The following is a 134,205-nucleotide window of genomic DNA, read 5'->3' on the forward strand; positions in this document are numbered from 1 at the left end:
GCCTTGAGCAGGTCAATAAAGCACACGCATGGACTAAGATGCACACATGGACCTACAGACACGCAAATAAATGGACTTACACTGACTAACATGGAGGCATGCACACACTGCGACTAACACACACGCACATATCGACTCATACACAAACACATCGACTCACACACACGTATGGACTCACACACACATAGACATCCACTTGAGATACACACACATGGAGTTACACACACATATCGACGTACACACATACAGCGACTCACACATACATCGACTCACACACAGACATACGTGGACTCACACACATTGACGTAAACACACATGTACTTACACACACACATCGACTAAGACACACACACATGGACTTACACACACATACATAGACTGACCCACACATTGCCCTACACACACATATGGACTGTGACACACAGACATGTACTTTAGATACACATGGATTAACAGGCACATAGACTCACACACACGCATTCCTTACACACACACATCGAGTGACACACACATATATGGACTTACACACACATGTGGACTAACACACAGCGATTGATACACACACACATGGACTGACACACACGCACTTGTACGTACACACACACATGGGGCGTTGTCCGTTTGATAAAGACAGACACACACATGGACTTACACACAGACATGGACCCACACACGTAGAAACCCATTTTCTTACACGCACACAAACACATATGGACTCACACACACAGACATCGACTATAGGGACACACATGTAGTTTCTGCACACAAACATTATAATTGTAATATTAGGCAACTTATTAGTTTCATAATAGTGAGCGAAGCAGAGTTGTTATGTGCACACAAACATTATCATTGTAATATTTGTAAACTTACTTGTTTAATAATAGTAAACAATGAACCTCAGTTCTTAGCGAAAGATGCAATAAAATTGTACTTTACATTGGCGTGGTGACGCCTCGTCCCGTGCAGAGCCCGCGGCCTCGGCTAGATTGGCAAGCCGGAGGAGGTGAGACATTGCCAGGCTGCTGGCTGGGCCGCTACCCCCCCCCACCATCCCCCCGCCCGAGGCAGAATAATACCAAGTAAGCGTTGTCATAATATTAAATTAATATGTAAGGGCTTTATAGCAGTAATTGCACGCATTGGGGTGGTGGGGGGGTGGGTAGGGGACATCACACTGTGAAAAGAAACCGGCAGCGTGATGTGTATATTTATTCCATGTTAAACGCGTGAAATAAAATGTCCCCGTGAGCTGGAGCGAACGCGCAGTACTTGGTAGGGTCCGCCCCCCCCCCCCCACGCAATTGGCGTCACTTGGTACGGTCGACTGCGCGCAATAAGTAAATAATTAATAATAGAAACGGCACAAATGTGTTAATTAAAGTACTTTAACGTTTACGGATGGGAAAACGGAATAGCCTATTCCCACCACGGGGCTTAGGGCATGCCGCCCGGCAATTTTTTTTCTACGTGAAGGTCACCGTCCGAGAGCCAAATCCCCCGCAAGCTCGAGCGCGCGGAGACTTTTATAAAAAGATGAATGATCCGAGTGTGCTTCCAATTTCCAAGACAATGAGTTGCTCCAGAGATAGATGCTTCCTGAAAACATAAAAACACCCTTTGACCTGTATCACAAGAACAACAGGTCTCACCTGAGTTATCTGTACAGGTTACTTGCAAAACACACACTTTGTCCTAACATCACTTAATAAATGTTTGACCCTTATGAACAAAATGTTAAATGTACGCACACCATCAGACAAGTATTCATTCTAATTTATTGACAGGCATATGAACAAAATTGAATTACTGCACCGAAATATACTGCATTAGGTTACATCCTATTAACAAGAAGCTAATTTAAAAAAATACGCACCATCTGCTTAACAGTGTATGTACAACATACGAATGCACCATTCAAAACCAGTCGGCCATTGCATGCTGGCATCTGGGTAAAAATTTAGCAAATTCTAAACATCACCTACAAACTCCACAACTGAGATGTCACATCAACCATCGCCCCCTACTGATAGGCTCTTGTCCACATGCAGGCCAGTGCAGGGCCACCACCTTGTGCCACACAGGGGCAGCTGCTACTTGGGGATGCTCTTCGAGTGTTAGAAATGAGATACGATACAAAACTCCGAAATACCGAGGCAATTAAGCAAGCACAACATAAATGCAATTCATAACATAGTAAATGCTTGGGAGCTTATTGGCTCTCGCTCCTGGTTAGAGATCTACCCAACACACAGGTCCACAAAGATGGCCGCTCTTACCCTGCAGGTTGAACCTAGGAACTGAGTGTTCAACTTCACATTCTTGTCATTAAAGGCCTGTGACAAAGGTGCGTCTATTGGAGCGGCATCGTCTGAAGCTTACACATCTACCGGGTCTCCATTTGACTTTGTATTGTCTCAGAGGAAGTCCACCCACACTTCCACTTCCACAAACTGCTGGGAGTTGCCTCGCTCTGTCTCACAGTCAGAATTCTCCTCCTGCTTCACGTTGCCTCCATCGATGTGAAGATCCGATTTTGGAGTTGAATCTTCATCTTCACATTTTACCTTCACTTCTTCGCTCTTCACCATCACTTCTTCACATTTCCTCTTCACCTCTTCATATTTCACCTCGATACCTTTAAAAGTTTCCAAGCTGGGATTTTCTTCCGGTTCTTGTTTCATGAGGGATGGGCTCATTGCGGAACTTTGACTTTCATAAGCTGATTTCAGACTCCACTCCTGGTGGATATTCTGATGCTTGTGTGTTCTCTGGTGTCTTTGAAGATGTGGTGACTGTGCAAACGCTATCCCGCACAGAGTGCACCTGAAGGGTTTCTCTCCCGTGTGTGTCCTCTGGTGTGTTACAAGAGCAGATGAACGTGCAAACGCTTTCCCACACACACTGCACTTAAAGGGTTTCTCTCCCGTGTGTGTTCTCTGGTGTTTTACAAGAGTAGATGAAAGTGCAAACGCCTTCCCACACACACTGCACTTGAAGGGTTTCTCTCCCGTGTGTGTTCTGTGGTGTACATGAAGATGTGATGACTGTGCAAACACCTCCCCACACACTCTGCACTTGAAAGGTTTTTCTCCCGTGTGTGTTCTCTGGTGTTTTTTAAGATCAGATGAACGTGCAAACGCCTTCCCACACACACTGCACTTGAAGGGTTTCTCTCCCGTGTGTGTTCTCCGGTGTAAATGACGATCTGATGAACATGCAAACGCCTTCCCACACACACTGCACTTGAAGGGTTTCTCTCGCGTGTGTGTTCTGTGGTGTTCTACAAGAGCAGATGAATGTGCAAACGCCTTCCCACACACACTGCACTTGAAGGGTTTCTCTCCTGTGTGAGTTCTCTGGTGCTGTGTAAAATGTTCAGGACGATCCGTGCTGTATGCACACCGGTCGCATTGTTGCCTTTTTGCACTGAGCCGCGCCGAGTGTCTTTGCTCCATCAGACCAATTCTGCAGAGGAAGTGACAGCTGCAGACAGAAAAAAAGAATTTCCACACCATCTACACATCAGTATCGAGGCACAGAGGAATGCATATATACACAGTCACACGTGACTTACACGTCTATACTTATTCATATATTTATGATATAGTAAAAAACGTGTCCCAAATTTATCACATGGGCTGTTATGGCACACAATCAGAGGGCAAATGGTCATAAACATGCCTGGAAGCCCTCGTATCTTCAAAATTAATGTTAACCCAAAACTCCGAGCACAAAATTTCGGCTGTCTGGCTTCAAAAGGAATATTTATTAAAGCTAAATTCAGCTGACATAGCAAAAGGTGTTGATAAGAATACTATTTGTGTTATGCAGAAATGCATAAATTAATGTTCAATCGCAACTTAGAGGTGTGAAGCCAGCCAGGCTCACATAGGCCTCGGCAAGGTAAGGTAAATTACCTTTATTACCGGGTAAAAGGGTAAAGGTAAAGGGTAAAGGTTTCGACATGCCAAGGGGTATGGTAAAGGGTAGGGTAAAGGTAGCTCAGAAGAATTACCCGGTAGGGTAAAGGTAGCGCAAATAATTACCCGGTAAATACAGTACTTTGTTTACTGCTAAAAGTTCCGTGGCGCAGTCCGTGGCCTCAATTTTAAAGTGATGGCGGACTAAAAGTCGACATTGGATCTCGTGCCGGTGACGATGGAGCACCTCGTCCGTCATTGCGATCACGGTGAAGCCGCCCTTAGAGCGATCGATGAGCCCTTGACTGCGACGGGGATGAAGGCCGAACTGGTGCGGTACCGCCACCTACTGGTTCAGGAACCCGCCATTGTGGCATCCTACTTGAATCCACAGCTTCCAAAAACGACAGACCAAGACGAGCTGGCTACACTGAAGGCCACAATCCGCTCTGTCCTGCAGCATCGCTATTCAGACGTGCTCACGATCTCGCCGACGGCAGTTGCTGCCCATATGGAGGAGCGGTCGCTGTTCAGCACCCTGTTCAGCAACGTCGGCAACTCCATAGACGACGGCGATGAAGTCGATCGTTTTCTGAGCATGGGCGTCACGACCGCCAGCGCCTTCATTTACGTAATGCAGTGGTGGTTTCTCCGCAAAGAGCTGCTCCCCGCCCACTACAAGATGGCTTGCGACTACTTGGGAGCGCCGGCGACGTCAACTCCCTGTGAACGCGCGAATAGCGGAGCCGGGCGGGAGTTCACATGCGTTCGCCAGTCGCTGTCAGCGACGCTCTTCATCAAGTCCATGTGCTTGCGCTCATGGATCATGGCCGGCTGCCTGAAGGTTCTGTCTAACTGGGCCGGAGCGGCGCAGGATCTTATTGCCTGTGGTCCGTCCGAGGATGATGGCAATGACGAACATGATCAGGTTGTTGATGAGATCACCATCGACCAAGACGACTGGGACGAGGAGGTTATGGAGGACGGTGTCGTCGACAGCCTAAACGCCCGATTTGAGAGTATTCTATATGAATAAAGCGCTCTAACTAGCATTTATCGTTATAAATGTTTTCCATGTTTTTTAACCCAGTAATGACCCTGTAATCGGGAAATTTGTATGGGATAAGGGTAAAAGGTAGGGTAAAGGTAGGCTCGTTCTTTTTTACCTTTTACCTTATCTGCTAAAGGGTAAAAGGTAGGGTATCACGATTGTATTGTGGCAAGGTAAAAGGTAGGGTAAAGTTTCTCTTTTTTTTACCGTTTAACTTTTACCTTACCTTGCCGAGGCCTAGGCTCACGATGTCCTTGAATGCTGGGATGAACAGATCTGGCTTCAGCTGCATGTGTGTGCTGTGTTAACTTCTTGACTGTTTCCATTCTTACAAAGAGTTCCAGAGGAAAACAAAAAAACAACTCCTGTTTTGATATAACCTCCGTGCTCAATAGAGTTAATTGACTTTACTGCAAATACAAACTTGACACCGTCACACACTCAGAGGCGGAGCCAGGATTTTCAGGTAGGGGGGGCAACCCCTCCAGCAATGAAAAATGATAGTTGTTATTAAGGAGTTGTTATTAAGGAATTGTTAGGAAGGAGTTATTAGTAAGCAAGGACTTGTCCCTTGCTTTATTCGACACGTGTGATCGGCATCGCGCTCGCTGAAGGTGTTGAGGCCGATGAAGGCATTGGCTTCTCGGAGTTTCAATACATATCCGTGCGAAGAACATGTGTACAACTGCTATCTTTAAAATAAAGCAGAACTTACATCTGTTTGTTTGTGTGAAGCAGCAAAAACTCTCCAACGCTGAGCTCTGGCGTCATGAAATTTCCACAGTTTATGCTGTCTGGAATTTCTAAGCGAACGCGACTATTTTCAGCTCGCCACGTCATTCCCTTCCTGAGTTGCCAAAATCGACCTCACGTAGCAGTGGGTTACGGTTCAATATCCTCGAGTGAAAACATCCGATTTAGGTAAATTTATGTGTTTTAGCTTTTTTCTTTCTTGCAAGCATACATTTTTTTCAGGGATTTTCAGTGAAATATGAGGGAATATTAAATTTATCCAAGACAAAAATTCAAGTCCCGGGCAAAGCCAAGTAGCGAAGCTAGTTACTAATGAACCCCAATGATCCCATCGAAATTAGGGATTTCGATGGGATCATTGCCACCCCACCCCCACTGGCTCCACCACTGTCACACACTGGCATGGTTCACAGGTGGTGGTGTGTCCAGACCTATGCCTGGCCACCTTCACCTGCTTAGTATTAATGCTTCCTCACTCCACCAAGTAATTCATTGAGGATCAATCAACACAGCCGAGGCTGCGTGTCTCTCTCTCTCTCCCCTTGGTCGCTTTGATTTCCTTCCCAATTCACGGGTTTCCCCTCCACATGTAGAGTGAACACCACCATGTGTCTAGAGTGAACACCGCCACGCGTCTAGAGTGAACACCGCCACGCGTCTAGAGTGAACACCTGTTGTATATGTTGGGTGTGAAAATTTTGATGTGTTGTATGCGTGCGTGGGTGAAATTATTATGTTGTATATGTGGGTTATGAATATTCAGTGAAAATAATAATAATCAATCGAAATTTGGCCAAAGGTGTAATTATCCGGAAATACTTTAATCCATGTAATTACGCACATTTAATTATGCCAATTCGAGAGGTAATTGTAGTAATTATGCGAGTGGGTGTAATTATGATAATGCAAGTCGTTATGATAACCAGACCCCGCCTCGGTGACGAGGGTGGGTTATCGATCGGAATAAGGCAATTAATCGTATGCAGTTATGCAGGTGTGGTGTAAGTATACAAGATTAACTTAGATTAACTCGGCCTCGTTGTCTAGGTTCGTCTCATTCTCGCTTATTTAGGTCCCCGGTTCGCCCCGTTATCGCTTTAACATTTACTGAGTATGTGTTAGTGTGTTTATTAAGGTCACCAAGTTCAGATCTCAACGCAGAAGCAGATCTTATGCATAGACTTCAGGAAAGAATCACACAACCACTTCGGTATTAATCAATTTATTACTAATTCAACTTCGACTATGATATAGTATGCGAACTCTCAATCCCGGAACGTCAACACGGCATCAATACAGTATCATCAATGATTGTCTGATTTCACTTGACAACGGCACATGGATCCCGCGTAACGCGATGGTTGTTAGTGGGAGAGAGTCGTTAAAACATGCAAATACTATGCTAAGAAAACCTTAACGTTAATGAATGAAAGATACTTGAAAGATTATACGGCGATAAAACACAATCAAAACAGTTATGATTCTTAAAGGCACCAATCTCAACAGATACATCGCAGGTTATCTGATAACAGAGTGGCTCGGCGGAAGGAGGTGCCAAGAATCAATTCGTATTGATGGATCTGTTGGGAATTTATGCGATTAAGAGTACAGTCCACTAAATATTAAAGATAATACTCTTACAAATGACGGATGGCCATCACTCGGTCTCGAGTTTTTCTTCACAGCCACGGATGGCTTATGGGTTCGAGTGGGTTTGAGTGGTAAGAGTTGTCTTCAATAGTCAGTGTTCGGAGTCGGTTCTTTATGTCAAACAAACGCCAGGTGGTCGTGTGGTGAGGGGGCGGTGCGCGTCATACGTATTAGTCGCTCCTCTGTCGCCGTGGGGAATTGGTTGGATGCCTGTTGATACGCTGTCGTAGTTCGGAACCCGGTCGGTAGGTGGCGCCCGCAGCTCGCTCGCAGCGCACCGTCGTCCTCTCGTCACCAGACCACGACCCTGGCTACCAGCAGGGGCTTCTGACGCGGCAGGTTGAACTGTCAAGCGGGTCTTGCCCGCCTGCAGAGGCGACGGGGAGCTGCTTGAGTCGAGCCCCGAGAGCCAGCTGAACTCGGCTGAGTCCCAGAAGCTGAAGAGTCGAGCCGACCCGTTAGTCGCAGCTCGGCTGGTGAGTTCGACCCTCTTGGTCGAACTCGGCTGATGAGTCGAGCCGACCCTTCCGGTCGAGCTCGCTCATGAGTCGACCCGTTGGTCGCCCTCGTGATGAGTTGACTCTCCTGGTCCAACTGGTTTCCAATGCTCAGAGTCCTTTCTTTTATGCCGAAAAATCCCTTTGGGTCCTGCCCACAAGGCGGGGTTTCTTTTGATTTATTGTGTCAGGATCTGTCCGTGTGTAGGTGTGTTCATGTGTGTGTCCGTACGTCCGTGTGTCCTTGTGTGCATCACCCACGATATATCCCGTGGTCATATTCCCTCCATAAAATCCACGAGCAAACAATCAGGTGTTACAAATTGCCTCGAGGTCATGGGTGCGATTCATCCCTTGTTTGGCCTTCTTCATGAACCAAAACACAGACGTTACAAATCGTCTCATAGGCGTCTTTGTCCGTGTTGCACCACCTGGAGGGAGGGGCACACTCCCCCCGACCCTCGCTGACGCATGAAGAAATGATTAAAAGTTTTAACATTTGTCCCTTACCATTTCCCAGTTATGATTCTGTATTTAACCTAAGGTCTGTCATTTCCCATCGTGGTGCTTGACTCAAGTGGAGGTTTCCCCGAGCGTGTACACACTCATATCCCGCGCTGCGGGGATACAAAGACGGCCGGGATCTCCCTTTCTCTCCGACCCTGGGTTTAACATCGCTCTTTTGTTAGGTATTTTATTTCGACCTGGTGGTGATTTATCCCGTTATGCTTCGGGTCGAGTTGTATCAATAACTTTAGCCTACCCTGTTGTTAAACTCCGACTTTAACGTTATTTTAATAGCAATACAGAATAATTGAGCTTTTCGACTTAACTAGGCGAACACGAACTTTTGGTAACCCCCCCCCGCAGCCTCGCTGTTCAGCTGAGCCTGCAGCCTTGAGAGAGAGAGCAACACCCTTATTTTCGTCTCACTGTGGTCACCCAACCTTCTGCTCTGGGAGTGTGATTAATTTCAGGACAAGGCCCCCTCACGTTCAGACGTGCAGTGGTTGTTAATCAGCCCCCTCTCCTGTATACACAACCTTGAGCTGAGTTTATCTTTCAGCTGCAGAGAACAAGGCGTGTTCCTCCTCCCTGTGTGCACGTGTTCCAATTAGCTCGAAATCCCTAACACACAATCAGTGATGACCCCCCCGGCCTTCTGTGGCCGTGATCCAGACAAAGGCGCCTCTGCTCCTTTCATTGCCCAATTATTTGCCCATGTGCTGAGGTCATAGATGGTTGGGCTTTTTGCTTTAACTGTCTGGCTGACTCTCCCACTGCCTCTGCCCTTGCACGGGTGACATGCCCGTTTCTCAGGCCTTATCTATCCCTGAAGCAAGGTTGCAATTCTGCCATCTTAGCCCTCCTCCCGTTCATTACTACAACACCTGGTGTTTTGCAGTTTGCTGCGCTTTAGTGTTTTCATTCATTATATATCAATGATGATAATATATAAAAATCAAGTTTGGAAGAAGGGTTAGGATACAACACACCACCACGGGTCTAGAGTGAACACCGCCACGCGTCTAGAGTGAACACCGTCACGCGTCTAGAGTCAACACCGCCACGCGTCTAGAGTGAACACCGCCACGCTGTTGACAAGCCCCACCTTGTTGTTATTGTTGTTGTGGGCAGGTCTCTTCTGAAAACAAGAGCGGTACAGCAGCTCAAGCGGGCGTGGCCTGGTAAAAAATTAAAAAAAAACTGTGAATATTTAAAATAAAAACAAAGTTACAAAGTAGCGAGCCAGGTGAAGAAAAATTTTAACTTAAGCAAGATGTTCTTTGGTTCTTTCGGAAAAGTCACGTAGAATAAATAAACAAAAAAATTACATAATAGTTTCAGTTTCATTTATTTGGTATAGCCCCGTGAGCCATTCGGCTTTTGAATCGGGTGTAACCGCAACAAACAAAAAACATGAACGAGAAAACATCTTAAAGTGACTATGTGACTGTGCAAACATAAATCCAGGGAAAAGCAGCAAAATATTCCACAAAAAGCACCGTACACCAACGCTGTGTGCAAATAGCATACGACGTTTCAATTGCAACACAAGCAATCATCATCAGGTACAAATGAAAAAGGAAACAAACCTAGTAAACTTAGAAATGTAATGCAATACAACACAGAGAGTCGGCTAACATAACAGTCAACACCCCACCTGGTTGATTACGTTCTTCCAAAGATTGCCCAATTTGAGAGAGAGACAAAACACAGACACGGAGACACACAGACAGACACATAAGCAGAGAGAGATAACACAGCGACATACAGAGAGAGACACACACAGAGACACACAGAGAGAGACACAGAGAGAGACACACACATAGACACAGAGAGATGACACAGAGACAGAGAGAGATGACACAGACACACAGAGATGACACAGAGACACAGAGAGAGACACACACAGACAGACACGGAGAAACAACGCCTCTGTGTCGAGGCCTTAAATAGAGAGAGGGGGGCAGAGAGAGGGAGGGGGGCAGAGAGAGGGGGGGGTAGAGAGAGAAGGGGGGTAGAGACATTATCAGTCAATGCAAGGCCGTAGCCATGGAGTCAACATTGGTGTCCCCCCCCCAGAAAAATATCTAAATTTGAAAACTAATTTCCTACCTAAAAAATAAGAAAAGTTCACTAACACATGGGATGGAATTTTTTTTATTTGATACAATAATGTCTAATAGTGTATTGTATTACATTGCTCTGTTCTAGATTTGAAGCTTTCGTGACTGCAAGGATTCTTCTTCTTAGGTTTTTTCGGTAAAGTCACGTAGGTAACAAAATAAAATTAACATTAATAAAAGTAAAATAAAAATAAAATAAAAATCACGACGTTTCAGAGGCAACACAAGCTTCCGTCTTCAGGTGTAACCGCCACAGCACGACAGCTGTATCAAGTAAATGAGAGATACCACTCCGTATATATAATGTTTGAGGGGGGGGGGGGGCAGGAACGGACCACGTTTTATTATGATGGTAAGGTGCGGCTTGAGACTACGGCTAGATTACATAACAAATGACTGAGCCTTTATTATGGAGAGGTGCGGTTTGTGACTATGTCTAGCCTACATAACAAAATGCTGCAAATGAGACCGAGCCTCTGCCATGTAGATGGTAAAAGCACAAAAGCAGGTCAGGAAGAAATAGCCTCCTGCCATGTTGTTTGGTGGGTAACACTTATATCAGGAAACCAGTGTGTGAAAAAAGGAAGCGAAACCTGGTAAAACAAAACTGGCTATCAGTAACCTGTACAGTAACTCAAGACTAGTTGTCTGTCAAATAAGATGGTCCAAATAGGTGTAGTTAAATCTTTTTTGAAAGGTTAATCACATCTTTCCAATGATTACTCAGTTTGTAACCATCATCATGGTTGAAATTATGTCTGTGTTTGTACATTTGTATGGCTTCGTGTACAAACCTTTGATGGTAGCCAGGAGGTTTGCAGAGCACCTTGGTCTCGGAAAAGACAATTTCATGAGAGCCCACAGAGTTGTAGCAATGGTCGGCAATGGCCAAAGAATCAGTTCTGCCGTGTTTCAGATCTGACTTGTGCTCGCGGACACGATCAGAAACATGACGTTTCGTTTCTCCAATGTAGCAATCACCACAACTGCAACTCAGTTTGTAGACTCCAGGATACTGTAAGTCAGGAACGACATCCTTCACAGATGGAATCAGATCACGAATTTTATGCACTGTACTGAATCTGACTTGGATCTTATGTTTGTTTAGAATTTTGGAGATCTTTTTGGTCACGCCTGCTATGTATGGTAAATTGATAGTTTTGGTCGGAGTTTCATGTGGCTGTTTCTGTATGGTGGGAGAAACAGCTTGGCGGATGGTGCGGTCAGAGTATCCGTTCATCCTGAGGGCCCGATGTACATGTCTTAATTCACCGGCCAGGTGGTGTTGGTCAGAAATGCCATGAGCTCTGTGGTATAGCGTTTTGATGAGATAATTCTTTTGAGATGGGTAGTGGTGGGAGTCCGGTTTCAAGTAGGAATCTGTGTGGGTGGCTTTCCTGTAGACAGAATGTCCCAAGGATCCGTCAGGTCTCCTCTCAAACAGAATATCTAAGAATGGTAGTTTACCATCTTTCTCCACTTCCATGGTGAATCTGATGGATGGGTGTCTGGAATTGATGTGGTCCAAGAAGTGGTTCAATGCTGGGAGGTCATGTTGCCAAATGACAAAAGTGTCATCCACATACCTCTTCCACAGGGAAGGACGCAGGGTGGATGTCTGGATGGCGTCTGATTCAAACTTTTCCATGAACATGTTGGCTATCACTGGTGACAAGGGGGACCATAGGGGTACCCTAATTGTGTTTGTAGAAGGTGCCATTCCAGGTAAAATAGGTGTTGTTGAGGCAATGCCTAACCAGGGCAGGTACATCAGAATTCAATCCATGTTGGACCAAGTCCTCAATTATTGTTAGGGTGTCCGGGACTGGACATTGGTAAACAGAGATACTGCATCAAAACTGACGAGAATGTCATCAGGAGATAGTACCATGTCCTTAACCATAGAGATTAATTAGGTTGAGTTGAGTACTGCCGAAGAGATCTTGCTTGTGAAGGGAAGCAGAGTATCTGATAGAAACCGGGCTAGTTTGTAGGTAGGAGAGTTTATCGTCAACACGATGGGTTGTAGCGGGGTGCCTTCTTTATGTATCTTGGGAAGACCATAGAGTCTGGGAGGTCTTGCCGCCGATGGTTTTAGAGAGGGACGTTTGGTTGGTTCGATTAGGGAAGTCGAACTCGTGATGATTCTGTTGGTTTTTGTCGTTAGGCTATTAGTAGGATCGTTTTTAATTTTGGAGTAACTCCCATCATTAAGTAGGTCCAGGATTTGTTGTTGTATGAATCTTTATCCATGATGACCGTGGCATTGCCCTTGTCTGCCGAGAGGATGACTATATCATCTCTCTTTTTTAGATCCGCGAGTTCAGAGCGTTCGTTTTTGCTAATGTTACTAGTGGGTTTCTTAGCATTCTTAAGAATAGTGGCCATTTCAGCTCTTGCTACATCCGCATGGATGTGTCCGATGCCTCTGAGGGCTACATCAATCTGAGAAATCACATCCTCTACTGGTATATATTTAGGGGTGGCGGCAAAATTTAGTCCTTTGGCCAGTACCGTTTTTAGATTGTTAGAAATTGGGATGTTACTCTGATTAATAACGGTCTTGTTAACATCCAGCTTTGTGATGTGTTACCCACCAAACAACATAGCAGGAGGCTGTTTCTGCCTGACCTGCTTTTGTGCTTTTACCATTTACATGGCAGAGGCTCGGTCTCATTTGCAGCATTTTGTTATGTAGGCTAGACGTAGTCACAAACCGCACCTCTCCATAATAAAGGCTCAGTCATTTGTTATGTAATCTAGCCGTAGTCTCAAGCCGCACCTTACCATAATAATAAAAAGTGGGCCGTTCCTGCCCCCCCCCCCCTCAACCATTATATATACGGAGTGGTATCTCTCATTTACTTGATACAGCTGTCGTGCTGTGGCGGTTCCACCTGAAGACAGAAGCTTGTGTTGCCTCCGAAACGTCGTGATTTTTATTTTATTTTTATTTTACTTTTATTAATTTTCATTTTATTTTTTTACCTACGTGACTTTACCGAAAAAACCTAAGAATATGAATCATTGCAGTCACAGAAGCTTCAAATCTAGAATGAATGCCCTCTACGGGAATTCCACCTATCTGTTAGAATTTTTAACAGACGAGACAAGAAGTCACAGCTTCTCGAGACGCTGGCCTTCCTCAAGAGATGCCGAGATAACAAGGTAATACCCATCGCTTTCACACTCACATCCACTGCTGTGTCCTCACCGAACTCTAAACAGATTTTATTTAAAGCTAATCTCGGAGAGAATAAGGTTACTCCGATCTGAACTCGATAATTTAGACAAGACTCTCTTACAAACACGTTTAATGTTAACACAAAAAATGTCACCTTCCGATTGGAACCACGTTGATAACATGACGTCTGCTTCTGCTGACTCAATGTCAGCCAAATGCAAAGCTAACCTGATTTCTAAATTGAACCTCCTATCTAAGAAGAAACCAGAGCCACACATCACAAAGCTGGATGTTAACAAGACCGTTATTAATCAGAGTAACATCCCAATTTCTGACAATCTAAAAACGGTACTGGCCAAAGGACTAAATTTCGCCATCACCCCTAAATATATACCAGTAGAGGATGTGATTTCTCAGATTGATGTAGCCCTCAGAGGCATAGGACACATCCATGCGGATGTAGCAAGAGCTGAAATAGCCACTATACTTAAGAATGCTAAGAAACCCACTAGTAACATTAGCAAAAACGAACGCTCTGAACTCGCGGATCTAAAAAAGAGAGATGATATAGTCATCCTCTCGGCAGACAAGGGCAATGCCACGGTCATCATGGATAAAGATTCATACAACAACAAAATTCTGGACCTACTTAATGATGGGAGTTACTCCAAAATTAAAAACGATCCTACTAATAGCCTAACGAAAAAAACCAACAGAATCATCATGAGTTCGACTTCCCTAATCGAACCAACCAAACGTCCCTCTCTAAAACCATCGGCGGCAAGACCTCCCAGACTCTATGGTCTTCCCAAGATCCATAAAGAAGGCACCTCGCTATGACCCATCGTGTCGACGATAAACTCTCCTACCTACAAACTAGCCCAGTTTCTATCAGATACTCTGCTTCCCTTCACAGGCAAGACCTCTTCGGCAGTACTCAACTCAACCCAATTAGTCTCTAAGTTAAGGACATGGTACTATCTCCTGATGACATCATCAGTTTTGATGTATCTCTGTTTACCAAAGTCCCAGTACCGGACACCCTAACAATAATTGAGGACTTGGTCCAACATGGATTGAATTCTGATGTACCTGCGCTGGTTAGGCATTGCCTCAACACCTATTTTACCTGGAATGGCACCTTCTACAAACAGAATGAGGGTACCCCTATGGGCTCCCCCTAATCACCAGTGATAGCCAACATGTTCATGGAAAAGTTTGAATCAGACGCCATCCAGACATCCACCCTGCGTCCTTCCCTGTGGAAGAGTTATGTGGATGACACTTTCGTCATTTGGCCACATGGCCTCCCAGCATTGAACCACTTCTTGGACCACATCAATTCCAGACACCCATCCATCAGATTCACCATGGAAGTGGAGAAAAATGGAAAACTACCATTCTTAGATATTCTGTTTGAGCGGAGACCTGACGGAAAGCCACCCACACAGATTCCTCCTTGAAACCAGACTCCCACCACCACCCATCTCAAAAGAATTATCTCATCAAAACGCTATACCACAGAGCTCATGGCATTTCTGACCAACACCACCTGGCCGGTGAATTAAGACATGTACATCGGGCCCTCAGGATGAACGGATACTCTGACCGCACCATCCGCCAAGCTGTTTCTCCCACCATACAGAAACAGCCAAATGAAACTCCGACCAAAACTATCACGTTACCATACATAGCAGGCGTGACCAAAAAGATCTCAAAAATTCTAAACAAACACAAGATCCAAGTCAGATTCAGTACAGTGCATAAAATCCGTGATCTGATTCCATCTGTGAAGGATGTCGTTCCTGACTTACAGTATCCTGGAGTCTACAAACTGAGTTGCAGTTGTAGTGATTGCTACATTGGAGAAACGAAACGTCATGTCTCTGATCATGTCCGCAAGCACAAGTCAGATCTGAAACACGGCAGAACTGATTCTTCGGCCGTTGCCGACCATTGCTACAACTCTGTGGGCTCTCATGAAATTGTCTTTTCCGAGACCAAGGTGCTCTGCAAACCTCCTGGCTACCATCAAAGGTTTGTACACGAAGCCATACAAATATACAAACACAGACATAATTTCAACCGTGGTGATGGTTACAAACTGAGTAATCATTGGAAAGATGTGATTAACCATGCAAAAAAGATTTAACTACACTTATTTGGACCATCTTATTTGACAGACAACTATTCTTGAGTTACTGTACAGGTTACTGATAGACAGCCAGTTTTGTTTTACCAGGTTTAGCTTCCTTTTTTCACACACTGGTTTTCTGCTATAAGTGTTACCCACCAAACAACATTGCAGGAGGCTGTCTCTTCCTGACCTGCTTTTGTGCTTTTACCATCTACATGGCAGAGGCTTGGTCTCATTTGCAGCATTTTGTTACGTAGGCTAGACGTAGTCACAAACCGCACCTCTCCATAATAAAGGCTCAGTCATGTGTTATGTAATCTAGCCGTAGTCTCAAGCCGCACCTTACCATAATAATAAAAATTGGACCATTATATATACGGAGTGGTATCACTCATTTACTTGATACAGCTGTCATGCTGTGACAGTTCCACATGAAGACAGAAGCTTGTGTTGCCTCCGAAACGTCGTGATTTTTATTTTATTTTACTTTTATTAATTTTAATTGAATTTTTTTACCTATGTGACTTTACCGAAAAAACCTAAGAATACATAGCTCTGTTTTTTCTTTTTTTACCTTTTCTTGTCTCATAGTATGTAATGGCAGAGATTAGGGATTAATAAATTACAACGCAATCATATAAACAGAAATCTATGTATTGTTATATGAAGACAAGTCCAGATTTCGTGGCCAAGGTTTAGCAAATTGTTATTTTTATTAACAGAGCATCGCAATTATTATTTAAAAAAATATTTTTACAGCAATATATTGGAGGGGAATATTTGATTATTATAATTGTTATAACATATTCTAATTATTATAACACATTATAATTATTATAACATATTAATAACATTATTATAATTATAAAATATAATTATTATAACATTATAATTATTATATATTATAACATATAGTAATTATTATAACAAATTATAATTATTATAACATATTATAATTACGGCCTTGTGTCAATAAGATTTGGAGGTTTGGTGACTGCACAGAGAGAGACACTTAAACAAACTTCGTAAAATTTGGAAATGCAATGCAACAGAGAGTCGGTCAACACACAACTAACGCATCGCCTGGCTGAGTACGTTCTTCCACAGATTGATAAACTAAGCGAGAGAATTAAAGCAAACGCCATCAGGCGAGGGCAGGAGGCAAGGCCCTGCGTTGTAAAGTTCCAACCTGGGCATCGCTTCCATGTTCGCTACTACTCAAATGACATCCCGACGAGAGAGAGCGAGGCTCTACCTCGGTAAACAACAACAACCACAACAACAACCAAAACCACCACTACTGCGATGAGAATTTCTCACCTCGGATTTCAGTTCCCGCGCGGAGCGGCAACTTAACGTTACCTCGTGACGTCACGCTGTAGCAGGTGACATGACGTCACTCCCCTCCCGCAATGAGCGGCTCTGTAACTTAATAAATTATGTTAATGAGCCTGGCCCAAACGTGGAGGGATGGGGCGTGGATGCGGAACCGGTCACAACGAACTCGAGACGGCTTTCACGAATATATTATGTTAATGAGCCGCCAGTCACTGGGTGTTGCTTTGCCCAAATAAGGATAGTTCTTGAACAGATAACGGAAGTGACCCAGGCAGAGGCGACGTCACGCTCAATGGCGCGTTGGACGGGGTGTGAATAACTTGGTGACATGACGTCACTAGCAAGGTACACCTCCCCCTGGCGTTTCACGCCAATGAGGTAATGCTGAGTGGTGACATCACAGAGCGGGGTTGGAGTTTAAATTGATTTAGATTCATTTTCCATTGCTCCCTCCCTTGAACAGAGACCCCTTGGGTGTGTGAGCTCAGCAACAACAATGTAGACATTATTGTACGTACACACACACTATGTGTGTGTGTACGTACACACTGTGTGTGTGTGTTCACACTGTGTGTGTGCACGTACACATACTGTATGGGTATGTTCACACTGTGGGGGGCACAGTAATCTCAGTCGACCAATGGCATCTTTTCACCAATGTATTATTTTCCAGCTTTTTTATTTTATTGATTATTTTATATATTATTGTTCGTTTTCTATCTGCGTGACTTTACCAAAAGAGCCAATATGGTAGCACATTTGTGAGGGTCGCTAGCCCCCGAGATCCCTCCCTCGGTACCCCTAACGGCCGGGTTAACCTCATTACTCGCCCCCTCGCTGCTAGGCGGACCGCTGCTGCGTTCTTCACCCATGGGGTGAGAGCCGTCGCTCCAGGATTCCCCTCCCCCGCGGGTCCGCGTAGTAGGCATGGTTAATTACGTACGCGCACACCCACACTCACTCAACCCTGACCACTCACGCTAGGATCGCGCACCTGTATTATACACGTCGTGAACGTGCGCGCACACACACATACAGCTCCACACGCGATACCCACTCTTGCGCCGCTCTGCGCCGCGCTCGCCGCTCACGTTATGATCGCGCACCTGGGGTACGCTGATTACGCACGCCGCGAGCTTACGCATACACAGTACCACACGCGTTCACACTTATAACACGAGATCACACGAGGCCACGATCAGCTATTGATGATTTATTGTCTGCTACGTGGGACTGGTTGTTGAGTCAGTATGAATCGACGAGGCTGCCTACTCTACTAACCCGGAACCTATTCCCTATTTATCGTTCACGAAACACTTTTACCTCCTTACTCACGGTTTGAGGCACTCGACGTTCCGTGGATTTTCCTCGCTGCTTGCCTCGACACGTCGCACGGACGTCCGGAGGGCAGAGCTGGGGCAGTCCTGGACGTTGGCTTCTCGGAGCAAGAGAGCGATTTCCCCTTTGCGCTCCCCATTTATCCTCCCTACCTCAAAGGGAATGCGACTCTGGACAATAGGCTCGCGACCCTCTCGCATGCGCACCGCCGTTCCGGGCGCTTTTGATATGCTACTTAATGCTCAACCTGCGCGGCGCAAATTCCAATCAATCCGCTTTTGATATGCTAATTAATGCTCAACCTGCGCGGCGCAAATTCCAATCAATCCCTTTCTCACGCAGGCCCCCCCCCATTATCGCAGTTTATGCGGCGGCGTCCGTCACAAAGGTGCGCCGTGGGAATTTGTGCACGGCTCCCCGCGTGACCCCGCTCTCCCGATTACTCATACTAACAGCCTTATCCTTTAACTCCCCTAACAATGGTGCCTGCGTGTTTTCTAATGATGCTCCTCCATCACAATGCTTATTCCCTCTGCCTGCCCCGTCGATACTTGCGTGTGTGGGGTGTGTGAGATGCGTTTCCCCCGCGGTGGCCGAGTGGCCCCTCGCTGCGACCTTGCAACCTTAAGGCCGGTCGCAGCGCCGCGGTGCAAAGTAGCGTCGGGGGAGGTCGTCCAATTCCCTGGTCGCCGGAAACCGTGAAAGTTTAATCCCGATAAGGGCTTCTCGGATAAAAACCGGTCGGCCAGGTGACCTCCCCACGGAGCTCTATGGGGGGGGGGGGGAATGCGTGCGGGTGTGTTCGTGTGAGGTGAGGTGAGGGGGACGCGGGGTCGACTCCGTCGCTTGGTGGTGGCGAGGTCTTAGATGGGGCGCCTGCTGAACGGCTTCGTGGCGGCGGCATGACATAGCCCCCCGAGGTGCTGGTCTCCGTCCCGGGTTGACTGGAGCACCTTGCTTGAGCCGCGCCCACGAGGAAACGCTGCGGGGTCCGGGGGGTCCGTCCGGCCCTCGTGGCTGGTCTCGGGGTGGGTGGCTCCGTCCTCTGCAGCTCCTGCGGCGGCCTCCTCCTCCACTCCAGCGGCTCTCCCTGTACCTCGGTACCTGCGGGCTGGGGTACAAACTCAGAAGCGGAGGGGTTTAGGGGCCGTCGTCCGCGCCGTCCCCTGGCGGGGTCGGGGCGTCTCGGGGGCCCGGCGGGGCCCATGTAGGGTGCGAGGCCCCCCAACACGAGGGGTGCGGGTACTCCGGGATTACGGGGCCTTCGAGTGACGGGGTTCTCTCTCGCCGGGGCCGCTTTCCACGGTTTTAAGCGGCGGACGTTGACCACCGTCTCTCGATCCCTCTCCCCGCCATAAATTAGTACCGTCCAGGGGGAGATCTGTCGCACCACGGTCCAGGGTCCCCGCCAGTAGGTCGTCAGTTTCCCCACCTGCCCGGCCCCGACGCGAGGGGTGTGTAGCCACACCTTAGCGCCTGTCAGGAATAAGAGGGGTTCCATGCGGGGTCGGGTGCCCTGTTCCTGCCGCCGATGCGCGGCTTCCCCTTGCGGGTATGCTCGGCCTCGGGCTTCTCGCAGGGTCTCCAACAGGTGTTCCACGGGGCGGCTTCCCTCCTCCGGCTGGGGGGAAGGGACGCCGAATAGCAGATCTGCGGGTAAACGAGACTCACGGCCGAACATCATTAAAAACGGGGTTTGTCCCGTCGACGTGTGTACGGTGGTGGCGTAGGCGAAAAGGGCGTAGGGGAGGTGTTCGTCCCAATCCCATTGATTTGCGGCCGCCATACGTTTGAGTTTCCCCGCTAGGGTCTGATTCATGCGCTCCACCATACCGTTCGCTTGGGGGTGGTACGCTGTGGTTCGGTCCTTCTGGATTCCGAACTCTCGGCACAGTGCCTGGAACAACTCGGCCTCGAACTCGCTACCCTGGTCGGTGAGGACTCGTTCTGGGATCCCGTGCTTAAGTACGTAGTGTTCCACGAATGCCCGGGCCACCACCAAGGCCGTTTTATCAGGGATGACCACTGCCACGGGGTAGCGGGTGAAATACTCTACTGCGACTAGGATATATCGGTTGCCTCGATGGGATCGCGGGAATGGCCCCTGTAGGTCAATCCCGACCAGCTGATTCGTGCGGCTGACGCGGAACGGCCTTAGGGGTACCTGGTATCGTGCCGGTTTCGGCCCGCACTGCTGACAGGCGCGGCAGCCCTGTACCCAGGCCGCCACGTCTTGTGCCAATTTGGGCCAGAGATACTGGCGACGCAGGGTCTCTCGAGTGTGTCGTTCCCCATCGTGGCCCCGGAGTGGGTGGTCATGCACCAGCCGAAGCAGCTGGGGTCGCACCTGGGCAGGAACACAGATGCACCCCGGCTGGCCGGCCTCGGTTAACTCCCGTACCACTCCGTTCTGCACACACAACCGGGCATACAAACCGCTCCAGGGTCCTGGTAGGGCGCTCTTTTCCTCCCGCAGTGCCGTCTCCACTGCCGCCAGATCGGGATCTCGCTGCTGGGTCTGTCTCAGCTGCTCGTCGTTCAGGCCCGGGAAGGCGCAGCCGACGTCCTCCTGGATCCGTCCGATCGGGTCCCGAGCCGCGGGTCCCGCGCTTGCCGTGCGGTCGACGGGATCCTCGGTGCCACCTGTGAGGGCCTCTGTGGCGCACACTGCACTCTCTCTCGCTGGGGGGGGGTCAGTGGCCGCGGCCGCTCGGGGGTCCGTTGCCTGCCGGCAGCGTCCCCCCGTGAAGCACGGGCAGGCCTCCTCCGCCCTTGTCTCGGCGTCCACCGTGGGTCGCCTCGACAAGGCGTCCGCGTTTGCATGCGTCCGGCCAGCCCGATACTCGATTTGCAGGTTGTACTCCTGCAACTGCGCCAACCACCGGGCCATCTGCCCCCGCGGCTCCTTGAATGTAAGAAGGAACTGCAGAGCATAATGGTCAGTGCGTACGCGACATTTCCTGCCGTACAAATACGGCCGGAACTGCTTACATGCGAAAATCACGGCGTACAACTCTTGGCGGGTCACGCAATAGTTAAGCTCGGCCCCACTCAAGGTCCGGCTGGCGTACGCGATGACTCGTTCCGTCCCATCCTGTACCTGTGACAACACCGCGCCCAGCCCGCTGCTGCAGGCGTCGGTGTCCAAAATAAAATCGGTGGTAAAATCGGGGAAAGCGAGGGTGGGGGCGTGGGTGAGGTGGTCTTTGAGAGTGGTGAAGGCCGTCTGGCAGGCCCCCGTCCACTGGTAGGGGTGCTTAGGGGAGGTGAGTTGGGTGAGGGGGCGTGCAATCTCGCTGAATCCCTTTACAAATCGACGATAATAGGTGGCGAGCCCCAAAAATGATCTGATCTCCGTCAGATTCCTTGGCCGTGGCCACTCCACTACGGCGCGTACCTTCTCCGGATCGGTGTGCACACCTGCCTCGCTGACGCGATGCCCGAGGTACCCCACCTCGCGTTGTGCGATGTAACACTTACGTGGCTTGAGCTTGAGATGAGCCGCTCGCAGTCGCTGGAACACCTCTCGAAGCCTGGACCAATGCTCAGACAAAGATCTACTGAACACTATCACATCGTCCAAGTAAATCAGGCACTGTTCCCATTGCAAGCCCCGCATCACCAACTCCATCAGCCGCTGGAACGTCACGGGCGCATTGGTGAGTCCGAACGGGAGTACTCGAAACTCGAATAGCCCCATCGGGGTGGTGAATGCGGTTTTCGGCCGATCCTCCTCCGCCATCTCCACCTGCCAGTACCCGGACGCGAGATCGAGGGTGGAAAAATATCGCGCTCCAGCGAGGCTGTCGAAGGTGTCGTCGATGCGGGGTATGGGGAAGGCATCGCCGAGCGTGACTGCATTTAGTTTACGGTAATCGACGCAGAACCGGGTTGACCCATCCTTTTTCGTCACTAGTACCACTGGGGCTGACCAGGGGCTCGCCGAGGGCTGAATTATGTTATCGCGAAGCATGTCCCCAACTGCCTCTTTGATTTGGGCGCGTTCGGGTGCGCCCACTCGGTACGCAGGGAGTTTGATGGGTCGGGCTGCACCGGTGTCAATTTGGTGCTTAACAAGATCGGTCCGACCCACGTCCGAGTCGTGTTCACTGAATACGTCGGCGTACTCCCGCAGTAACTCGCGCAGCCGATCGGCCTCTCCCTTAGGTAAATCCGCCCATGGTACATGTAACGCGTCGAGCAGGGGAATGACCTCGGCTCGGGGAGTCGGGCCGACTCGCCAGGCCAGGTCCTGGTCACCCTCAGAACGACCGGGGTCCTCAGCCCAGAGTGCAAACACCGAGTCGTTAGAGTGGCGTGCGTGCAGGGGGTGTACGGTGGCTATCGGGGTACGCCGCCGCAGTATCGCTGGGGTACTGTGGGGGTTAAACATCCGCATAAACAATCGGTCCCCATCTGCGTTTACCAACGTGGCGGATCCCACGACCCCATACCGTTTTGCCAACTCCGGGTGAGGAGTTAGCATTACCTCTCCTGATGGTCGGAGCGTGGGGTCGGTGGGGGATGTTGCCACCGGCACCAGCATCTCGGTGAGCGGGCCGATGGTGACTGCCGTTGCCAGGATAGCGGCCACAGGTGCGAAGCGGGGGCGCGTCGGTTCTCGTCCCAAGAACGGTATCCGCTCGCCGTTGCTCTCCATGGTGGCGCATCGCTGGCGGGGTTGCACGTTGAGTCCTAGCCGTTCTAAGAGTTCGGTACCTGCGATACACTCGTGACACAACGCACTCGACACGTAGAACTCCTGGGTGCACACCTGACTGCCTATGCGGACCTCTAGGGTGGCTCTCCCCAGCAGCCCCATTCCGGCTCCGCTCGCCGTGTGCAGCGCGCGGTCCGGTGCCTGCAGGTGACGCACGTCGACCCCGATCGCGCTGCAGTGCGCTGCGCTCACGAGCGAGGCCACCGCCCCCGTGTCCAGCAGGATTCGGGTACACACTCCGTTTACCTCCCCTTCCACCAGCGACGTGGCCCCCGTGATCCCTGCCACCAGCTCCCGTAGCCAGTCGCCAGGAGTCACCGTTTCCGTGGGCGTTGTTGCTGGAACCTGTGTGGAGATCACTCGCTCGCCATTATTCTCATCATCGTCTATTTGTATCGGGACCGCGTCGATTGCACCCCTAGTTGGTCCGCTCTCTAGGGGGCGTTGGAGTTTAACCCCCCGCGTCTGCCTAGCTCGGGTGATTTCAGGACAGTCCCTCACTAGATGCCCTCGGCGATCGCACATGTAACATGCTCGGGGAGGGGGGGCGGTTCCGTAGCGGGTCCCCTGTCCGCTCCCTCTCCCTCCCCCAGTACGCAGTTGCCCCACATCGGACTCTAATTGGGACACCCTCCCGGCTAGCCCCCCTACTGTCGAGCGTAGTTCCCCCATCTCAGACTGGAGTGCCTTCATATTTTTATTTGCTTCCTCGCGTGCTTGGGTTATCATATCTCCCACGCCGGCCTGTAACCCGGCTACCCACCCCGGGGTGGTCTCGCTGGGTCTCTGGGGCTCCCTTGCCCGTCCCCTTACTGCGAACGCGGGCTCTTCCTCCTCGTCGGAGAGTAGGCTCGCTACGGCGCACTCTCGTCCCCTCCCTCGAGGCTGCGCGCGCTCACCCGAGAGTTTCTCGCATTTGCGCGCGCGCTCGACGAGGGTGTTAAAGGAGAGTCGTGCACCGTCTACATTTGGCTGCCACCACGGGGTGTGTGCCAAATATCGCTGGATTTTACCAGCGGCGAGGCCCTCAATTATTTTTGCCTCGTACTCTGGGTACGCGAGCTGGGTCAACATGCGTACATCCTCGGCGTAATCTCGTAGATCTTCGCCGGGTTGGCGGCGGCGTGCCTCTAAGGCCGTCTGCGCATCCTCCTCGTCATAGGCGCCGAAGCGTCGTTCGAGTTCGCCCATTAATTTTTCCCACTGATTTTGTGCGCTTGCGGGCAAAGCTTCCACAAAGTCAGCTGCCCGCCCATCTAAATGTAGCTCTAACTGCTGCAACGCCTCCTCATCTGACCACCCATTAACCTTTTTCGCCCCCCTGATGCTGCGGGCAAACGATTTCCATGTTGGAATTCCTTTGCCCGTAAATGTGCATTTGATTTTAATCTGGGTTGGGGGGCCTCTTTCCCTTGGGGGTGCGGGGGATCGTCCCGTTTCTGACACCAATATGTGAGGATCGCTAGCCCCCGAGATCCCTCCCTCGGTACCCCTAACGGCCGGGTTAACTTCATTACTCGCCCCCTCGCTGCTAGGCGAACCGCTGCTGCGTTCTTCACCCATGGGGTGAGAGCCGTCGCTCCAGGATTCCCCTCCCCCGCGGGTCCGCGTAGTAGGCATGGTTAATTACGTACGCGCACACCCACACACAGCTCTGCGCGGCACTCACTCAACCCTGACCACTCACGCTAGGATCGCGCACCTGTATTATACACGTCGTGAACGTGCACGCACACACACATACAGCTCCACACGCGATACCCACTCTTGCGCCGCTCTGCGCCGCGCTCGCCGCTCACGTTATGATCGCGCACCTGGGGTACGCTGATTACGCACGCCGCGAGCTTACGCATACACAGTACCACACGCGTTCACACTTATAACACGAGATCACACGAGGCCACGATCAGCTATTGATGATTTATTGTCTGCTACGTGGGACTGGTTGTTGAGTCAGTATGAATCGACGAGGCTGCCTACTCTACTAACCCGGAACCTATTCCCTATTTATCGTTCACGAAACACTTTTACCTCCTTACTCACGGTTTGAGGCACTCGACGTTCCGTGGGTTTTCCTCGCTGCTTGCCTCGACACGTCGCACGGACGTCCGGAGGGCAGAGCTGGGGCAGTCCTGGACGTTGGCTTCTCGGAGCAAGAGAGCGATTTCCCCTTTGCGCTCCCCATTTATCCTCCCTACCTCAAAGGGAATGCGCTCCCCGCATTACCCCGCTCTCCCGATTACTCATACTAACAGCCTTATCCTTTAACTCCCCTAACAATGGTGCCTGCGTGTTTTCTAATTATGCTCCTCCATCACAATGCTTATTCCCTCTGCCTGCCCCGTCGATACTTGCGTGTGTGGGGTGTGTGAGATGCGTTTCCCCCGCGGTGGCCGAGTGGCCCCTCGCTGCGACCTTGCAACCTTAAGGCCGGTCGCAGCGCCGCGGTGCAAAGTAGCGTCGGGGGAGGTCGTCCAATTCCCTGGTCGCCGGAAATTGTGAAAGTTTAATCCCGATAAGGGCTTCTCGGATAAAAACCGGTCGGCCAGGTGACCTCCCCACGGAGCTCTATGGGGGGGGGGGGAATGCGTGCGGGTGTGTTCGTGTGAGGTGAGGTGAGGGGGACGCGGGCTCGGCTCCGTCGCTTGGTGGTGGCGAGGTCTTAGATGGGGCGCCTGCTGAACGGCTTCGTGGCGGCGGCATGACACATTCTCTGTTTTTTGCAGAGGTTCAAGGTTAAAATGAGTTCTAGATACACAAAGACTCACACAGAGATCCATAGATTAGCACCGTTGGTTACATATGTTTTGAAAGACGTTCAACGTACACACAGAGAGCTAGAGATTAGCACGGTTGGCTATGTATGGTGTGAAAGAAGTTCCAGATACACACACAGACTCGGAGCAAGTTTGAGTCGCGTGTAGTCGTGGGCTCGTGGAAATTGAACAGGCGCGTGTTGCTACTGACAGTAGTTGAATACGGTTGGATATACGCAGATAGACAACAACCGCCATTCGCAACCAAGTGGTGGTGACGTCACCACAACGTTTGTGCCAGGCTATGTGTACCTTGAGGCCACGCAAAGTGTCGAACGCCCACCGGCAGGTCACGGGGCAGACCCAGGTGCCACGGGTCGACTGAGATGAATGGCTTATGCCAACTTGCTGTGCTTTAGCCACCCGGCTCTCCGCTCGTTGTTGTGAGCATCGCACCTCCGCCATCCATTGTTGTTGGAGGGCGACTGCCTTGGGATGAACTGTGTAGACTCGTCCTAAGCCATCAGATTCACCGTCAGCAGCACGTCACTTCCATTTTTTTAGCAGTCCATGTATAGTAGCAGGGAACTTAATGGTAGAGCAGGTTGGCAGCAAATGGGTCACATGGGCACAAAACCAAGAACGCCATATCTTGTGGAGCCAGGGCCTGTTGTTGGGCATTTCCACTGGTGACGTAGATGCGTTGACCATTTTGGAGGTGAAGTACCGAATGGACGACTGAGGGAATGGTCATAAATGGGGTAGCCAAGAATTCTGCAAATGGCCTCAATGTTGCTGATGTATCTTCCTTGGAAAAAAGTTTGAGCTCATGCACACTTTGCCCCTCTGTTTTGTAATGCAAAGACAGCCATGTCAGAGCCTTTGTTGATGTATTTGCAAACATATTTGATGGCTTTTTTTAGAATAGCAGAATTTCACGGTAAAGTGGGCCTGGAAGATCTTGCACAGAAGAGGGCAGTAGGGAACGATCCACCGGTTGTGAACCTTAATTAGCGAGTTAGTGGCAGGTCTGAGCGTTGTTTGAAATCCACCATGCTCAGTATTTCTGACGATATAGAGAATAGCCATCATGGGCCGACTGAATGTCTTTCAAGTAGTTCCGTGGATACCTGTTGGTACACCTGTGGTCTTGCATACATGGCGCATTTGGATAGAACTGGGCACATGGGCCATGGACCATTTGGTTGCAGACCACATAGAAAAAAGGGCAGGGTCTGGATGGGGGTGAGATAGCTCAGCACTGATAAATGTGTCAATGTGACTTACATGAATTGTTTCCCTCATCCATAACAAAATGTGAGCATGAGAAAGACGACGTTTTTGCCACCCAATGGTGTGCAAGTTACTGCTTTTCTATCCAAACACGCCGCCTTCGTTGCTCGAAATAAGCATCATGAGGTCATAAACTTTGAATTTTAGACCCTCGCTAAGATGTCATGCCTGTCTGGTGGCTTTTGGATTGGATAAAGGTAAACTTGGATCTCCTTTCATTTGGGATTGCAAGTGAAGGTGATGAAGAGATAGGGCGTGGCATATTGGCTGATGTACGTCATGGCATCCCGAGTCTTCTCAAGCATGTATCTTGGTGGAGCTGTGAAGGATGAAGGCAAAATAACTAATCAGCCAACATTGTGACAGTTTGCATCTTCTTCGGCATTGATGGCGTCCCAGAGATGAGAATAATGTTCACACGCAGGCGGTTTTGATTCAGTAGAATGTAAAGAAGGCGCTCACTCTCAATGTTGGCATACTCATCGACAACATCCTGATGAAAGAGGTTGGCGCACCATAATGTGGTGTCCTCCTCTGTCCATGATCACGAAGGAATATACGTTTTTTTAGAGGAGACAGTTTCGTGAGGATGTCTTTGTCCTGCAGCTTTGTAATTGGAGAAATCTTGATGTGGTACCCATCTTGGCCTTTCGACAGGAAAATGTGTTATTGTAGGGCATCGTATACTCTGTTAGTGTCAAGAAATTGTGCGATGGTGTTTTCTTGGTATGGAAGAACAATGTCTCTCTCACAATGATCCTCACCCACCGTAAGAAAGCAAGGTCAACAATATTTGGGGCATTGAACCTCCCTGCGTGCTCCCCGCTTTGGTGGAAAGTAAAGGTGCGGTACGGAAAAATGTAAATGGGTGATGTTCCCACGAATGTAATAAAACGAGACGAAATGCAATGGGCTGTAACTAATAAAGTCCAACGTATTTAGCAGTATAACGTATTAATCGGCATCGCAGTATGACGTATTAGTAAATAGCGTGACGTGCGCAATCGAAACAATAGAAATGCATTAAAATAAGATGAAATAAGCTTACATTAAAGAGCAGCAGTACGTACAGGTAAGTTGAGAAGTAGGGTACAGTCTAGATGATAAACTTGCAGTATGCCGACTCAATGACATAAGCATTTCTACAGTAGACATAAAAAGCTGGCAATACGGTCAGCAGCTAAAAAAGCAGGATACAGTCGACATGAAAGGCTGGCAGTACACTGAGTGAGGTAAAGAAGCAGGCAACAGATTATAGACTGGCATACACTCAATGCCCAAAAGCAAAATTAGCAGTGTAGATAGTTTAACATGTAGGCTTTCGCGACCAATATTATTTATTATAAACATTTTTGGGTTAGATCGCGTTATGTATAAATGTGTCGTAACCCTCCACCACCCGACACGGCCAATCAGCAAAAAAGTGTCACGTTGACAAAGACAAAAAGTTCCCTACTTTAGCCCACCGGTGTGTTGAAGAGTGAATTCACGTTTACAATTTTTGAGTACGACGTTTCGCTGATAATTACATCCAGTATCATCGGGCAATTCGCCAGAATGGTGCCAGTGCACTGACGGTAATTAATGAGCAGGCAGCAGGCAACAGCACGGATTGGCAGTACACCGTCTCAGCTTCATAAAAACACAGCTAAACAAGAAAATATTTAGCAACCAAATAATGAAATATTAGTTTTCTGCACACAAACATTATTATTGTAATATTTGCCAACTTATTGGTTTCATAATAGTAAACAATAAGCCTGAGTTCTTAGCGAAAGATTCAATAAAATTGTACTTTACATTGCTGTGGTGAGGCCTAGTCCCGTGCAGAGCACGCGGCCTCACCTAGATTGCTAAGCCGGAGGAGGTGACACATTGCCAGGCTGGGGGTTGGGCCGCTCTCCCTACCCACGCTGCAATAATGCCATCTAAGCGCTCTAATATTAATATCTATGGACTTTATAGCAGTAACTGCATGCATTGGGGTGGGGGGGGGGACATAAGACTGTGAAGAATGAACCTCAGCGTTGTGTGTATATTTTGTAACCATTGTTAACGCAAATGAAAATTTTTATCGATCGTGTGTGCGTTGGTAGGGATCCAATTGCATGCGTTGTCCCGCGGCGGGCGGCAAAACTACATAAATAATGAAATATCGCAAAAAATCGATAATTAAACTAATTTAAAGGTGACGGATGTGAAAAAGGAATAGTGCTTGCCAACCGCAGGGCTTACAGCGTGGTACCTGGCAAATCGTTTTCGTAAACCCCACTGTTAGAGAGACAAATCCCTCGCAAGCGCGTGAACACACAGGCAGGCAAAAAATGACATTTATATATAACACACTACTTTAATTGTGACGAACGCTGCACTTTGTCGTTTTCATGCAGGGGGCGCTGTAAACCTACGTGCCCCCTGCTTGAACGACGGAGGCGCAGGGACAGACGTTCGATCACGTTGGAATCGATCTGCAGACGGCGGTCTTCTGGCACGGCTAGCTCTGTGTCGCCTTATCTCGATTCCGTGATCCCAACCAAGTCCGCATCGAACCGAATCCCGGTAAGGCCATTTACCTCACGACAAGAGAAAATTCACACCAAATGTCGTTTTCAATTAAGTCTTCCAGATGTGAAATGATATAAGCTTTTAATCAATACAACTATCTAATAAAAAAATAACAGTTCAAAGTTGTTTCATTTTAAAACTTCAAAACAGAGCATCGGGAGTGTGCGTGAATGCGTCGTTCGTGTGCAATTTTTTTTGTGATTTTCCTGGCCGAAAGCCGTAAATAGTTGAGGGGCACCGCAGGCGGTCCTGCTTGCTTCAACCCATGGTTGTGAACATCCACACGTTAATTGGCAAGGACCATTTATTGTCCTAGTTCGCCAACATATAAGACGTCATGCAAAATACGAATGAGTGTTGTTGTGCAGAATGCATCTACTATATGTGCTCTGCCTTGTAACCGAATACAAATCTGTACCAAAAATGCATTTCAAATGTGCTTTTAAAATTACCTCTGTTGTATCTATGCCCTGTTTTCCGTTATTAATATTAAGAACAATAAAAAAAAGAATTTTGTTTTTTTATATATCTATATATATATTTAAATTAAATAATGAAAACAACCCACTACTCCTCACAAGCACACCAGGAATCTGTGAAACGGGGAGGGCCATTAAACGGTAATAATTCGGGCACATAGAGGTCAGAGACCTCCAGATGGACAAAAGGTCGATGGCCTAACCTCCCAAGACATCTAGAGATGCACAGATAAGGTGCAGAGCAGAGAAAAACAACTGTTGCAACTCGCGTTTTCTTTAACGTTTTCCTTACCGAAAAGTAGAAACTTAACAAAAATAATTACTCGTATTCACCGTACATATATATATCATATTGTATTGTATGTTCTATCTACATGACCTTACCAAAAACTAAAGAATACGAATCCCAGAAAGCTTAAGTGGGAACTTAGTTACACTTAACCTCAGGACATTAAAAATAACTCAGAATAAACACCAATCCCTGGAGACAAACGCATAACTAAACTTGGCAGAACCCTCAAAATAATGATGTAACGAGGATCATCACGAATATTCATTAAACATAGACCGAATAATAATCACGATATACTAAGACCGAGGGAACTCATAAGAAATATCACGAATAAATGTAACACACAGGACCACATAAATGTATTGCATAAATCTCCTCGACCACCTTTGTCTTCCAGCGGTTGGCACAAACACACGCGTGCCATAAAAAAAAACGTATGGCGGGGCCTGGCCTCAGGATGACCCACGCTGGAGGAGCAAGAAGGGAGTCAAAGGGTCGCGAGGATGGGGGTCTGTGCCTGACATTCCGAGGGCATCTGTTTTTCTTGTTTGTTTTTCTCTCGCAAGAGACACGGAGAGAGGAGAGGGTGTTTACGTTTTTGAGTTAAACACACGCGCAGGGTGCTCCGACGACGGAGCACAGCCATCTTTGTCTCCCCGCAGCACGGACAGCAAGATTTGCACACGCGAGCAAATAACATTTCCCATAGGGAGATCGGGCCACGATGAAATACCGTGAACACGGTTACGGCATACCTTGGGTCGCTTGCAATCAAATCACAATGATACTAGGCAGCCGAATGAGTCATTTCAACTTCCAAACCAAAAAAAAAACAACTTACGCTGTGTGAGACAAAGGATATAACGCCCAGAGCGAGGGAGGGGATCATTAAGCTCGCTTAACGCGTAGGTCTTCGCGACAAATATTGTTCATAATCGGAGACGCGTATTGTGATTGTGTAACCTCGGTGCGAACGAGAATCGTCGGTCTGGTTCAATGGATAACTCGTGTGGGGCACCAGTTCGCGAAGAAGCCCCCACCCCTCCTTCCAGAATGATTACACAGCTGTGTCTTTAAAACTAATAAACACACACACGACACATACGGACGCACATGACACACACGGACGCAGATGTGTTCACCCCCACAAAAAGATATATGACCCGGCCTTTGAACAACTCAGGAAACCGAGTGGATTTTTCCCATATAAGCGGAGGCAAAATCCATTCAACTCAGATCTTCAGGGCTCCGGCCCCACCACAGATCTCCAGGGCTTCGGCCCCACCACAGATCTCCACGGGGCTTCGGCCTCCATCTCCTCTCGTCGCCGCCAACGAAGCTCTTTCGTCATCCAAAAGGACGAGGTTCGCGGGGTAGCGACGTGCATCGACAAGCCGAGGTGCTCGCCTGCCGCACACGAGTGAACGAGCTTCAACCCCCTTGTCGTGCCGCCACGCCGAGGTGCCCGCCTGCCCGCGCAAACGAGCGCGGCCGCGCCGTCAGTCACCGTACGGGGTCAGCCGAGGGAGGAGTCAGAAAGCAAGCCGCTCACCGCAGCCGCGCAAGCAAGAGGGTCCTTGTCCGAAAGTCGTTCGTACCCACATCTTCCCCCCACTCATAGACCCACACACGCACGCATCGACGCCCCACTCACCTACGAGACTATCTATTTCACCCATACCATTGTATCAACCCTAGTCAATTATTTGAAGACTAATTATCAATTACTTGAACCATCAGCTGGCCAGGAGGAATCGTGGCCCATCGAGTGATTAAAAGTCCGTCGGGTATAAGAGTGAGGTTATTTTCCTTGCCTTTTTCTTTTGTTCCGCTCATCGTATAGGCGATCAATAGATTCGTCGAGGCAAACTCAAAACTCTCAAAATCCTCATTACGAATCGACCCGTTTACAGAGAGAGAATATCTTGTCAAACCGGTTTCTTTGTCATAGAATCTCGCCCAAGAATTAATCAAAGCAGAGCCGATACTCTCTCTCACAACACGCATCCACCCACCCTTGTCTCAAACATTTCGTTAAAAGGATTATATACTTGCCGATGAATCTATTGACGTATACTTTCGCCTCTGGGGTATAATAAGTTGCTTTTATTGCCTTCATATGAATATCGTTGCATGCCTGTTTTAAAACTCCGCCAGTCGCCGGTTGTGCTCGATACATGGGGGAACTACTGAGTTGTCTGGTGGGAAAGTAGAAATTACGGTTGTTAGAAGAGTTTAGCCATTCAATTTCGTTAATTGCATAATCTCGCCAATGAATAAGTGTTTTAGTCATTCATTTGAGTTAATTGCATAATCTCGCCAACGAGTAAGAGTTTTAGTCATTCATTTTCGATAATTGCATAATCTTGCTCACGAATTTAATGACGTATGTTTTTGACTTGCATGCTAGAATGTCACATGTTTGTGTAATAACAGCCATAGAGGGTTCACGTGGGGATTGGCTTGCCGGTCCTGCTTTGTAGCCAATAAGGGATGAGCCAGGGAGCATGGCCTCGGCGTGATCACGGCATGTTAGCAGGGGTGATTGGCCTGGCCAATCGGGGCCTCAGCTAATGGGGAGCCGGATCAGAGGCGTGGTCCCGGGATTGACAGGGAACCATCGGGAATGGTCAACGCTGTCTATGGAGGATTGGCTGAGGGGTACCACGTGACGAAGGGATTAAGAGAGAGAGCAGTCGTGAGCAGACTTGGGAACGAGAAGAGCAGGAGTCACGCGCGTACGGGGGCTCTGGATGCCACGTGCGCGGTGGGGACTTGGCGGGAAGTCTGCCCTCTCTCCGTTGTCTGTCAGCAACGGAGAGTGTGTGTGAAGTGTAACTGTGGAAGTTGAAAATAAAGAGGACTGATTCCGGAAGCCGTCTTAAGAAGGTTTATTACATTGGTGTCAGAAGTTCTTCTGCGACCGTTTGGACGATCGTCAAGATGTCCAAGCACCTCAGAAAAAAGAACCTGCCAGAGCCTCCATCGGAGGAAGAGGTCGAGACGGATGAAGATGAGCTGTTGGGGGCTACAGCCCCTATGCCGCCTGCTGATACTGCTCTCCTCGACGCCTCTCAGCGTCGACTGGGAGAAGATGCGACCACCGCAGGAACGAAAGACGGATGGCGGCTGATGGCGGAGCAGATCGAGTCGTTACGCGCCATTCTGCTAAGTCTGGTGACCGCGGTGGCGTCCTCACCAGCCGTGGGTCGCCAGATTGCGGATCAGCTGGACGCCGCGGGAAGGGGTCCTACAAAAGAATCTGAGTCCGCCATTGCTCCTGCCACGCGGGAAGAAGCCGTCGTTTTGGGCGGGGCGGCTGCGCTGGAGCCGTCGTCCGCCATTTTGGGCGCGCCTGCCGCCACGCGGCCGCCAGACGCCATTTTGGCTGCGACGGGTGGAGCGCGGGAACCGAAGTCGGAGACGCCCGTGGCGCACGCTTGCCACCGCGGACATCGCCTTCCACAGATTAAAGAATTTATCGCCGGGGGCGATTGGAGTGCGTTTACGTGGTGCTTCGAGTCAGCCTTTAGATCCGTGCATTGGACGGAGGAAGAGGCGCTGGGAGCGCTACCTACACTGCTTGATGATGTTTCTCTGGGAGTCTTCCGCTCCATCCCGGCGTCCAAGAAGAAGACGCTGCGAGATGCGTTCGCAGAGATGGCGGAATTTTACAACCCACCGACGTCAGCCACCAGAAAATTTATGTCGCGTTGCCGAGGATTGGAGGAGTCGCCTTTGGCTTATCGGGGGGCGTTGATGGCGCTGGCCATGGCTGCCTATCCCGACGCGACGGCCGATCATTTGGATCCTCTCATCCTTTCCCGTATGCTGGAGTTGTCTCAGGAGCTCAACATTTCTCTACCAGTGTGCGGCCACGAACCGCTTACATCGCGATGGGTGGCGCGCTGCCTGGACGCTAAGTTTAACATCAAGCGCTGGGACCAGATGGAGGCGTGGACGGGGAAACACGAAATCGACGGGCTGCCCTTGGGGTGGTCTCCACGACGGGTTGTCCACTGCTCCGACGACTCTGGCGACGACGACGTGCTGGCTGCTGCTGTTCCGCACGGGATTCCGGGATGATGGCTGCGCGACCAGCGTGGTGACTACGCAGGCCGTCCACGTGCGGGGGCCGGGTCATCCAACCGCCGGCCAACGACGGCCGCGTGTTTCAAGTGCGGCAGACGAGGCCATTTCGCCCGCGACTGCCGACCTCTGCTTTCGCCTCTTCCGCTGAGGGGACCTCCATCTCCTCCACCTGCTGCGGAACTGCAACAACCTCGGGCGAGTCGGCACAAATCACACACCCGGCAGGTCATGTCACATCATTCATCCACTCGCACTCACTCTTACACTCCTAATGATAATTTTACTTCTCCTGCACCATTTACACGCTCTGCTACACAGTGGAAGGAATTGGCTCGTAGGGTTGTGGCTGCGGCGTCGGGCTCGTCGACGGTACGGGGTACCATCGACGGCGTTGACGTCCGTATTTTGGTGAACTCTGGCGCATCTGCCACCATCATTTCGGATGTTATTTTTCATTTGTTGTCCATTCCTACGTCGCGGATACGCAGGGTTAATGATGCGTGTGTAGCCGCAAATGGGGGTAACATGGGTATCTGCGGTCAGGTAGATGTGAGCATCGCTATCGGAAATATTACCGCCGCAGGACCTGTGTTGATCTCTCGCGCGCTAGCTGTCCCATGCTTGCTTGGTACTGATTTCCTGCGCCGGATGCCGCTGAAAATACGGGTCGACCAGGATTGTTTGGAAATGCCGGGGGGTCGTAGGATGGCGTTCCTGCCTTCCCTACTGGCCAGTGCGCCTACAGGTAACGCAGTTACTGCCGTGGTCGCTGCTACGGTGGAGGTTCCGTCGGGAGCGCAGATGCTCATTCCGCTGCGTTACCGAAAACCCCTTCGAATTGGAAGGGATGCGAAGGGCGTGCTATTATCCCCATCAAATTCGGTAGCTAAATCTTTTTCTTTGGCGGCGGCACAAACGATCGTGCGACCAGGTCAGGCACCTTTCATACAGGTGTTGAATGGGGGACCTGACCGCGTTGTTGTTCCGGAGGGATCGGTGTTGGCTCACGCCACTACCGATTTCGCCTCTTGTGACGAAACGCCGCGCGCCCGGATACCCGCTGGTGGGCCTCCACGCGATTGTTCGCAAGAACGCTGGATCACAGATTTATGCGGGGAAAAGTCTTCTTTGTCGAATGAGCAAAGGAATGCTCTGCATTCATTATTGCTACGGTACGTGGATGTTTTCAGCAAAAATGATTTGGACCTCGGCCGCACGTCGCTTTTGTCGCACCATATTGACACCGGTGCTGCACCTCCCATCTGTATGCACCCTCATCGCATGAGCCCAGCGGAAAGGAAACACGTGCGCGGAGCAGTAGACGAATTGTTAGCAGCGGATATTATTTCGCCGTCCAACAGCCCTTGGGGCGCGCCCGTTGTTCTGGTTAAGAAAAAAGATGGTGGTACAAGATTTTGCGTTGATTTTCGCCGGTTGAACAAAATTTCGGTGGCGGACGCGTACCCTTTACCGAGGATGGATGACTCATTGGATGCTTTATCGGGTGCTAAATTCTTTTCCACCCTCGATCTGTCCTCGGGCTTTTGGCAGCTTCCCCTCGATGACGAGTCAAAAGCCAAAACGGCATTCCGCACGCCGCAAGGTCTCTTTGAATTCAATCGGTTGCCTATGGGCTTGAATGCGGCTCCGGCGACGTTTCAACAGCTTATGGAATTGGTGTTGGCTGGACTACAGTGGGAAACGTGCCTCATATATTTAGACGATATCATTGTTTTCAGCCGCACGTTCGAGGAACACCTCCAACACCTAGAGACGGTTTTCCAAAGAATGCGGGCGGCTGACCTGAAGTTTAAGCCTAGGAAATGTCACCTTTTGCAACACTCCGTCCATTACTTGGGTCATATTGTCAGCTCGGACGGCGTGTCCACTGACCCTCTGAAAACCAAATGTGTTCGGGAGTGGCCCACACCCACTTCCGTGGGTGATGTTCAGCGGTTTATTGGATTCGCTTCCTATTATCGCCGCTTCGTTAAGAACTTTGCGACGTTGGCGAAACCATTACACGTTCTAACGGGCAAAAATCAAAGGTTTAAATGGGGAGCGGAGGAAGAAAGTTCTTTTCGATCACTTCGGGATCACCTCGCCACGGCGCATACGCTCGATTACCCAGATTTCTCACAGCCGTTCATCCTTGATACGGATGCTAGTGATATCGGCATTGGGGCCGTTTTGTCGCAACGTAAGGACGGGGTTGAGCGAGTGGTGGCGTACGGCAGCAGGGTTCTGTCCCCTGCGGAAACGCGATACTGCGTGACAAGGCGGAAACTTTTGGCGATTGTGCATTTTGTTCGATTGTACCGGCCGTACCTGTACGGAAGGAAATTCCTCGTTCGCACTGATCATGCGGCTTTGCAATATTCCTTGAAATTGGACCAGACGTCAGGCCAATTGGCTCGGTGGTTGGAATCGTTACAGGAATTTTCCTTCCATATTACGTATCGTAAGGGAGCCCGTCACGCGAACGCTGACGCGCTCTCAAGGCTGCCACCCATTCCTCCGTGCACTTGCCTGACGGGCACGCACCGCTGCGCGGCACCGGCCGCCTCGCCCTGCCCGGTTATGGGGGCGATAGCGAATGAGGACGACGCAGGGGCGAAAGCGAATGAGGACGACCAGCAGGTGTCGGTGGACACCGATGATACCTTACGGCTGCCGCACGCGGTCTGGTTACGTGAGCAGGAGGCGGATGCCTCGCTGTCTCCGCTACGGAAATTAATAGGGAAACAAAAAGCTCAATTGGCGGGATGGAAGTGGCAGATGTTCCGAGGCAAGTCGGGACTGTTAATGTGCACCGACGGGTTGTCTGACCGACCACGCTTGGTCGTGCCTACTTCGCTTCGCTACGACCTGCTTCGCGCTCTGCACGCTGATAAGTTGATGCACCTCGGCGTCCAAAAGACTTTGGCCGCGATGCAAAAGGATTTTTTCTGGGCCGGCATGACGGCAGACGTCAATGACTTTGTCCACTCATGCCATGATTGTGCGAAGAGGAAACCGCCTCGGAACCACTATGTACCGCCATTACGTTCCATTGAGGTGTCCCGCATCAACGAATTAGTTGCTCTGGACATTCTGGGCCCGTTTTCCCCGTCGGCTAGGGGCAATAAATACCTTCTGGTCGGGCTGGAATATTTTTCTCGATGGCCGATGGCCTGGCCTCTACCCGACCAAACGGCAGCGTCCATCACCGACGCTTTCTTGAACGGGTATGTCATGGACAAGGGGGCACCTGAGAGGCTGCTCACAGATCAAGGGCGGAACTTCTCCTCTAAATTGCTTAAGGAGGTTTGTGACGCGCTGGGTACAAAGAAAATTCGCACTTCCCCATACCATCCACAAACAGATGGTATGGTGGAACGATTCAACCGTACCCTCTCGGCTATGCTTTGTCACACGGTCAGTGAAAAGCAAACCGATTGGGACTTGCACATACCGGGCGTCCTAGCGGTATACCGCATGGTTCCACACACGTCCACGGGATACTCACCATTTTTTTTTTATGTATGGCCGTGAGAATGTTCCACCCATCGATGTGCAACTGGGTAAGCTGAGTAAACAACCGTCCCGCTCCTTGCCTGATCACATGCGGGACTCGCTTGAACGAGTTACGGAGGCGCGAGAGGCTGCCAGGTGTGCGACGGCCCGTGCCCAGGCAAGGAACGAACGGTATGCGCGTCGATCGCGTACTCGCATGCCTTGGTCAGTGGGAGACCTGGCGTGGCTCCACTGCCCCCAGGTACCGGCGGGCACATCCCCTAAACTGCACAGGCCGTGGCGGGGGCCCGTGACGCTGGTAGATGTTCGGAACTCACAAAGTATCCGCGTTCAGTACGGAAAACGTCGGTGGTATGTTCAATCCTCGCGGCTTAAACCCTATGTTGACGCGCGTGTCGGTCCTTCATCCCCACTAGCTGACCTGCCGGGTTCTGCCGAGCCGATTACGCCGATTGCCACGCCCGTTGATCCCAAGGGGGACTGTGTTGTGCCCCCTACAGATGAACAGGTTCTGAGGGCCGTGGAAGCCCCCGCTGCCCCCCCCTCCAACGGGGCCTGCCCTGGACATGACCAAGAACCAACAACCTTCTTCTTCTTCAAGCCAACAACCTCCTGTCGATCTGAAAGCAAAGCGACCATGCGCTGGAAGCAGAGAGGGTCCCGCGTCGCGTACGCGATCGAAATCTCTCCCGTTTCGTTAACGTTTGATCGTCTAGCTGTTCTCCCTGTCGTTACCGCGCTGCAGGGGCGCCCTAATGTATGTCGGGTTTTTTTTTTCATGGATGACTGTTTTTAAGTGTTGTTCAGCGTGGGGACGCCGTTTCACCCTTTATTGTTAAATGCACCTTGGTGCCCTACTAAGATGTTTTACGGAATGGGGGGGGGGGGGGTGATGTAATAACAGCCATAGAGGGTTCACGTGGGGATTGGCTTGCCAGTCCTGCTTTGTAGCCAATAAGGGATGAGCCAGGGAGCATGGCCTCGGCGTGATCACGGCATGTTAGCAGGGGTGATTGGCCTGGCCAATCGGGGCCTCAGCTAATGGGGAGCCAGATCAGAGGCGTGGTTCCGGGATTGACAGGGAACCATCGGGAACGGTCAACGCTATCTATGGAGGATTGGCTGGGGGGTACCACGTGACGAAGGGATTAAGAGAGAGAGAGAGCAGTCGTGAGCAGACTTGGGAACGAGAAGAGCAGGAGTCACGCGCGTACGGGGGCTCTGGATGCCACGTGCGCGGTGGGGACTTGGCGGGAAGTCTGCCCTCTCTCCGTTGTCTGTCAGCAACGGAGAGTGTGTGTGAAGTGTAACTGTGGAAGTTGAAAATAAAGAGGACTGATTCCGGAAGCCGTCTTAAGAAGGTTTATTACACTATGAGATCTCTTTTACCAGTGGCAAAATATAATGGTAGGTTTTTACCCTTTTAACTGGTACAAAACTGACACCTTTATTCAAGGCATCATGTTTGCAATGACCACAACACAAGTAGTCAATAAAGCAAACAAAAAGAAGCAACTCTGATAAGGATAATAATATGCACTGTCCTTGAAGTTGATTGGCCCACACCCGAGACGGCTTTCTTTAGAGCCTAGTCCCCATTGGTGTAGGGCCAGATGACACCAGAAGGCGTACAACTCAAAAACAGTGCAATATCAGTGGGGACTAGGCTCTAAAGAAAGCCGTCTCGGGTGTGGGCCAATCAACTTCAAGGACAGTGCATATTATTATCCTTATCAGAGTTGCTTCTTTTTGTTTGCTTTATTGACTACTTGTGTTGTGGTCATTGCAAACATGATGCCTTGAATAAAGGTGTCAGTTTTGTACCAGTTAAAAGGGTAAAAACCTACCATTATATTTTGCCACTGGTAAAAGAGATCTCATAGTGTAAATGTTTACCCCGAACTCTCAATACTCTGATATTGCACTGTTTTTGAGTTGTACGCCTTCTGGTGTCATCTGGCCCTACACCAATGGGGACTAGGCTCTAAAGAAAGCCGTCTCGGGTGTGGGCCAATCAACTTCAAGGACAGTGCATATTATTATCCTTATCAGAGTTGCTTCTTTTTGTTTGCTTTATTGACTACTTGTGTTGTGGTCATTGCAAACATGATGCCTTGAATAAAGGTGTCAGTTTTGTACCAGTTAAAAGGGTAAAAACCTACCATTATAAGGTTTATTACATTTGTTTAGAATAAAATTGTTAACACAGAAGCATAGAGTGTTCCTTCGAAGTCCATGCCAAACTGTCTTATTCATAAGAACTGTTACCTGCGATGAGATATGAAGTTGGAGACCTAAAATAACATAACACACACTAAGATAATCAATAAATGTTTAATCAATGATAATCGTGTTATCCTGATTGATACAACTCTGGATAAACGAAACTAAGCCTAATTATCATAACTGCACACATTTAACATAATCGCAAGCATTCGCATAAATTACGATTATCTCAGTGATTATCATAATTTATGCATATAAATACACACATTAACATAATTTATGCGATTTGCAAATTTTTCGGAAAATTATTAATTTTTATTATTTTTATCAAAATTTCATGATTCCAACATATACAACACCTCCTTGCTATGAAGCAGATCAGCAGACACGAAATCTTTCATTTATCGATCTCTCCACGAAACAAAGGAATGTTTTACACAAACTATAACTAGCACAGACTTCTGGGAGTGCGTCATTGATTCAGTGCAAGCCACCTTGTTGTATCTATGCCCCTTTTTGCCAATAATATTTTTTTTAATAGACACGGGGGAAACTTTGTAGCAAACAAAAAGAAAAAAAAAAACCTTGTTCCCCGCTTCCACGGGAAGATGCACGCACACCGCTTCAAAAGGCCAGAAAGCATGAAAGACAGCCATAAAATGTCATGAAACCTCACCGAATTGCACACAAGAGGAAAAGGGGGGGGGGGAATTGCAAGAGGGTGTTAAGAAAATACGCACACTTCAAAAAGGCCCCCTCACAATACAAGAAACAGGCGCCACGAGAAATATAATTATATTCTTAACGGCTAAAAAAATAGAATTGGCAACAAGAAAGCAAACAGACGGGTTTTGAGCCATATTAATTAAACAAAGTTACCAACTTAACCATGAAAATTAAGCAAACATTATCTATCCTCGCTCCAATTGGAAACCAGACTACAGTCTGCACCAGGGGGTCGTGAATCCTCATTTGTTAATTCAATACTGACATTATTTCCCATTAATAATTTTCTACGCGGCCTGACCGAAGCATCAAATAATAATTATGGCAGTCAGGGTCACTCCTAAGCCAAAAACAAATTCCCTAGCCCCGGGATATCAGATAAAATAATAACAGGCTAAGTCACAAATCGTGAATAAACACAAAACCAAATAAGTATGAAATTAGAGAGGATCTCCTAGGAGAGTTAAGGGTGGAGAAGTCTATCATAATTAACCAACATGCAACACTCCAGGAAAAGGGGGCTCAGAGCCGTCTTTGTCTTCCCGAGAGGAACGGCCACAGTGCAGGCACAAACAAAGCAGGGAAATGGCCCTCATAAAAAGTTTCATGGCGAGCGGAGAAGGTGCCCACGAGAAAGGAATTCAACAGATGTCTCTATAAAAAAAACACGCGCCGTACGGGCGCAGGACTGCAGCGAGTGGGGAGAGGGAGCCCGACTGTCTTTGTCTCCCCGCAGCACGGACAGCAAGATTTGCGCACACGAGCAAATAACATCTCCCCATAAAGAAATCAAACCACGATGGAAATACCGTGAACACGGCTACAACATACCTTGCATCACTTACAATCAAATCACAATACTAAGCAGCAAAGTGAGTCTCATTTTAACTTCCAAAGCAAACGAACAACTTAAAGCTGTGTGAAACAAAGGATAAACGCCCAGAGCGAGGGAAGGGATTATAGAACTCGCTTAACGCGTAGGCTTTCGCGACCAATATTATTCATAATCCAAAGCCAAAACGTTATGATTTTGCAATCTCGGTGCGAACGCGAATCGTCAGTCTGGTTTAGTTTGAGGACTCATATGTAACGACGTTTCACGAGGAAACCCCCACCCCTCTTTCCAGAATTATTACGGACAGCTGCTTCTTTGAAGAACCTTATTCCTCCAATAAATCGCACACACGGACACACACACGACACACACGGACACAGATGTGTCCACGCACACAAACAAAAAAAGAATTATATGGTTCCGGCCTTTGAACTAAAAAAAAACAGAGTGGATTTTCCCGATATAAGCCGAGGCAAAATCCCAACAACGATATACCATCGGGGGTATACCACCGGGGGTCAGCGTCCCACCAAGGCTCAGCCTCACCTCGTCTCGTCACTGACTACGAAGGAGCTTTCTCGTCATCCAGAATGGCGATGTTCGCGGAGTAGCGACGTGCATTGACAAGCTGAGGTCTGCACCACCTACGAAGAATCGCTACACTGAGCCGCCGAACTGCGAGTGAAACTGACGGAGATTCCAGTTATCATTCTCGAGCCAACGAAGACATCCAACGTCCACCCAGCAACGAACGAAAGCATCGTTCATCGCCAGAGCGACAACCAGCAAGCAACCTGGAGAAAGGGCGGAAATCGCCAAGCGTCGACCAAGTGAGCAAAGCAGAAAGCACGAAGCAGTGGGGAAAGCCTGATTGAATGGCCGCGAGGAAGAGGACAGCGCCAGCGCATGCGCCGTGTGTTTAATACGCACACACAGATCGACCAGCACCAACGAGAACCGACTCGTCATCCAGCAGTGGAGAGAGAGAACGAGTCACCTCGCCATCAGAGCTAGAGAACGGCACCGCGCCGTCAGAGTATGGGTGCCTGCGCCGAGGGCCGCCAAGCACCACCCCGCGACCAAGCCTCTCCGCGAACCGTAGCGGGCCGACGCCGCTCATCTCCCAGCGGAGAAAGTCGCGGCTGCAACCCGCACGGGCGAGAGGAAATCTCCGAGTCGGTCGTATCACCTCTCCCACTCACAAACTCAAGGAAGCACATACACACACACACACACATCTACTTTCCCCGGGGCATGCAAGAATTTATCCAAGAGACAATCCACCTCTCTCACAATGGGACCAACCCTAGACAATCATCAGAAGACTAATTATAAAGTTTGAACACCAGCTGGCCGTGAGGAATCGTGGCCCTCTGAGTAATTAAGAATCCGTCAGTTATAAGAGTGTGAAGTTTTTCTTGCCTTTTCATTTTCGTTTCTCTTATCGCATAAACGACCAATAGATTCGTCAATGCAAACTAAAACTCTCGAAATCCTCATTGCGAATCGACACGTTTACAGAGAGAATATCGTGTCAAACCTGTTTCTTTGTCATAGTCTCGCCAAAGAATTAATTAAAGCAGAGCCAGATACGCTCTCCCACGAACACACGCACCCACCCACTATGGTCAAACATTTCGTTAACAAATATAATCTTGCCGATGAATGTATTGACGTATATTTTTGCCTTTGCGTGTTAGAGTGTCATATGTTGTTTAGAATTAAAATTGCTTAAAACAGAAGTATGTCGAGTGTTTATTTACAAGTCCATGCAAAACTGTCTTATTCATAAGAACTGTAACCTGCGTTAAGATATGAATTTGGAGACCTAACATAACATAAACACACTAAGATAATCAGTAAATGTTTAATAAAAGATAATCGTTATCCTGATTGATACAACTCTGGATGATGAAACTAAGCTTAATTATCATAACTGCACATATGGGTCAAAATTGAGCAGGGCCACCACCTTGTGCCACACAGGGGCAGCTGCTACTTGGGGATGCTCTTCGAGTGTTTGAGACAAGATACGATACAAAACTCCGAATTGCCGGGGCGATTAAGCAAGCACCATATAAATGCACTTATGATAACATAGTGAATGCTTGGGAGCTTATTGGCTCTCGCTCCTGGTTAGAGATCTACCCAACCCACAGGTCCACAAAGACTGGCCACTCTTACCCTGCAGGTTGAACCTAGGAACCGAGTGTTCAACTTATTTCTTGTCATTAACAGCCTGTAACAAAGGTACATCTATTGGAGCGACATCGTCTCAGGCTTACACATCTACCGGGTCTCCATTTGACTTTGCATTATCTCGGAAGTCCACCCACACCTCCACTTCCACAAACTGCTGGGAGTTGCCTCGCTCTGCCTCACAGTCAGAATTCTCCTCCTGCTTCACGTTGCCTCCATCGATGTGAAGGTCCGATTTTGGATTTGAATCTTCATTTTCACATTCTACCTTCACTTCTTGGCTCTTCACCATCACTTCTTCAAATTTCACCTTCACCTCTTCATATTTCACCTCAATTCCTTTAAAAGTGTCCAAGCTGGGATTTTCTTCCGGTTCTTGTTTCATAAGGGATGGGATCATTGCGGCACTTTGACTTTCACAAGCTGATATCAGACACCACTCCTTGTAGATCTTCTGATGCGTGTGTGTTCTCTGGTGTCTTTCAAGAGCAGATGACTGTGCAAACGCCTTCACACACACACTGCAATTGAAGGGTTTCTCTCCCCTGTGTGTTCTCTGGTGTGCTACAAGAGTAGCTGAATGTGAAAACGACTTCCCACACACACTGCACTTGAAGGGTTTCTCTCCCGTGTGTGTTATCTGGTGTATTTTAAGAGTAGATGACTGCGAAAACGCCTTCCCACACACACTGCACTTGAAGGGTTTCTCTCCCGTGTGTGTTCTCTGGTGTACTACAAGAGCAGATGACTGTGCAAACGCCTTCCCACACACACTGCACTTGAAGGGTTTCTCTCCCGTGTGTGTTCTCTGGTGTTTTTTTAAAACAGATGAACATGCAAACGCCTTCCCACACACACTGCACTTGAAGGGTTTATCTCCCGTGTGTGTTCTATGGTGTGCTACAAGATTAGTTGACTGTGAAAACGCCTTCCCACACACACTGCACTTGAAGGGTTTCTCTCCCCTGTGTGTTCTATGGTGTGCTACAAGAGTAGCTGAATGTGAAAACGCCTTCCCACACACACTGCACTTGAAGGGTTTCTCTCCCGTGTGTGTTCTCTGGTGTTCTACAAGAGTAGATGACTGTGCAAACGTTTTCCCACACACACTGCACTTGAAGGGTTTCTCTCCCGTGTGTGTTCTCTGGTGTTCTATAAGAATAGATGACCGTGCAAACGTTTTCCCACACACACTGCACTTGAAGGGTTTCCCTCCTGTGTGAGTTCTCTGGTGCTGTGTCAAATGTTCAGTACGATCCGTGCTGCATGCACACCGATCGCCTTGTTGCCTTTTTGCACCGAGCCGCGCCGAGTGCCTTTGTTCCATCAGACCAATTCTGCAGAGGCAGCGACAGCTGGAGACAGAAAAAAAGTTATATCCACACCATCTACACATCAGTATCAATGCATATACACAGTAACACGTGCCTTACACGTCTATACTTATATATTCATGATATAGTTAAAAAGCATCCCAAATTGATCACATGGGTTGTTATGGCACACAATGAGAGGGCAAATGGTTAGAAACATGCCTTGAAGCCCTCGTATCTTCAAAATTAATGTTAACCCAAAACTCCGAGCACACAATTTCGGCTGTCTGGCTTCAAAATAAATGTTTATGAAAGCTATTTTGGGGAGGGGGCGGGGGCGCAATAATGCATTTATTTTGCACGCAAGTGTGCAGTGACATCACATCTGTGATCAAATCTGATGTCACACCCGCATGCGGCAGCGTTACGCAGTGTGCTTGCTGACATCACGCATCCCCCCCAAACACTTCCGCGTACGACGTGTTTTAATCCAAGACAAGAATCCAAGTCCCGGGCGAAGCCGGCTAGTAAAGCTAGTCTATATATAAAAGAGAAATGTGTGGATATGTGTGTGTCTGTTCGAAATGTTTAGTATACTTCCCAACATGCAACACACTTGAAATTTGACATGTGGGTAGGTTCCACACTGTACACAATGTAATAGCTATAAAAATAGACGTTTGTATTTTTGGAGGGGGGGGGGGGGGGGAGAGAAATGATCATGGAGTGTGTGGCGTCAACCCACAACACACCTGAGCTAAGCGCTCTGCAATGCTTACCCCAACCATATGACTCTTCGCGCGCCATACTTCTAGAGCTGTTCACATCGTGCCGAGAGATTTTAGGTGGCGCTTCGCTCCTGGCCGATTGAAGTCAATGGCTTCTCGGAGTTTCAATACAAATCCGTGCAAACAACGGGTACAACTATCTTATATATAAAAGTCTCCGTGCGCTAGCGCTTGCGGGGGATTTGCCTCTCGGACGGTGGGGTTTAAGACCGAAATAATTTGCCAGGCGGCACGCCCTAAGCCCCGTGGTAGAAATAGACTATTCCGTTTTCTCATCCGTAAACTTTAAAGTAGTTTAATTAACACATTTGTGCCGCTTCTATTATTCATTATTTACTTATTGCACGACATCGACCGTACCAAATGACGCCAATTGCGTGGGGGGGGGGCGGACCCTACCAAATGATGCGCGTTCGCTCCAGCTCACGGGGGATATTTTCTTTTACGCGTTTTACAGCCAACACGTACACACATCACGCTGCGGATATTTATTCAGTGTCATGTCCTCTTCGCCCCCCCCCAACACGATGCGTCCAGTTTATACTACAGACTCCGTAGATAATATTTTACTGCTTACATAGCATTATTCTTGCACGGGCAGAGGATGCTGGGGAGGGGGGGGTAGCGGCCCAGCCCCTAGCCTGGCAACGTGCCAACTCCGCCGCCTCGCCAATGTAGGCCAGGACGGGGCTACGCATGGCACAAGGCCTCAACATGGCTATGGTAAGTACAAAGTTCCTTGCTTTTTACACTAACAACTCAAGTCCATTGTTTACTATTGTTAAACACATTAGTTGACAAACATTACAATAACAATGTTTGTGTGCAGATAAAAACTCAGCTTCATTGTTCAACATTATGAAACAAGTTCACAGATGTTACAATAAATCTAGATTTGAAGCTTTCGTGACTGCAAGGATTCATACTCTTAGTTCTTTCGGTAAAGTCACGTAGGTAAAAAATGAAATAAAAATTAATAAAAATAAAACAATAAAAATCACAACGTTTCGGAGGCAACACAAGTCTCCGTCATCAGGTGGGACCGTCACAGCCAGATTTGCTGCATCAAGTGAGGGAGGGATTCAAGATGTAAGCTCTTAAGTACCAGTTAAGGGGGAGGGAGGGGAGGGGCTTATCAGAATGTGGTAGCCAATGAATGAAACGTATCGGGAGGGGGGGGGGGCTAACAGAGGGACGGGGTACTCGTGGTTGTGGTCAACGACGTGTTTGTGCGCAAGTCACTGTGGATGTACATAATAGAAAAGGAACGAAAATGCCTATGTTTATACCAGTGTTGGCTGACAATAAAGAGAGTACTGTTAAACATTAGGGATGTAAACACTCGGTAAAGTAAAATAGTGCCTGTCAGATAAGATGGTCCAAAAATGTGTAATTACATCTTTTTTGCATGGTTGATAACATCTTTCCAATGATTACTAAGTTTGTACCCATCATCACGGTTGAAATTATGTCTGTGTTTGTATATCTGAATGGCTTCGTGTACACACCTTTGATGGTAGCCAGAGGGTTTGCAGAGCACCTTAGTCTCGGAGAAAACAATCTCATGAGAGCCCACTGCGTTGTAGCAATGATCGGCAATGGCGGAAGACTCAATTTTGCCGTGTTTCAAATCTGACCTGTGCTCGCGGACACGATCAGAGACATGACGTTTCGTTTCCCCAATGTAACAGTCACCACAGATGCAACTCAGTTTATAGACTCCAGGGTATTGCAAGTCAGGTATGACATCCTTCACAGATGGAATTAGATCACGGATTTTATGTACTGTACTGAATCGGACTTGGATCTTATGTTTGTTTAGAATTTTGGAGATCTTTTTGGTCACGCCTGCTATGTATGGTAACGTGACAGTTTTGATAGGAGTTGCAAGTGGCTGTTTGTGTATGGTGGGAGAAACAGCTTGGCGGATGGTGCGTTCAGAGTATCCGTTCATCCTGAGGGCCCGATGTACATGTCTCAATTCACTGGCCAGGTAGTGTTGGTCAGAAATGCCATGAGCTCTGTGGTATCGCGTTTTGATGACAGAATTCTTTTGAGATGGGTGGTGGTGGGAATCCGGTTTCAAGTAGGAATCTGTGTGGGTTGCTTTCCTGTAGACAGAATGTCCCAAGGATCCGTCAGGTCTCCTCTCAAACAGAATATCTAAGAATGGTAGTTTGCCATCTTTCTCCACTTCCATGGTGAATCTGATGGATGGATTTCTGGAATTGATGTGGTCCAAGAAGTGGTTCAATGCTGGGAGGCCATGTGGCCAAATTACGAAAGTGTCATCCACATGACATCCACCCTGCGTCCTTCCCTGTGGAAGAGGTATACCATACCAAAATTCTAAACAAACATAACGTCATGTCTCTGATCGTGTCCGCGAGCACAAGTCAGATTTGAAACACGGCAAAATTGAGTCTTCCGCCGTTGCCGATCATTGCTACAACGCGGTGGGCTCTCATGAGATTGTTTTCTCCAAGACTAAGGTGCTCTGCAAACCCTCTGGCTACCATCAAAGGTTTGTACACGAAGCCATTCAGATATACAAACACAGACATAATTTCAACCGTGATGATGGGTACAAACTTAGTAATCATTGGAAAGATGTTATCAACCATGCAAAAAATATTTAATTACACATTTTTGGACCATCTTATCTGACAGGCACTATTTTACTTTACCGAGTGTTTACATCCCTAATGTTTAACAGTACTCTCTTTATTGTCAGCCAACACTGGTATAAACATAGGCATTTTCGTTCCTTTTCTATTATGTACATCCACAGTGACTTGCGCACAAACACGTCGTTGACCACTACCACGAGTACCCCGTCCCTCTGTTAGCCCCCCCCCTCCCGATACGTTACATTCATTGGCTACCACATTCTGATAAGCCCCTCCCCTCCCTCCCCCCTTAACTGGTACTTAAGAGCTTACATCTTGAATCCCTCCCTCACTTGATGCAGCAAATCTGGCTGTGACGGTCCCACCTGATGACGGAGACTTGTGTTGCCTCCGAAACGTCGTGATTTTTATTGTTTTATTTTTATAAATTTTTATTTCATTTTTACCTACGTGACTTTACCGGAAGAACTAAGAGTATGTTACAATAATTATGATTTTGTGAAGATGACAACTCAGGTTCATTGTTTACCATTATGAAACAACCTTTTATAACGCTGTCACGGTCTACTGCCAGCCTGTGATTTCTGCTTATTTCTTCAATGCATTTCTATTGTTTCCATCGCTCACGTCACGCTATTTACTCATACGTAGTACTGCGATACTGATAGCTGTGCCATCATCGGGGATTGCTGTGCCCGTCGATGTGTGTGTGTGAGTCCATGTGTGTGTGCGTGTAGAGCCATGCGTGTCTTTAACTCCACGTGGGTGTCTTTTTCGAAGGGACAACGTCAAAGTGTTTATGTGTGTGTGTTAGGCCATGTGTGTGTGTCAGTCGATCTGTGTGCGTGTACGTCGATGTGTATGTCAGTCCATATGTGTGTGTGTTAGTCCACATGTGTGTGTAAGTCTATACATGTGTGTGTCACTCGATGCGTGTGTGTAAGTCAATGCGTCTGTGTGTGAGTCCATATGTGTGTTAATCCATGTGTATGTGTGTGTAGGGCTATGTGTGTGTCAGTCTATGTATGTGTAAGTTCATGTGTGTGTCTTAGTCCATGTGTGTGTGTGAGTACATATGTGTGTGTACGTTAATGTGTGTTCTAGTCCACGCATTGCTGTGTGCGAGTTGGTGTGTGTGTGTGTGTGAGTCGCTGTATATGTGTACGTCCATATATGTGTGTGCAACTCCATGTGTGTATCTTCTTGGTTTTTTTTTCGGTAAAGTCACGTAGAAGGGAAGTAATAAAATAATAAAAATAAAACATAATAAAATGAAACAATTCTCACGACGTTTCGGCCACAACGCAAGCAGCCGTCCTCAGGTGAAGAATGAGACACTTCAAGCTAGGAACTTTCATATAAGCTGGGTTGGGGGTGGTAGAAGAGCGCCTTAACAAAAAGAATGTGCATATCAAGATGAGTTTAGCATATACATGGGAAATGCGCAGGGGGCGGGGGGGCTTCAAAGTCATACCATGCCCACGCACTATGCAGGATCAAGAGCACCAAGGGGGGGTGCAGGGATTAGCATTAACAAAGGAAAGGAATGCCAATGATATGTAGCTGCAGTAACTAAACAACACCGTAGAAAACTAAGGTATAAACTGCATACAAAGACTAAAATATAAACTGCATAGCACCATCAGTATACTTACTATACTCTACAATAAGCTGAGTTACTAACGGCAAGTAATACATTACAATACTACGTCGTAAAAGTTATATAATATGCTTCCATCTAAACTTTATTTTCTTACATCAACCGAGCATATACCGTACTATATACTGCCATATATAAACCCAACATTAAATTATATACTGTATTGCAATAAACCACATTTCAACATAACACTATGTATTATTCTACCTACCCTAATGTGTATCAAAATGGTTTATTACGTCCTTCCAATGATTGCTAAGCCAGAATCCATCTTCTCGATTAAAATTGTCTCTGTGTTTGTATATGTGGATCGCCTCATGAACGAATCTCTCATGATAGCCAGGTGGTTTGCAGAGAACCTCTGTCTTGGAGAAGTCAATGTCATGTGAGCCCACTGAGTTGTAACAGTGATCTGCCACGGCTGAGGTGTTTGTCCTACCGTGTTTCAGGTCAGCTTTATGTTCACGGATGCGGTCCGAGACATGTCGTTTGGTTTGTCCAATGTAACTGCTACCACAGAGGCAACTTAGTTTGTAAACACCAGGGTGCTGTATGTCTGGAACCACATCTTTTACAGACGGTACCAGATCACGGATTTTATGTACTGTGTTGAATCGGACCTGGATCTTGTGTTTAATCAGGATTTTGGAGATCTTTTTTGTGACCCCAGCAATGTAAGGTAATGGTCTTGAAAGGCTCCTCAACAGGATCCTTCTTGATGGTTGGAGAGATGGCTTTGCGGATTGTGTAGTCGGAGTAACCATTAGCCTTAAGAGCTTGGCGTATGTGTTTGAGTTCACTGGAAATGTGTTCATGGTCGGATATGCATTGGGCTCTATGATATAGAGTCTTGATGAGGGAATTCTTCTGGGATGGATGGTGGTGGGAATCCGGTTTTAGATAAGCGTCCGTATGGGTGGATTTCCTGTAGACAGAGTGGCTCATTGAACCATCAGGTCTCCTTTTGATTAGGACATCCAAAAAGGGTAGCTTGCCATCTTTTTCGACTTCCATGGTGAATCTGATGGCTGGGTGTATGGAATTGATGTGGTCAAGAAATTGGTCTAGAGCAGGCCGGCCATGTGGCCAGATGACAAAAGTGTCGTCTACGTACCTCTTCCATAAGGTCGGGCGTAGAGTGGCAGTCTGGATGGCGTCCGTCTCAAATTTCTCCATGAAGATGTTAGCTACAACCGGAGATAGGGGGGAGCCCATTGGGGTGCCTTCAATTTGCTTGTAGAAAGTTTTATTCCAGGTGAAGTATGTATTGGTTAAGCAGTGTCTCACCAGGGGGGGTACCCCAGCATTCAGTCCCTGATGAACCAAGTCTTCAATGATTGCGATGGTGTCAGGTACAGGAACCTTGGTGAATAAGGAAACCACATCAAAACTGACAAGCAGGTCGTCTGGGGACAGGGCAATCCCCTTGATTGTCGATACCAGGTCAGTAGAGTTTAGTACCGCAGAGGTGGTTTTTCCAGTGAAAGGCCGTAGGATTTCAGACAAAAAACGAGCCAATTTATAGGTGGGGGAGTTGATAGTAGAGACAATGGGACGAAGAGGTGTATCTTCTTTATGTATCTTTGGTAAGCCGTATAATCTTGGTGGCCTGGCTGCAGAAGGTTTCAACGAGAACTGTTTGGTCTGATCAAATAAAGCGGTTGAATCAGAAATTATATTGTTGGTTTTAGTGACAAGGCTGTTGGTGGGGTCTCTTTTTATTTTTGTATAGCTACCATCGTTGAGTAGTTCTTGAATTTTGTTGTTGTATTCTATTTTGTCCATGATGACAGTGGCATTGCCTTTGTCGGCTGAGAGGATGACAATGTCATCCCTCTTTTTTAATTGAGCTAATTCAAAACCCTCATCTTTGCTGATGTTGCTAGCTGGCATCTTGGCGTTTTTGAGGGTTGCAGAGATTTCGGATCTAGCTACGTCTGCAGCGATGTGACTCAAGCCCTTGAGAGCTACATCTACTCGAGCAATTATATCATTAACTGGTATGTGTCTAGGTGTGACTGCAAAGTTTAGTCCTTTAGCTAAATTGGCTCGTTTTTTGTCTGAAATCCTACGGCCTTTCACTGGAAAAACCACCTCTGCGGTACTAAACTCTACTGACCTGGTATCGACAATCAAGGGGATTGCCCTGTCCCCAGACGACCTGCTTGTCAGTTTTGATGTGGTTTCCTTATTCACCAAGGTTCCTGTACCTGACACCATCGCAATCATTGAAGACTTGGTTCATCAGGGACTGAATGCTGGAGTACCCCGCCTGGTGAGACACTGCTTAACCAATACATACTTCACCTGGAATAAAACTTTCTACAAGCAAATTGAAGGCACCCCAATGGGCTCCCCCCTATCTCCGGTTGTAGCTAACATCTTCATGGAGAAATTTGAGACGGACGCCATCCAGACTGCCACTCTACGCCCGACCTTATGGAAGAGGTACGTAGACGACACTTTTGTCATCTGGCCACATGGCCGGCCTGCTCTAGACCAATTTCTTGACCACATCAATTCCATACACCCAGCCATCAGATTCACCATGGAAGTCGAAAAAGATGGCAAGCTACCCTTTTTGGATGTCCTAATCAAAAGGAGACCTGATGGTTCAATGAGCCACTCTGTCTACAGGAAATCCACCCATACGGACGCTTATCTAAAACCGGATTCCCACCACCATCCATCCCAGAAGAATTCCCTCATCAAGACTCTATATCATAGAGCCCAATGCATATCCGACCATGAACACATTTCCAGTGAACTCAAACACATACGCCAAGCTCTTAAGGCTAATGGTTACTCCGACTACACAATCCGCAAAGCCATCTCTCCAACCATCAAGAAGGATCCTGTTGAGGAGCCTTTCAAGACCATCACCTTACCTTACATTGCTGGGGTCACAAAAAAGATCTCCAAAATCCTGATTAAACACAAGATCCAGGTCCGATTCAACACAGTACATAAAATCCGTGATCTGGTACCGTCTGTAAAAGATGTGGTTCCAGACATACAGCACCCTGGTGTCTACAAACTAAGTTGCCTCTGTGGTAGCAGTTACATTGGACAAACCAAACGACATGTCTCGGACCGCATCCGTGAACATAAAGCTGACCTGAAACACGGTAGGACAAACACCTCAGCCGTGGCAGATCACTGTTACAACTCAGTGGGCTCACATGACATTGACTTCTCCAAGACAGAGGTTCTCTGCAAACCACCTGGCTATCATGAGAGATTCGTTCATGAGGCGATCCACATATACAAACACAGAGACAATTTTAATCGAGAAGATGGATTCTGGCTTAGCAATCATTGGAAGGACGTAATAAACCATTTTGATACACATTAGGGTAGGTAGAATAATACATAGTGTTATGTTGAAATGTGGTTTATTGCAATACAGTATATAATTTAATGTTGGGTTTATCTATGGCAGTATATAGTACGGTATATGCTCGGTTGATGTAAGAGAATAAAGTTTAGATGGAAGCATATTATATAACTTTTACGACGTAGTATTGTAATGTATTACTTGCCGTTAGTAACTCAGCTTATTGTAGAGTATAGTAAGTATACTGATGGTGCTATGCAGTTTATATTTTAGTCTTTGTATGCAGTTTATACCTTAGTTTTCTACGGTGTTGTTTAGTTACTGCAGCTACATATCATTGGCATTCCTTTCCTTTGTTAATGCTAATCCCTGCACCCCCCCTTGGTGCTCTTGATCCTGCATAGTGCGTGGGCATGGTATGACTTTGAAGCCCCCCCACCCCCTGCGCATTTCCCATGTATATGCTAAACTCATCTTGATATGCACATTCTTTTTGTTAAGGCGCTCTTCAACCACCCCCAACCCAGCTTATATGTAAGTTCCTAGCTTGAAGTGTCTCATTCTTCACCTGAGGACGGCTGCTTGCGTTGTGGCCGAAACGTCGTGAGTATTGTTTCATTTTATTATGTTTTATTTTTATTATTTTATTACTTCCCTTCGTGACTTTACCGAAAAAAAACCAAGAAGATGAATCCCTGCAGTCACGAAAGCTTTAAATCGAAATCCATGTGTGTATATCGCAAGTGGATGTCTGTGTGACAGTCCACATGTGTATGTGTGTGTACGGCAATGTGTGTGTCACTCTATGTATGTGTGTGTCACTGTATGTGTGTACGTCGATATGTGTGTGTAACTCCATATGTGCGTATCTCAAGTGCATGTCTATGTGTGTGTGAGTCCATATGTGTGTGTGTCTGTAAGTCGATGTGTTTGTGTGTGTCAGTCCATATGTGTGTGTGTGTGTGTCTCAGTCCATGTGCGTGTGTGTTAGTCGCTGTGTGTGCATGCCTCTATGTTAGTCAGTGTAACTCCATTTCTTTGCGTGCCTGTAGGTCCATGTGTGCATCTTAGTCCATGCGTGTGCTTTATTGACCTGCTCAAGGCCTATGATACCATCAGTAGGCCTGGCCTCTGGGTTGCTCTTCGTGCTTTCCGAGTCCCGAACCCACTTATCACCATCCTTAAGGACCTTCATGATGGTGAGCGGCCCCGCATCTTAACTACGTGGCCGTGAGTCAGAGCCATTCCCTTTACACATTGGGGTGCAACAGGGATGTTCTCTGGCTCCCGCATTGGACCACATAGTTCGTCGAGCCTTCAATGCCTGTACCGGAAGAATTCCCATCTGCTACAGATACAATGGGAGGCTGATCGATGCCCGGGTGCGGTCAAGGAATGGCTCCCTATTGCTCAACCACGTTATGTATGCCGATGATCTGCTAATGGCTGCTCACTCGGAGGAGTTTGAGGTGCTGCTGCTGAACCTGGAGCTTGCCACCAACAGGTGGGGCCTTACCATCAGCCCAACCAAAGCTAAGCACCTGCCTGGCTATGTTGTACCATTGGACACTCCACCCCCACAACTCCCAATTGGTGATGGGGCAGTTGTGGAGACAGTGGAGAGTTTCCCTGGGCAGTGTGCTAATGACCGGCTCCGGTTTAACAGCAGAGGTCTCACTCCGAATCAGTCGAGCTGCAGTATCTTTTCATTGGCTGCGTAACGCTGTGTGGAAGCTACCTGGTCTATCACTCCGTACGAAGCTTCAGGTCTTCTCGGCCATGGTCATTCCCTCCCTTCTCTAAGCTTGCGAAACTTGGACCCCCCTAATGGAACATCTTCGCCGGTTAGAAACATTTAGGATGGCCTGCCTACGATCCATGCTGGATTTAACCAGGCTGCATTGTGTGAGGAGCTCACAAATCCTTGAAAGATGTAGGCAAAGTCCCATCGGTGAGCTCCTCCGCCAGGTAAGGCTGGGTTGCTTGAGCCATGTAGCCCGCATGGCCAGACACCGCATGCCTAAACATCTTTTGTTCGGCCGGATCGAGGGGGCTAAACGGCCCAGCATGGGCTAGAGAAGACATGGAGTGATGTGGTACAGGAGGACATGGAGCTGAGTCAACTTGCCGATGACTGGAACCAGCCGTGTCAACATTGGCCTCTGTGGAGGAGCCTCCTGAAGGACGCTACTGGGCAGTTGGAGGCAGTCGCCCTCCAACAACAACGGAGGGTGGAGGAGCGACGCTCACAACAACGAGCGGAGTGCCGGGTGGCTAAAGCACAGCAAGTTGCCACAGTAGGGGGCACAGGTGGTGCATCAGCCAGTCGTCTCAGTCAGTCGACCTGTGACATCTGGGTCTGCCCCGTGACCTCCTGCCAATGGGCGTTCGACACTTTACGTGGCCTCAAGGTGCACATAGCCTGGTACAAGCGTTGTGGTGACGTCACCGCCACTTACTGGCGAATGGCGGTTGTTGTTGTTCAGTCTATGTATGTATGTGTGAGTCGATATATGTGTGTAACTCTATGTGTGTGTGTGTCAGTCGATTTGTGTGTGTAACTACATGTGTGTGCCTGCCTTTTTCGCCCGGGCAACGCCGGGTACTCACCGCTAGTCTTAAATATAAAGCAAAAATTACATCTGTTTGTTTGTGTGAAGCAGCAAAAACTCTCCAACGCTGAGCTCTGGTGTCATGAAATTTTCACAGCTGATGATGTCTGGAATTTCTAAGTGAACGCGACTATTTTCAGCTCACCACGTCATTCCCTTCCCGAGTTGTCGAAATCTTCCTCATGTAGAAGTGGGTTAAGGTTAAATTTCATTCAGTGAAAAACATCCGATTTAGTTAAATTGATTACTTTCAGCTTTTCTTTCTTACAAGAATACATTTTTCAGGGTTTTTCAGTGAAATAGGGGAATATTAAATTAATCCAAGACAAGAATCCAAGTCCACATGTAGAGAGTGAACACCGCCAGGCGTCCAGAATAAAAACCGCCACGCGTCCAGAGTGAACACCGCCACGTGTCTAGAGTGAACACCGCCACGCGTCCAGAGTGAACACCGCCACGCGTCCAGAGTGAACACCGCCACGCGTCTAGAGTGAACACCGCCATGCTGTTGACGAGCCTCACCTTGTTGTTGTTGTGGGCAGGTCACTTCTGAAAACAAGAGCGGTATAGCAGCTCAAGCGGGCTTGGCCTGGTAAAAAGAAAAACTGTGTTAATATTTAAAGTAAAAGTTACAAAGTGGCGAGCCGGGTGAAGACAAATTCAACTTAAGCGAGAGAATTGAAGCAAACGCCATCAGGCGAGGGCAGGAGGCAAGGCCCCGCGTTGTTAAGTTCCAACCTGGACATCGCTTCCATGCTCGCTGCTACTCAATTGACATCCCTACGAGAGAGAGAGCGAGGCTCTACCTCGGTAAACAACAACAACCACCACAACCACCACAACCACCACCACGACAACAACCACCACAACCGCGATGAGAATTTCTCACCTCGGATTTCAGTGCACGGGCGGAGCGGCAACTTCCTGGTCCCTCGCGACGTCACGCAGCAGCAGGTGACATGACGTCACGCAGCAGCAGGTGACATGACGTCACTTGCGGGGTACGATGACACTCCCCTCCTTCAATGAGCGGCTCTAAACTCGCAATGGCTTTCACAAAACATTATGTTAATGAGCCGCCAGTTACCAGGCGTGGCTTTGCCCAAATAAGGATTGGCTCTAGGACAGAAATCGGCAGTGGCCGAGCAGAGGTGACGTCACGCTCAAGAGCACGGTGGTCGGGGAAGGTGACATTACGTCACTAGCGAGGCACACCTCCCCCTGGCGTTTGACGCCGATGAGGTCACGCTGCGCTGTGACTTCAGAGAGCGGGGTCAGAGTTCAAGTTTGTTGACAGAAAGGGAGCGGCAGTGTCGACTCAGCGTCAAACGAGAACCCGGTGCGGTGTGTAAACATCGCCACTAGGGAGACAAAGGTGGCCGGGCGTGGTGCTGGCCACCCACCCCCTCGTGTGCCGTGACGACCTCCATCGGTGCAGCTCGCTGTGAGCAGCACTTTGTAGATGTTGTGGCTTGGCTCTCCAGCACACCGCTGGCGACATTTCACGATGACATTTTCAGGTCCATAAAAAGAAAATCAGCATACTAACCTATGCCGTTTTTGGCAAAATTGATTAAAAAAAATTGCTTTTTTCAAAGAAAAGTGCATTCCTTGGTTGTGTTTAGCCTGAGTAGCCTATATATTACATTAAAAGTGGGGGATTTCATGCATGAAATTTTCTAATATAAAAAAGTTAATCGGCATACTGTGCCGTTTTTAGGCTCAATAAGCTCAACTTTCACAGCTTTATTTTAGGACGAAAGTTAATTCCTATATTATATTTAGCCTTAGTATGCTATGTATTACATTAAAAGTGGAAAATTTCACGATGAAATGTTCACGTCCCAAACAGAAAATCGACATACTAACCTGCTGTATTTGGCTAAAATTGAACGAATTTTTACAGCTGTATTTTTAAATAAAAAGTGCATTCCTCGGTTGTATTGAGTTTGAGTAGCCTATATATTACATTAAAAGTGGGAAATTTCACCATGAAATTTGAAGTAAAAAGATCAAATCGGCATACTTTACCAATGCCGTTCTTGGCCAAAATTTGCTACATTTTATAGCTAGATTTTCCAAGAAAAAGTGAATTCCTCCATTTTGTTAAGCATTAGTATGCTCTATATTACTTTAAACGTGGGAAATTTCATGATTAAATTTTCACGTCCCAAAAGAAAAATCAGTTACTTATGCCAGTTTTAACCAAAATAAGCCAAATTTTCATAGCTTCATTTTTCAACAAAAAGTTAATTCATCAATTGTATTTACCCTTAGTATGCCATGTATTAGATTAAAAGTGGAACATTTTATGATGAAATGTTCACGTCCCAATATAGAATATCGGCATATGCTGTTTTTGGCCAATAATGGCCAAATTTTTACAGCTTCATTTTTTAACAAAAGTACAATCCTCGGGTGTGCTTAGCCTTAGTATCCTATATATTACGTAAAAAAGTGGGAAATTCCACCATGAAATGTATAAGTAAAAAGGCTCTGACATGGCTATCTTTGCCTTACAAAACAGATAGGCAAAGTGAGCATGACCAAAACTTTTTTTACAAGCGAGAAAAATCAGCAACAATGAGGCCATTTGCTGAATTCTTGGCTTCTCCATCCATGACCGTCCCCCCACAGTCGTCCATTTGGCACTTCACCTCCAAAATGGTCAACGCATCTACGTCAAAAAAAATGCCCAACAACAGGCCCTGGCTCCACAAGATGCCACCCTGATGGCGTTCTTGGTTTTGTGCCCAAGTGACCCATTTGCTGCCAACCTGCTCTACCATTAAGTTCCATCCTACTATACATGGATTGCTAAAAAAATGGAAGCGAAGTGCTGCCGACGGTGAATCGGATTCCTTAGGACGAGTCTGTACAGTTCATCCCAACAATCAGCAGTGCTACTTTTTTCCCAATGCTTCTCCATGTTGCCAAAGGGCACAAATCTTTCCAAGACCTATCCACAGTGGAACGAGCTGTCTGTCAAACATACAGGGAAGCTTGCAATCTTCGTGCAATTCTTGTGCACTGTCCTTGAAGTGCAGTGTCCTTGAAGAACCAATTATCATATTTTTACTGGCAAATGAGGTTCCCATAGTGTAGATGCTTGCCCCGAGCTCTCATACTCTGATGGTGCATTGTCTTTGAGTTGTGCGCCTTTTGGCGTCGTCTGGTCCAACCCATGTGAGACTAGGCTCTAAGGAAAGCTGTTTCGGGTGTGGACCAATCAACTTCAAGGACAGTGCACATTATCAGAGTTATGTTCTTTTGTTTGTATTATGACTGCAGGTATTGCGGTCTATGCAAACATGACTCCTTGTAAAAAGGTGTCAGTTTTGTTGCCAGATAGAAGGGTAAAGAACCAATTATCATATTTTTACTGGCAAATGAGGTTCCCATAGTGGTCTCTGAAAGGCAACAGCAGAAGTCACACTGATTTGCAGTAAGTATTCATTATTATGTTTGGTTTTTGTGTGAAAATCATGTTTTGCTGGTTTTGTTCTTTGAACAGTGATGTTGATGCACGGTTCATTTTGTGCACCAGTAAAACATATACCTACGTTTTGAATTTGAAAAAATCATAGTCCCTCCAACAAGGTTAAGAACCACTGCTGCTAGACTGAACACCGCCACGAGTCCAGAGTGAACGGCGCCACGCATCTAGAGTAAACACCGCCACGCTGTTGACGAGCCTCACCTTGTTGTTGTTGTGGGAAAGTCGCTTCTGAAAACAAGAGCGGTATAGCAGCTCAAGCGGCTTGGCCTGGTAAAAAGAAAAACTGTGTTAATATTTAAAGTAAAATTACAAAGTGGCGAGCCGGGTGAAGACAAATTCAACTTAAGCGAGAGAATTGAAGCAAACGCGATCAGGCGAGGGCAGGAGGCAAGGCCCCGCGTTGTAAAGTTCCAACCTGGACATCGCTTCCATGCTCGCTGCTACTCAAATAACATCCCTACGAGAGAGAGAGAGAGCGAGGCTCTGCCTCGGTAAACAACCACCACCGCCACCACCACCACCATCGCGATGAGAATTCTCACCTCGGATTTAAGTCACGGGCGGAGCGGCAACTTCCTGGTCCCTCGTGACGTCACGCGGCAGTAGGTGACATGACGTCACTTGCGGTGTACGATGACACTCCCCTCCCGCAAAGAGCGGCTCTAAACTCGCGACGTAGTTCACGAATAAATTATGTTAATGAACCGCCAGTTACCGGCCGTGGCTCTGCCCAAATAAGGATTGGCACTGGGACAGATATCGGCAACGGCCGAGCGGAGGTGACGTCACGTTCAAGAGCGCGGTGGTCGGGGAGGTGGGTGACATGACGTCACTAGCGAGGAACACCTCCCCCTGGCGTTTGACGCCGATGAAGTCACGCTGAGCGGTGACGTCAGAGAACGGGGTCGGAGTTCAAGCAGTGACGTGATGAGCGCTGCGCTCCGCACCGACCAGCCGAGTTCCATTCCCGCTCGTGGCCAACACCGCCAGTGACGACTTTCTGAACCGGTCCTGAGCCTCCCCTACGTCGACTCAGCCTCAAAAGAGTGTCAAGATCGCCACTGGGGAGAAAAAGGCGGCCGGGCGTGGTGCTGGCCACCCACCCCCTCGTGTGCCGTCCCACCCTTAATAGGTGCTCGCTAACAGCACTTGCCCCTACAGTCTGTTGCCTCCCTATCGCCGGAACCACTCCAGTGGGGATCTGTCTGCAGATGTGGCTCATGTCAGGCAGAGATTGCAACCAGGTGGTCCGTTGTCAACAGGTGCAATCACAAGAGCGGCGTCGGCCCAGCTGCAGACTCACGACTTGATGGATCTTGGGAGGGAAGATGAGCTGCTGAATTTTGGTGGCAGCAATGGAAGCCAGGACAGCAACCTTGACATTGCCGCAGGTAGCACAAGTTATACTGGTTGGAACCTCCTGGTTACACCAGCCCACAGGGGATTATTGTGTCCGTCCGTCCGTCGTGCAGGGAGGGGCTGGGTGGGGAGGGGCTGGGTGGTGTGGGGAGGGGCTGGTTGGGGTGGGGAGGGTGGGGTTGGGCTGGGTGGGTAGGGTGGGGAGGGGCTAGGTATGGAGGGTGGGGCTGGGTGGGGAGGGGCTGGGTGGGGAGGGTGGGGCTGGGTGGGTGGGGAGGGGCTGGTCACCCCATGGTGCCCTTATAAAAAACTCAACGTTTAACCTACTCACGCCGGCTTGTGCCCTCCCTCACAGTCGGGCATATTTGCGGAATTCACCACGCCGCCGTTAACCCTGGCCATTGACCGAGCAACCAAATGTTCCTACCAGCTCCCTCCGCAAGAATGTGTTTCTGTTCATTTCCCATCACAACAACGGCAATAAGGGAATAACCTAAGAGTTAAATATTACCGCTTGATGGAATAAATTATCCTTCACTTGCACTAAGTGGAGTGGAATTTACTGTTGCGTTGCACAATTTGTTGAACAAATTGTGATAGCCTTGTGAGCTTTACAACTGACACACCGCCCCAAACTAGACGTAAATTTTGATCTTGTTCATGGGTTATTAAAGGCCCGAACATTACAACTCTGTGTGCGTTTTTTTTGTGAGTTGATATGCAAATTCCTTTGTCAAGGCGCCCTCCTCTAGCCCAGCATAAATATACGCTGCCAAGCGTGGTGGTGTTTCATTCAGACGCTGTCTTTCCAACATACCTGTTTCTTCTCCTGAGGATGGCTGCTTGCGTTGTGGTCGAAACGTCGTGAGAATTGTATTTTATTATGTTTTATTTTTATTATTTCCCTTCTACGTGACTTTACCAAAAGAACCAAGAAGATGAATCCCTGCAGTCACGAAAGCTTTAAATGGAAATCTTTAGAAATAGTTTTAAACAATCCAGGACGGTTTGCTTTAATGGAAACATTCCAACTGTGATTGTATTTGTTTGGGATGTCCCCGCGGCAGTCGAGGTTTTTGGCAATGATCTGCAGGGATGGTGCGTTTCCGTTCCTAGTCGCGAGGGCATATCCTTGTTACTGCGCCGTCCGTTAGAATTGGTTCACGTTCGGAGCAGTGAGGAAGCCCGCTTATCTTGCTTAAGTTGTTGAGTTGCATCGGCAATAAACCCAAAGGGCAACCTTACCCGGTAAATACAGCAAACCATATAGTAAACCACTTTAGTCTTCGTTCCTGCAATGAAAGAATAACAAAGCTACACCAACTCTCTCCCGAAGCCCTCTTCTGGCTTGCAGACCTCGACATGTTCATTCATCTCCTGAACATATTGCCAGAATTGGAGTAAATTGTAATATGGTGCCACCTAGTGGCGATACAGCTCAGACGAATCTTTTAAGTAAACGGGCGGCAAAGCTTAGTTTTCGATTCATGTTCATCATCATTACTCTGGTCAACAAAAAAAGAATTTTGGCCTGGACTTTTGCAGCTGTTTTAGACTAATTTCTGGGTGCTGATTCCAAATCTGATCTCAGATTTGCTCTATCACATCTCATTTTATGCTATCGGCATACCCCATTTTCATTGATTTTACCCGAAATTAACTCTGTCACTTATGATTGCAAGTTGTTGCGAGTCAGTGACTGCTTTAGTGTTAAAATATGGTGCGGTATTTTTAGGATAGTGTGTTTATGATATCATTTTATGTCGATATTCACATTTATAATTTTTCTTCCGCAGTTTTTATTGAAAACGCAATATTTGATATCTCATAAACCTGATGTGATAGACAAAAACTGATGCCAGATTTGGAATCAGCACCCCAAAATTACCTTAAAACTGTTGGAATACCTTACGCGAGAAAAAGTGTGTTGACCAGTGAATTATCAACCAAAATTAGATCCAATGCTGGATGGAGGCCTCTCCAAGCTGTCATCATCACATTTTCTTGCAATGCTACAATCCACGGAGCACCTGCATACGAGCTGATTTCAGAGCTCTCCATCTTTAATCTTTAACAGTGCATTTGAAATTGTTTTTATACTCCTACTGATGTTCCTGCTGTTGTGGAGTGACTCATGCAGCCAGCTATCGCTACAGGGTTTGGTGATACATGTTTTTTTGTCGTAATAGGTTTTTACCCTTTCAACTGGTACAAAAACTGACACCTTTATACAAGGCATCATGTTTGCAATAACCACAACACAAGCAGTCAAAATGCAAACAAAAAGAAACAACTCTGATAATGATAGGCACTGTCCTTGAAGTTGATTGGTCCACACCCAAGACAGCTTTCTTAGAGCCTAGTCTCCATTGGTGTTGGACCAAATGACGCCAAAAGGCGTCATCTGGTCATTATCAGAGTTGTTTTTTTTCGATTTAAAGCTTTCGTGACTGCAGGGATTCATCTTGGTTCTTTCGGTAAAGTCACGTAGAAGGGAAATAATAAAATAATAAAAATAAAACATTATAAAATAATTCCCACGACATTTCGGCCACAACGCAAGCAGCCGTCCTCAGGTGAAGACCAGGTCTGTCGAGGAGTCAGCGTCTGAATGAAACAACACCACGCTTGGAGCGTCTATTTAAGCTGGGTTGGAAGGGGGAAGTGCGCCTTCACAAAATAATTTGCATATAAAGAGGAATTTAGCATATTTATGGGAAATGCAGGTATGTGATTAGTACTACTTGTGAAATGCGTAGGAGATGGGCATTATGCAGGATTATCAGCATCAAAGGGAGGGGATAGGGGTAACATTAATAAAGGGAAGGAATGTTAATAGTATGTAGCTGCAGTAACTAAACCACCACGTAAACAACTAAAGTATAAACGACATAGTATCATCAGTATACTAAATATACTCTCCAATAAGCTTCCAGCTAAACTTTATTCTCTTACATCACTTGGGTCTACCCCGTACTATATACTGCCATAGACAAACACAACATAAAATGACATACTGTATTACTATACACCACCTTAGACCAGGGATCGGCAACCTGCGGCTCCGGAGCCGCATGCGGCTCTTTTGAACCTTGACCGCGGCTCCGGGGCGGATGCTAGCGAGGGGAGGAGGCGCACTGTGACACCTGCTCTGGCGTTGCCGCTGCTGACAGGTCGCCGCTCCGCTCCACACTGCCCGCCCGGTGACAGGCAATAACGTTGCCGTTGCTTTGTCACATGTTTGGAAGAAGTAAAAACCTTCCTGGGCAGCAAAGAGCTCACCTTTGCTGAGCTGGAACAGCCAGAGTGGCTGGAAAAATTACATTTTATGGTAGACATGACAGCACATCTAAACACGCTAAATACAACCCTTCAGGGGAAAGGAGGCACAGCCCTGCACATGCTGGAGGAGGTTTTGGCATTCGAGCGCAAGTTGACAGTGTTTGTCAAAGATTTACAGAGAGGTACACTGTCTCACTTTCCCTCTTTGAGAGAGTTCAAACAAAGTCATGATACGATAAATTTGGAATATTTCAAGTCTGCAATCACCACAATGCAAAGTTCGTTTGGGAAACGATTCTGTGAGTTCAGAGAGGAAAAAACGACATTATCCTTCCCTGTCACTCCCCTGGCGATCGATCCATCCCTATTGAATATGACTGCATTTGCAGGTGTAAGTCAACCTGATCTTGAGATGGAACTGGCCGATATAGCCGACAAAGATATATGGGTGTCCAAGTTCAAATGCTTGACCGCTACTCTTGAGGATGTTGCCCGTCAGAAGGCCATTCTGGCTCAGAATCATAAATGGAGTGATATTGAAAACCTTCCCAAACAGGACAAACTTGTATTCGAAACATGGAATGCCATCCCCAACACTTATATAAACATGAAAAAGTATGCATTTGGAGTCCTGTCGATCTTCGGCTCCACATATGTATGTGAGCAGGTCTTCTCCAACATGAACTATATTAAAAACAAACATCGATCACGCCTCACAGATGACAGCTTGCAAGCCTGTGTGAAAATGAAGGTGACGTCTTACAGCCCTGATGTGCAGACACTGTGCACTGAGGTTCAGGAGCAAAAATCCCATTAACCAGGTAATTTAGCTATTAATTTGCAAAAATATATTTTACATTGTTAAGTGAAAAAGTCCTTTTTTTATTCAGATTGACAGCTGACTGCACGATCCTGTATATAGCAATAAGGTAAGAAACAATATATGCAGTGTTATATTTGTTTTAAATGTTGCAATGGTTTTGCGGCTCCCAGTTTATTTTTTCCTTCGGAAACGGGTCCAAGTGGCTCTTTATGTCTTAAAGGTTGCAGACCCCTGCCTTAGACTATACATTGTAATATTACACTATGTATTATTCTACCCACCCTACTGTATATCACACTGCTGTATATTCACTATACAATTACGATACTATATATTACTTTGTACATTGTATTAAACATTACAATTTTATACTATTTATTATTATATAATCCGCTATAGACTATACCATTGACCGTCGCGTGAAAGATACTAAGAGGAAGCAAGGAAATATGTAAATGGGAGAGTGGTGATAGGAGACTTGCAGCAGAGCAAAGAATCCATTCCCTGCGGAGAATACAAGCTATATAGTCAACTAGCGGAAGTACCCGGCGTTGCCCGGGTGAAAAATATATTTCTTGAAAACCTTACATATATATACACAGATACTAAGGTATTGTCAAAGCCCGGTGGGCCGTTTGTACATTTCTATACCAACAAATATATAAGAGGCTTGCACAAGTCCAAAAAGTTGTTGAAAGTGTGGGGTAAATAGTTGATGTAAAAGGTTTCCGAAAATTGTGGACCCCCCCCTCAAAAATATTTTTACACCTCATAGGTATATATACCTACACACCTTACAACAGAGGAAGTAGTATCTATTGACTCTGTAGTAGTATCTACTGACTGTACCCTAGTATCTACTGAGCCAGTAGTAGCTACTGACTGTGTCATAGTATTTAGTGACTGTAGTAACTACTGACCATCGTAGTATTTACTGGGCTACAATAGTATCTACCGACTATATAGTCGTAACGACTAACTGTATAGTATCTGCTGACTCTATAGTAGTATCCACTGACTATAGTAGTAACTACTACATCTATTGCAGTATCTATTCACTCTATAATAGTATCTACTGACTAGTAGCTACTCACCGTGGTAGTATGTACTGACTGTATAGTAGTACTAGCGGTTAGTACCCGGCGTTGCCCGGGCGAAAAAGGCAGACACACATGTAGTTACACACGCAAATCCATTGACACACACACATAGAGTTACACGCACAAATAGACTCACACATACATACATAGACTGAACAACAACCGGCATTCGCCACTAAGTGGTGGTGACGTCACGACAACGCTTGTGCCAGGCTATGTGCACCTTGAGGCCACGTGAAGTGTTGAACGCCCGCTGGCAGGAGGTCATGGGGCAAACCCAGATGGCACAGGTCGATTGACTGAGGAGACTGGCTGATGCACCACCTGTGGCCCATACTGTGGCAACTTTCTGTGCTTTAGCCACCCGGCGCTCCGCTCGTTGTTGTGAGCGTCGCTCCTCCGCCCTCCGTTGTTGTTGGAGGGTGACTGCCTCCAACTAGCCAGTAGCGTCCTTCAGGAGCCTCCTCCACAGAGGCCGATCTTGACATGGCTGGTACCAGTCATCCGCAAGTGGACTCAGCACCAAGTCCTCCTGTAGCACATCACTCCATGTCTTCTCCAGCCCGTGCCGCGCCCGTTTAGCCCCCTCGATCCGGCAGATTAAAAGCTGTTTAGGCATGCGGTGGCTGGCCATGCGGGCTACATGACTCAGGCAACGCAGCCTTACCTGCCGGAGGTCACCGATGGGACTATCCAGATCTTTCAAGGATTTGTGAGCTCCTCACACAATGCAGCCTGGTTAAAGCCAGGATGGATCGTAGGCAGGCCATCCTAAATGTTTCTAACCAGCGAAGATGTTCCATTAGGGGGATCCAAGTTTTGCAAGCATAGAGAAGGGAGGGAATGGCCGTGGCCGAGAAGACCTGAAGCTTCGTATGAAGTGATAGACCAGGTAGCTTCCACACAGCGTCACCCAGGCAATGAAAAGATAATGCAGGTCGACTGATTCGGAGTGAGACCTTTGCTGTTAAACCGGAGCCGGTCATTAGCACACTGGCAAGGTATGGGAAACTCTCCACTGTCTCCACAACTGCCCCATCACAAATTGGGAGTTGCGGGGGTGGAGTGTCCGATGGTACAAAATAGGCAGGCAGGTGCTTAGTTTTGGTGAGGCTGATGGTAAGGCCCCCCACCTGTTGGTGACAAGCTCCAGGTTTAGCAGCAGCACCTCGAACTCGTCCTCCGAGTGAGCAGCAATTAGCAGATCATCGGCATACGTAGCGTGGTTGAGCAATAGGTAGCGATCCCTTGACCGCACCCGGCCATCGATCAGCCTCCTATTGTATCTGTAGCAGATGGGAATTTTTCCAGTACAGGCATTGAAAGCTTGACGAACTACGTGGTCCAAATATATGTAAAATGATGTGGGCACCAGAGGGCATCCCTGTTGCACCCTGAGGTGTAAAGGGAATGGCTCTGACTCACGGCCACTTAGTTAGACGCGGGGTCGCTCACCATCATGAAGGTCCTTAAGGATGGTGATGAGTGGGTCAGGGACTCGGAAAGCACGAAGAGCAACCCAGAGTCCAGGCCTACTGATGGTATCATTGGCCTTGAGCAGGTCAATAAAGCACACGCATGGACTAAGATGCACACATGGACCTACAGGCACGCAAATAAATGGACTTACACTGACTAACATGGAGGCATGCACATACAGCGACTAACACACACGCACATATCGACTCATACACAAACACATCGACTCAAACACACGTATGGACTCACACACACATAGACATCCACTTGAGATACACACACATGGAGTTACACACACATATCGACGTACACACATACAGCGACTCACACATACATCGACTCACACACAGACATACGTGGACTCACACACATTGACGTAAACACACATGTACTTACACACACACATCGACTAAGACACACACACATGGACTTACACACACATACATAGACTGACCCACACATTGCCCTACACACACATACACATATGGACTGTGACACAAAGACATGTTACTTTAGATACACATGGATTAACAGGCACATAGACTCACACACACGCATTCCTTACACACACACATCGAGTGACACACACACATATATGGACTTACACACACATGTGGACTAAGACACACAGCGATTGATACACACACACATGGACTGACACACACGCACTTGTACGTACACACATGGGGCGTTGTCCGTTTGATAAAGACACACACACATGGACTTACACACAGACATGGACCCACACACGTAGAAACCCATTTTCTTACACGCACACAAACACATATGGACTCACACACACAGACATCGACTTTAGGGACACAAATGTAGTTTCTGCACACGAACATTATAATTGTAATAATAGGCAACTTAATAGTTTCATAATAGTAAACGAAGCAGAGTTGTTATGTGCACACAAACATTATCATTGTAATATTTGTAAACTTATTTGTTTAATAATAGTGTAGTGGTGATACGCGCTGGGGTAAGGATCGTGTGGCAGCGCGTGGTGATTGGCTGTGTGTGTTGGTGACGCGCGCTGACGATGAAGGATCATAGGTCAGCGCGGGGTCATGGGTTATGAGGCGGTGATTGGCTGGGTGTCGGTGACGCGCGCTGACAGCGAGGGGATCGTGTGGCAGCGCGGGGTGATTGGTCAACTAAGGGGGGTGCTCACGTCGCGGTCCGCATAGGCTCCGTCTCCCGGGAGCGGAGGCCATATAAGGCGGTGCGCGCAGGCGCGCGGGGAGTTGGTGACCAGTGAAGACAGAAGACGGAGGAGGAAGAGATAGGGCCCTGAGACACCTAGTCCCGCTGTCCTTGTGAGGACGGGGCCCTGTGTGGCTCAGAGGCGGGACCTTGGGACCCGGGGCCGGACGTCCGTGTGAGGGCCGGGCCGCGGGACCCAGAGGTCGTGACCCACGCCCAAGCTGGGGTGGGTCTGTAGGTTCCACGGATGCTACGGGGCTGGAGTGCCCGTGAGCGTGTCGAGTGGAACGTGTAGCGTGAGCTGTAGTGACCACACGTGTCGAGTGGAACTTGTAGCGTGAGTTGTAGTGACCACACGTGTCGAGTGGAACGTGTAGCGTGAGAAATAGTGACCACACGTGTTATTGTGGAAAGACAAGTGTTAATAAAGTGTGCTACCCGTCAAGTGGTTTCCCGCCGTCATTCAGAATACTTCACATACAAAACGTCAGCATGTACTGCTGTCATCATAGGCAAAAATATATACACCCTCACTCACCCTCACCACTCACCATCACCACTCACCACTCACTATCACTCACCACTCACCATCATTCACACTCACCCTCACCACTCACCCTCACCACTCACTCACCCTCACTACTCATCCTCACCACCACTACTCACCCTCACCACTCTCCCTCACCACTCTCCCTCACCACTCTATCACCACTCACCCTCACCACTCACCCTTCTCCCTCAACACTCACGCTCAACCTCACCAATCATCCTCGCCCTCACCACCACCACTCACCCTCACCACTCACACTCACCCTCGCGACCACCACTCACCCACAACACTCACCCTCACCACCACCACTCACCCTCACCACTCACCATCACCACCACCACTCACCCTCACCTCTCACTCACCCTCAACACTCACCCTCACCACTCACCTCGCACCACTCACCACTGACCCTCACCACTCACTCTCACCACTCACTCTCACCACTCACTCTCACCACTCACTCTCACCACTCACCCTCACCACCACCACTCACCCTCACCACTCACCCTCACCACCAACACCACTCACCCTCACCTCTCACTCACCCTCAACACTCACCCTCACCACTCACCCTCACCACTCACCCTCACCACTCACCTCTCACCACTCATCACTGACCCTCACCACTCACCCTCACCACTCACCCTCACCACTCACACTCACCACTCACACTCACCACCTCACCACTCATCACTCACCACAGACCCCTCACCACTCACACTCACCACTCACTCTCACCACTCACCCTCACCACTCACCCTCACCACTCACGCTCACCACTCGCTCTCACCACTCACCCCTCTCCCTCACCACTCACCCCTCTCCCTCACCACTCACGCTCACCCTCACACTACTCAACACTCACCCTCACCACTCACTACTCACTCTCACCACTCACGTTCACCACTCACCCTCACCACTCACCCCTCTCCCTCACCACTCACGCTCACCACTCACCCTCACCACTCACCCTCACTACTCACTAATCACCCTCACCACTCACCCTCACCACTCACTACTCACCCTCACCACCACTACTCACCCTCACCACTCTCCCTCACCACTCACCCTCACCATTCACCCCTTTCCCTCACCACTCACGCTCACCACTCACCCTCACCAACCATCCTCACCCTCACCACCACTACTCTCCCTCACCACTCTCCCTCACCACTCATCCTCACCTTAACCACTCACCCTCACCACTCACCCTCACCTCTCACCACTCACCCTCACCACTCACCCTCTCCACTCACCCTCAGCACTCACCACTCACCCTCACCTTCACCACTCACCCTCACCACTCTCAACACTCACCCTCACCATTCACCCTCACCTTCACCACTCACCCTCACCAATCACCCTCACCACTCACCCCTCACCATTCACCCTCACCACTCACCCTGACCACTCACCCTCACCACTCACTCTCACCACTCACCCGACCCTGATGCTTGCTGTATATTTGGAGTTTGCAGCTCTCTCCCCATGGTCTCCGTGTCCTCAGGTTTTTTCCTTCCACATTTAGAGTCAACATTACGCATTTAGAGGATATACATTTCAACATGATAAGCCGCTTCGTTGAGCTATACAGCTCGGTGAGCCTTACCTGGTAAAATCAAAAATATATGTAGTTTAGTTAAAAATTGATGGGCTCAGTTCATCCCCAGTGTGATGACAGCAAAAGGTAAATGTGCAGCCCTGAAATTTCCTGCTCGTGCCAATGCTGACAGAAGGGCCTCAATGAGTGGAAGCTCTGGAGAGAAACTCAAAATGGTACTTTAGCCTAACTTTTCCATGCTGGTCAGACATATATATAAAAAAGTCAAAAATTGTGGGTTATTGGTTTGTGGGTTTGTTTGTGGTCGCTCGTTCGCTTGGCTCTCCAACGGTGAGGTTTATGTGAAGAAAAAAAATAGCCAAGCACCACGCCGTAAGCCTCGCGGTCAGCAAGCGGTCGGTATGCACTGCTGTAATCATAGCAGGTACCACCACAGCAGTATGCACTGCTGTAATCATAGCAGGTACCACCACAGTCAGTATGCTCTGTTGTAATCATAGCAGGCACCACCACAGCAGTATGCACTGCTGTCATCATATCAAGTACCACCACAGTCAGTACGCACTGCTGTTACATTTTTAAGAGTAGCTTTGAAACATTTTTAAGACCCAGGCAATGCCGGGTACTTCCTGCTAGTCTTATATATAAAAGTCTCCGTGCGCTCGAGCTTGCGGGGGATTTGGCTCTCGGACGGTGACCTTCACGTAGAAAAAAAATTGCCGGGCGGCATGCCCTAAGCCCTGTGGTGGGAATAGGCTATTCCGTTTTCCCATCCGTAAACGTTAAAGTACTTTAATTAACACATTTGTGCCGTTTCTATTATTAATTATTTACTTATTGCGCGCAGTCGACCGTACAAAGTGACGCCAATTGCGTGGGGGGGGCGGACCCTACCAAGTACTGCGCGTTCGCTCCAGCTCACGGGGACATTTTATTTCACGCGTTTAACATGGAATAAATATACACATCACGCTGCCGGTTTCTCTTCACAGTGTGATGTCCCCTACCCCCCCCCACCACCCCAATGCGTGCAGTTACTGCTATAAAGCCCTTACATATTAATTTAATATTATGACAACGCTTACTTGGTATTATTCTGCCTCGGGCGGGGGGATGGTGGGGGGGGGTAGCGGCCCAGCCAGCAGCCTGGCAATGTCTCACCTCCTCCGGCTTGCCAATCTAGCCGAGGCCGCGGGCTCTGCACGGGACGAGGCGTCACCACGCCAATGTAAAGTACAATTTTATTGCATCTTTCGCTAAGAACTGAGGTTCATTGTTTACTATTATTAAACAAATAAGTTTATAAATATTACAATGATAATGTGTGTGTGCACATAACAACTCTGCTTTGCTTACTATTATGAAACTAATAATTTGCCTAATATTCCAATTATAATGTTCGTGTGCAGAAACTACATGTGTGTCCCTAAAGTCGATGTCTGTGTGTGTGAGTCCATATGTGTTTGTGTGCGTGTAAGAAAATGGGTTTCTACGTGTGTGGGTCCATGTCTGTGTGTAAGTCCATGTGTGTGTCTGACTTTATCAAACGGACAACGCCCCATGTGTGTGTGTACGTACAAGTGCGTGTGTGTCAGTCCATGTGTGTGTGTATCAATCGCTGTGTGTGTTAGTCCACATGTGTGTGTAAGTCCATATATGTGTGTGTCACTCGATGTGTGTGTGTAAGGAATGCGTGTGTGTGAGTCTATGTGCCTGTTAATCCATGTGTATCTAAAGTACATGTCTGTGTGTCACAGTCCATATGTGTATGTGTGTGTAGGGCAATGTGTGGGTCAGTCTATATATGTGTGTGTAAGTCCATGTGTGTGTGTCTTAGTCGATGTGTGTGTGTAAGTACATGTGTGTTTACGTCAATGTGTGTGAGTCCACGTATGTCTGTGTGTGAGTCGATGTATGTGTGAGTCGCTGTATGTGTGTACGTCGATATGTGTGTGTAACTCCATGTGTGTGTATCTCAAGTGGATGTCTATGTGTGTGTGAGTCCATACGTGTGTGTGAGTCGATGTGTTTGTGTATGAGTCGATATGTGCGTGTGTGTTAGTCGCTGTGTGTGCATGCCTCCATGTTAGTCAGTGTAAGTCCATTTATTTGCGTGTCTGTAGGTCCATGTGTGCATCTTAGTCCATGCGTGTGCTTTATTGACCTGCTCAAGGCCGATGATACCATCAGTAGGCCTGGACTCTGGGTTGCTCTTCGTGCTTTCCGAGTCCCTGACCCACTCATCACCATCCTTAAGGACCTTCATGATGGTGAGCGACCCCGCGTCTACGTGGCCGTGAGTCAGAGCCATTCCCTTTACACCTTAGGGTGCAACAGGGATGCCCTCTGGCGCCCACATCATTTTACATATATTTGGACCACGTAGTTCGTCAAGCCTTCAATGCCTGTACTGGAAGAATTCCCAACTGCTACAGATACAATAGGAGGCTGATCGATGGCCGGGTGCGGTCAAGGGATCGCTACCTATTGCTCAACCACGTTATGTATGCCGATGATCTGCTAATTGCTGCTCACTCGGAGGACGAGTTCGAGGTGCTGCTGCTAAACCTGGAGCTTGTCACCAACAGGTGGGGGGCCTTACCATCAGCCTCACCAAAACTAAGCACCTGCCTGCCTATTTTGTACCATCGGACACTCCACCCCCGCAACTCCCAATTTGTGACGGGGCAGTTGTGGAGACAGTGGAGAGTTTCCCATACCTTGCCAGTCTGCTAATGACCGGCTCCGGTTTAACAGCAAAGGTCTCACTCTGAATCAGTCGAGCTGCATTATCTTTTCATTGCCTGGGTGACGCTGTGTGGAAGCTACCTGGTCTATCACTTCATACGAAGCTTCAGGTCTTCTCGGCCACGGCCATTCCCTCCCTTCTCTATGCTTGCAAAACTTGGACCCCCCTAATGGAACATCTTCGCCAGTTAGAAACATTTAGGATGGCCTGCCTATGATCCATCCTGGCTTTAACCAGGCTGCATTGTGTGAGGAGCTCACAAATCCTTGAAAGATCTGGATAGTCCCATCGGTGACCTCCGGCAGGTAAGGCTGCGTTGCCTGAGTCATGTAGCCCGCATGGCCAGCCACCGCATGCCTAAACAGCTTTTAATCTGCCGGATCGAGGGGGCTAAACGGGTGCGGCACGGGCTGGAGAAGACATGGAGTGATGTGCTACAGGAGGACTTGGTGCTGAGTCCACTTGCGGATGACTGGTACCAGCCGTGTCAAGATCGGCCTCTGTGGAGGAGGCTCCTGAACGACGCTACTGGGCAGTTGGAGGCAGTCACCCTCCAACAACAATGGAGGGCGGAGGAGCGACGCTCACAACAACGAGCGGAGCACCGGGTGGCTAAAGCACAGAAAGTTGCCACAGTATGGGCCACAGGTGGTGTATCAGCCAGTCTCCTCGGTCAATCGACCTGTGCCATCTGGGTTTGCCCCGTGACCTCCTGCCAGCGGGCGTTCGACACTTCAAGGTGCACATAGCCTGGCACAAGCGTTGTCGTGACGTCACCACCACTTAGTGGCGAATGCCGGTTGTTGTTCAGTCTATGTATGTATGTGTGAGTCTATTTGTGCGTGTAACTCTATGTGTGTGTGTCAATGGATTTGCGTGTGTAACTACATGTGTGTCTGCCTTTTTCGCCCGGGCAATGCCGGGTACTTCCTGCTAGTTTATATATAAAAGTCTCCATGCGCTCGTGCTTGCGGGGGATTTGGCTCTCGGACGGTGGGGTTTAAGACCGAAATAATTTGCCAGCCGGCATGCCGTAAGCCCCGTGGTGGGAATAGGCTATTCCGTTTTCCCATCCGTAAACTTTAAAGTAGTTTAATTAACAAATTTGTGTCGTTTCTATTATTCATTATTTACTTATTGTGCGCCGTCGATCGTCCCAAGTGACGCCAGTTCCGTGGGGGAGGGGCGGACCCTGCCAAGTGATGCGCGTTGCCTCCAGCTCACTGGGACATTTTATTTCACGCGTTTAACATGTAATAAATATCCACATCACGCTGCCGATTTCTCTTCACAGTGTGATGTCGTCTTCCCCCCCCACCACAATGCGTGCAGTTACTGCTATAAAGCCCTTACATATTAATTTAATATTATGACAACGCTTACATGGTATTATTCTGCCTCGGGCAGGGGGATGGTGGGGGGTAGCGGCCCAGCTCGCAGCCTGGCAACGTCTCACCTCCTCCGGCTTGCCAATTTAGGTGAGGCCGCGGGCTCTGCATGGGACGACGCGTCACCACGCCAATGTAAAGTACAATTTTCTTGCATCTTTCGCTAAGAATGTAGGTTTATTGTTTACGATTATTCAACAAATAAGTTTACAAATATTACAATGATAATGTTTGTGTGCAGAAACTACATGTGTGTCCCTAAAGTCGATGTCTGTGTGTGTGAGTCCATATGTCTTTGTGTGCGTGTAAGTCGATGGGTTTCTATGTGTGTGGGTCCATGTCTGTGTGTGAGTCCATGTGTGTGTGTTTTTTTCAAACGGACAACGCCCCGTGTGTGTGTGTGTGTGTACGTACAAGTGTTTGTGTGTGTGTGTCAGTCCATTTGTGTGCGTATCAGTCGCTGTGTGTGTGTGTTAGTCCACATGTGTGTGTAAGTCCATACGTGTTTCACTCGATGTGTGTGTGTCTAAGTGAATGCGTGTGTGTGTGAGTAGATGTGTGTGTATGACTCTATCTGAGTGTGTAAGTCAATGTGCGTTTGTGTGTCTATGTGTGTCAGTGGATGTGTGTGTGTTAATCTACATGTGTGTATCTAAAGTAGATGTCTGTGTGTCACAGTACATATGTCTATGTGTGTGTAGGTCAATGTGTGTGTCAGTCTATGTATGTGTGTGTAAGTCCATGTGTGTGTGTCTTAGTCGATATGTGTGTGTGTAAGTACATGTGTGTTTACGTCAATGTGTGTGTGAGTCCACCTATGTCTGTGTGTGAGTCGATGTGTGTGTGTGAGTCGTTGTATGTTTGTCAGTCTATGTATGTGTGTGTAACTCCATGTGTGTGTATCTAAAGTGCATGTATATGCGTGTGTCAGTCCATATGTGTGTGTGTGTAAGTCCATGTGTTTACGTGTGTCAGTCGATATGTATGTGTGTGTCAGTCCATGGGCGTCTGTGTTAGTCACTTTGTGTGCATGGCTCCATGTCAGTCAGTGTAAGTCCATTTATTTGCGTGTCTGTAGGTCCATGTGTGTGTGTGAGTGAATGTATGTGCTCAAGGCCTATGATACCATCAGTAGGCCTGGCCTCTGGGTTGTTTTTCATGCTTTCGGAGTCCCTCAAACTTTTATTACGATCCTTAAGGACCTTCATGATGGTGAGCGGCCCCGCGTCAAACTACGTGGCCGTCAGTCAGAGCCATTCCCTCTACACCTTGGGGTGTGACAGGGATGTCCTCTGGCTCCACATTATTTAACATATCTTTTGACCACGTAGTTCGTGAAGCCTTCAATGGCTGTACCCGATGAATTAGCATATGGTGCAGATACAATGGGAGGCTGATCGATGCCCGGGTGCGGTCAACGGATGCCTCCCTATTGCTCAACCATGTTATGTATGCCGATGCTCTGGTGATTGCTGCTCACTGCTGCATGCCACTAAGAGATAGGGCCTTACCATCAGCCCCATCAAAACTAGGCACCTGCCTGAGTATTTTGTACCATCGAGCAATCCACCCCCACAGCTCACAATTCGTGATGCGCCAGTTGTGGAGAGATTGCCGAGATTCCCATACCTGCCCAGTGTGCTCATGACCGCCTCCGGTTTAACAGCAGAGGTCTCACTTCAAATCAGTCGAGCGCCATTATCTTTTCATCGGCTGCGTTACGCTGTGTGGAAGCTACCTGGTCTGTCGCTCCGCACGAAGCTTCAGGTCTTCTCGGCCACGGTAATTCCCTCCCTTCTATACGCTTGCGAAACGTGCATCCCCCTAATGGAACATCTTCGCAGGTTAGACTGGCTGGCCTGCTAACGATCCAGCCTGGGTTTAACCATATATGTGTGTGTGTGCGTCTAACTCGATGTGTTTCTATTAGGCCGTAAGGTGAACTAGGAAAAAGTGTCTAGAAAATGATTTTTGTTTCCACACCTGGGAACTACTTTTTAAATGAATTTTTTCATAGACAAAACCATTTTCGACGTTATGTTAAAAGTTCTCCGCAAAATACCCTGCAGTTTTTTTTTCAAAATCCATGAATGTATATAATTATGAATTGGAAAAAACGAAAATCTTATAATGCTGGTATTGTTTGTAACTTTATTTATATACATTTTAGCAACACCAAATATCTCTCAAACTGACACTTATACATGTGTAATGTAGTAACTCGGCGGGAGACGACTTCACGGGTAGCACACTCTTTATTTCACCAACTTCGTTACACAGGTGACTAACACCCACTGTAGTTACTCAGGTGACTAACACCCACTTGGTTACTCGGGTGACTAACACCCACTTGGTTACTCGGGTGACTAACACCCACTTGGTTACTCGGGTGACTAACACCCACTTGGTTACTCGGGTGACTAACACCCACTTAGTTACTCGGGTGACTAACACCCACTGAGCTACTCGGGTGACTAACACCCACTTAGCTACACGGGTGACTAACACCCACTGAGCTACTTGGGTGACTAATACCCACTTAGCTACACGGGTGGCTAACACCAGCCTACCCCACACGGTTCTCCTGGCTACACCAACACGGGCTCTTACGCCCCGTAGCCTCTCGGAACACCCCCAGCCGGGGTGTCCCTCTCGACTCTGGGTCCCACAGTCCCGACCCACATGGGCGTCGGACCACGGGTCCCACAGTCTCGCCTCCGAGCCACACAGGGCCCCGGTCCCAACAAGGACAGCGGGACTAGGGGTCTCACGGCACTACCTCTTCACTCCGTTTTCGATCTTCAACTGGTTAACAACAACCACGAGTGCTCTCGCGCGTCACCCTTTATACACCTCCTGCGGACGTCGTTGAGAGCACCCATCCCATTTGACCAATCACTCGGCGCTGGCTACGATCCTCTTTTCCCACAGTGTCAGCGCGCCTCACCACTCACGCCGCGCCGCCCCGTAATCTCTCACTCCCGGCGCGCGCGTCCACACCACGCCCACAACGCGTGCCCAACCCCACACCCCGTGCCGCCCCGTGATCCATCACTGTCGGCGCACGTCAACACCACCACTACATCACCCCCTACCACATAGCTCGCAGCCGACCCGGCTGCTATAAAAATATACAACACCCCCTACCCCCCCATGTGTGCCCCGTAACACAACAACAACATAACACAACACGAACACCGCCATCCGCAAAAATCAGCAAATGCCACCACAACAACAGAACAATATGTACAATCCGGCGAGTGACAACAATAAATGTGTATGCCAAAAAAAAATATTTTTCTTTTCTTTCTTCTGACTCGTGCAGCGTCCCATTCTTCCCGAGCGTCCCTTGAACGGGACATTACCCCGGCAGAGGGGGAACACGGCGGTGAGCCGAGTCCGCCTTGCCGGTCCGTCGTACGGCACCAGACGCGGTTGACCATCCGGTGGTGCCGGCAGTTCAGGAAGGCACGGGCCAGGCATCGGGGATCCGCGCGTGCCGCGGGGTTCCGGTTCCCGACGGTCAACCGCCGTCAGGCCCGAAACACCTGGGGGTGGGTCAGGTGGAGACACGTGAGGATCAGCCTGCGACACATCCCTCCCCGAGTCGACGGTCACATCACACGCTCGGTCGTTACGGCACAAAACGGGGTCACGCGGTGCCGCGTAGGGTTTCAGTCGGGAGGGGTGCACGTACCAACGGCGTTTTTCCCATTTAATCTGTATACTCTGGGGTCGTGCAACCCGCACAATTTCCACCGGTCCCCTCCATGGTCTCAACAACTTGGGGGACGTAGCCAACGGTGCATGTGGACAATGCAGCCAGGCCTTATCGCCTGGTTTCCAATCGTGCGTATGCACCCTCCGTCCATGCAATCTCTCATTCGCGATCTGCCGAGACTGCGAATTCAATCTCGCAGCCTCTCGCGCTTCAGCCAATTTGGCGATATTAAACTTGATGTGGTCTGCCAATTTAGATTTTGCACGTGGCTGGGAAATCCCCAGTTGGACGTCCATGGCCGGATCGGCCTCCCGCCCATACATAAGAAAAAATGGGGAAAACCCCGTCGCCGCATGAGGGGCCATTCGATAGGCCGCGAGCACCCCCGGTACCTGTAAGTCCCAATCAACCTGATCGTCGCAGACCTGTTGGCACAGCATAGACGTAATCGTCCTGTTCAGACGTTCAACCATTCCGTCAGTCTGCGGGTGGTACGGGGAGGTACGCACTTTCTTTGTACCCAACAGGTCGCACACCTCGCGCAAGAAAACGCTCGAAAAATTCTTCCCTTGGTCCGTCAGCAAGCGTTCAGGGGCGCCCTTGTCCAAAACATAACCTTGGACGAAGGCGTCCGCCACTGCCGCAGCCGACTGGTTGGCGAGTGGCCACGCCATGGGCCAGCGGGTGAAGTACTCTACGCCAACCAGCAGGAACTTATTTCCCCTAGATGTAGCGGGAAAGGGCCCCAAGATGTCTAACGCAACCAATTCGTTTGTGCGCGAAACCTGAATGGATTGCAGCGGTGGATTAGCCGCTACTGGTGGCGGCTTCCTTTGGGCGCACCTTACACATCCCTTAAGAATGTTCGCCACGTCGTTGCCCATCCCCGGCCAATAATAGTCTCGCTGGATTAGGGCGAGCGTTTTGTGAAAACCCAGATGCATGAGTCGTTCATGAGCAGCCAGAACGACCCTTCCCCGCATAGCAAATGGCACAACGAGCGCGTGACGCCGGGACATGTTGTCCCACTTCATCAAGAGGCCCTGTCTGCACACCCAGGAACCGACCCGCGTTTCCCCCCCCCTCGGGAGCGTCAACCTTCCGACGTAGCGTGAGTAGGGAGTTGTCGGCCATTTGGAGACGGCCCCACTCGATGAGAGGCAACGCTAACAGCGAGTCCCTCCCCGTGGGAGCGTCGACCCCCGTAGTATCAGTGGCAGTGAGCACAACTTCCGCGGGGACGGCGACAGGGGGTTTACACCGCGCCGATCCCAGCAGACATTCGCATTCCGTGCGCGGCGGCAACCGCGACAAGGCATCCGCGTTCGAGTGGCGCAATCCCTTGCGGTAAATCGTCGTGAATTGGTAGTCCTGAAGGACCTCCAACCATTGGGACAATTGGCCGGATGGCTGCACCACCCGCAAAGCGTACTGGAGAGCCGCATGGTCCGTACGAACCGTAAAATGACGGCCGTAAAGATACGGCCTGAATTGCTGTATAAAAAACACAATCGCCAGCAATTCACGACGTGTCACACAGTAGCGTTGTTCCGCAGGGGACAGAACCCTGCTACCGTAGGCGACCACCCGTTCAACCCCCCCGACCACCTGTGAGAGCACTCCCCCGATACCCGTGTTACTGGCATCCGTGTCGAGCAAAAACGGTTGCGTGAAATCGGGGTAACACAAGGGGGGAGCCTGCACCAAGGCGTCACGAAGGGAGCAGAACGCAGCTTCCTCTTCCGGCCCCCAGTGAAACCGCACACCTTTAGCCGTCAAAGCGTGCAGGGGCCTGGCTATGGTGGCAAACTGCTTGACAAAACGACGGTAATAGGAGGCGAATCCTATGAAGCTGCCGACTTCAGTGACCGAGGTTGGCGTTGGCCATGAGCTGACGCAGTGCGTCTTAGCAGGGTCTGTCGAGATCCCTGAACGACTAACGATATGGCCCAAGTACCTGACCGACTCCCGAAGCAGAAAACATTTAGCCGGTTTAAATTTAAGCTTAGCGGAACGCATCCTGAGGAACACCGCTCTCAGACGCTGGAGGTGCTCCTCAAAAGTCCGGCTGAAAACGATGATATCATCGAGGTAGATCAAACAGGTGTCCCATTGGAGGCCCGACAAAACCAATTCCATGAGCCTCTGGAACGTGGCGGGAGCGGAATGTAAGCCCATGGGCAATCGGTTGAATTCAAATAGGCCTCCCGGCGTCCGGAAAGCGGTTTTAGGTTTTGATTCGTTATCGAGGGGCAATTGCCAAAATCCCGACAGCAGATCGAGCGTCGAAAAAAACTGTGCTCCCGCCAAGGCATCCAGCGACTCATCCATCCTGGGGAGCGGATACGCATCGGCCATAGAGATTTTGTTTAGGCGGCGGAAATCGACACAGAACCGCAAGGACCCGTCCTGTTTTTTAACTAGGACGATAGGAGCACCCCACTTCTGACACCAGTTGTAATGTAGTAACTCGGCGGGAGACGACTTCACGGGTAGCACACTCTTTATTTCACCAACTTCGTTACACAGGTGACTAACACCCACTGTAGTTACTCGGGTGACTAACACCCACTTGGTTACTCGGGTGACTAACACCCACTTGGTTACTTGGGTGACTAACACCCACTTGGTTACTCGGGTGACTAACACCCACTTGGTTACTCGGGTGACTAACACCCACTTAGTTACTCGGGTGACTACCACCCACTGAGCTACTCGGGTGACTAACACCCACTTAGCTACACGGGTGACTAACACCCACTGAGCTACTTGGGTGACTAACACCCACTTAGCTACACGGGTGGCTAACACCAGCCTACCCCACATGGTTCTCCTGGCTACACCAACATGGGCTCTTACGCCCCGTAGCCTCTCGGAACACCCCCAGCCGGGGTGTCCCTCTCGACTCTGGGTCCCACAGTCCCGACCCACATGGGCGTCGGACCACGGGTCCCACAGTCTCGCCTCCGAGCCACACAGGGCCCCGGACCCAACAAGGACAGCGGGACTAGGGGTCTCAGGGCACTACCTCTTCACTCCGTCTTCGATCTTCAACTGGTTAACAACAACCACGAGTGCTCTCGCGCGTCACCCTTTATACACCTCCTGCGGACGTCGCTGAGAGCACCCATCCCATTTGACCAATCACTCAGCGCTGGCTACGATCCTCTTTTCCCACAGTGTCAGCACGCCTCACCACTCACGCCGCGCCGCCCCGTAATCTCTCACTCCCGGCGCGCGCGTCCACACTGTTGTATATGTTGGTTATCAAAATTTTGATGTGTTGTATGCGTGCGTGGGTGAAATTATTATGTTGTATATGTGGGTTATGAATATTCAGTGAAAATAATAATAATCAAATGAAATTTGGCCAAATGTGTAATTATCCGGAAATATGTTAATTTATGTAATTATGCACATTTAATTATGCCAATTCGAGAGGTAATCGTAGTAATTATGCGAGTGGGTGTAATTATGATAATGCAAGTCGTTATGATAACCAGACCCTGCCTCGGTGACGAGGGTGGGTTATCGATCGGAATAAGGCAATTAATTGTATGCAGTTATGCAGGTGTGGTGTAAGTATGCAAGATTAACTTAGATTAACTCGGCATCGTTGTCTAGGTTCGTCTCATTCTCGCTTATTTTTAGGTCCCCGGTTCACCCCGTTATCACTTTAACATTTACTGAGTATGTATTAGTGTGTTTATTAAGGTCACCAAGTTCAGATCTCAACGCAGAAGCAGATCTTATGCATAGATTTCAGGAAAGAATCACACAACCACTTCTGTATTAATCAATTTATTACTAATTCAACCTCAACTATGATATAGTATGCGAACTCTCAATCCCGGAACGTCAACACGGCATCAATACAGTATCATCAACGATTGTCTGATTTCACTTTGACAACGGCACATGGATCCCGCATAACGCGATGGTTGTTAGTGAGAGAGAGAGTCGTTAAAATATGCAAATACTATGCTAAGAAAAACCTTAACGTTAATTAATGATTATACTCCATATTGTTCACGCAGTACCGCCCTCCTTATTGATCATACGCAACCCTTATCACGTTGTTAGCACCTTGGGTCACGGGACAGTTGAATATTCTGTAGAGGATGCGAGTACGTGCGGCGATTATGACTGAAAGATACTTGAAAGATTATACGGCGATAAAAAAAACACAATCAAAACAGTTATTATTCTTAAAGGCACCAATCTCAACAGATACATCGGCAGGTTATCTGACAGCAGAATGGCTCGGAGTAAGGGCCTGCGACGGTGCTCCTTTCCCGAAGATCGTTATCTTGTACCAAGTTTACTAATTGGGGACCAGATCACCTGATAAGGATCTGGTGGGCCACCACTCCCCACGTGAGCGTGGCTCGGCGGAAGGAGGTGCCAAGAATCAATTCGTATTGATGGATCTGTTGGGAATTTATGCGATCAAGAGTACAGCCCACTAAATATTAAAGATAAAAATTACGAATACTCTTCTAAACGACGGATGGCCATCACTCGGTCTCGTTGTGAAGCCTTCACAGCCACGGATGGCTTATGGGTTCGAGTGTTTTTGAGTGGTAAGAGTTGTCTTGAATCGTCAGTGTTCGGAGTCGGTTCTTTATGTCAAACAGACGCCTGGTGGTCGTGTGGTGAGGGGGCGGTGCGCGTCATACGTATCAGTCGCTCCCCTGTCACCGTGGTGCCCGTTGATACGCTGTCGCCGTTCGGACCCCGGTCGGTAGGTGGCGCCCACAGCTCGCTCGCAGCGTGCAGTGTTGGGTCGTCGACCAAGGGTGAGCACGAAGCCTCGTCGCCAAACCGCGATCGTCACCACTCTGGCGGCAGCAGAGACCTCCGACTCAGCAGAGGTTGACCCACGCAGGCCGAGTTGAGCTGTCAAGCGGGTCTTGCCCGCCTGCAGAGGAGATGGGGAGCCGCTTGAGTCGAGCCCCGAGAGCCGGCTCCGGTGAGCCGATCGAACTCGGCTGAGTCCCAGACGAGCTGAAGAGTCGAGCCGACCCGCTGGTCGCAGCTCGCTCCTGAGTCGACCCCCCCGGTCGAGCTGAAGATGAGTCGAGCCGACCCGCTGGTCGCAGCTCGCTCCTGAGTCGACCCTCCCGGTCGAGCTGAAGATGAGTCGAGCCGACCCGCTGGTCGCAGCTCGCTCCTGAGTCGACCCTCCCGGTCGGGCTGAAGATGAGTCGAGCCGACCCGCTGGTCGCAGCTCGCTCCTGAGTCGACCCTCCCGGTCGAGCTGGTTTCCAATGCTCAGGGTCCTTTCTTTTATGCCGAAAAATCCCTTTTTGGTCCTGCCCACAAGGCGGGGTTTCTTTCGATTTTTGCTGTGTCAGGATCTATCCGTAGGTAGGTGTGTCCATGTGTGTGTCCGTATGTCCTTGTCCTTGTGTGCATCACCCACGGTATATTCCGTTGTCATACTCCCTCCATAAAATCCACGAGCAAACAATCAGATGTTACAAATTGCCTCGAAGTCGTCTCTCTGTCTGGGTGCAATATTATCTCTTGTCTGGCCTTCTTCATGAACCAAAACACAGACGTTACAAATCGTCTCACAGGCGTCTCTGTCCGTGTTGCACGACCTGGAGGGAGGGCAACACTCCCTCCGACCCTCACCGATGCACAAAGAAATGGTTAAAAGTTTTAACATTTGTCCCTTACCATTTCACAGTTATGATTCTGTATGTAACCTAAGGTCTGCCGTTTCCCATCGTGGTGCTTGACCCAAGTGGAGGTGCCTCCCCGAGCGTATACACACTCTTATCCCGCGCTGCGGGGATACAAAGACGGCCGGGATCTCCCTTTCTCTCCGACCCTGGGTTTAACATCGCTCTTTTATTATGTATTTTATATTCGACCTGGTGGTGATTCATCCCGTTATCCTGGCTTTTCATAAGTTTTACTTTTGTCTTTTCATGCATAGGCTTATTATTATTAATTTATTTCCGATATCTTAGGTTAAGGGGTAAGTTTCTTGATCCTAGGAATTCGTATTCCTTGGTGTCTGCATGGTTATATAAGCGGAATATAGTTTACGGTGAATAGCGTTAACATTGATGTTATGTACGATATTATGTATTGTGATGTCTTTAACTTAACTTGTTGGTCAGGGCTTTACTGACATGAAGTTGCATTTCATAGCCTCGCAGTCTTTGCCTCACCCTGTCTCTGCTCGCCGTTGTTGTTGCTGTCCAGCTGACGCCGTTAACTCAAGGCCTCATTAATTTCCGTCACTCCTTGTAGGTGAGGGCGGTTGAACCTTGGAGTCAGTTCTGGTTTTTGTCTGCCTGCTTCTTCTGATGTCCCCTGACCCCGGGAGTTATTATTTCTACTTTTATGGCCTGTCGAAGCCCGACTCGCTGTTGTTGGGCTGGTGGGTCGCTGGGTTGGTGTGTCGTTCCCGGCTTTTTTGCTTACGTTTGCAGTTCGCCGTGCTCTTAATTTCCTTCCCTCTTCAACCTTATATCGACTATTCGCTCCTGTCTGGGTGCGATTCAATTTTGACTTAGGAAGGTTCTGATTGTCATATGCTTCGGGTTGAGTTGTATAGATGGAAATAACATTTCATATTGACTTAATGATGGTGATGGTTCAGTAGGCGTAACTTGTGGCCTGGTTTAATTGGAGTGGGTGTGAATATCAATAACTTTAGCCTATCCTGTTGTTAAATTCCGAATTTAACGTTACTTTAATAGCAATACAGAATAATTGAGCTTTTCGTCTTAACTAGGCGAACGCGGACTTCTGGTGACCCCCGCAGCCTTGTTATTCAGCTGAGTCTGCATCCTTGAGATATACAACGCTCTTATTCGTCTCACTGTGGCCATCCAACCTTCTGCTCTGGGAGTGTTATTCTTAATTTCAGGTCAAAGGCCCCCTCACGTTCAGACGTGCAGGGTTGTTTAAATCAGCTCCCCCCCCCTGTGTACACAGCCTTGAGCTGACCCACTTATTTAATAATTTAATTCCTTGGCCTTTTTGGGTTTATCCTTGCTCCCTCAGCTGCAGGAGAACAAGGCGTATTTCTCCTCCCTGTGTGCACGTGTTCCAATTAGCTCGGAATCCCTAAACACACAATCAGTGATGATTCCTGGCTTTCTGTGGTTGTGATTTAGACAAAGGCGCCTCTGCTTCCTTTCATTGCCTTCGAGTTGACACTGCCCCATTATTCGCCCATGTGCTGAGGTCATAGATGGTTGGGCTTTTTGCCTTAACTATGTCTGGCTGACTCTCCCACTGTCTCTGCCGCCTGCACGGGTGACATGTGCCCGTTTATCAGGCCTTATCTTTCCTTGAAGCAAGGTTGCAATTCTGCCATCCTAGCCCTCCTCCAGTTCATTACTTAACAACACCTGGTGTTTTGCAGTTTGCTGCTTTTTGGTGTGTTTTCATTCATTATATCTCAATGATGGAAGAAGGCTAGGATACAACATTCCGCCCTTTTAAAAATGACCAGTGGTCAAATGGCCACGGGTTATTTTTAAAAAAATGTATACCCTTCTTCCATCATGAACCATCGATTGTCCTCAAGTTTTGCTTCTATTTCCTTACAACGCGCGCGTACGTGTCACAACTTAACATGGTTATATGTGACAAGAGAGAGGAAAAATATATATTCTAAAGGAAGGTAACACGATAAGGGAGGGAGAAATTATTCTATTGACTACGTGTTATAGGAGATATCGTTAAAAAGATAGTTTCTACGGTTATTCTTGGGTGGCATCATCAGGCCTTGGCTCCCTTCTAGCTTGGCAAGGTACGTTAGCAGGAGCGTGAGCAGGAGGGCTGCCATTTCCTGGAAAACATGTTACACATTATTGTAGTGTGATATGCCCATTAGTTTAGTTCCCCAGAGATTGGTGTTTATTCTGAGTTAATTTTTTATGTCCTAAGGTTAAGCGTTATTATGTTTCCACTTAAGCTTTCTGGAATTCGTACTCTTTAGTTTTTATTTATTATTTTTTGGTCGTGTAGGTAGGAAACATATAATAATAGAAAAATTATTTGTTGGTTAATTATCTTTATTAAGTTTCTACTTTTCGGTAAGGAAAACGTTAAGAAAACGCGAAGTTTCAACCGTTATTTATTCTGCCCTTATCTGTATATCTCCAGATGTCTTGGGAGGCTAGTCCATACATCTTTTGTCCATTTGGATGTCCATGACCTCTTTGTGACCGAACTCTCAACATTTTAACCGCCCTCCATGTTTCATGGATTCCTGGTGTTCTTGTGAGGAGAAGTGAGTTGTTTTCATTAATTAATTAAAAAAAAGGTATATATAGATTAAAAAAAATATTATATTTTTTTGAATTGTTCTTAATTAAAAAAGGATAGACACAACAATCCGCCCGTTTGAATAATTATCAGGGGTCGATTTGGCCACTGGCGAATTTCCAAACCAAGTAAATGCCCTTTTTTTGTGTTATGAATCTATAAGCCGCCCTCACTCTCGGCGGTTATTTCTTACGACGCGCGCATATGTATCACAATCGTAACATGGTTACATTTGAAATAAGCAAAAGAAATAAAACACAACGTTAAACATCGGTACTAATCCATAACGCATTCCTTCCAAAGCGCGCGCATGTATCACAATCTTAACAAGGTTACATTTGAAATAAGCAAGGAAAATACGACAAAACTTTAACATCGATATCACCAGTTACATGGTTCTCATCCCTCATAACTCCGACGGATATTAAATTTTGTTTTTGTTTTTGTTAAATCCTGGGAAACGCTAGGTAGCGGTTTCGAACGCATTTTTGCGTTAATTTCCTCCTGTTACATCCTTGCAATCTTTTTACCAAGTTCCGAGTGTCTGGTTTACCACTTATCACTTTGATCATTCGATCACGGTTTTCCGGTTCGTTTTTGTAATTTCCCCTCTCACTCTCTCGCGTCGTGGGAGTGTGTGGTGTAAAATTGTGCTGCACATAATCAGAATTCGCGCACACAACCAACTTCTGTACTCCGTCATCACTGGCATTCGCTCTCTCTGCGATTACATGCACATTTGCCGAGTCAGTGTGTCGATTTAATTCTGTCCCTCGTAATGTTGCCCTCTTTGTTTTTACGAGTGTGTTGGATTCCAACACCATTCCCGATACGTCATGGACATTCGTCTCCATTTTAGCACTCCGATCCACATAAATTTTGGTTTCCCTTGGATATTTTCCATTCAAAGGCTCATGCCTGCGCTCCTCAGGGCGTGTCCCTGCTGTCGGTTTTTGTACTGTCTGATCACGCTTCAATGCAACCCTGTCCTTGTATTCGATCCGCGCGTCATTTACGGGAGTACTGTCCACGTTTTTGCCCGCCCTGTCACTTGCAGCCTGCCTGTATTTCTCATTGAGCTTCGGGTTTAATACCTCGGCGGGTGGGGCGCGTGTTGGCCGCTCGCTCGCGCTCACTGTGGGTTGTTTATCATGTCTTTGGACCGCATTCTGTGTTATTCCTCTATTCCCTCCTGGTATAGCCGGTGGAGGAATTGGTCGGAATTGGATCGATTGTGTTTGACCTCCCATCCTGCGATTCCTCTGAATGTTCGCATCCATACCTCCGCGGTCTGTGTAACACCTTCCCGCTAGGTGGTTATCTTGCCATCTCTGTGCGTAATTTGAACCTTGCGTGTGTCGTGGGATGGGGTGTTGATATGGTTCTGCTCTGAACCTCTCCCTCCTACGATTCTCCTGCATGTTCGCATCCATACCTCCGCAGTCTGTGTACCTTACCGCTGGATGGTTATCTCGCCATCTTAGTGTGCAACTTTGGCCTCGTGTGTGTCGTGGCATGGGGTGTTGGTATGGTTCTGTTCTGAACCTCCCCCTCCTGCGATTCCTCTGAATGTTCGGCTTTGTGCCGCTCTCATTCTCGTGCCAACCTCTCTCTGGGTTATTTTGCCATGTGTGCGTGCGTGTTTGCTCCGTCCTGCATTGTGGGACTGCTTGGTGATTTTTATTCCTCTCTGAGAGGCTGGGTTCTTTATCCCTCTCCCTGTGTTCTGGATCCGAATTATGATTCTTAGCTCTGTATAACCATGCCATGTACGCCTTGCTCTCTATGCGGCGTAAGGATGCGGTTTCTGGATTCAAAACCATTCTCACCCTTTCTGTAATCTCTGGGCTCAAGGATTCAAAAAACATAATTTTGAACATTTTATCTCCTTCGTGGTATTGATTCACATCGCCTGCGTAATACGCTCTTTTAAATTGTACGAGGTAGTCACGTGGATCTTGGTCCATGCCCTGGGTCATCGATTTTACAGCATAAAACCCCTCAGTGAGTGTCGAATATTCTCCAAACTTCCGAATCACTGCCAGGCTCAGTTGTTTAAAATCATTTCTAACCTTGTGTGGTAGTGACTTTACCCATGGGATAGAATCTTTATCTAAGCTTCGTTTCAACAAACTCGCTTTTTCATCCCGTCTCATCAACCCTCTAATCATTGCCTCCTCTTCCACTGTCGCGATATGTGTGTGGATATCCATAGTCTTATTGTGGGGGTCAAAATCGGGAATTCTGACTAGAGCCTTGTCCATCAATTTAAGGGTTTTACTGTTGAATAAGTATTCCGAAAGTTGATCGCCGTCAGCGTCATCATCAAACAAGTTATCATCAGGCAATCTGTCACTTTGATCTGTTCTGTGTCGGGCGTGATTAATCGGTGTGCATTTTCTGTGTGCGCGCCCAATGCCGTGTCGCTCGTGTTGCCATTTCCCTTCAGTTTTTGCCTCTGCCCTTAGTGGAGCACGTCCTGTCGACTTTACTTTAACATTTTGCTTCCCTCTATCTGTGAAGTTGTCAATCTCACATGTTTTTGTTTGCATATGTATCTCTCCATCCCTTCTCTCGAATGAGTGTGATTTAATGTTACTTCCATATTTATTCTGTGGATCCACGTCTGTGAGTTTCGCTGGTGTCGCGAGCCCTGATTTCTCCTCCCTTACGATGGTGTGAGGACATTTTTCCTCGTTTATTAGAGACGATTTCTCTCCTGTTTCCTTTCCGAATTTTCCTTCATTCCACAATCCCTGTCTGTATGCCTGTGTGAAAATGAATGAGTCCTGTCCTGCCTTTCCTGTAGTTTTTGCATCGTGTTCGCCTTTGTTACATTTTATCCAGTCAATTAGTTTCCCCCGAGGTGTGTTCGTGTTATCGATACAGCTCCCTTCCCATATGTCTCTCTGACTGTACTGCTTTGTAACAGATTGGTCGGTACGTTTTAATACGAGTTCCCCGTACCCCGTCACCCATTCAAAAATTATTCTTAATCCTATCATCTCAAGTGGCAGGAGTTACTCTAGAATTCCCCTTCAGAGCACATATAAACAATTGTATCACAGGATGCGTCAGTTCAACTCGAGCAAATAATCTCAGCCCAGCTGTCTTTGTTATACTCTGCTACTCTGGTATTTCCCTTCAGAGCGCGTGTATACCCCCGTTTATAATCACAAGGCAACGTTAGTTCACAACACTTTGATTAACACAACAGTGATTCGTTCCTGAATTCATGCACAAACTGTCTGCGAGAAATCCCGGGCGACGCCCCCATTATGTTGTATATGTTGGTTATCAAAATTTTGATGTGTTGTATGCGTGCGTGGGTGAAATTATTATGTTGTATATGTGGGTTATGAATATTCAGTGAAAATAATAATCAAATGAAATTTGGCCAAATGTGTAATTATCCGGAAATATGTTAATTTATGTAATTATGCACATTTAATTATGCCAATTCGAGAGGTAATCGTAGTAATTATGCGAGTGGGTGTAATTATGATAATGCAAGTCGTTATGATAACCAGACCCCGCCTCGGTGACGAGGGTGGGTTATCGATCGGAATAAGGCAATTAATCGTATGCAGTTATGCAGGTGTGGTGTAAGTATGCAAGATTAACTTAGATTAACTCGGCATCGTTGTCTAGGTTCGTCTCATTCTCGCTTATTTTTAGGTCCCCGGTTCACCCCGTTATCGCTTTAACATTTACTGAGTATGTATTAGTGTGTTTATTAAGGTCACCAAGTTCAGATCTCAACGCAGAAGCAGATCTTATGCATAGATTTCAGGAAAGAATCACACAACCACTTCTGTATTAATCAATTTATTACTAATTCAACCTCAACTATGATATAGTATGCGAACTCTCAATCCCGGAACGTCAACACGGCATCAATACAGTATCATCAACGATTGTCTGATTTCACTTTGACAACGGCACATGGATCCCGCATAACGCGATGGTTGTTAGTGAGAGAGAGAGTCGTTAAAATATGCAAATACCATGCTAAGAAAAACCTTAACGTTAATTAATGATTATACTCCATATTGTTCACGCAGTACCGCCCTCCTTATTGATCATACGCAACCCTTATCACGTTGTTAGCACCTTGGGTCACGGGACAGTTGAATATTCTGTAGAGGATGCGAGTACGTGCGGCGATTATGACTGAAAGATACTTGAAAGATTATACGGCGATAAAAAAAAACACAATCAAAACAGTTATTATTCTTAAAGGCACCAATCTCAACAGATACATCGGCAGGTTATCTGACAACAGAATGGCTCGGAGTAAGGGCCTGCGACGGTGCTCCTTTCCCGAAGATCGTTATCTTGTACCAAGTTTACTAATTGGGGACCAGATCACCTGATAAGGATCTGGTGGGCCACCACTCCCCACGTGAGCGTGGCTCGGCGGAAGGAGGTGCCAAGAATCAATTCGTATTGATGGATCTGTTGGGAATTTATGTGATCAAGAGTACAGCCCACTAAATATTAAAGATAAAAATTACGAATACTCTTCTAAACGACGGATGGCCATCACTCGGTCTCGTTGTGAAGCCTTCACAGCCACGGATGGCTTATGGGTTCGAGTGTTTTTGAGTGGTAAGAGTTGTCTTGAATCGTCAGTGTTCGGAGTCGGTTCTTTATGTCAAACAGACGCCTGGTGGTCGTGTGGTGAGGGGGCGGTGGGCGTCATACGTATCAGTCGCTCCCCTGTCACCGTGGTGCCCGTTGATACGCTGTCGCCGTTCGGACCCCGGTCGGTAGGTGGCGCCCACAGCTCGCTCGCAGCGTGCAGTGTTGGGTCGTCGACCAAGGGTGAGCACGAAGCCTCGTCGCCAAACCGCGATCGTCACCACTCTGGCGGCAGCAGAGACCTCCGACTCAGCAGAGGTTGACCCACGCAGGCCGAGTTGAGCTGTCAAGCGGGTCTTGCCCACCTGCAGAGGAGATGGGGAGCCGCTTGAGTCGAGCCCCGAGAGCCGGCTCCGGTGAGCCGATCGAACTCGGCTGAGTCCCAGACGAGCTGAAGAGTCGAGCCGACCCGCTGGTCGCAGCTCGCTCCTGAGTCGACCCCCCCGGTCGAGCTGAAGATGAGTCGAGCCGACCCGCTGGTCGCAGCTCGCTCCTGAGTCGACCCTCCCGGTCGAGCTGAAGATGAGTCGAGCCGACCCGCTGGTCGCAGATCGCTCCTGAGTCGACCCTCCCGGTCGGGCTGAAGATGAGTCGAGCCGACCCGCTGGTCGCAGCTCGCTCCTGAGTCGACCCTCCTGGTCGAGCTGGTTTCCAATGCTCAGGGTCCTTTCTTTTATGCCGAAAAATCCCTTTTGGGTCCTGTCCACAAGGCGGGGTTTCTTTCGATTTTTGCTGTGTCAGGATCTGTCCGTAGGTAGGTGTGTCCATGTGTGTGTCCGTATGTCCTTGTCCTTGTGTGCATCACCCACGGTATATTCCGTTGTCATACTCCCTCCATAAAATCCACGAGCAAACAATCAGATGTTACAAATTGCCTCGAAGTCGTCTCTCTGTCTGGGTGCAATATTATCTCTTGTCTGGCCTTCTTCATGAACCAAAACACAGACGTTACAAATCGTCTCACAGGCGTCTCTGTCCGTGTTGCACGACCTGGAGGGAGGGCAACACTCCCTCCGACCCTCACCGATGCACAAAGAAATGGTTAAAAGTTTTAACATTTGTCCCTTACCATTTCACAGTTATGATTCTGTATGTAACCTAAGGTCTGCCGTTTCCCATCGTGGTGCTTGACCCAAGTGGAGGTGCCTCCCCGAGCGTATACACTCTTATCCCGCGCTGCGGGGATACAAAGACGGCCGGGATCTCCCTTTCTCTCCGACCCTGGGTTTACCATCGCTCTTTTATTATGTATTTTATATTCGACCTGGTGGTGATTCATCCCGTTATCCTGGCTTTTCATAAGTTTTACTTTTGTCTTTTCATGCATAGGCTTATTATTATTAATTTATTTCCGATATCTTAGGTTAAGGGGTAAGTTTCTTGATCCTAGGAATTCGTATTCCTTGGTGTCTGCATGGTTATATAAGCGGAATATAGTTTACGGTGAATAGCGTTAACATTGATGTTATGTACGATATTATGTATTGTGATGTCTTTAACTTAACTTGTTGGTCAGGGCTTTACTGACATGAAGTTGCATTTCATAGCCTCGCAGTCTTTGCCTCACCCTGTCTCTGCTCGCCGTTGTTGTTGCTGTCCAGCTGACGCCGTTAACTCAAGGCCTCATTAATTTCCGTCACTTCTTGTAGGTGAGGGCGGTTGAACCTTGGAGTCAGTTCTGGTTTTTGTCTGCCTGCTTCTTCTGATGTCCCCTGACCCCGGGAGTTATTATTTCTACTTTTATGGCCTGTCGAAGCCCGACTCGCTGTTGTTGGGCTGGTGGGTCGCTGGGTTGGTGTGTCGTTCTCGGCTTTTTTGCTTACGTTTGCAGTTCGCCGTGCTCTTAATTTCCTTCCCTCTTCAACCTTATATCGACTATTCGCTCCTGTCTGGGTGCGATTCAATTTTGACTTAGGAAGGTTCTGATTGTCATATGCTTCGGGTTGAGTTGTATAGATGGAAATAACATTTCATATTGACTTAATGATGGTGATGGTTCAGTAGGCGTAACTTGTGGCCTGGTTTAATTGGAGTGGGTGTGAATATCAATAACTTTAGCCTATCCTGTTGTTAAATTCCGAATTTAACGTTACTTTAATAGCAATACAGAATAATTGAGCTTTTCGTCTTAACTAGGCGAACGCGAACTTCTGGTGACCCCCGCAGCCTTGTTATTCAGCTGAGTCTGCATCCTTGAGATATACAACGCTCTTATTCGTCTCACTGTGGCCATCCAACCTTCTGCTCTGGGAGTGTTATTCTTAATTTCAGGTCAAAGGCCCCCTCACGTTCAGACGTGCAGGGTTGTTTAAATCAGCTCCCCCCCCTGTGTACACAGCCTTGAGCTGACCCACTTATTTAATAATTTAATTCCTTGGCCTTTTTGGGTTTATCCTTGCTCCCTCAGCTGCAGGAGAACAAGGCGTATTTCTCCTCCCTGTGTGCACGTGTTCCAATTAGCTCGGAATCCCTAAACACACAATCAGTGATGATTCCTGGCTTTCTGTGGTTGTGATTTAGACAAAGGCGCCTCTGCTTCCTTTCATTGCCTTCGAGTTGACACTGCCCCATTATTCGCCCATGTGCTGAGGTCATAGATGGTTGGGCTTTTTGCCTTAACTATGTCTGGCTGACTCTCCCACTGTCTCTGCCGCCTGCACGGGTGACATGTGCCCGTTTATCAGGCCTTATCTTTCCTTGAAGCAAGGTTGCAATTCTGCCATCCTAGCCCTCCTCCAGTTCATTACTTAACAACACCTGGTGTTTTGCAGTTTGCTGCTTTTTGGTGTGTTTTCATTCATTATATCTCAATGATGGAAGAAGGCTAGGATACAACAACACCACGCCCACAACGCGTGCCCAACCCCACACCCCGTGCCGCCCCGTGATCCATCACTGTCGGCGCACGTCAACACCACCACTACACATGTACCTAAACACTTGAGACAGGTTTTAGTGCATTATATACTCAAGTGTGAATGTAGACCATGAAATATGGCAAATTTGTAGAAAATATGCTTCAACTTCACGAATTGGCACTAAGCAAAATTAAAAAAACATAAACATTTTAAATTTTGCAAAACTGTGATGTTTTGTACATCAAAATTTTCAGTAGGTACTGTGTAATCACAGAAAGATACAAATATAAGCACACTTTGGCCCACGTTGGCTGAAATGACTCCCCTTGTTTTGGAATGCTGCCAAAAAAATACAATTCTACCACAGATTCTTTACAGCTCAAAATCACCTTAAATTATAACACAGCGCATATTTACTCATCGGTATCATCCCTATCACTATCAAACATTTGCACAATTTTGGCACCGATATAAGTTAGTATAAGACAGTCTTGCAGACATACAGGAACATCTTCCAGTCTCACATTTGCTATGCTTGCAACTGCAGTGGACTGCCTGCAACACACTTTCAGGGGCAGGATTTCTAGTCATCCAGGTCACTGTTAACTCACCATCCTCGAGGTGCCATCCATTGCCAACGGGTGAAGGGGCACACATTATACCTTTTCAGAGAATGTCTCATTATGGCTGCTTGGTAGTTTGCCCTTTTGCAGTGTTGGTACAGGGCGTCACTTGTAAGGGGCATGGATAGTTCTGGAAAAGCTGACGATGCCATACAGAATGCTTTGTATCTTGCATCGTTCACATTTTCGGCAGATGACTGGCCATACAGGTGGCACACATATGTGCAAAGTAGCTCAAAGGTAGACTGGTCTAGGTTAAAACTGCTACCCAGATTTGTAAAAGCAGTCAGATATTCCTCTTTCTCACAAGCAACAGAAAATGCCTTTCTTTTGCCTTTGCCATAAAAGGCACTTGTAGAGTCACAACCTGAGAAGGTATGGATCCCAATAAGTGCCAAACAGACACTTGTGCCAAGAGCTGACGACACCTTAGCTAAGTCAATCAGCCTTGTTTTGTTGCCAACCCCCGTGAAAAAATACAACCTACATGGTAAATCTGGCTGCAGACTTAAAGCAATCACTGTCACATCATTATCAGCGCTCTTGATGACTACAGTTTGATGTTTCTGTGCAGCATGTTGTGCATGTAAAAACACCCTGGTGTCACATTCCTCATGATCACATGTCAGATCTTCAACAGCACTGAGAGTATGTAAATCCTCCATTACAGTCACGCAGTGACACAGGTCTCCATGTGCTTAAGTCCTTTCCCACAGTGGTAAGATCAGCCTCTCGCCACACAACATAGAGGAATTCTGCCAGTGCTTCTTTGTTTGTTCCATCTGATATAAACTTTTTCCATTGTGTTGGTGTCTTATGATCCCGTCCATAAATTTTCACCAGTTGTGTGACCGTTCTAGGTTTTTAATACTCATTTTTGGATACTGGTCAATCACAAAGTCTATCCGTGTACAGTTTGTTTCAGAGAAAGTTTGACTATGTACTGCAGTATGGTCTTTGCAAGCTCTCCAAAGGTACTTGGTATTGACCGAATGGCTTGAATGACTGCCATGCCATCAAAGAGAATAGCTCTATCTGTCGGAACTTTGTCAACTAAACAGTCTCCACCTTTGGTTTACAATAAATCCATAAGAGCTGATTTGTTTGTTTTAGCAAGTGAACCATCAGCACTGCCTAAATGATATGACACAGTTCCCAAGGAGTAAGACAGAATTTCCCGCAGGTACATTTTTCTACTTTGACCTATGACGAGTAATCTGGAGAATAGTTTATTGTCGGCACGTAGAATCACTGCCTTGCCTGCTGCAGATTTCTTCTTTGTCTTTGCTTGGTCACTAAAGGTTTTTGTGTTTTGATGGGAGGAAATATGTCAACTGATGGTGATAACAGTCTTTGGTCCATAAACTCTTTGACAGCATTTTCCCCCTTTTCCGGAGCTGCGAGCAAATCCCACATGATTTCTTCAGCTGCTACTGTCCCAGAGCTAAGACACACAATGCCATTTTGGTGTGTGTCAAAAGGATTCAGCATGGAATCTAGGGTGGAAATTATTCTGGTCACAGCCCTTTCATCAGCATGAATTCGTGTGCTGTCAAGGTCTTTTCGTTTCCTTATATCGGGAGATTTACCTGCCATTGCCTCACATTGTCTTGCTATGGCAGCCCTTTCATGTTGCGACAATATCCAGCGATATACTGCAGCCCGATTCTGTGTTAACCCTGTCCAACCACGCTTTGTCTTGGAATCTCTGTTGCATGTTTGCTCAATGGCCTGGTCACAAGCATTCGAGGCAAATCCATGGACACTGACGTTGGACAGTCCACTGGCCTTTAACACTGAGCTCACTGTGGCAAGAAGGATGTGTGAGGGGCAAATTGATCATTTCCAGCCAGTAAGAAGATAAATACCTAGCATAATTTACACGATCGTACGCAAAAAACCATGCCATCATCAAGCGCACTGTTGACAGGTGAAGCTGCCAATCCGATTCTCGTGTTGCTCTCACAAATAGAAGGAGTATCTGTACCATGTCGATGTATGAACTCCAGAAGGCAAGCGTTGGGTTTTCTGCACTTCTTCTTTTAACAAAGTCTTCATATTTCAAACACATTTTGTCAAATATCTCATTTGCACACAAAACAACCATTGTTCTGTCCGGGAATGCACATTTGATCTCATTGATGACATCCAGACACTCATATCTCTCCTCTTGTGGCAGAGAATCTAAGAAGGTGAGAAGTCTCATTGCAGACTCTCATACAGAAGTTTGTGTGCCCTCATGCTGCGGTTGTAATGATGACCACTGATCACTCCATTGATGGATCCTGGGGCAACAACTTTGGACTCAATGAGTATGTCTTGCAGTCCTGCATCTCCAAACCTTTTTTCTTATAATGCTCAGGTAGGACATGCACGTGTGAAATTCACCTAGTCTAATCACTTTATGCTGAGTAAAGTCATCATCTTTCCAGCGGATTTGCTGAGCTTTGGCATATATAGCTTTGTTAAAAACTAACACTATATATGGTCCAGTTATAGCTGATTATAAATTTGTACACTTCGCTTCAGAATTGTGTTTACTGTTGACATCTCTGTCGGTGAAGCCTTAATGACTGGAAGATAATACAGTGCTGACTTTTGCAGAGTGCCATCATCTTGAAGTAATGTATGTAAACCTGTCCAGCTTGGTATTGGGCATCTTTCAGCATCTATGGACTTTACAAAACATATGCCAGTTCCGTTTGTACAGCAGACACCGTGTTCAATTTGTATGTGTCCGCCTGTAATGGAACACTTTCCTGATGAAACAAGTTCTGTGGTCCTGTTCGACAAGGATGCTGTCGAACAGGACCATGAGGGTTTTCCCTTCTGTAGTGGTTGTCTGTTTGTTGTTGACACAGGTTCAACTACAGAACTTTGCAGCATAATCCCATTTGTGTGGTGGGTTAGTTCCACGACCTGACAGTGTCTCCTCCCCAAAGTCAATATTGTCCCACACAAGTACTGTAGGAACCTTCTTTGAGAATCCCTTTGGTATTTTGTCTCTGCCCTCTACTAGTTGAAGTTGGGCAAGTGTCTAGACTGACAACTGTACAATGTCCTAGTCTATTTAGAAGTGACACAATTTGTAATGAACCTGTAAAATGGCGAACCGTTAAACCAAGACAATGATTTAGGGGTCTGCCTCCGACCCTTAGATGCAAGATACACAATGTCTTGACAGATACATATAACCTTTAGGTTCAAATCATCTGGAATATCAACATAATGGGCCAGTGTTGGTTCCTCAGTTGCACCAATAATCCAGGAAATCAGATTGTACAGTTCAATTGGAACGACAGATTTTGCCTCGCTCACATTTAGGTCATCTGATGTGGGTGGCCACGGGCATTTCATACCGGGAGAGTCACACAGAACCATCTTTAATATTAATGCCGCACTGTAAAGTGTCCTCGTGTTCTCTGCAGTATTCATGGAGGCCATTGAACTTGGTCTTTGTGGACCAGCTTTTGCACTAGCCCTGTTTTCACAGTCACTTTCGCTAGTTACCTCAGTTGACTCTGTTGTTTCTGTACCTGATGGATGAGGTAGCCTGTCTATCAGCTTATCTGCATACAATGTCTCAACGAAAACCATCTCACTTATGTTGCGCTTCTTGGGGGAGTGAAACACCAGCTGGGGGAAATCACGGGCCAACCTCCTACTTTTGAAATGTGAAAATGTGAGGGAATTATGAATTAATATTTATTAATATAAAATATTGCTAACTCACTGTTCTTCTGAGGTCACAGTAACTGATGCACTAGACTTTGTCAAGAACCTGGTGTACTGTCTATAACAGGACTTGTGGTATCGCACCTCCAGAGACACACAGTCTTTGTCTCGAATATGCACAAGAATGCTAGTGTCTTCCTTCATCTCAGCAGCTTTCAGCAAATTGCCTGTAAATAAAGAAATAAAAACTAATTAAACTAATAAAAAAAACTGTGTTAAGAGTTAAACAATATTGAGTGTTCTGGCTGTAGCTGTATGCAAAACAATGCAGATCTGTCTCTGACTGTAAAATAAACATTACATAAATTATGTAATTGTAATTGAAAGTTAGCCATGGTACCCAGCATAAGGGAATACAAGTTCAAACGTGTGTTTGTGTGTGTTTTGTTTTTACCTACGTGCTGACAACGTTTCTGCCTGTGAAAGATGGTCCTTCTGGCGTTTGCCTCCCACAGTAATGTACTTGTCCGTTTTCTTACAAATTATGCACAAGGCAGAAAGCACAGGACCAGCACAAGCTACTGGCAGGCCGGTCCTGGACCTAAGTTTTTTTTGCGGGACAATCAACTGCAGCGATACTAACGTAACCCGATGGCACAGACTGGCCTTGATCTTGAGCTTCAGGACGCTGTGTGGCCCGTTTATCGGCCGCATCCAAGCGCTTTTTGTCAATGAAATGCCTGTAGCAAGTGGAGTGAAACCCAGCGTCTTCGGGAACATTATCAAACTCGATTTCTAGACAATGTTTGTATGTTTCTGCTATTCTCCGATTCTCACCTTGCAAAAAAAGCCACCGTTTGACGCAGTTTCTGAATGTATCCCACCGTGTGCATGTAAATCCTTTGTTGCTTCTTTCTTTATGGACGTGAGATATATGTAGCATTGTTTAAAATACTTTTTACGGACTTTTGATGGAGGTCTGACCATAATTTCCTCCTCTTCACTTGACAACAAGGGCGCAGACATCTTGGACTAACGTTTACCTCTCGTCCCAAAAAAGCGGCCACCTTATTGGTCTAGCGGGAAGCACGTGACGATTGTTCCGCGAAGCCTCATCACTGATGATCAAAATATGATTACGCGAGGAAAGAAATATTGTCGACTTTAAACAGTAATAAAAAATAAACTGCAGGATTAGACATGGAGAACTTTTATTTTCACGGCCAAAAGCAATAGATCTTTTTATTAGAATGAAAAGAATTTAGTGCCCCATATATGGGAACGGGATTAAACGTAAAACGTCTTCACCTTACGGCCTATTTGTGTGTGGGTCAGTGTCTGTGTGTAAGTCCATGTGTGTGTCTGCCTTTTTTTTCGCCCGAGCAACGCCGGGTACTTACCGCTAGTCTTATCTATACAAGTCTCTGTGCACTCGCGCTTGCGGGGGATTTGGCTCTCGGACGGTGGTGTTTAAGACCGAAATAATTTGCCAGCCGGTACGCCCTAAGCCCCGTGGTGGGAATATGCTATTCCGTTTTCCCATCCGTAAACTTTAAAGTAGTTTAATTAACACATTTGTGCCGTTTCGATTATTATTAATTTACTTATTGTGCGACATCGACCATACCAACTGACGCGAATTGCGTGGGGGGGGGGGCGGACCCTGCCAAGTGCTGTGCCTTCGCTCCAGCTCACGGGGGACATTTCCTTTTACGCGTTTTACAGCCAACACATACACACATAATGCTGCGGATATTTCTTTACAGTGTCATGTCCTCTTCACCCTCCCCCAACACGATGCGTCCAGTTTATACTACAGACTCCGTAGATAATAATATTTTACTGCTTACATAGCATTATTCTTGTGTAGTAGAGTTAACTACTCGATGTTCACAAACTGGGAGAGCAAATCGTTAACAAGGTTTTCCCGCTCAAACTAACGGTCAGGGTCTCACAAGCTGTGAGAGCTGACCGTAAACAAGGTTTTCCCGCGCAACCAAACGGTCAGGGTCAGATAGGGTGAATTTGGATCCAAAAGCAGATAGGGAACGACCAATCACAGGGTTCCACAAGGTGGCCGGGGATTGGACAACCCGGCCACGAACAAGTAATAAGCCAGAACGCTCAGAGCTCTGAGGGAGTTCGACTACACGAAGACCCAAGACGGCGGAAGAAGCCTAGGACCCTGGACCAAGCCCTCCAGCCCTTATAAGGGCTAGGGTTCAGTGTAACCAGTGGTCGGGGAGACATCCCCCTAGGTCCAGTCAGAGGACATTGAAAGAGCGGGATATTAAGTAGCCTGTAGGGTGCGGAGGCTTGTACGTTCTGAGTGTAACGGGTGATGGGACCGTATACCCCTCAGTACATAGGGACTGTGTTCATAAGACGAATAAAAGTGTGTGCTACAAAAGACGTTGAAGAGTCCTCTGTACAACACTACATTGGTGTCAGAAAATGGAAACAAGACGAATGAACCACACGCGAAGTCCCGACGATGCAAGCTCCGACTCACCCGTGGGTGATGAGGGCGGCGCTGAAGACGCTGGCGTGTCTCCAGCCATCCCACCACCAGCAGTGCAGCCGACCGCCGCGAACGACGGCATCCAGGCTGCTCACGCCCGTCTCGCCCAGCTACTGCATGCTGCAGCAGCCATCCTGGAGGGAATTACCCTGGGGGCTACGGGCAGAGAGGAACGGCCGACAGCGAACGTCTCCACCATCGCAAACCCGGAAGAGGTCGTCCTTCCTGCCGATGGGTCACGTGGTTCCACCGGAGGCGGAAGCCAAGTGCATGCTGGGACCTCCGGGGGCCAATCACGACACACTGCGTCATCAGAGCGCGACGCTGCCTCTGCAGGACCCTCCAGCAACACCGCGTCATCACGGCTGCGACGCCGTACAGTATATGTCATCGACCAAGCGATCGCCGCGTTTGGAACCGAGTCCAACCTTGATGAAGACGACGACACAGCTGCTCTACAGCAACGACTGCCTATCTTTCGCGAATTCTCGTCTACAGGGGGCGACTGGGTGGCATTTCAGCGTCGCTTCCTCAGCCACCAGGAGATGGTGGGCTGGTTGGATGCACAAGCACTTCGTGCGCTGCCAGCCACCTTGGACGACGACTCTCTCGCTGCACTCATCTCCATTCCCAAGCGACAAAGGGCGACACTACAAGCAGCACTTCGGCGGCTGTCTGATGTCTACGGACCTACTTCCGCCACACGCCACCAGTTCTACGAGAGATGGTGCAAGCCAAGGGAGTCGCCATTGGCGTTCCGCACCGCGCTACTCGCCATGGCAAGAGCGGCTTACCCCCGCATGGACGATGAGGCTATCGACGCACTCGTCCTACAGAAGCTGTTGGAGATGGCGAGGGGACTGCGCCTTGTCATCCAGGCCGTGGATGATGAGGATATGTGCTCACTGCGAGCTGCCCGGAGCATTCATGCTCACCTGATGCTCGACCAGGACGAGACCATCACCGCATCAGCTACGACAGTGGGGCCTGCCAGCAGGGACAACGCTCGCTCTCCAGATCGAGTCTTCTCGACGTTCAGCATGACGCTCCAGCGATCACCGGATCGCATCGCCGCGACGACCGGGAGCGGGGACGGTCCTTCCCACGCGGCGATGTGACGTGCTTCAACTGTGGCCGCCGAGGCCACGTTTCTTCCGACTGCCGTGCACCTCGCCGCCGCTTCTCTGGATCCCGAGACCGGGACTACAGAGCTTCCAGAGCTGCGCAGCATAACCAGGCGAGTCGTGCCACCCCTCACGCTCGGTCCTCATACACACCACAACACACCATTGACTTCGCTCGAAATACGGCATATGACGCGCGGCGTTCGGGCGACTTTTCGAGACCACTACGACCCGGGCAGTGGTCAGAGCTGGCCCATAGAGTGGTTGCAGCGACGGCGGGTTCCTCGGTGGTTGTTGGTTCGATCGAGGGGGTAGAAGTGCGCGTGCTTGTCGATACCGGTGCATCGGCCACTATCATCTCCGAGTTAATTTACAACATACTGCCCGTGAGATGTCGTTCATTGGAAAAGGTTTCCGTTCCGTTTTTTGCCGCAAATGGAAGTTCGCTAGGGATTCTCGGGCAAATTCGGGCGCAAATTGCCATTGGTGATATTAAATTGGCCGGCCCTGTTTTTGTATCTTCTTCCCTTGCGGTGCCGTGCCTTCTGGGAACCGATTTTCTTGCCAAAATGCCCGTTAAAATCCTCATCGATCAGGGATGTATTGAACTTTCGTCGGGCCGGCGGATGGCATTTTTACCCGCAACCACGCATTCACGGACGGAAAATGCCTCCGTACAAGCTTTTGCGGCTTGCGCCGTACGCATTCTGCCAGGGGCACAAATGCTCGTACCCTTGCGGTTAAAGAAACCGCTCGCTCCCACCGCCTCGGTAAATGGCATTTTATTGGGACCCTCCAACACAGCAGTTAAGAGCCTATCGTTGGTGGCCGCACAGACTCTTGTAGCGGGCGACAGGGAGCCATTTATGCAAGTTTTGAATGTCGGTTTGTCCGACACCGTCATTCCACAGGGGACAGTGCTCGCTCATGCGACGGTGGCGCCCCTGGGGACCGGGGTTGTTGGACACGTAGCGAACAGTCAGCAGCCTCGCCCTCATAACGTAGACGAGGGATGGATTGATGCTCTTTGCGCGGATGCTGGCGATTTATCCGTGTCACAGCAGAGTAAATTGCGAGCTCTTTTGCGGGAATTCTCGGATGTGTTCAGCAAATCACAATTTGATATTGGCTACACCAAGCTGCTGCATCACATTGACACTGGTGACGCTGCCCCTATCCACCAAAACCCGTTTCGGCTCAGCCCTGCGGAGAAACAGCATGTTAAATGGGCAGTTGACGACATGCTGGCGGCTGATATCATTTCTCCTTCCAACAGCCCCTGGAGTGCTCCGATAGTGCTGGTCAAAAAGCACGATGGCAGTCTTCGATTCTGTGTAGATTTTCGGCGCCTTAATAAAATTTCCGTGGCTGACGCATATCCTCTTCCACGTATGGATGAGTCATTGGATGCTTTGGCAGGGGCGCGTTATTTTTCCACTTTGGACCTTCTGTCAGGGTTTTGGCAACTCCCCCTCGATGAAGCGTCAAAGCCAAAGACTGCATTTCGGACACCACAGGGCCTTTTCGAGTTTAATAGATTGCCCATGGGGCTCCACTCAGCTCCAGCGATGTTTCAGAGGTTCATGGAGCTGGTCCTCGCTGGGCTCAAGTGGGACTCATGCCTTATCTATCTTGATGACGTTATCGTCTTTGGCCGCACGTTCAACGAACACATTGAACGGTTGCGCGCTGTTTTCAAAAAGATGCGAGCTGTGGACCTCAAATTCAAACTGCAGAAGTGCCACCTTCTGCGTGAGTCTGTGCGCTATCTAGGCCACATAGTCAGCCGTTGGGGTATTTCCACAGACCCTGAAAAGACTAAATGTGTCAGCCAATGGCCTACCCCCACCTCTGCTGGGGATGTTCACAGTTTTATCGGGTTCGCGTCGTACTACCGACGCTTTGTGGCTGGTTTCGCTACAATCGCCAAGCCACTACACGCTTTTACAGCAAAAGGGCTGAAATTTCATTGGGGAGATGCGGAACAGGCCGCATTTCACTCCTTATGGAACGCTCTTGTAGCAGCACCGCCCCTGGCTTACCCCGATTTCGCAAAGCCGTTTATTCTGGACACCGATGCCAGTAACACCGGGATCGGCGGGGTGCTGTCCCAAATCATTGATGGCGTTAAGAGGGTGGTTGCCTATGGAAGCAGGGTTTTGTCCCCTGCAGAGCAACGTTATTGCGTAACCCGACGCGAGCTGCTGGCCATTGTTTACTTTATACAACAATACAGGCCATACCTGTACGGTCAACGGTTTACCGTGCGCTCCGATCACTCTGCGTTACAATACGCTTTGCGCATTGACCAACCTTCTGGCCAGCTCTCCCGATGGCTTGAAGTCCTCCAGGACTACAATTTTATGGTGATTTACTGTAAGGGTACACAGCACAATAATGCGGACGCGCTATCTCGCCTCCCTTCAGAACAATGCGCCTGTTTTACGGGTTCAGGCCGGTGCAAACCGCAAATAGTACGCCCGGTTGCACCTCCTGAAACGGTTTCTGCTGCCCTTCCTTCCGATCCTGCACCAGGTGCGGACCACGGAAATCCGCCAGCAAGTGACGACTTGCTGGGGATAACGTTGGACGAATGGGGTCGGCACCAAATGAACGATGCGTCATTGTTGCCTCTGCGTCGTCGCGCATGTGATTCGTCCTCACGTTCAAGTAAATTGAACTCTTTTGCCATGCGCCGCGGTCTGCTCTTGCATTGGGATGCTGATTCTTGCCAGTACAAAATTGTAGTGCCATCGGCTTTGCGGTGTTCGGCTGTGTGCGCGGCACACGAGCGATTGTCACACCTGGGTGTGCATAAAACCATTGGGTTACTAAGATTACAATTTTACTGGCCGGGCATGCTTCGCGACATAACTGATATTTTAACGGGCTGCACCCAATGTGCGCAACGTAAACCTCCAGAGAAGCCGGCATGCCCACTGCTGCAGCCCATCACGGTATCCCGTGTGAACGAGCTGGTTGCTCTCGACATTTTGGGGCCTTTCCCTACAACGCCTCGTGGTAACAAGTACCTTCTGGTTGGGGTGGAGTATTTTACACGATGGCCTATGGCCTGGGCCCTCCCCAACCAGTCGGCAGTAGCCGTGGTGGACGCCTTTGTTCAAGACTATGTGCTGGACAAGGGCGCTCCAGGACGGTTGCTGACCGATCAGGGAAGAAATTTCTCAAGTACCCTGCTGATTAAGGTATGCCGCCTGTTGGGCACTAAGAAGGTGCGCACTTCGCCCTATCACCCCCAAACAGATGGCATGGTGGAGCGGTTGCATAGAACCCTCACCTCTATGCTATGCCATCAGGTTGACGAATCCCACGTAGACTGGGACCTGCAGATCCCAGGGGTCCTCGCTGCTTACCGAATGGCACCACATGCAGCGACAGGGTTCTCCCCATTTTTCCTAATGTATGGCAGGGAGGCCATTCCCCCCGCTGATGTGCGGCTTGGGACAGAGCAGCTTCCACGGTCATCGAAGCTCACTGACCATTTGCGGTTCAACCTACAAAAGCTGTCTGAGGCTCGTGATGCGGCGATCGAAAATTCCGCCTCCCGCCAGCGGGCTAATTAAAGGTTGCAAGCCCCTCGCACGTCCGTGCATCAGTGGGCTCCAGGTGATATGGCGTGGCTTCATTGCCCCCAGGTGCCGGTGTCCACATCGGCTAAACTCCTTAAACCATGGCGGGGTCCGGTTGAGGTGGTCGAGATAATGCGCCCACAATGTGTTAAAATCCATTGGGGACGACGTCGCTGGTTCGTGCACCCCTCTCGTCTGAAGCCATTTGTTGCTCCGCGCGGCTCTGCGTCACACTCAAAACACGAGGGCCGAGCGTGTGATATGCCCGACGAGCAGGATGTCGCCCCGTTAGTACCTAACCCACAGCGCAGACGTGTCATTCCTCCCGCTGATTATGCGGGACTGAGGGAGCCGGGCGAGCCACGAGTATCAGCAAAAAGGCCTCTGAGCCCACCCAACATGTTTGCCAGGATGCCCGACCCACCTAACATGTTTGCCAGGATGCCTGACCCGTCTACACCAAGAGTCTCTGCAAAGAGACCTTGTGACCCACCCAACATGTTTGCCAGGATGCCTGACCCGCCCAACATGTTTGCCAGGCTGCCCGACCCGTCTGCTCCAAGGGTCTCCGCAGAGAGGCCTCCTGCCCCTACTGACATTTTTGCCAGGATGCCTGGTCAGCCTGCAGTCCGGAAAAGGGCACCCATCCCCTACGACGGGCCCGCGAAATACACACGGGCTAGATCGCGTCGGTTTTCTTGATTGCCCATCATTTTATTTGTGGTAGCTGAATGCTGCATGCGTTGTGCTTCGTGAATGTCGTTATTTGTGATTGGTTCTGACCATGTACATATGTTGCGTTGTTGATGGGGGTGGGGTATTTATAGGGGGTGTTCCTGTTTTTGTTGGTTTTGGCACACACTTTGATTCATTGATGGGGATTTTCTGCTTGTAACAGCCGGGACGGCTGGGGCTTCCGAAGGGGAGGGTGATGTAGTAGAGTTAACTACTCGATGTTCATAAACTGGGAGAGCAAATTGTTAACAAGGTTTTCCCGCTCAAACTAATGGTCAGGGTCTCACAAGCTATGAGAGCTGACCGTAAACAAGGTTTTCCCGCGCGACCAAACAGTCAGGGTCAGATAGGGTGAATTGGGATCCAAAAGCAGATTGAAAACGACCAATCACAGGGTTCCACAAGGTGGCCGGGGATTGGACAACCCAGCCACGAACAAGTATAAAGCCAGAGCGCTCAGAGCTCTGAGGGAGTTCGACTACACGAAGACCCAAGACGACGGAAGAAGCCTAGGACCCTGGACCAAGCCCTCCAGCCCTTATGAGGGCTAGGGTTCAGTGTAACCAGTGGTCGGGGAGACATCCCCCTAGGTCCAGTCAGAGGACATTGAAAGAGCGGGATATTAAGTAGCCTGTAGGGTGCGGAGGCTTGTACGTTCTGAGTGTAACGGGTGATGGGACCGTATACCCCTCAGTGCATAGGGACTGTGTTCATAAGACGAATAAAAGTGTGTGCTACAAAAGACGTTGAAGAGTCCGTCTGTACAACACTACACTTGCACGGGCAGGGGATGCTGGGGAGGGGGGGGTAGCGGCCCAGCCCCTAGCCTGGCAACGTGCCAACTCAGCCACCTCGCCAATATCGGCCAGGACGGGGGCTGCACATGGCACAAAGCCTCAACACGCCTATGGTAAGTACAAATTTCCTTGCTTTTTACACTAACAACTCAAGTCCATTGTTTACTATTGTTAAACATATTAGTTGACAAACATTACAATAATAATATTTATGTGCAGATACAAATTCAGCTTCATTGTTCAACATTATGAAACAAGTTCACAGATGTTACAATAATTATGTTTTTGTGAAACAAACAACTCAGGTCCATTGTTTACCATTATGAAACAAGTTGACATGTTACAATAATTTTTGGATTTTTGGGTTGCTCAATTTCCCCTTTTTTTGCTGCGCTTTTATAACGCTGCCACGGTCTACTGCCAGTCTGTGATTTCTGCTTATTTCTTAAATGCATTTCTATTGTTTCCATCGCTCACGTCACGCTATTTACTCATACGTAGTACTGCGATACTGATAGCTGTGCCATCATCGGGGATTGCTGTGCCCGTCGATGTGTGTGTGTGAGTCCATGTGTGTGTCTTTGAGGACATGTGTGTGTCTTTGAATCCATGTGGGTGTCTTTTTCGAACGGACATCGTCAAAGTGTTTATGTGTGTGTGTTAGTCCATGTGTGTATGTCAGTCGATCTGTGTGCATGTACTTCGATGTGTATGTCAGTCCATATGTGTGTGTGTTAGTCCACATGTGTGTGTAAGTCTATACATGTGTGTGTCACTCGATGTGTGTGTGTAAGTCAATGCGTCTGTGTGTGAGTCCATATGTGTGTTAATCCATGTCTGTGTATCTAAAGTAGATATCTGTGTGTCACAGTCCATATGTGTATGTGTGTGTGTAGGGCTATGTGTGTGTCAGTCTATGTATGTGTAAGTTCATGTGTGTGTATTAGTCCATATGTGTGTGTGTAAGTACATGTGTGTTCACGTCAATGTGTGGTTTAGTCCACGTATTGCTGTGTGCGAGTCGGTGTGTGTGAGTCACTGTATGGGTGTATGTCCATATATGTGTGTGCAACTCTATGTGTGTATATCTCAAGTGGATGTCTGTGTGACAGTCCACATGTGTATGTGTGTGTCACTCTATGTATGTGTGTGTGTCGCTGTATGTGTTACGTCGATATGTGTGTGTAACTCCATGTGTGCGTATCTCAGGTGCATGTCTATGTGTGTGTGAGTCCATATGTGTGTGTGTCTGTAAGCCAATGTGTTGTGTGTGTCAGTCCATGTGCGTGTGTGCATGCCTCCATGTTAGTCAGTGTAACTCCATTTCTTTGCGTGTCTGTAGGTCCATGTGTGCGTCTTAGTCCATGCGTGTGTTTTATTGACCTGCTCTAGGCCTATGATACCATCAGTAGGCCTGGCCTCTGGGTTGCTCTTCGTGCTTTCCGAGTCCCGAACCCACTTATCACCATCCTTAAGGACCTTCATGATGGTGAGCGGCCCCGCATCTTAACTACGTGGCCGTGAGTCAGAGCCATTCCCTTTAAACCTTGGGGTGCAACAGGGATGTCCTCTGGCTTCCACATTGGACCACGTAGTTCGTCGAGCCTTCAATGCCTGTGTAATATTGTAAAGTACGGCGGGAGACCACTTGACGGGTAGCACACTTTATTAACACTTTTCCTTGCCACAATAACACGTGTGGTCACTACAGCTCACGCTACACGTTCCATTAACACTAACACGTGTGGTCACTACAGCTCACGCTACACGTTCCATTAACACTAACACGTGTGGTCACTACAGCTCACGCTACACGTTCCACCCGGCTATACACACACGCGCTCTCCAGCCCCATAGCTTCCAGGGGAACTTACAGACCCACCCCAGCTTGGGTGTGGATCACGACCACTGGGTCCCGCAGCCCGGCCCTCACACGGACGTCCGGCCGCGGGTCCCAAGGTCCCGCCTCTGAGCCACACAGGGTCCCGGCCCTTACAAGGACAGCGGGACTAGGGGTCTCAGGGCCCTATCTCTTCCTCCTCCGTCTTCAGTCTTCACTGGTTACCAACTCCCCGAGCGCCCGCGCGCATCGCCATTTATAGTCCTCCGCTCCCGAAGGGACGGAGCCTATGCGGACCGCGATGTGAGCACTCACTCTAGTTGACCAATCACGACGCGCTGCCACACGATCCGTTTTGCCAGCGCGTGTTACCACCACATAACCAATCACCCCGCGCTGCCACACGATCCCTCACTGTCAGCGCGCATCACCAACACACAGCGAATCACCACGCGCTGCCACACGATCCCTACTGCCAGCGCGTATCACCACTACACCTGTACCGGAAGAATTCCCATCTGCTACAGATACAATGGGAGGCTGATCGATGCCCGGGTGCGGTCAAGGGATGGCTCCCTATTGCTCAACCACATTATGTATGCCGATGATCTGCTAATGGCTGTTCATTCGGAGGAGGAGTTCGAGGTGCTGTTGCTGAACCTGGAGCTTGCCACCAACAGGTGGGGCCTTACCATCAGCCAAACCAAAGCTAAGCACCTGCCTGGCTATTTTGTACCATCGGACACTCCACCCCCACAACTCCCAATTGGTGATGGGGCAGTTGTGGAAACAGTGGAGAGTTTCCCTGGGCAGTGTGCTAATGACAGGCTCTGGTTTAACAGCAGAGGTCTCACTCCGAATCAGTCGAGCTGCAGTATCTTTTCATTGGCTGCGTAACGCTGTGTGGAAGCTACCTGGTCTATCACTCCGTACAAAGCTTCAGGTCTTCTCGGCCACGGTCATTCCCTCCCTTCTCTACGCTTGCGAAACTTGGACCCCCCTAATGGAACATCTTCGCCGATTATAAACATTTAGGCTGGCCTGCCTACGATCCATTATGGGTTTAACCAGGCTGCATTGTGTGAGGAGCTCACAAATCCTTAAAAGATGTGGACAAAGTCCCATCGGTGACCTCCGGCAGGCAAGGCTGCATTGCCTGAGTCATGTAGCCCGCATGGCCAGCCACCGCATACCTAAACAGCTTTTGTTCCACCGGATCGAGGGGACTAAATGGACGCGGCACGGCCTGGAGAAGACATGGAGTGATGTGCTAGAGGAGGACTTGGAGCTGAGTCCACTTGCGGATGACTGGTACCAGCCGTGTCAAGATCGGCCACTGTGGAGGAGGCTCCTGAAGGACGCTACTGGCTAGTTGGAGGCAAGTCACCCTCCAACAACAACGGAGGGCGGAGGAGCGACGCTCACAACAACGAGCGGAGCGCCGGGTGGCTAAAGCACAGAAAGTTGCCACAGTAAGGGCCACAGGTGGTGCATCAGCCAGTCGTCTCAGTCGACCTGTGCCATCTGGGTTTGCCCCGTGACCTCTTGCCAGCGGGCGTTCAACACTTCACGTGGCCTCAAGGTGCACATAGCCTGGCACAAGCATTGTTGTGATGTCACCGCCACTTAGTGGCGAATGGCGGTTGTTGTTGTTCAGTCTATGTATGTATGTGTGAGTCCATTTGTGCGTGTAACTCTATGTGTGTGTATCAATGGATTTGCGTGTGTAACTACATGTCTGCCTTTTTCGCCCCGGCAACGCCGGGTACTAACCGCTAGTAATTCTCTAAAGCAGGGGTCCTCAAACTACGGCCCGCGGGCCACATGCGGCCCGCTGAGGACATTTATCCGGCCCATGGTCACTAATTGGGCTGCGCTTGTGAACACTAATTGGGCTGCGCTGGTGAGCACTCATTGGGCTGTGCTGGTGAGCACTAATTGGGCTGCGCTGGTGAGCACTCATTGGGCTGCGGTGGTGGGCACTGATTGGGCTGCGGTGGCGAGCACTGATTTGGCTGCGCTGGTGAGCACTGATTGAGCTGCGGCGGTGGGGACTCATTGTGCCCACCGCACTGCGATCTGTGAACAAAACTGCAGGTGTAATTAACTTTTTAATGGCACCCGCACCAGTGTGAGCCTGGGGTAAAAGCGGAGTTCCCCCAATCAGACTGCATTGATGGGCAGTGCAGTCTGTATGTCTCTGTGTGGGCAAAGTTATTGCTGGTATATTGTTTTTGTAGCGCTGTATATATATTGGTATTTTACTAATAGCAATTTTGACTCCCTAGGAAACAATGATGTCAAGAAAGATAAAAATTGACTCGGAGTGTAGGATATTCAAAGAACAGTGGACTTATGATTACTTTTTCATGCAGTACAAGGAAAGAGCTGTGTGTCTGATATGCCAGAATATAGTGTCTGTGTTCAAAGAATACAATTTACGTCGACACTATGAAACTCAACATAAAGATAAATATGATTGTTTGGTCGGAGAAATGAGAAAAGATAAAATATTAAAACTGAAAAATACATTAACAACTCATCAAAATACTTTTGTGAAGCAGAAGCAGCTAAATATTTAATCACCGCGAGCAAGTTTTCAAGTTGCCAAGCTAATAGCGTGCACTGGCAGACCATTCGTGGAGGGAGAATTTGTTAAAGAATGCCTTCTTTCTGTTGCCAAAGAGATGTGTCCAGAGAAGGCCGATTTATTTAGTACAGTGAGTCTTTCAGGACCTACAATTACACGGATGATTGAAGAAATGGGAGACAATTTGCATCAGCATTTGCAAAACTCCACAAAAAAACTTTACTATTTTTCCTTGGCACTCGACGAAAGCCATGATGTTCGTGATTCTGCACAACGTTTTATTTTTATTCGTGGGACGAATGACTATTTCGAAGTCACAGAAGAGCTTGCTGCACTGCAAAGCATCAAAGGAACAACTACAGGAGAGGATATCTATGAAAAGGTTTGCCAAACTGTGAATGGTTTGGAGCTGAACTGGGCTAAACTAGCCAGTGTGACAACTGATGGTGCTCCTAGCATGGTGGGGTCTACGAAAGGAGTAATTGCTCGCATTAACCAAGAGATGGACAAACATAACCATTCTCATTCAATAGCCATACACTGCCTCATCCACCATCAAGCGCTGTGTAGTAAATCACTGAAGTGGGTCTCTGTTATGAAAATTGTGGTATCTTGTGTTAACTTCATTAGAGCTCATGCACTAAACCACAGACAATTTCAGGAATTTCTGTCTGAGCTAAATGTTGACTATGAAGATGTTCTGTACCACACAGAAGTCCGTTGGCTGAGTCGAGGGAGAGTTTTGAAACGTTTCTATGACTTACTTCCACAGATTACAGCTTTTCTGCTTTCAAAAAACAAAGAAGTACCAGAGCTCAATGATGCAGAATGGAAATGGCACCTTGCCTTTCTGACAGATGTAACAGAGCTACTCAACAGTTTCAATGTGCAACTTCAAGGAAAGGGAAAGCTCATCTGTGATATGCAATCACATGTCAAAGCATTTGAAGTAAAATTAGGCCTCCTCATCAAACAAGTGAAGGAGGAAAACTTCTGCCATCTCCCCACAACTCAAAATCTGTTAGCGGAAAAACCATTGGTTGCATTCCCAAACAAAACATGTGTGGATTCACTGGAAAAATTGCAAAAGGAGTTCCAATTTAGATTTAAAGAGCTTCATCTCCATGAACAGGACATACAGCTTTTCCGTAACCCATTTTCTATTGACATTGAAAATGTGGATACAATTTACCAAATGGAACTGGCTGAACTGCAGAATTGTGACTCTCTGAAAGACGCATTCAAGTCAAGCAACCTTCATAATTTCTATGCATCTCTCCCCTCTGAGACATATCCTCATCTCAGGAACCATGCACTCAAAATGGCAACCATCTTTGGCAGCACAAGTCTGTGAACAGACTTTTTCCAGAATGAAACATTTTAAATCTCCAACCAGATCTAGACTAACGGATGCACACTTGCATCACTTGTTACGACTAGAAGTGACAAATATGGAACCGGACATTGACCATCTCATTAGCCAAAAGCAGGCCCATAGTTCCCATTGAAATACTGGCAAGTTCGTTGATTTAACTTTACTTGTTCTTCATTTTAAATATTGTATTTGTTCCCGTTTTGTTTCTTCACTTCAAAATAAGATATATGCAGTGTGCATAGGAATTTGTTCATAGTTTTTTTTAACTATAGTCCGGCCCTCCAACGGTCTGAGGGACAGTGAACTGGCCCCCTGTTTAAAAAGTTTGAGGACCCCTGCTCTAAAGCAATGTGCACATTAAACGAAATACTTGTATATATGAAATGTTATACAAAAACTATGGCATTGTTATTATTTAGCACTATTACTTTGGAGGCTAAGTCAGTCTTGTTCATCTGTTATGACAAAACAATGCTGTTCTGTTTGTCAAGCGTGGTGCGGGCCCTGCAAAGCCGTGAGGAATCTGTTCCAGAAGACAAAAAATTGGCTGGGAAAAAAAACCTCTCTGCACTTTGCAGCATTATGTGCGTCTGTGTGTCTTTCAAATTAAGCTGTATGAGAAAACATTTTTTGGAAGACATTTGGAAAATATCTTGTACAGAATTATGTTGTTATGCTGTGGATACAGCTGAAACATCACTGTGTATTGTATGTTTTGTTCATTGAAAATGCTTCACTCAATTAAGAAGACCAGTTTGTGGACATGATACAGTACTATTGGTCTGACAGCACAGCATAATGCCTATCATGTTATTTACAATTTAAGCGGCATTGTCCGATTTACAGGGAGAAGCGGATAGTGTGGAGACAGTAAAAAAATACCAGGGACACTGAGCCAACATTCCTCTTTCATGTGTAGTGACATAGAACGGTCACTACTGTGTCAGCCCGTACGAGGGCTGGGGGCCCCAAAGGGGTGCCTGATGATGATTGCTTGTGTTGCAATCGAAACGTCGCTATTATTTTAATTCATTATTTTATCTTTAGATGTGACTTAACCGAAAGAACCAAAGAATAATTCCTGCAGTCATGAAAGTTCCAAAAATTAAGATAGGGTGCCTGGGGGTTCACGTGGTGGAGGGACCCGGACCTTCCCAGAGGTGGGGGAAGGGAGGCGTGGCCTGGGAAGGGAGGCGTGGCCTGGACAGAGCCAGCCACGCCTGGGCGGAGCCGGCCACGCCAGAGGAGATATAAGCGTGGTGTGAACGGAGAGCGAGGCTGTTGTACTCCGAAGTGAAGACATCATCGGTCCTCAAGTCCCGGGTCGTCGTCCTGGGCCAGGCAGGCCGTTGCCTGCCTGGTCCAGTCTGTGTCGTGTTCCAGAGTGTTAGTTAGTTGAGGAAGGTGGTCACCACCTCATGTACAGCGTTATATTACTTACCGTTTAATAAATAGTGTTGCCTCCAAGCTGTGTGTGTGTGCACCTAATTCGAACCCACTACACATGAAGTAAGTTATTTAATGTAGTGAGTTGTCTAATTATACTTATTTAATACTCTTGAACAATTAAAAGTATAACAGTGTCTTCCAAAGCACAGTTGAACTTGGATGCTTCCATTTTTAGCTTGGGGGTAAATACAATGACTGAAAATTTAAACACGATGTTATAGCCATTTACACATTTATTTTATATTATATATATTAATTGTATCAGGAAGGCAGTGCATACCTTCCCTGAGCAGCATTGCCCATCAGTGGTCTACATTGTGGTGCCAATGGTTGTCTAATAGCCGACGATCTTGCCACCTCACATAAACACACACAACGCAGCGTTTACAGGTGAACGAGAGCGGGCGGCGAGCTATGCCTCTCACACGAGCTCGCGGAGGGGCGGACCAGGGAGGGGAGCCGTCGGGCAGCTGGTCGCAGAGTAGCGAGGGGTCGGCGAACGACAGAGCCCCTGCCATAGGCACGCAGCAGGGAGGGACCTCGGGGACCAGCGGCCCCAACATAGCCCTGTCAATGGTAATCCCTATTGAAGTTCGCTGCCATATCTTTGTAGGCATGCTTTTAAATGTATTATTTGATTCGCTTCCACGCAGCACTAAGGCTGTAGCTATCAGAACGGCTTCTTTCAATTTCGATAGATTATCTAATTAGTCTTGGCCAGTCGTAGCTAGTTTTGCACAAAACTTCAACTTCAGTTGCCAGAGACTGACACATGATTTAAAGCTTTCAGGGACTGCAGGGATTCATATTCTTGAAAAGTTCCATTTCAAGCTGTCTTGAAACATTTCCACATTCGCTTTTTGTTGTTGTTGTGAAATCGAGTCTCCTGACCGTGACGGCGAGATGTTGTCCCAATCGTGTGTTGGTAAGTATGTACTGTTATTGTATGACGTTCATAGTTCAAAGAATGTTTTAAACTAATGTCCGCGATTTTCAATTATCCGCGGCTGTCCTCCCCGTCATTAGCACGGATAATCGATAATCTACTGTACTTTATTAGCTGACATCCAAATAAAATCCTAAATGAATGAAAATCGGGGCTACGATTGTCATTCAATCATAGACCTGATTGATTGAAAATCAGGTTTATCGTCATAATAACAGAACCCTTAATCTGTGATGATGACGAGGAGTCGCCGCTTTCAAATGGGACAAGTCGGCGCTGTCTTTGTGTATTTTATATATTAATTACAATATTTCATCTGGATAATCCCTTGAGGTGGAACACATAGAAAACCCTTAATGACATGCGTATAAACAGTACGCATATAACGTATACAGTATCCATTTACGTGATGAATATTAACGGCCTGATTGAATGAGCTGCATGATCCGACATTTATTTGGCAAAAACGTTATTGTTTTGTGTTTTAGTTTTTTTGCAGTCGGACAGTGAGCATAATACGTGGCTGTTGGTGCTGGCCACGCTGCTGAGCTCCACGCTGTTGTTGAACACGAAGAGCACGCTCGACAAGGAAGGCAAGGAGCAGCTGCAGTATCACAGGCGGCAGAAACACTTTTTTACGTACACACATTTACACGCGTTTACATGCCTACGAGTGCACATTCATGTGCATGTAAAGTGACTGGCCAGGTCGTTCAGTTGTAGAGCTTGAGGCTCGCAATTTAAAGCTTGCGGGTACCAAATCGTGACTGCGGGTTAACTCCTCTGGTCATCCTTCCAGGGTTGATAAAATACCAGGGGCAGTTTCTTCATTAGGGCGATTGGGCGACGCACCACCAATCTCAGCCGTTACTGTGCCTCTGGATATAGTCAAATCAGCGTCATGTCACGTTCTGTGGAGTACCGCCTCTTTTTGGGCGATTTCACTCTGGCTGAGAATCGCACCGTGTGGTCCCATAGACTTACATTCAAAGATGTTTTTTTTCGAAAGGCGGGCGCTGCAATGCATTCTCTATGGCTTCCGGGAGGGCTCGCACTAACGTGCTTACGTCATCATACGTAAGCACGTTTCAGTCAACAATGTTATTTGTCGCCACCTAGTGGAATCTTTAATAAAATAAACTAAGTGGATTGTAATAATAGTGAGATAGAAACAAACAAGATGTATTGTAGGAGTCACTTTATTTTTCATTAATATTAAAGAAGTGAAATTGCCTTTACATGCTTAAGCTGTTAATTTATCCATTGCATGGGTGGACCTTATCCTTATCAATCATCCAGACATTTGCTCCCCCTGAGAGATTTTGCAGGAGCCGCCACTGTAAAATACATACTATTCACATTAAAGGTTTTTGTGTTAGATCGCGTAAGTAAAAATGTGTTGTTAACTCGACACCACTCGACAGTGAACCAGTAAGGTTTGTCACGTAAAAACACGTGCCAACTATTTACTACAGCAGCCCACTGCTGTGTTGGAGAGTAAATCCACAACATTTACAATTTGAGTACGACGTTTTGCTGGTAATTACATCCGGCATCATCGGGCGATTTTACGAGAATTTATATATATGTGATCTAACCAAAAACACCTTCATTACAAATAATATTGGTCGCGAAAGCCTCCGTGTCAAAATATTTTAAATTTTGTGCAGAAGTCAACAATTGTTGCCCTCTAAATAGACTTGCCCCCGCCATCGGAATGTGGAATACCCACCACGACTCAAGGCTGTAAATCGAAAAACTGCCTCAATGCTCAATTGAGCAGTAAATCACTTTTGACTTTGTCCGAATGCACATGTGTACGTGCGATTTAAAGGGCGTAATTATATGAACGTCTGCATCATGTTTGCACGTATGCATTTTTTACGATTCCAGCCACAATTTAAAATTAAATTATGCTCATAATAAAAATAAATCGAAATCTTCAATTGGTGTAGATGTTCGAGATTGTAATCTGGTAACTAACAAACAAGGTCAAATTATGAAATCACGAGCAATATAAGATATGGTACTATTTACATTTCGGGGCAAAAGAAAACAAGTAAAGAAGAAGCAAGCAAATCTAAAACTGCAAAAACTTGGTGAAGGTTTGGACAAATGTGAAAATATTGCCGAACAAAGGAGTGAAAATTCACAACGTTTTTGGGTTAGATCGCGTTATTTATAAATGTGTCGTAACCCTCCACCACCCGACACGGCCAATCAGCATAAAAAGTGTCACATTCACAAAAGACAAATAGCCCACCAGTGTGTTGAAGCGTGAAACCACAACATTTACAATTTTTGAGTACGACGTTTCGCTGGTAATTGCATCCAGCATCATCGGGCAATTCACCAGAATAATGCGATCTAACCCAAAAACGTTGATTATGAATAATATTGGTCGCAAAAGCCTACGTGTTAAACTGAAAGGAGTGAAAAGACAAATGTCCCCCATATAGCCATAGCCTAAACAAACTGTTAGCAAGCACCGATGAAGGCCGGCACAGCACCACGCTCGATCGCCTTTGTCTGCCCAGTGGTGTTGTTTACACACATACCAGGTACTCATTTGAGGCTGAGTCTACCTAGAGGAGGAGGCCCAGGACCGGTGCAGATAATCGTCACAGGTGTTGGCCGTAAGCAGGTATCAAACTCGAGTTGCCAGGTTTGTAGAGCAAACTGATAACCGCTACACTACCGCTCCCCACACACAGACATACGACACTACCTGAATGAGCATGTTGTGTTGTCTTGCCCTTGACTGCAATACGTCGTAGCTTCATATTGAACCTGGCGCACCACGTGAAAACGAAGGATGACCGCATCGGCTCGGACTTTCACCGACCCTTCCTGTCGCTGGTGATGTGTGTGCGGGACTTCACGCTGCACCTGGAGGTGGGAGGCAGGCCCTGCACGGCCGACGACTTCATGGAGCACCGCCTGAAAATGCGCAAGAAGGGGCTGGCCAAGGCTTGCCGCGAGTTCAACGAGCAGCGGGAGATGCCCTGCGGTTACTTCAAAGTGCGGTCACACACCTTGACCAACGCTATTTTATCAAACGCACGATTGGGCCGTACGCGGTTTACTTGTTGAGATCGATTCTGGAACACGGGGGGCGGGGCTGGGGGGTGGCAAGTGGTGCGCTGTGCGCTTGTACTCTACAGTCGATGCTGTAGATGAATATCTGATCATGAGAATCTTTAGACTGGAGGAATCCGATGAGCTATGAAGCTCTTTTTCTCACACCCCAACACTCTTGTGCGGTCTCACTCCACGTATTACCTGCATCCCCGTGCACAGCATCCGCACGGTTGTGTTTTTAAGTTTCATTTATTTATTTAATATTCTGTCCCAAATTGATTTTATTTACCATGTATGTTACGTGTATGGTTTATTTTTGTTTGTGAGATAAAGCGGGGGGGTATGGAGATAAGTTTAGATTGCAAGTGAAACAAAGATGCAGGGGGTGATGATTTCGAACCCAGGAATGCAACCCTATATTTCCTATAGTTGGCGACTGCGGTTTTGCCCAACACGGCATTTTTCAGGATCGTAACCCCCACGTTTGGCGTGGTGGCGCAGCGCTAACACTCGTGCCTCACAGCAGAATGATCCTGGGTTCAATTCCAGACTCGGGCACCTCTCTGTGTGGAGCTTGTATATTCTCTCCCCCTGTTCTGCAAGGGGTTCCTCTGGCTTCTTTGTTTTTTTCCCGCAGATAAAAATTTAATTGTAACTGGATATCGGGAAAACTTCCCAATGCTGATACATTTCCTGCAAATCACTCACTCGGGATTCCAACGGAGCAGCGGTAGCAACATCGCCCCACTCCTGTGAAAACCTGGCACGGCCCTCCTGAAAAAGAGTTGAGACCCAGGGAGGCTTTTCATGGGTAAACAAACCTAAATAAAATTATCATAGTACATTACACATTGTCGGGGCGATTCATGGTTCTGGATGCACTTTTGCCGGTTTGAAAAACATCACAGTTACTTGAAGCCCCAATAGTGTGTTGGTAAGTCTGTACTGTTATTGTATGACGTTCATAGTTCAAAGAATCTTTTAATCTAATGTCCGCGATTTTGAATTATCCGCAGCTGTCCTCCCCGTCATTAGCACGGATAATCGATAATCTACTGTACTTTATTAGCTGACGTCCAAAGAAAATCCTAAATGAATGAAAATCGGGGCCACGATTGTCATTCAATCATAGACCTGATTGATTGAAAATCAGGTTTATCGTCATAATTACAGACCCCTTAATCTGTGATGATGACGAGGAGTCGCCGCTTTCAAATGGGACAAGTCGACGCTGTCTTTGTGCGCCAGGTTCCGCCTTAGCCCTTGTTCTGATCCCATGCCTTGGTTGTGATTTAAAATTTTGTCTGCTTGCCAGTGGAGCCTGGGACGTTACACAGCCGCCTCTACCTGCTGGTGTGCGGACACGCATCTAGGTGTGTAGCATGCCTGCAGGACAAAGGCACACGCGCGGGCTGCGAGTTGGTGTGCCCGACCTGCAAAATGCAGCTACTACAATCGTTTGGCCACGTTGTGTACACACGTGCGTACGAGTGTATGCAAGGGTTCCATCTTCTTGGTTCTTTCGGTAAAGTCACGTAGAAGGGAAATAATAAAATAATAAAAATAAAACAATTAAATTCGCACGATGTGTCGGCCACAACGCAAGCAGCCGTCCTCAGGTGAAGAACAGGGCTGTCAGAAAGACAGCGTCCGAATGAGTTGTCTTTCCGACAGCCCTGTTCATCACCTGAGGACGGCTGCTTGCATTGTGGCCGAAACGTCGTGAGAATTTTATTTTATTATGTTTTATTTTTATTATATTCCTTCTACGTGACTTTACCGAAAAAACCAAGTAGATGAATCCCTGTAGTCGCGAAAGCTTTAAATCGAAATGTATGTAATGGTGTTTGTATCTGCCTGCATGTGCAAATATGAGCCAAATATTAATTTGGTAACAGTGAAAGCGAAGTTTTTCAGGCATTGTCAAATACATTTTGCAAGGGACCAAAATGAAAGATTGCGAGTCAACGACACAAGATGTCGCTTGCATCTGTCTGTGATTTGCAGTGACGAGTTTTACTCACTCTGCTACGTTTGCAATAATTTCCTTGTATTTGGCAAGCAATCAGAGAGGGACAAACGGTGATGCCATCTTTTTGTACGCTTTCTCTTTTAGAAAAGGTTACTGCTTGACATTTTAATGGTAAACTACCAAGCTGTCAGTTGAACACATAGCAGGCTTTCGCGACCAATGTCCATAATATAGGTTTTTAGTTTAGATTGCGTAAATATAATAAATGTCGTTAATCCCGGCACCACCCGATACAGTCAATTAGTAGGGTTTGTCAAGTTAACAAAACATGCCAATTCATGACTAGTACCGCACAATGTTGGAAAGTTAAGATGTGTTGTGGATGTAAACTGGGAGGGAGACTTCTCGCTTGGAGGCAATGCGTTTATTGATAACAATAGCGATAGACGTAACACTTAGGGCTATCGCTCCTGCAACACTACAGAGTACGGCCCCGTTAGGGGAGGTACAGCCTCCCTTCTAGCGGGCTCTACAGACTCCGGGCTACTCTCTCCTGGGTCCTCCGTTACGGGAGCTAGGGGAGACTAGACAAGTTGGGGCTTACCCCGCCCTTAACCACACCTTCCCCAGAACCTTTCAGAAGTCTCTGGAAGGATCAGGAATGAACCGTTGGCCCCTAGCCCCCACCCCTTGGGGGTCTGGGGTCTCGACCTCCGGTCACAGGGTACCCAGGGGGGGTTTTACCCCAGGTCAACCACCACACCTCCCGCACACTCCCTCGGCCGCCCCCTACACACAAAGACAAAGGTCCACCACATAGGCTTTAGCAAGATGTGGGGGAAAGTGCAAGAGGCGAGCACTGAGCCAGGATCTCTGAGATCCTGGGCTCCACATTCAGGAGGGTCCTGCTGAGATTTCAGTTCTCAGCGTTCGGATATTTGGCCAATGTCAGATGTCACACTAGGATTAACAATGAGACACGTGTGGATTTAGAGGACACACGCAGGTTAATGGCATCCTTCAAACTGTTAAGAGAAGTGGGGCTGGGCCAGGACATGCCACGGCCACGAGGAACAACGATGGCCGATGGTCAAGAAGAATAACGGAGCTGCAGCCAAGTATCGAAACACGTCTGAGAGGACAGCTGCCAGAAAGATGGAGCGACAAAATCGGTGCTTGGTGGATTATTTCATTGCAGGATCGTGAGGGGTAGCAGGGTCTCAGGGAAGGAGGCCTTCATCCAGTAGTGGATAGATAAAAGTACTGTAGATTATTAAAACGTAGAAAGGCAGGTACACAGAGGATCTTGGGGAGATACTCTGATAGATGCACACACACTTAGGCAGCCAATCAGATGCACACTTAGGTATATGGATAGGTAACAGGTAGCCACATGCAGAGTGGAGAGCACACGTCCATTAATACTTCACCACACGAGTCGAAGAGCCACACGTACCGCCTTGGTGGCAACTTGCAGAGCAGGGTGCACAGAACTAACAGTGTCTCTCGCGCAGTCCAGGTCTCTGCGTGCGAAGCAGGAGACGAAGCCGAGGATCAGGTAGAGTCGAGAGGGTGTGACGGCACCCACATCGCAACACGAGTCGAGTCACAATGTGGACTCACACCATGAACCCACATCATCAGCACACATCATCACCACTCACAACACGAAACACAAAAACAACCGACATTCGCCACTAAGTAGTGATGATGTCACCACGGCGCCTGTGCCAGGCCAGGTGCACTTTCAGGCCACGCGAAGTGTTGAAGGCTCGCTGACAAGACGTTACGGGACAGACCCAGGTTCCAAAGGTTGTCTGAGATGATTGGTAGATACACCAGCTGTATCCCCAACTGTGCCAACTTGCCGAATTTTATCCGCCACTCGTTGTGAGCGTCACTCCTATGCCCTCAGTTGTTGTTGGAGGCAGACTGCCTCCAACTGCCCAGTAGCATCCTTCACGAGCTTCCTCGTGAAGGATGCTATTTACACCACTGGTACCAGTCTTTCGCAAGTCCACTCAACTCAACATCCTCCCGTACAGCATCAGTCCATATTTTCGACAGCCCATGTCGTGCCCGTTTAGCCCCCTTTATGCGGCCAAAAAGAAACTGCTTGGGCATGCGGGCTACAAGACCCAGCTAACGCAGCCTTGCCTGCCGGAGGAGCTTACTGGTGGGAATGTGTCCAGATCTTTCAAGCATTTGTGAGCTCCTCACACAATCCATCTAGGTTAAACCCAGGATGAATCGTAGGAACCACCACCGATACCGACACCACTAACACCATCAACAACACCACCACCAACAACACCAATACCACCACCAACAAGAATATCAACACCTTCACCAACAGCACCCCCATCAACACCACCAACACCACCCCCATCAGCACCACCAACAACACCAACAGCACCACCACCAACAACACCAACAGCACCACCAACACCACCACGAACAAAAATAAAGATCCCCCTTATAGCTGAAATAAACTGTTGGGGCAAGTGCTGTTAGCCAGCATCACCTATGAAGGCCGGAACAGCACACGAGGGCGTGGGTGGCCAACACCACGCCCGGCCGCCTTTGTCTCCGAGTGGCGATATTTACACACCACACCAGGTACTCATTTGAGGCTGAGTCGACCTAGGAGAGGCGCAGGATCGGTTCATATAATCGTCACTTGTGTTGACCTTGAGCGGGAACCCAATTCTGGGTCACCGAGTTCATAGCGCAGCGCGTTAACCACTCCACACACACAGACACACACGGATACAAACACACACGGACTCATACCACACACACACAGACTCACACCACCGCACCACCCACCCACAGCTAGGATCCACTCCTCACCTTGGCCAGAGTTTCTCCCCGCCTCTAACGGACAAACTGCCAGGGGGAAGCGCGTGACTCGAGACGAGGGGGCGGTACCAGGTGACCACGCCCACCGAGACGTAGAGCCCTGAGCCCCTCACCCGAGCCCCCCCCCATGCCCACCCCCTCGCCCCACCTCTTCACCCCCCTCGCCCCGCCCCCTCTCCCCCGCCCCTCCCCCCGCTGAGGCCGGGGCGAGTGGAGGCAGCGCTGTGCATTGTGGGTGGCGAGCGCCTGATTTGGATTCCCGCTCACGGCCACCGTCGCTGAAGCGGCGGCTCGCTGGCTGGGCCTCCTCTACATCGACTCGGCCCGAAGAAGGTGAGAACCTTGTACGGTGTGGACACATCAGCAGTGGCGGTGGTGGAGAGGGGAGGCAGAGGAGGCGCCTGGCTCACAGCCGTTACGCTCTGGGCGCCTGTTGAGTTCACGGCGCTGCTCCAAGCAGAGCGCGGCCCTGCTGATGATGAGGAGAGGTACTGCCAGATTGTGGCTGATGGGATGAGTTAAATTTAGTTTTTTTTGTATCTGGAGGGACGGATTTGTTGTTGTGGCAGAAATGGCCTCCACTAGAGGCCGCGATGTGGAGTATTTGGTCTACTCTTCCACCCGGGTCCAGACCCGTTGGAGCGAGATGGGTGTACCCACAACTTCTCCACACGCGGGGCGTCAGCTCACTGCACTTGCAATGCAGAGGTGCAGGTTCGAGTCCATTTCACACTCAGCCATTCATCCACCCACTCACCCACCCACAGAGGGATAAAGACCCTTTATGCAGTGGTTGTGTAGTATCTGCATCAATGTTTTTGTTGTTTAGTTATGGTGGTTGTTGTGGTGGTTGCGGTTATAATCGTGGCTTTAGTTTTGGTTGTATAGGTGGTTATAGTGTTGGTTGTAATTGTGGTGGCTCTGATTGTGGTGCCTTTGGTGGTTTTGGTTGTGGTTATATGTGCGGTTGTGGTGTTTGTGGTTATAACTTGATTTGAAGCTTTGGTGACTGCAGGAATTACTCTCTGGTTCTTTCTGTAAAGTCACGTAGAAAGAAAATAAATTAAATAATAGAGTACGACGTTGGGATTGCAACACAAGCAACCGTCATCAGGTAGAACTAAATTTGAGAGAGAGACAAAACACAGACACGGAGACACACAGACAGACATACAAGCAGAGAGAGACAACACAGACAGAGAGGGGGGGCAGAGAGAGAGGTGGGTCTGCTGGAGCAGCTGCTGGAGCAGAGAAATTAGCATGTCAATGAATCCACCCCGAACTGACCGAGGGAAAGAAGGTCGAATGGCCCTAAGAGAGCCTAGTAAATTTTAGAGAGAAATAGTTTGAGAAAACAATGTAGCAAATCTTTTGGAAATGTAATGCAACACAGAGTCGGCTAACACACAGTTAATGCATAGCCTGGTTGATTACGATCTCCAAAGATTGCTATAATTGGAAGTTAAGTGTGAAATTTGACGAACAGAGACACACAGAGAGATGTGTGGAAATCCACCCAGAAGCGGCCGGGGGAGAGAAAGAGCAAAGGGACCTATGAGAGACTGGTAAATTTTAGAGAGAGAAATAGGCCATTTTCTCTCTCTCTCTCTCTGTGTGTCTCTGTGTTGCATTACATTACATTTCCAAAAGATTTGCTAAATTTTGTTTTGTCAAACTATTTCGCTAAAATTTACCAAGCTCTAATAGGGCCATTCGATCTTCTTTCCCTCGGTCGCTTTGGGGTGGATTCATTGACATTTGTGGTTATATTTGTTGTTGCTATAATTGTTATGGTAATAGTTGTGGTGTAGATTGTTATGGTGGTTTTTATGGTGTTTATGGTAGTTGTATGTATTTTGAACTTCTATCGCACTGTACCCAGCCAACCGTGCTAATTTGAGGTGTGGTTATAGTTGTTATTTTATGGTTGTTTTGGTTATTGTTGTGGTGATTGTAGTTGGTGCAGGTGCTGGGATGAAGGATGCGTTCCATGTCCCCTGCCCATGCGGCTCCAACAGCGATGGCTCCAGCCAGCACTTCCACCCCTGTGCCACATGGGTCACATGACCTCGCCTCCCAGCATACCTTGCAGTCGTCATTGATTCTGGGGCATCTTTACCTCATGCATCTCTATCGAAGCTCTCACTTTCTCCACACACTCTCCTCCTACCTCTCCTCTCTCTCCCTTTGTCTCCCTCCACTCTCTCCCTGTGTCTCCATCCCCCCCTCCTCTTTCTGGGTGGTCCAGGTTCAGGGGTCAGGAGTTTACTGGCTGCACTCCGACCTTTGGCTGTCACCTGAGTTGAATTGTCGCATAACAGTCAACCCATAGAATCAGGATCTGTCCCGTGACCTCCTCCTCCTGCACCAAGCTTGGAACAGCAGTCAACTTGTGGCACCCGGATCTGTCCCATGACCTCCACCTGCACCTAGCCTGGCACAGCAGTCAACCCATGGCACCTGGGTTGTTGTGATGACATCACTGCCACATCGTCGTGAGTTTGTGGGCTTGTGAGTGTGTGACTAGCATTTAGTGTGTGTTGGATGGTAGGGGTGTGTTTATATGTGTGAATGTGTGTGGGTGTGTGAGTATCGTGTTGAATATGAGTGATGGTATGGGACAGTGTGAATGTGATGGTGAGTGTATCGTGGTGAGTGCAAGCAAAACTGACTTTTTCTCCCTCCCTCCCTTTACCCACTCTTCCCCCCTCTCCCTCTCTCCCTCACTCTCCCCCACTCCCTCTACCTCCCTCTCCTTTCTCCCGTAACTACCTCGCCTGTTATACAGAAGGTGGTGGGTTCGATCCCTACCCTCACACCTGCTGTATATTTTGAGTTTGCGTGTCTCTCTCTCTCTACCCGTGATCGCGTTCAGAGTTTTTGGTTTCTATAAATGTCGATGTGATGATAAGCCACTTGGTTGATTTGATTGAGTGATTGATTGCGTGGGTGGGTGAGTGAGTGGGTGGGTGATTGGGTGGGTGGGTGAGTGGGTGGGTGGGTGGGTGAGTGAGTGGTTGGGTGGGTGGGTGGGTGAGTGGGTGGGTGGGTGGGTGGGTGGGTGGGTGAGTGGGTGGGTGGGTGAGTGGGTGGGTGGGTGAGTGGGTGAGTGGGTGGGTGGGTGAGTGGGTGGGTGGGTGGGTGGGTGAGTGAGTGGGTGAGTGGGTGGGTGGGTGAGTTAGTGGGTGGGTGGGTGAGTTAGTGGGTGGGTGGGTGAGTGAGTGAGTGGGTGAGTGAGTGGGTGAGTGAGTGAGTGGGTGGGTGGGTGGGTGAGTGGGTGGGTGACTGGGTGAGTGGGTGAGTGGGTGGGTGGGTGGGTGAGTGAGTGGGTGAGTGAGTGGGTGGGTGAGTGGGTGAGTGAGTGAGTGGGTGGGTGGGTGGGTGAGTAAGTGGGTGAGTGAGTGGGTGAGTGGGTGGGTGAGTGGGTGGGTGGGTGAGTGAGTTGTGTGAGTGGGTGGGTGGGTGGGTGAGTGAGTTGTGTGAGTGGGTGGGTGAGTGAGTGGGTTGGTGGGTGGGTGAGTGGGTGGGTGAGTGGGTGGGTGAGTGAGTGAGTGGGTGAGTGGGTGGGTGGATGGGTGGGTGATTGATTGGGTGAGTGAGTGGGTTGGTGAGTGAGTGAGTGGGTGGGAGGGTGGGTGAGTGGGTGAGTGATTGATTGAGTGAGTGAGTGAGTGAATGAGTGGGTGAGTGAGTGGGTGGGTGGGTGAGTGAATGGGTGGGTGGGTGAGTGAGTGAGTGAGTGGGTGGGTGGGTGGGTGAGTGAGTGAGTGGGTGGGTGGGTGGGTGAGTGAGTGAGTGAGTGGGTGGGTAAGTGGGTGGGTGGGTGAGTGGGTGGGTAGGTGAGTGAGTGGGTGGGTGGGTGAGTGAGTGGGTGGGTGAGTGGGTGAGTGGGTGGGTGGGTGGGTGGGTGAGTGAGTGGGTGGGTGAGTGGGTGAGTGAGTGGGTGGGTGGGTGAGTGGGTGAGTGAGTGAGTGAGTGGGTGGGTGGGTGAGTGGGTGGGTGGGTGAGTGAGTGGGTGGGTGGGTGGGTGAGTGGGTGAGTGAGTGAGTGGGTGGATGGGTGGGTGAGTGGGTGGGTGGGTGGGTGGGTGGGTGAGTGAGTGAGTGAGTGGGTGGGTGAGTGGGTGGGTGAGTGAGTGGGTGGGTGGGTGAGTGGGTGAGTGAGTGGGTGGGTGGGTGGTTGGGTGGGTGGGTGGGTGAGTGGGTGGGTGGGTGGGTGGGTGGGTGAGTGGGTGGGTGAGTGGGTGGGTGGGTGAGTGGGTGGGTGGGTGAGTGGGTGGGTGAGTGGGTGGGTGTGTGAGTGGATGGGTGGGTGGGTGGGTGGGTGAGTGAGTGAGTGGGTGGGTGGGTGGGTGGGTGGGTGGGTGAGTGGGTGGGTGGGTGAGTGAGTTGTGTGAGTGGGTGGGTGGGTGGGTGAGTGAGTTGTGTGAGTGGGTGGGTGAGTGAGTGGGTTGGTGGGTGGGTGAGTGGGTGGGTGAGTGGGTGGGTGAGTGAGTGAGTGGGTGAGTGGGTGGGTGGATGGGTGGGTGATTGATTGGGTGAGTGAGTGGGTTGGTGAGTGAGTGAGTGGGTGGGAGGGTGGGTGAGTGGGTGAGTGATTGATTGAGTGAGTGAGTGAGTGAATGAGTGGGTGAGTGAGTGGGTGAGTGGGTGAGTGGATGAGTGTGGGTGAGTGAGGTTGTGAGTGAGTGGGTGAGTGAGTGGGTGAGTGGGTGGGTGAGTGATTGGGTGGGTGGGTGAGTGGGTGGGTGGGTGAGTGGGTGAGTGGGTGGGTGGGTGGGTGAGTGGGTGGGTGGGTGGGTGAGTGGGTGGGTGGGTGGGTGAGTGGGTGGGTGGGTGAGTGAGTGGGTGGGTGGGTGGGTGGGTGGGTGGGTGAGTGAGTGAGTGGGTGGGTGGGTGAGTGAGTGGGTGGGTGGGTGAGTGAGTGAGTGGGTGGGTGGGTGAGAGTGGATGGGTGAGTGGGTGGGTGAGTGGGTGAGTGGGTGAGTGAGTGGATGAGTGAGTGGGTGAGTGAGGTTGTGAGTGAGTGGGTGAGTGAGTGGGTGGGTGGGGTGGGGTGGGTGGTGGTGGGTGAGTGGGGTGGGTGGGTGGGGGTGGGTGGGGAGTGGGTGGGTGTGTGAGTGGTGGGTGGGTGGTGGTGGGGGGGGGGTGGGGTGGGTGGTGGTGGGTGGTGAGTGGGTGGTGGGTGTGGTGGTGTGGTGGGTGGTGGGGGGTGTGGGGGTGGGTGAGTGGGTGGGTGTGGTGGTGGGGTGGGGTGGGGTGAGTGGGTGGTGGGGGAGTGAGTGGGTGGGTGGGGTGGGTGAGTGGGTGAGTGGTGGGGGGTGGTGAGTGGGTGGGTGAGTGGGTGGGTGGGTGGGTGAGGTGGGTGGGTGGGGTGAGTGGGTGGGTGGGTGAGTGGGTGGGTGGGGGTGGTGGGTGGGTGGGGTGAGTGAGTGGGTGGGTGGTGAGTGGGTGGGTGAGTGGGTGGGGTGGTGGGTGGGGAGTGGGTGGGTGAGTGGTGGGTGGATGAGTGGGTGGGTGGGTGGGTGGGTGGGTGGTGGGTGGGTGGGTGGGTGGTGGGTGGGTGGGTGGGGGGTGGGTGAGTGGGGTGGGTGAGTGGGGTGGGGGGTGGGTGGGTGGGGGGTGAGTGGGTGGGTGGGTGGGTGGGTGGTGGGTGGGGTGGGTGAGTGGGGTGGGTGGGTGAGTGGGGGGTGGGTGGTGGGGGGTGGGTGGGGGGGTGGAGTGGGTGGGGTGGGTGGGTGGGTGGGGTGAGTGGGTGGGGGGTGGGTGAGGGGTGAGTGGGTGGTGGGTGGGTGGGTGGGTGGGGGTGGGTGGGTGGGTGAGTGGGTGGGTGGGTGGGTGGGGAGTGGGTGGGTGGGTGGGTGGGGGGTGAGTGGGTGGGTGGGTGGGTGAGTGGGTGGGTGGGTGAGTGGGGTGGGTGGGTGGGGTGAGTGGTGGGTGGGTGGTGTGGTGGGTGGGTGGGTGGGGTGGGTGAGTGGGTGGGTGGGTGGGGGTGGTGGTGGGTGGGGTGGGTGAGTGGGTGGGGTGGTGATTGAGTGGGTGGGGTGGGTGGTGGTGGGTGGGTGGGGTGGGTGAGTGGTGGGTGGGGGTGGGTGGTGGGTGGGGGTGGGTGGGTGGTGGGTGGGTGGGTGGGTGGTGGGTGGGGTGGGTGGGTGAGTGGGTGGGTGGGTGAGGGGTGGGTGTGGGTGGGTGGGTGAGTGGGGGTGGGTGGGTGAGGTGGGTGGGGGTGGGTGGGTGGGTGGTGGGTGGGGGGTGGGTGGGTGGTGGGTGGGTGGGTGGGTGGGGTGGGTGGTGAGTGGGTGGGGTGGGGTGGTGAGTGAGTGGGGAGTGTGGTGGGTGGGTGGGTGAGGTGTGGGGTGGGTGGTGGTGGAGTGGGTGGGTGGGGTGGGGTGGGTGAGTGAGTGAGTGGGTGGGTGGGTGGGTGGGTGAGTGAGTTGTGTGAGTGGGTGGGTGAGTGGGTTGGGTGGGTGGGTGAGTGAGTGGGTGGGTGGGTGGGTGGTGGTGAGTGGTGAGTGAGTGGGTGGTGGTGATGGGTGGGTGGTGGGTGGGGGGGTGGGTGGGTGAGTGGTGGGTGGGTGGGGGTGAGTGGGTGGGTGGGTGGTGAGTGGGTGGGTGGGTGTGGTGGGTGGGTGGAGTGGGTGGGTGAGTGGGTGGGTGAGTGAGTGAGTGGTGGTGGGTGGGTGGTGAGGGGTGGGTGGGTGGGTGGTGGTGGGAGTGAGTGGTGTGGTGGGTGGGTGGGTGGGTGGTGAGTGGGTGGGGTGGTGGGTGGGTGGGTGGGTGAGGAGTGGGTGGGTGGGTGGGGTGGGTGAGTGGGTGGGTGGGTGGGTGAGTGGGTGGGTGGGTGAGTGAGTGAGTGGGTGGGTGGGTGGGTGGGTGAGTGGGTGGGTGGGTGGGGTGGGTGAGAGTGAGTGGGTGGGTGTGTGAGTGGATGGGTGGGTGGGTGGGGTGGGGTGGGTGAGTGATGGGTGGGTGGGTAGGTGAGTGAGTTGTGTGAGTGGGTGGGTGAGTGGGTTGGGTGGGTGGGTGAGTGAGTGGGTGGGGTGAGTGGGTGGGTGAGTGAGTGGGTGAGTGGGTGGGTGGATGGGTGGGTGATGATTGGGTGAGTGAGTGGGTTGGTGAGTGAGTGGTGGGTGGGAGGGTGGGTGAGTGGGTGGTGAGTGATTGAGTGAGTGAGTGATGGTGGGTGAGTGAGTGGGTGAGTGGGTGGGTGGGTGGGTGAGGGGTGAGTGAGTGGGTGGTGAGTGAGTGGGGTGAGTGAGTGGGTGAGTGAGTGGATGGGTGAGTGAGTGGTGAGTGAGTGAATGGGTGGGTGGGTGAGTGGTGGGTGGTGGGTGGGTGGGTGAGTGAGTGGGTGGGTGGGTGAGTGGTTGGGTGAGTGGGTGGGTGAGTGGGTGGTGAGTGAGTGGGTGATGAGTGGGTGGGTGAGTGAGTGGGTGGGTGGGTGAGTGGGTGGGTGGAGTGGGTGGGGTGAGTGGGTGAGTGGGTGAGTGGGTGGGTGGGTGGGTGAGTGGGTGGGTGAGTGAGGTGGGTGGGTGGGGGTGTGAGTGGTGGGTGGGTGGGTGAGTGAGGGGTGAGTGGGTGGGTGGGTGAGAGTGAGTGGGTGGGTGTGTGAGGGATGGGTGGGTGGGTGGGTGAGTGAATGGGGTGGGTGGGTGGGTGGGTGAGTGAGTGGTGTGAGTGGGTGGGTGAGTGGGTTGGGTGGGTGGGTGAGTGAGTGGGTGGGTGAGTGGGTGGGTGAGTGAGTGGGTGGTGGGTGAGTGAGGTGAGTGGGTGGGTGGGTGAGTGGGTGAGTGAGTGGGTGGGGTGGGTGAGTGGGTGGGTGGGTGGGGTGGGTGGGTGAGTGGGTGGGTGGGTGGGTGAGGGTGAGTGGTGGGTGGGTGGTGGGTGGGTGGAGTGGGTGGGTGAGTGAGTGGGTGAGTGGTGGGGTGAGTGGGTGGATGGTGGGTGGGTGGGTGAGTGGGTGGGTGGGTGGGTGAGTGAGGTGAGTGGGTGGGTGGTGGTGAGGTGGGTGGTGGTTGATGAGTGGGTGGGTGGGTAGGTGGTTGGGTGGGTGGGGTGGGTGGTGAGTGGGTGGGTGGGTGGGTGGTGGGTGTGTGGGTGGGTGGGTGGGTGGTGGGTGTGGGTGGGTGAGTGGTGGGGTGGTGGGTGGGTGGGTGGGTGAGTGAGGAGTGGGTGGGTGGGTGGGTGGGGTGGTGAGGTGTGAGTGGGGTGAGTGGGTGGGTGAGTGAGTGGGGTGGGTGAGTGGGGTGGGGTGGGTGAGTGGGGGGTGGGTGAGTGAGTGGGTGGGTGGGTGAGGGTGAGTGGGTGGGTGGGTGAGTGAGTGGGTGAGTGGGTGGGTGGGTGGGTGAGAGTGAGTGGGTGGGTGTGTGAGTGGATGGGTGGGTGGGTGGGTGAGTGAGTGGTGGGTGGGTGGGTGGGTGAGTGAGTTGTGTGAGTGGGTGGGTGAGTGGGTTGGGTGGGTGGGTGAGTGAGTGGGTGGGTGGGTGGGTGGGTGGTTGAGTGAGTGGGGAGGGAGTGGGTGAGTGAGTGGAGTGGGTGGGTGGGTGGTGGGTGGTGGTGGGTGGGTGGGTGGTGGGTGGGTGGGTGGAGTGGGTGGGTGGGTGGGTTGAGTGGGTGGGTGAGTGGGTGGGTGAGTGAGTGAGTGGGTGGGTGAGTGGGTGGGGTGGGTGGGTGGGTGAGTGAGGGTGGGTGGGGTGGGTGAGTGAGTGGGGGTGGGTGAGTGGGTGGGTGGGGTGAGTGAGTGGGTGGGGTGGGTGTGGGAGTGGGTGGGTGGGGTGGGTGAGTGGGTGGGTGGGTGAGTGAGTGAGTGGGTGGGTGGGTGGGTGGGTGGGTGGGTGAGTGGGTGGGTGGGGTGGGTGGGTGGGTGAGGTGAGTGGGTGGGTGAGAGTGAGTGGGTGGGTGTGTGAGTGGATGGGTGGGTGGGTGAGTGAATGGGTGGGTGGGTAGGTGAGTGAGGTTGTGTGAGTGGGTGGGTGAGTGGGTTGGGTGGGGGTGGGTGAGTGAGTGGGTGGGTGAGTGGGTGGGTGAGTGAGTGGGGTGAGTGGGTGGGTGGATGGGTGGGTGATTGATTGGGTGAGTGAGTGGGTTGGTGAGTGAGTGAGTGGGTGGGGAGGGTGGGTGAGTGGGTGAGTGATTGATTGAGTGAGTGAGTGAATGACCTGGGTGAGTGAGTGGGTGAGTGGGTGGGTGGGTGGGTGAGTGGGTGAGTGAGTGGGTTGGTGAGTGAGTGGGTGAGTGAGTGGGGTGAGTGAGTGGATGGGTGAGTGAGTGGGTGGTGAGTGAATGGGTGGGTGGGTGAGTGGGTGAGTGGGTGGGTGGGTGAGTGAGTGGGTGGGTGGGTGAGTGGTTGGGTGAGTGGGTGGGGTGAGTGGGTTGGTGAGTGAGTGGGTGGATGAGTGGGTGGGTGAGTGAGTGGGTGGGTGGGTGAGGTGGGGTGGGTTGGTGAGTGGGTGGGTGAGTGAGTGGGTGGGTGGGTGGGTGGGTGAGTGAGTGAGTGGGTGAGTGGGTGAGTGGGTGGGTGGGTGTGTGGGTAAGTGAGTGAGTGGGTGGGTGGGTGGGGTGAGTGAGTGAGTGAGTGGGTGAGTGGGTGGGTGGGTGGGTGAGTGGGTGGGTGAGTGAGTGGGTGGGTGGGTGGGTGGGTGAGTGAGTGGGTGAGTGGGTGGGTGGGTGAGAGTGAGTGGGTGGGGTGTGTGAGTGGATTGGGTGGGTGGGTGGGTGAGTGAATGGGTGGGTGGGTGGGTGAGTGAGTTGTGTGAGTGGGTGGGTGAGTGGGTTGGGTGGGTGGTGAGTGAGTGGGTGGGTGAGTGGGTGGGTGAGTGAGTGGGTGAGGGTGGGTGAGTGGTGGTGGGTGAGTGAGTGGAGTGGGTGGGTGGGTGGTGAGGTGGGTGTGGGTGAGTGGTGAGGAGGGTGGGTGGAGTGAGTGGGTGGGTGGGTGGTGGTGAGTGAGTGAGTGGGTGGAGTGGGCGT

At 49.1% G+C, this 134,205-nt stretch overlaps 1 protein-coding gene and 2 long non-coding RNA genes across 7 annotated transcripts; 1 reads left to right on the forward strand and 2 right to left on the reverse strand.

The window, feature by feature from the left end:
• Positions 1 to 1,760: 1,760 nt before the first annotated feature.
• Positions 1,761 to 17,240, reverse strand: LOC144720921 (uncharacterized). The gene is made up of 3 exons (XR_013585821.1): positions 17,146 to 17,240; positions 9,487 to 9,559; positions 1,761 to 3,486 (listed from the first exon to the last, which is right to left on the reverse strand). It is a non-coding gene; the product is annotated as an uncharacterized LOC144720921 (long non-coding RNA).
• A 1,116-nt stretch (positions 17,241 to 18,356) lies between these two features.
• On the reverse strand, positions 18,357 to 60,708 carry LOC144720899 (uncharacterized). Of its 5 annotated transcripts, none has more exons than XM_078598044.1 (5): positions 60,582 to 60,708; positions 60,241 to 60,306; positions 57,430 to 57,590; positions 57,063 to 57,129; positions 18,357 to 45,555 (listed from the first exon to the last, which is right to left on the reverse strand). In XM_078598044.1, the coding sequence occupies exon 5, from the start codon at positions 24,839 to 24,841 to the stop codon at positions 19,208 to 19,210; it is 5,634 nt and encodes a 1,877-aa protein (XP_078454170.1). In that variant the 5' UTR covers positions 24,842 to 45,555; positions 57,063 to 57,129; positions 57,430 to 57,590; positions 60,241 to 60,306; positions 60,582 to 60,708; the 3' UTR covers positions 18,357 to 19,207. The 5 variants fall into 5 exon arrangements, with proteins under 5 accessions (XP_078454170.1, XP_078454178.1, XP_078454196.1 ...); XM_078598052.1 differs by having other exon boundaries at positions 57,430 to 58,031; XM_078598070.1 differs by lacking the exon at positions 60,582 to 60,708 and adding an exon at positions 60,455 to 60,573.
• A 241-nt stretch (positions 60,709 to 60,949) lies between these two features.
• LOC144720925 (uncharacterized) lies at positions 60,950 to 120,251 on the forward strand. Its single transcript, XR_013585822.1, has 2 exons — positions 60,950 to 61,430; positions 116,814 to 120,251. It is a non-coding gene; the product is annotated as an uncharacterized LOC144720925 (long non-coding RNA).
• The last annotated feature ends 13,954 nt before the right edge of the window (positions 120,252 to 134,205 follow it).

The sequence above is a fragment of the Lampetra planeri genome, chromosome 1 (genome assembly GCF_965212315.1).
Source record: "Lampetra planeri chromosome 1, kcLamPlan1.2.h2, whole genome shotgun sequence".
Classification (NCBI taxonomy): Eukaryota; Metazoa; Chordata; class Hyperoartia; order Petromyzontiformes; family Petromyzontidae; genus Lampetra; species Lampetra planeri.

What these genes read in the sequence shown, in the direction of transcription:
- LOC144720899 (XM_078598044.1), bottom strand. Translation starts at nt 24,841, where the DNA reads ATGCCTACTACGCGGACCCGCGGGGGAGGGGAATCCTGGAGCGACGGC.